The sequence below is a fragment of the Sorghum bicolor genome, chromosome 3 (genome assembly GCF_000003195.3).
Source record: "Sorghum bicolor cultivar BTx623 chromosome 3, Sorghum_bicolor_NCBIv3, whole genome shotgun sequence".
In the NCBI taxonomy this organism is placed as follows: domain Eukaryota; kingdom Viridiplantae; phylum Streptophyta; class Magnoliopsida; order Poales; family Poaceae; genus Sorghum; species Sorghum bicolor.
This window is the reverse complement of record NC_012872.2, coordinates 70053702-70193814: the sequence shown is the minus strand read 5'-3', so window position 1 is coordinate 70193814 and position 140113 is coordinate 70053702. Positions and strand designations below refer to the sequence as shown.

The window sequence follows — 140113 nt, the reverse complement described above, 5'->3', positions numbered from 1 at the left end:
GTCCTCAAATGGCAGGGCACAGGTGCCAGTTCTTCTAGTTAGCGGCTGCTGTCGGATCCAGATGGTTGACGGTGTTCACAACTTTCGGCGACGGCCAACGGGGAGGGAGGGAATCGGAGCTCGCAGGCATGCAGCTCGCGTGTTGACTTGGTGGCTGCAGCTGCCCCTGCTGCGGTTGCGATGTAGGCATCGGTCATCATATCAAGGCGTTGACGTCTTCCTCCCGCTCTCGATACACATCTGTGCCGCTAGCTAGCTGTGCGTACGATCGACAGTGAACGTTTTGATGCAGTGTGTGCATTAACTAGATAAGGGCCATGGCAATACTGCTACAGCCTACAAACAAGACTACGACACTGGCGGCTTGTTTAGTTCCGTAAGTGAAAAGTTTTTTTTTTTTTTTTTGATACTGTAGCACTTTCGTTTGTTTGTGACAAATATTATCCAATTATGGACTAACTAAGATTAAAAGATTTGTCTCGTGATTTACAGCCAAACTGTGTAATTAGTTTTTATTTTCGTTTATATTTAATGTTTCATGCATGTGACACAAGATTCGATGTGACGGAAAATCTTGAAAACTTTTTGCTTTTCAGGTTGAACTAAACAAGCCCTGGGACTGGGACGCCCAAAGAAATGGGAGTGACGTAGTGCTCTGTCTAGGAGGGAGGCCATTTCTGTGGCCCGTGTGCGTTGGCATGGGACTATCACTTATTGAGCAAAGGTCTCATGTGTTGCTCACGTACTGTGATACTGCTGCTGCCTTTAGCTCGCTTGCTTGTCCACTCGGTTCTCTGTGCGTACGTCTTGAGCTTCTTATTGTGGAATCTGCTGACTGCTGGATTATTATGCCTTCACTTGCCGGTCGCTTAAACTCTACCAGACCAGTAATCAAAAGATCTAGAGCCCCATTCTAGCAAGAAACTACCTATCTACTACTATAGCTAGTATGTTTGGATTTATTTTTTCTAAGAAAAAGGGAAGTAAATTGAGACTATACACGCTTGATCATCTTATTATTAGTGTGGTACTAGTACGTCGTTGAATGTATATGCATCGGCATAGTAGCGTAATTTACAAGTTATTACTGCAACGTAACGCACTGAGTATACTATACTATACTATACTAACAGTGATTGTTGACAGCATAAAAAGGGGCAAGATTAAATGACAGTATAGTTAGGTATAGGAGTAAATCCTGCACTATTATAAAGCGCGTGTTCTCACCTGACGTACGGACGCGGCAGGATGCTTGGCTAGCTCTGGGTTGACATGGAGATATGGTCTTGGGCCTTGTTTAGTTCACCCTAAAAACCAAAAAGTTTGCAAGATTTCCCGTCACATCGAATCTTATGGCACATGCATAAAACATTAAATATAGACGAAAACAAAAACTAATTACACAGTTTAGCTGTAAATCACGAGACGAATCTTTTGATCTTAGTTAGTCCATGATTGGATAATATTTATCACAAATAAACGAAAGTGCTACAGTACCGAACTTTTCGGAACTAAACAAGACCCAGACGTGGAGAGAGAGAGAGATGTCGACGCTCGACGGCGGGGCGAGAGAGGACGTCATGGTCAAGCAACAGGAAGGCATTAAGGACCGCTCCGGGTTCCTTTACTGGCGAAGTGAGAGATGGACTCGAGTGAACAAGCTAGGCTGACTTTGCGGAGGAATTGAATTGAGGCGGACGTACACGGCCCTGTCGACATGGCGCGTTCCTGGCCAGCCACGATGCATGTAGCCAGCTCCCGCGCTCTTTAACTCCGGCCGCGTCAACCGAAAGCGACCCCTGGCCGCCGGGGCCCGGGCCGATCCGTAGCTAGCTTTGCTCCATCAATAACACACAGGAATCGATCGAAATATCGCGTCGACCGGCTGGCTGGCATGCGACGGCGACGTTCGTTTTCCGCACAGCTGAGCTAGTTAGGCTGGCGTGCGAGCCGCGCGCCGGCCGCGGCCTGCCTGCCAATTCCAAAACGAAAAAGAAAACGAGGTCGTCGTCGTCGTCCATCTTCGGAGAGGGTTGGCGCAGCGCATCACGCTCGATCGCGCGTGCACCAACGGTGTTCTTGGATCAAGTCCGTTGTACTGACTGACTGATTGACTCGCCGACGACTCGGACAGACGAGAGCGATCGAGCCGAGGTCCGGCGGCCGGTCCTCACCCAGCCGGTGACGGATTCTTCCGTGGCGCTTGGACAGCGCGCTAGCTTTTCTTCGTTCAGCCCTGTTGACGGACCGACCGCCGGCCGATCGAGGGCCGACCGGGTGCAATGTACCGTGGGTCAGAGTCCCGGTCCCGGGTCCCGGTTCCATGCATGCATGCACAGCGTTCACGATTCATCATCTCCATGAATGGCCTCCCCACTGCACCACGCCTCGGCGTAATATATTGTGCGTGTGTGGTACCGCGTGGTAAGCACGATGGCTACATTATAGTACTATATTATATATATATATATATGTATTAGTAGCCATCTCGCGCTAGTATTATATTGTGCGCACTTATCTCGCGGTAGGCCTATATATCGATCGGCTCTTGCTCGTTAATTAACCGCAGCCGGCGACCGGGCGTAGAGCTGTGTCGTCGTCCAGTCCAGAGGCGATCCAGTCCATGCCGGCCGCCGAAATCGGGTGCTGCGGCACCAGCGAGTCAATGTGCTAGTACGTGGCACCACCACAAGTGGCATCTCGATCGACCGGTGCCGGCGGCCGCATGCAATGCAATGCAATGCAATGCAATGCAGTACGTTCGGTGCACGCACGCATCGATCATCACCGATTCACCGGTCATCGTCGTCCCCCTCCCGCGCGCTCCATACATCACGTACACGTACGTGCCGTGCCGCCGCTTCCCGGAAACTTGGAAGGCGTACGTACGTACGCGCGTGCTCGACTTCATTCAGTTACGTTACGTGCGTGCATCGTACGTACACACGTATGGAATGCCTCTATGTGTAATAATGTATACGTACCATGTCTCCATACGGAGTACGTACATACTACGTAAGCCCTACTGGTCTCTAGCATCACCCGCAAAGTCCAGCGAGATCGAGAGGTCGGGACCAAAGATGAACTGTAATCCGGCCTCTATTAGTAGTTCGTTCTAGGTCTTGTTTAGTTCCAAAAAAATTTTTAGATTCCCTGTCACATCGAATCTTTAGACGCATCCATGGAGTATTATATATAGACGAAAATAAAAACTAATTGCATAGTTTGGTCGGAATTGATGAGATGAATCTTTTAAGCCTAGTTAGTCCATAATTGGACAATATTTGTCACAAACAAATGAAAGTGCTACAGTACCTATTTTGCAAAATTTTTTTGGAACTAACAACGGTACGCGCGCGCACGTCGTCGTCCCGTACACGTAAGTCGCTAGCCTGGCCTGCACGGGGTTCTCTCGTCACCGTGAAAAGCCCTTTCTCCGATTTTTCCTCTCTCTTTTTTTTTTCATGCTGCGCGCTGCGGCGCAGGTGCCTACTCTGATGAGATCAAACGATGCACCGCCAGCTGACACGTAACGTAGTAGGAGTAGTATGTCCTAGTACACTACGCTTGCTTGTCATCATCATTTCGGAGGTGGTCCTCCCCTCCCAGCTTCGATTCCGTTGGTTTCCGGTGGACGTCGTAATCTGTGCCTGCGCCATACACGTTACTTACAGTTATAATAACAGATGGTCAGTACTGCTGCATGCTAGCTTCTCTCCGATCTTAAATAAACCAGCTTTTAGATTTAATTTAAGTTAAAAATCTTATAAAATTTATATATATATATATATATCATCGGTATTTACGACACTAAACGAGTACTATCATTGTTATCTAATGACACTAATTTACTGTTCTAAATAAAAATATTTTTACAGTTTTTGTTAATTTATTTATTACAAATTGATTTAATAAGGTAACTATAAAAGTTGATTAATTTACTTATGGATACAGTGAGTAGCTAGGTGCGATGGAACAAGAAGCGAGCGACGAGGGAGCTGGCGACCATTAGCTTAATTGCTTGCATTATTGTCCAAGATCAGAATTAGATCCGGAAGGAACTACTGTGTGGAAAGCGCATTAATAATGACGTACGGTGGTGTCGTTTGTTGGTGTCAAAGCGAGGATTGATCGAATTGATGGCCTCCTTTGACCGCATCCCCCCTGGCCCCTGGCCTGGGTGTGGGTTGGTCGCAAAAGCGAGCACGCGATGGAGGGAGACTAGCTTGTTTCCCGCTGCTGGGTTCTGGTGCGTTCCCGTCCCGCGGCACCCCAGCCGGCAGCAGCTGCAAGTCTCGTCTTCCTCTCTTGGAACTTCATTCAAAGCGATCGAGTGACGGATGGATTAATTATTGGGTGCGTACGTGCATGCAAGTTTTTACTGCTAGCATAGCATCATCATGTGGATGGATTATTGGGTGCACATGCACAGCGCCGCACGCATCGGGATGCGCGCGGTGAAAGACGTACTCGACCGGAGGAGAGACTTTGGAGGCCTCTTGAGTCTTGACACGGGTGACTGAGGCTGAATGGCCACAGACAAGAGCAAAGGGCTACTACTGGCACGGCATTACACCTTGCGACTTCTGTGGATCAATCAATCAATCATCTTGTTGTCTCTCCATGGCTACTAGCTGCATGCAGCACTGCACGACAACAGTACTTGTACAGTAAGGCGGCGCGTCTGATCTCCGGTGATGGTTTAGTAGCATGGTTAGCAAGTAGTAATATAATACCCTATGATCCTCTTCTGATTGCATAACACTTCCCCTCTAGTGTGTCCTTAATTCATGGCACGTCATTATAATTTTCATTTCTCGATTTTAATATAAAGATGCGCGAATCTTAGTTACTACCGGCAACAGTACGTAAGTAGTAATCCTGTCACTTCTGCTTCCCTGTCAGAGCGGGGCGCGGTGCTCGATTGACAATGCATGCGTGTGTGTGTGCGCGCGCGATGAAGGCGACGACGCCGACGACACCTGGCCATTGTGTGACACCTGGCCATTGTTTGCACCTCTACCTATACTCCATACTCCTACCCGGCCGGGTACACCGTACACGGCAGTACAGCTAGTCGGCACTCGGCATATTTTTGGCACCGTTTACGTGCGCGCGGCTTGCCACGTATGAGTATGAGTACGTCGTGAGTCTTCGTTGGCAGCTGGTATAGGTCTCGGGTCGAGTAGTCGTGTCCACGGGCTCGCAACATTACTGCCTTTTGCTTGTTGCTCTTTGCTTGTACAACAGCTGGGACAGCATGCATATGCAGCCCATGCACCACGCACCGTCCGCTCGGCGTGGAATTTCCAGCTTCGTCGGCCGCCCGCGCGCCATCCATATTGTATATCCCCAGCTACTGCTAGCCACGGCACCGTCTCCATCGGCGACAATTAATCCAACGTCTCTCATTTGCTTGACAAGCATTATTATTAGTTGTCCTGCACATTGGCTGCCCGGCCGGCCGGCGGTGGCGGTGCTTGTTGCCGCCTTCTTTCCTCCGGTTCGGCTAGCTGGTCGGTCGCCGAAAACCACAGCACATTGCCGGAAAAAGGCAGAGGAAAACCTTGACGCGCCATCGTATAAAAGTGCCGGTGGCGCGAGGAAGGGAAAACCCTCCGTGGTACGTCGCCGCGCGCCGGAGACCGGACGACAAAAATTGGAAAGGGCCGGGGCGTTGAAACTTGAAAGTTTGCCGGGCCGGGGGGCTACGTTTTGCCCAGATGGGACGACAAAGCGAGGCTCCAGCCGTGCCTCCGTGTCCGTACGTGGTGCACGCTTTCCTGTTGCAGGAATCGATGGAGACTTGAGGCCCGTGGATGCACGTACTCGCATCGCATCGCATGCATGCGCGGCTGGCGGTGTTCCATACGCGGAGTAGCTAACCCCTGTAGTATATGATCTGAAGCTTCTTGGCGCTTGGCCGGTGCCGCAGAATTAAACGAGACGAGACCCCTGGTTGCTGTGGTCGGCTGGTGAGGGTGTGGCGCAGCACACACGATCGATCAAGCTGTGTGACACGAAATGCGAACAGAACGTGCGTTCACACAGTACGCATTGCATTGCATTGCATTGCATGCATGCATGCATGCATGTGTTTCCCTTGGCTACGTCAGATCAGATTGGAACAAATAAAGGTGGATTTGAATTAATTAGTACAAATTCTTCCCGAAATCACAATCCAATCAACTTATCGGTGTCCCGATCGAGCTGCAAGGTTTCTCTTACAAGAATATTTGCTCTTGTTATATATATATGCTATATATAATAGTATTTCCTATAAACATTACGTTGTTTTTTTAACACTCCCTCTCGGTTCATAACTATGTAAGTATTCTCAATTTGAGATTTTTGGAACAATCTCTAATTAATATTAGAGGGTCAGCTTCGGATTGATGCAACAAAAGTTCCCCAGTTCCTGATTGGCGTAATTAAAGGGCGGCTTACTCCCTTTGGTTTCCTAAAGAATATCGTTTTGACGTTGTTTTAAGTTAAGTATTTTCATCTTTAACTATAAATAATTTTTTTAGGTTGAGTTTAAAATATAAAAGTGATGTAAATAGATTCATCTTCAAATGTAGTTTTATAAAAGTATTTTTAACTATGTTTTATAAATATTTTATAACAAAAAATAATTATCAAATAAGTTGTTTTTTTAGACCGTGTCAATATGTAAAACCAGAGGAAGTAGTTATTAGTTTATGATTGCACAAATGAAGGGAGGTCGGGACTAATTTGAAATGCTAGAACGAAGTCCATACCGCTACAAGGCTAACTTTTCTTCCCAATAATTTTTGACAGGCTGTACATGGTTTTCTAATATATTTTTGCAATAAAATTGTGGATAATCACTTAATCAGTTCGCTGCAAATTACATTGCTGGGTTTTATACAACTGTTGGAAGATATGCCAAATATGCTACACAAAAAAGTGTGAGCCGGCCAACTATTGGGCACTCATATATACAATTATTGAGAAAGACCACATTTCTTGCAATAAACTCTATGGATGCCATGCTGATTCGTTACATTTTTTTATCAGTGCGAGTTCTAATTGTTGCAATTAATGGACGGCTAGCTGCTAATCAGCCCAATTAAAAATGGTCAGAACCTGTTTGGTGCAATTAACAGGGTTGGTCGTAGCGAGGGAGAGCAGATTTTATCGCAAAATTTAGAAAAAAAAAGCTCTGATAGACTTTTGGAGAGTATATATGGACAAAAAAAAGATCTATGGACAGATTTATAAAGTACTGGAATTCATTACATTTCTGGATGTAGAGAGTATATATTTGAAAGAACCAATAAGGGAAATGGGTCTACTATGTACTATTCCATTAAAAAGATTCCTGCCCCAAACAATGTAGGATTAATGTTCTTTAGGAATCATACATATGATATAGCGATGAGCGATGAACTTGACTCGAACACGATAACGATCGCATCGAATCTATCCATGGGCCTGATTTTTGGTTTAGTTTTCCGATTTCTGATCACTCGTTAGATCAGAGCAGCTCCAGGCTCCACCCTGCAATCCTGCATCGTGTTCATGTACTATATGTCACCAATGCAAGCAACAGCAAGTTGGGTTCAGAGAACTGCTTATATAGTTTAATTTCCTGGGACGGGAACCACATGAGGCCCTGTTTAGATTGGAGATGAAAATTTTTTGGGTGTCACATCAGATGTGTCGGAAGGATGTCGGGAGAGGTTTTTAAAAACTAATAAAAAAAATTACATAGCTCATCAGGAAACTACAAGACAAATCTATTAAGCATAATTAATCTATCATTAGCACATGTGAGTTACTGTAGCACTTAAGGCTAATCATAGAGTAACTAGGCTCAAAAAATTTGTCTCACGTTTTTCAATCAAACTGTGTAATTAGTTTATTTTTTTATGTACATTTAATGTTCCATACATGTGTCCAAAGATTCGATGGGATGGATGAAAAAATTTTGGGTAGGGAACTAAACAGGGCCTGAATGCATTGCCATTGCGTGCCTGGACTGACCATAGCTGATCGATCTATATCACTACTAGTTGCTTGGCGTCATCACGTACGAATGATTCCTCCGATCCTTGCACTTTTGCACTAGCATTGGTTCTTCCCAATCCAATCTTCTTTCATACGTTCGGTGGATGAGATTGACTATGATGACGCCACAGCTGTCTCCCTTTCTGCAGGATCGATAGAATCATATTTTTATTTTGCCCCCTTTTTCCTAGGATAGGAGATGACGACGAGAATGGGAGGTGAATTGGATCAATGGGCCCCCAGCGCCAAAAGGGTCACCGCTCGCTTTCGGGGTTTCAGCCCGGCCGCCTGTTGACGTCATGCTTTATTTATTGTGCTCGCATGGGATGAATGGATGATGACTGATGAGGTATCGTTCATGGGCCCTAAATATATACGTAATCGTTTTCCATTCCATCCATGTCTTTTCAAGTCGTGAGAATGCATAGGGTACTCTCTTTCAAAAAAAAAAAAAAAATTTACGGTACTGTTGCTGTATGTATACTCTGTTGTTTCCTGACATACTATGGACTATTCAATGCAAGCACTCCATCTCTGCAAACGGGAAATCTCTTGTATTTTTTTTTGTATATATATATATAAAACAAATATGATTTAATAAAAAAATACCCAGCTTATATGAATTTTAAAAGTGAACCCTGACAAATCAATGACAAAGAAAGTCTTGCCTCCAAGTTACCTTTTTTGACTGGATTGGATCACGTAGTATCTTTTGTACTTGCGAGTAAAACTCAACTTCAATCATGTGCACGCAGATTTGCTTCACAAATCACAAGTCATACCTGCGGCAAGCAAGTCAAAATGATCCTCGTCTATGAATTCAAATGCATACTTACTTGCATGACTTTCATTGGAAGAAGGCTGGAATTCTTTCAGACTTCGCACCAGCAAAATGTCAAGGAAACTTCATCCAACAGGCACATGGTAGTACGTATATGCCGTACTACCTGTTCATGCTTGTACTGTTTTACTTTTGGTCACAGTTACATGCGTGCCCGTGCATAGGTACCAAACTTACAACACTGCTTGGAGCAAAACTAAGATTGCCTGGCTCTGTAATCTACCACACTGGTTCCATAAACAACATTGGCAGCTCGGTTGAGATTCAGGTAATCCTCATCAGAATGGGCAGACGCCCTGTTTCGGTTGGCCTAAACTCTCCTAAAGCCCTACTTAGACAGACAATAATGTTATATGTAACCATCAGCCCGTATTCCCCATAACTCCAAAAGTGATACTAATTTCCTAACGTATGTACAACAAAGAAGGCATGCACTATAGACTTATACAGCTTCCTCTGCAGTGGACGGATCACTGGTGAGCTGATCCCGTTTTCGAGTTTCTATGACCTTTTGCATGGCATAGTGGCACCTACAAACCATAAAGGTCAGCTTCTGTTAGTTCATAAAATGCATAACCAATCGGTCTTGAAGTTTCTAATTCAGCAAACAAGAATACATGGATGCACCATTGCCATTCGCTAAATAAGTCCTTCATTTGTTCCTGGATGTACCATTGCCATTTGCTAAATAAGTCCTACACTTGTTCTTGCCAGACTGCATTTCCTATTGCAAGGTTATTGCCGATGTGCTACTCGATCAAGACTTGCAGCATGCTTGCAGTTGGTTTAGATTGATTGAAGGGTTAAGTGAAACTGATGCAATTTCAATCCCGCTAAATGAGAACGGTCTGAATTTCATACATAATAATTTTTCATTTGGAATAGCACATAAATATGAACCGTAAATGTATAGAACTTCCATTTGAGTAGATTTTTTTAGGACATACCTCCAAGGGAGATGATCAAGGAACATGCGAGGTGTCACAACAAGGTCCATAAAATCTTTTCGATAAGCAATAAACGCTTTGTAACTCTTGTTTTTTTGACGTGTAAAAATTGTCTTCTGCAATGGAGAAGCACCTCTCTTTACTGGAACAACATGAACAACAAGACCAGGAAGATAAACCTCTGGTGACTGTCCTTCAGATGAGCTTATTGTAATGACGTGATCATCAGAAGCAGACATCAGTCCAGGACCATCATTTGAATGAGGCGATCTGTATGCCCCACCACATTCATACAAATCATCTTCTCGAAACTGACTGTCTATGTGTGCATTACCTTCTCCACAGTGCGAAACATCCATAAAACCACAGGAAGCAACCATGGATTTCCTTCCATCACTAACAGTAGTCATTCTAGATCTGCCCAACTCGTAGTTAATTGCTGCTGTGGAGCTAACTCGATGTTTTGGAGTATTTATCAAGCAAGATATTGCTTGGCCAAAGAGAAATAAACCACCTCTAATTGTATGCATTGGATTCCTTCCATGCATTTGATCATTACTTCGCTCAGCCTCACTAACCATCTGCAGAGCACCAGCGGAAGTGCAATGATCTAGTGCATTTTTATGGTCTGTTCTGGCACTCATGATTCCACCAGCTAGTTTACCAACTTTAGCAGAATTGGGGGAAGTACCCTTTGAAAGAGCTGTCACAGCTGAGCTACGCAATCTAATTACTGAATTCATGGACAATCGTGCAGAAAATTCATCATTATGGACTATACTGTAAGTGATGGACGCTTCATCAGAAACCTCATGTTGCTGTTAACATTGGCAAATAAATAACTATACAGTGAACTCCACAGTAAAATGTTTTGAATCTCACCTGGTAACAAATTGTGAGCAGGCATCTGCTACTACATAATCCACACATGGCGCGGCTCCATACGCATACACATGCAATTTTGGGAAGCGCCCGTATAGCTGTGTTTTTATGATACAGAAATGGTTCATTTAGATGAAAAATATATTTCAGGAAACAATACAAGAACCAAGCTATGCATTCCAGAAACACCTTCACCATTCCATGCTTCATTTACTGCCTAATCACTGAGCATTTTGCATATTTTACTTAAACATTGTAAATTAGGGGGGGGGGGGGGGGGGGCTATTTTGTTCTGACAAGCAAGGTTTTTTTCTAATCTAATGAGATGCATTTCAGTAGAAGAAATCATACAAGACCCCTCTAGAATTCTCCTGTTCGGGTGTTACCTCATCTAGTTGCCCTGCATTCCATCACCTCATCCAAGAAAGTAAATCCTAAAACATTATTAGCAGTGGGCTCAACCCAGCAGCCATAATTTCCCCAAAGTGAACTCAACAGTCATTATTCCCAGTGGGCATGTGTCCATATTTAAGTGAAACAGCTAAAAGGACTCACTCGATTTTATAACTAAATATGACAAACCTCATCAGGTGGCTTGGGATAATTTCCCTGTACATTGAAAAATAAATAAACTTACCTTAATACCAAGAAGTGCAGCTACAGAACCTCCTAAAGAATGTCCAACAATTTGAATATTGTATCCATGGCATTCACAACCATCCCCAAGAAGAGAAGATAAGAATCCAGCTTTCACTGTGTCTGACTTATCTGCAAGCAGTTACATGATAGCAGTTAATGTTATGGTGCTCCAGTGCAATTTTTTTAAAAATAAGGCGTCAGGGCAAAAATTGTACCATAGTTAAAAAAAAGTATTTATTGTAGCAATTGAGCTATTTTTTGTTTGTAGTTAATCAGTACTAGGTTCTGACCTATAGTAGTTTGAAATTCAGACGAAGAAAAAAGAAAAAGAAACTTAGATAATTTAGCATGCTTTGCATACAAAGATAAAATGATGCAGTTGCTTTTTTTTTTTGCATTCGCGATGAAGTTGCTTTTCTTATTGACCTTGATGTATGGGATGCCCCTCAAGTTCTGCATACAGCTCTCGAGCTGATTCAACAATGCCTGCATGTCCATAGTGTGGAGATGAGAGAACAGCACTCTTCACTTGAGGAGACAGATGATCAGAACTGCAATAGAGCAAATCATCTCATCAGATTTGTTCAAAGATGATCTGAAGACCACAGTTACTCTGATCAATTTCCTAGAGTTTTTTTTCCAGATTCATTCAGCCAACAAGTAGGTATTATATGGTCCAAAAATTGTTAACTGGCACATCTTGAACCACCTACCTTGTGGTCATTGAATGGTGTAACGACCTGATTATGTGACCTAAATGGTGGACTATACAGCAATGTGTATGTCAGGAAGAACGTCTACTCCTTGTTTACAGCCTAATAGACTTGTTTCTAGAACATAAATGCAAAGGAGGTTGTCTGATGACATAAATCACAAATGAAGGCCATATACTTGTTCATTTGTATAACTTTTTGCAAAAACGAATCTGCAATTAACTCTAAATAAGTTTCAGTACAGTAAATAATGCAAAGTATAGTGAGTTACTTGATCAGTCCATCCAGGTCATCTATATTAAGAAAACATTCCTTACACAAGCCATCGGTTATAACATCTTCTGGTGTCTCAGTTCCACGGATAGCAATGACTACTGTACTCAAATAATGTAAGACAACGACAAAATAGGCCGCCTCACGTTTTGTCTGCAAATAGAAAAGAAGATACCTTGATCACAAAAAAGCTGTAACTACAGATTGTATAGGGGCTGTGATGATTTACCTGGTTAACACGACCTTTTCGGAGGACTTCCGGGGTCACATTGGCATATTTTAGGAAAGCAGCTGCATGCCCTCTCCACCAGTTATCACCTTCAAGAACTGGTCGTCTGCGGAAGTAAGGTTTATGTATAATTGTGCGTTTGGAAATTATTGGCTTCGATGCAAATGCAATATTCTTTTTCTTTACTTTAGAATGCAAAGGAGAAAGTGAAAACAACTCCTATGAGCCATCCTATGCCTCACCAATCACACAATGGAAGTTTTCACAAACAACAAGAGTAAAGAGCCACCAAATTGAGAAAGCATGAGTTATCCAATTTTTGGCAGAGATTATCAGGCACCACTGAAGCACTCCAATCTCTGTAGACTACATAATATAAAGTAATTGGTAGCAACAAAATATTTTAAGGACCGCATTTACCTAGCACGAGTCCATGGGGTCAAAACACCTTGCCTATTGAGCCACACACAAGGAAACATAAGAGGATTCCTTCCAAAATCAAGCAGTGGGCCCTGAAAGCATAATATGTTCAATATGTCTGGCAAGAACTGATATGAGATAGAGCAAAGGTTTAGTGAATAACTGTATAGGCAGCTTCAGCAAATGGATGAAAGAGAATAGCCTCTTGGATGAGATGTTGAGGAGCCTCCACTAGTTCTTTTGAAATAATTGTGGATGACTTAGATTTCTGCAGTAGTGAAAGTCCTGAAGGAAAATCATTTAGGATGCAAATAACTATGGCTAGAAGTAGTATCATGAAACCACATTATCAGGCTTTTAAAATAAGTTTGATTTTCTTTTATTGATCAGGGAAAATAATCTAAGTTCCATTATGGTTCTCTAAAATGCCAATAGGCTTTAACATGTTCATGATATAGCAAACAGCAGCTTCTGTATAATTTTAGTTGACTACCCATCTAATGTAACTGTGATCTTAATCACAATTCATGTTGATACTTGTGATTTTATCCTTTAGACTAATATAATCACACATATTCAACAAGACTGAACAGAGGTGGGTTTTGCATTGCAGGTAAATGGAAAACTAACCTGCTACGAGTTCAAGATGGCCAGTTCCAGAGGCGCGATAAGCCATAAGATCACCCAATAACTTTGCCACAACACATATATCATCATCTTCCAACACACTCCTAGCAAGGTTAAGACAGCCATTTAGATTGTTCAAGTATCAATGATTTTAGGACTTAGGACATAAGAATGTGGAGCATACAAGAACATACGAATATTTAACACGCCCTAGGCAGCATAACACCTCACGGATTCCATGATCAAACACCTCCCTATAGTGAGCCCTCCAAGCAATATCATGGGATGCATAAAATGATCTCCACCTTAGTACATCAGAACCAGTAGCACACTGAACTATAGTTGACACCCACATACTGACAAGAAAAGTTATTAACAAGATGCGCCTCCAGTCACCGTTCTGACTTTGACCTGATAGAATTCAGATAATGGTCGTCAGCACTAAAATCTGACCATCCTTATATTTGTCAGACTCACTCTTTGACAATAATAAACATGAAGCACAAGGGCATAAGAAACAGAAGAATGAGTAAAAGAAAAGTGACCTTAATAAAAAAATTCTAGTGCAGTGAAATGCACCATGGCATATAGAATCCTAAAGATATACCAAAATAATTCCAGGATCCCAAGGAAGATCTATCATTGTATAAGTCTCAACAAACATCTTATCCAATCCAATCCCGCAAAAAATAGTTTGCGCCATTGTGCATGTACCTGAAAAGCACTGTTTTGAAGACCCTCCATCCAAGACATCCTTTAAGATGATACACATCAAATAAATTGCCAACACAAATTGTAGCACTGTAATGACCATTCCAAACCTTGTCCACCAAAGCCATCTCTTGTATCGTAGCTGTTCACATAAAGCTTCAGATACTATTACAATAATGAATATGCATTATGTTAACATTTAAAATGCAATAAGGCGATTACTTAAAAAAAACAATACGAGTAATGAAGCACTCTGTATCTGTTGGACAGAGTAATGCAATTGCTCCATGCTGGTGAAGATAAAACTACCAAAAAGAAAACTCAACAGCATAGCTTACAACAAGTTCAGAATACTTCCGTTTTTGAGAGAAAAAAAGAAGCAATTGAGAACAACATTCTCACTTTTTGATGATTAATGATCTCCCATGAATCATTATATACAGACAAAGATGTCAGATTCAGATATGCTAATGTTGCAAGCTGCATACGAGGAATGTATGAACACAACCCAGACAGTGCTGCCATCATGCTACACACAAGAGGCCATGACACTCCTCAGGGCAGAAGCCAAGAGGATTCTGCTGAGAACAACCAGTTCCACACTGCAAGCACCTAGCGCCATAGATATCTCAGGGGCCCAATGTCCAAAACCACCAAGTGCACCACACGATCCCCACCTCAATCATCCCACATCCCCGCGAGGTGTGGTCTGAAAACACAATTTGCAAGGTCGATGTCACGGGCTGACAGGTGGGACCAACACTGCTGAGGCGTTAACCCTGTAGGCGGTTTTGCTGTGGCCGGTTGGGCAACAGCTGGATGGAATGCTGGCTATAGAATTAGTCCTCGCGGTTCTTGCAACCCTGTAAACCTCTGTTTCGATTGCAATTTATCCCCAAATTCATCCAGCTCTAGCTAGATCATTACAGTCGAGGAGAGCTTGCGTCCTATCCGGCCATCGATGCCTCTGCTACCCCTGGTGCTTCAGAGGCATTACTACTGAACAATTAGTTACTTCTCATTTTAGGGATCAGTATTAAACATGCAATTTAAGGCGGGTTAAATAGAAGACTAGAGTGCATTAAGCTCTCTAGCTTGGAGCCTTGGAGCTTACCCGGGAGAGTTGGCGAAGGTCGCGCTCGCTGTCGACGTGGGCCCCGATGGCACCGGCGGCGATAGCGGAGGCGGCGGCGCCCTGCGCGAACCCCGCCACCGCCGAAGCGAGGAGCCTAGCCGCCAACGCCGCGGACGCCGCCGCGGCGGCCGGGCCGAGGGCGCCCCCGTCACAGCGGCCGAGCGCGACGGCCGCGACAGCGGCGCCCGTGGAGGCGGCGGCGGCGTTGAGCAGCGCCGCGCACGCGGTGGACCACCGGATGGTGGACAGCACGCCGGCCGCCATGCGGCTTCCACCTCGGCGCGGCTGCTGCTGGTGCTTCGAGGACGAGGCGGCAGAGGCGACAAGGCGGAGGCGCACGAGGCCGGCACTGGGACTGGGCACGAGATGCCACGGGCACCGCCACCGCGCGGGTTTGTTATGACTGAGGGGTGAGGGGGGAGAGGTGGGGCCCAGCGTCAGTGGCAGTGCGCCTATACTGCCATTTGGTTGGTAGTTGAGCTGCTCGGGTTTTGCTGCGCGCTGTCTCACCGCGTACGAAGACGAAAGAAAATTACTACGGCAACACCAAGCGCCAGGTCACTGGTCAGCGGGCCTCCACTGATCATCTGGCCCAATGGTCAGCAATGAATCTATTACTAGTAGGCCTTGTATAGTTCCCATAAAAAACCAAAAACTTTTCATAATTCCCGTTATATCGAATATTAAGGCACATGTATAGAACATTAAATGTACATAAAAACAAAAACTAATTACACAGTTTGCTTATAAATCATGAGACAAATCTTTTAAACCTAGTTACTCCATAATTGGACAATATTTATCAAATAAAAAAATATTACAGTAGCGAATTCAAAAAAATTTCACAACTAAACTCTAGTAGTAAACTGTTAAGCCTTGGTTTGCACTAGTGTAGGCTTGAAAGGTATGTTGATGCGGACCCCACACGTCATTTTGGTGTGGAGCAGGAAGTTGGATAGTGGTTGGCACGTGCACGTCGCGTAGCTGCCTGACGGTCCTACTAGACGAGGTGCTTTATTTTTTTTATGTTATTTATTTGGGTCGCTGAGGTAGGTGTCGCTGGTCAATACAATGGGTCCGCTCCTACTTGGCGAACACAGTTTTTTTTTAAAAAAAAGGAATTCGAAGCTTCATTAATCTTGATCAGGATTTTTTTCGCGAGACTTAGGATCTCAAATCTTTACGTCCTAGAACGTTTGCCTCTAAATTTTACATTTTAAATAGGTGTTTAGATACTTTCTAAATTTTTTTTGTCTGCAACACACAAGACACGGGTCTCTAAGCAAGTTTACACAGTTTTGGGGCTCCAAGATACCAAATTCCAAATCTTTACAACCCAGCTTTACAAACCCTGTTTAGATCCATTCTTCCAAAAAATGCTTATTTTTTCAAAAGTTTTGGTTGTTTGGTTGCATCTAAACAGCTCCTTAGAATCACGATTTATGATATTCGTAGGGCCATGTTTAGTTATTGAAGAGAAAAATTTCACGACACTAATAAAGCTATTTTTTGAAAATAACTTTATGAATAACTTTCTAAATAAAATTGAACTATTTTGGAAAAAAAATATTTGGTAAAATATCTTCACTAACTACTTCTTGCATAGATGAGAGAGAAATGTGGAAGAGAGCTACCTACTTTTTTCAGCTTCATTCCAACTCATGTTTTTGTGAGAGGAGAAGAAACATAGCTTCACCCATGAAGTTGTGTTAAGAAACAAGTGTTTGGTAAAAAAAACAGCTCACAACAGCTTATGAAGTTGTTGTGAGTTGTACCAAACAGACCCGTAGTCGTCATCAAGCGCAACGAGGTCTGTCCTGCTGGTCGAAAAAATTCTAGGACATTGTAGCACTTTCGTTTGTATTTGACAAATATTGTCTAATTATAAATTAACTAGACTTAAAAGATTCACAAATTACAGGTAAACTGTGTAATTAGTTTTTATTTATATTTATATTTAATACTTTATATATGCGTTTAAAGATTCGATATGACTAGGAATTTTGAAAAAAATTTGGGTTTTGGAAATATGTAAACAAGGCTTAATATTCTTTTAGTGGGCCAACTGGGTACTAACTACCGTGTCGCTTTCTCTTAGACCTTGTTTAGTTGATAAAAAAATTACAAAATGCTACTATAGCGCTTTGGTTTGTATTTGATAATTGTTATTCAATTATAGACTAACTAGATTCAAAAAAAATCGTCTTATTTTTTAATTTATATTTAATGTTTCATCTATGTATAACAAGATTTGATGTAACGAAAAATATTGACCATTTTGTAAAAAGTTTCACAAACTCAATAAGGTCTTGGTGGGTCAACTGTGCAATAACGGACCTAACATCCTTTTGATGGCCTGCGGGCCGCGGATCTGCAAGCCCCAGTCGAACTCCGTCCCCTCATAAAAAGAAAAATCAAACTTCGGCACTAGAAGTTCTACAACTGAATTAATTTAATTTAATTTTTAAAAATTTAACTAAACTTTTTGAAATATTGTTACCATTTATATATCCAAATAAATTAATTATGAAAATACATTTTATATTATCTAATGATATACGTTTGATCAAACTTGAGACACAAGGTCTACTAGATCGGCTACCAATAGTTGACATACCAAATATTTGACGAGAATAAGTTGCCAAAACTAAGGCAAGAATATTTACCATAACTTTGGCTAATTGTGAGGCGTTGTCAAATTTTGGTAGCCAACCAAATGGCTGCTAAAAATTTGGCTTGCTAAGTTTTGGTAACCAAATTCTGGTCATCAAAGGTGCTCATAGGGAGTCCTATTTGGTGACGTGTCCGTCGATAACAAAGTGTTTATGGTGACTTGTCTTAGTTTTTTCGGAGGTGTTCACAATGATGTTATTTTTCAGTGGTAGATGATGTGCTCGTCGATAGTGAGACGCCTGTGATGACTTCACCAATCTCGAGATTTGTTAGTCCAACTCAATATGGTTTAACTCTTCAAAATTCTTATAACAACTTATAATTTGGAAGTGAAGGAGAAGGAGCAACATGATCGGCATGTTGATCGAGAGGTTGACGAATAAACCTGTGAGTCAGCCAGTGACAACGGGCATTGGAGTAATCGATGTATTATTAACCCAAAAATTAGTACTCCGTAAATATGATGCCACCCACTCTCATAATGTTCCCTTTATCCTACACTGAAAAGTTTTAATTCCTAGAGTTGCCTTAAGTCAAAAACTTTAAATTTTGACCGATTTTTTAAAAATGCTAGATTTATAGTATCAAATTAATACCCTTAGAGTTATCATAGATTTTTTTCATAAGATACTCTTTCTATGTTATAGATATTGATCTTTTTTCATGAAGTTTGTCAAACTTAAAAACAATTGTCTGATTCTAGAATTAAAACTTCTAACTAGGGAGTACTCTGTAAATATAACGATTAATGGGGCAGTCGTGGTCGGGGAGTGTTTGGTTCCCTGCCTTGGCCCTTAGCCAGGCTTACATAATGTAACTTGGGCTTGTTTGGTTCCCTGTAAGGCCTGCTAGCCAGGCTTGTAGAAGCTCAGTCCGTACAATTTTGCTGGCTCCATAGAAACGCCCAAATCGCTCGTTCTAGGGGAGCCAGGCTTGGCCTAGCACTCCTGCTGCTCGTCTCACCGCCGCCGCTCGTCTCACCTTCCGCAGTCGGTCGGGGTCCGCCATCCACCGCCGCCCTGGCACAGCACGACGTGCATCTGGATGTGCACCCCCTCGACGGCCAGTGACGATAGCGTCGGGTGGCGAGGCGTCGCGCGTGGGGAGGACGCGGTCGCCGCCGCCGAGGTCCACCTTCTCGGTGTCGCGAAACTTTCAGCGCAGGAGGCGGACATGGAGCTCGGCCCTATCCCTCTCTCGGTCCTTCTCCCGCCCGTGTTGTCCCTCCCCTCCCGCCCCTGTTGTCCCTGGACGTGGAGCTCGACGAGCACACTTCATGGTGGCTGGCTCGGGAGCGGAGCGCGACGGCGACGGAGGAGGCGGAGAGGACTCCGCCGGCAAGTAGGTCCCCCACCCCCTCTTCTTCCTCTACGCCGGCGACACCGCTCCCTCGAGCGAGCGGCACGAACCACCGGCGCTCGCGTTCTCGGCTCCTCGCGTGCGTGCGTGCGCACCCCGGCGCCGCAGACCTGACCCGTCCTGGCTCGCTCTCACCTCATCCCTGCTCTCGACAATCGATGGCCGCGACGGCGGCGGAGGAGGCGGAGAGGATGATGGGGCGGAGTGGGAGGAGGAGGGGAAGCAGAGGACGAGGAGGAAGAAGCACTACGGGCTGGTGGAGTACTGGGCGCTGCCAACCTGCTCGGCAAAATGCTTGAACCATAGAAGAAGGTGGAGGTAAGTTCACCAACACAAAGATGAGGTGAATGCACCCGGATAAGCCTAGCAACCAAACAAGTGGTAACTAAGCCAGGCATACCTATAGCAGAGCAACCAAACAAGTGACACTTGCATTGGTTAAACCTGACTAGAGCTCACCTGGTTTGTTTTTGGGTTTGTTTTTGCTAGCCAGGCTTGCTCGAGAAGAGAACCAAACACACCCTATGGTCTCTTCCATCTTGTGGGCTCCGACAGCCCACCCACCACTCAGTACGTTAACTTAGTCGGGCCCAAAAAAAAGTTTACATAACCCCCTTAATGTTTAGTATAGGCCTTGTTTAGTTCCAAAAAATTTTGCAAAATCGACACTGTAGCACTTTCGTTTGTATTTGACAAAAATTATCAAATCATATACTAACTAGGCTCAAAAGATTCGTCTCGTCAATTTCGACCAAACTGTGCAATTAGTTTTTATTTTCATCTATATTTAATACTCCATGCATGCGTCTAAAGATTCGATGTGACGGGAAATCTGAAAAATTTTGCAAAATTTTTTGGGAACTAAACAAGGCCATAGTCTACTACAAACCCGAACAATGAAATCCGATATTCTACTCATAAACTTTTCAAAAACCGATCAAATAACCTTCTCGAGTAGTTTTGAAGGGTGGTTTTGTCTTTTTCTTTTTTATTTATTTTCGTTGAATCTTTGAAAAAACATAAAAAAACATAAAATGAAAATTCCAATTTTGTTGGACTCACGGTGAGTACATCTACACAATAAATATATAATATGGTATATTTTATTATAAAGTTTTTGTTGTAACTTTAAATCTAAGTTTTTTGTGTAATTAATTAGAATAATTCATATATGCAGTTTCTATGGTCTAACTGTCGTAAATTTTTTATGGTGGGTTTATTATTGGCCTGAACTATTCTGAAAATTTTATACTCATTGGATCACATATAACTTAGTTATAGATAAAGCATATATTTTAAAAAAAGCTAAATAAATCTATAACTAAGTTATACGTGATCCAATGGATATGAAATTTTTACTATACTTCAACTAGACAATAATTAGCTCATCAAAAAAATCACCATAATTGGACCATAGAAAGCTGCATTATACGAATTATTCTAGTTAATTATATAAAATATAGATTTTAAGCTATAGCAAAAACTTCATACTAAAACATACTAAATTATATGTTCATCGTATAGATCTACTCATGCGGAGTCCAACAAGATTAGATTTTCTATTTGTGATTTTTATATGATTTATGATGATTTTTCAAAGATTCAATATAAATAAATAGAAAAAAGACAAAAGACAAAAACCACTCTTTGAAACCGCTCGAGGGTTTATTTGACCTGTTTTAAAAAATTTAGGGGATATAGTATTCGATTTTATAGTTAAGATGAAGATAGTTTGGGTGACTTTCGCTTCTTGGGCCGAGACGTCCGAGTCCTGAAGCCCAACTGTGCAGACCCAGTAGCCCAACTGGTAAAAGAAAACAGAGGGATCGAGAGAAAATGAGAGAGGCGATGGCAACGAGGTGGACGAGGAGGCAGATACCGTGCATGTCTCGAGGTGGCATTGGCAAGCCGAGAGCGCGAGACGCGTCGATGACGGCGACACGCGGTGGCCAAATCCTGACGGCGGTCGGGCGGCAAAGCGGCCATGGCTGATTGCGAGCAACAATGCTGATTGAACCCTCCCCTCTCTCACTTTTCTCTTTCGAACTAAACAAGGCCTTTGTGTGGCCACGACCCGAGCTCCTGTCAAACGATTTCTTCGTGGATCATCGCGGAACAATTTTCAAGTAAACACCTAGTTTTGTTATTGTTGTTGTTGTTTTGACGCACAGAGTTAGCGACTTAGTACCTCATTTCTTCGTGGATCGTCGCTGAACAATGTTGTTACTTTTTAAATTCTACTTGCAATTTGTCCTCTAATCCGGTAACCCAAAAACGGCGTCCTAAGCTTGAAGGCCAGCTTAGGGCACTCTCTATCATGTAGAACTTCTGAATATCATTGTTTTACATAAAACTTGAATGGCAGAAAACTAATAAGGTCTTATTTGGATGAACATGTATCTTCTTCAAATCATAAGCGTTGGATTGGATTCTAGTGAAACTAACTTAAGCCCTATTTGATACGGCTCACAATAGCTTCATAAATTGTTGTGAACTATTTTTTTTTTGTCAAATACTTGTTTCCAAAACAGTTCAATGGGTGAAGCTGTTTTTTTTCTTCTCATCTCACAAAAACAAGAGTAGGATGAAGCTGAAAAAATAGCTTACTACAGCTCTCTCCCTCATTTCTTTCTTCCGTCTATGCAATAAGTAGTTGGTAAAGCTATTTTACCAAATATTTTTTTTAAAAAAATAGCTTAGCTTCGTTTAGACATTAAGTTATTTTCTAAAAAATAACTTTATTAATGAAGTTGAGCTGTACCAAACAAGACCTTAATTTAAATTCATTCTAATCTACTTTAACACATATAAATTGAGATAAATACATACACATTCAAACAAGTCCTAAGTGAAAGCACATAACTGTAATCACGTTTCATGCTATCAAAGCAGCATATATAACGATAAAATATAAACAGTTAAACACTAAGTTCTTTGTCCTGCGAACTGTGCACCCATTCACAGCAGCACTACTGCTTGCTGGCTGCTGCTACTAGCGCACCCTCTTCTTACTCGTACAAACAAATAAAGAGAGAAAAACAAAAATAAGCCAAAAAATAGTAGTAATTACCATTAACCTATACATTTACCCTCTAATAAATAACTGAGGCCGAGGTCCAGGTCAAATGATCAACTAATTCGATTCTTCAATCGTCCCGGCCGTGCGGCAGCATCTTGAGCGCCTGTAGGAAGGTGTTCTTGAGGCGGCCCAGGTGCGGGCGCACGTTCTGCTTGTCCAGGTACGTGGTCTTGAGCGCGTTCCACCCCTGCTTGTGGATGGCCATGGGGTCCCTCAGCACCGGGTGATCGCTCGGGTACTGCTCGCTCAGCGTCGTCTCGTCCAGCTGCACCACGTACTCCAGGTAGTGGACCTCCATCCCCGCCGACGGCTCCGCGAACGTGTTCCGGGCCAGCCACTCCAGCCGCCCGTACGGCACCACCTGCACCACCACGGCGCCGGCCGGCAGGAACACCATGTTGGTGAGCCCGGCGCCGTGGACGCCCACCATCACGTCGCACGAGTTCACCAGCCGCGCGAACTTGGACGTGTCGGTGCTGCTGTCGGGCTCCCCGATCCGCACGTCGAACCCGAGGCTCGCCGCCATGTCCGCCATGGCGCGCTCGTTCATGAAGGCGCGCCCGCGGGACGGGCGGCGCGAGATGATGAGCAGCCGCGGCCGGCGCCGGATGTCCCACCGGTCGCCGCTGGGCGTGGCCGTGGCGCGCTCCAGCCCGAACGCGTCGCGCAGCATCTTGCGGAAGTCGGCCGTGGAGTACCCCGGCGACGGGGACTTGGACGCGTCCACGCCGAGCTCACGGTGGAACGTCGGCCCCACCACCACGTTCCGGTAGCAGCGGACCTCGTCGTCGGCGTCGATGTCCACCACCTCGTGCCGGCTCATCTGCTGGAAGATCTGGATGTAGCGGTTCATCCACCACGACTTGTAGCTGCTGACCAGGAACTGGACCTCGCCGCGGAGCGGGTGCGCCGTGATGAAGGCCGGGATCAGCACGTCCGTGTAGTCGTGGAACGGGTTGCCCGTGAAGCCGCCCGTGGAGAGCACGAACGCGGTGGCCGAGCTGTTCACCGTGCACTGCGGCGCAGCGCCGGAGGGGAGCGGCTTGAGGGACCACTCCTTGACGTGGGCGAGCGCGAAGTTGTCGTGCTTCCGGCAGTACGGCTTGGTCTTCCACTCCCGGTCCAGCGAGTCGACGTACACCGTCTGGGAGCTCCCCAACACGCGCACGTCGCCAGCCGCCTCGCAGGTGTCGGAGCGGCGGCTCGTCTCGTAGCACACCGGCTTGGCTGCGCCGCCGCGGGAACCGTCGGCGGCTGGCTTCGGCTGGACCTCCTCCTTGTCTTTCTCCTCTGCAGGGCCGGCGAAATCCCAATTAAGGTTCAGATCTGATGCGCAATCACGTAGCGGAATGCCGCACTACATTTAATTAACACGACGATTTCTTCTAGAAAAATCAAGCTGAATCTAAAGAAATGGAAGGTGGAGCTAGTAAGCAGGAAGGAGCAGGTGAGCAGATCTGCACGAACACAAAGTGAGTAACCTACCAGCTCCAAATCCTAACTAATCTTATCCAAATCGAGGAGGGAACCCAAAAAAGCAACGGCGGAGGTAACCTACCAGCAGCAGCTTCAGCGGCGGCCTCGTCGGCGCCGTCGCCGGTGTCAACGTTGACAGCAGCCGCCTTGCTGACCGCCACCGCCGCTGCAGCAGCGTCGTCCTCGGATTTGATGGCGTCTCCTGCGGTGGTAACTGCAGTCAGGTACAGGCGGGCAGCGGAAGAAGCAGGACCTCCCAAATCAGCTCACAACAGCGAGGATTCCGACCGCGCAGAGTACAGATGCAGCCGAGATAAGAAAGTGGAGGTGGAAGATGGCAGAAGGTACCTACCAATTGGGGCGAACCTCCCCCGGATGAGGGAGAGCGCGACGACGGAGCAGAGCATGAGCGCCAGGAGAGCCGCATTCCCGAGCCGCCTCGGCTCCCCTCTCGCTGAGCTCCGGGTCTTCATCTCCCTCTCCCTCTCTCTCCTTGGCCGCCGCCGCCGCCTCCGCCTCCTCCTCTCACTGAGACAGACAGAGAGCCTTTATTCTGGGAAAAAAGCTTTCCTTCAGTAGAAGCAGCAGCTGCGTCGCGCGTGGAGTGACAGCGCAGGGCAAAAAATGTGTTGACCAGGCGGCGCTGGCGCATCCGGACACGAGCACTTGGCACTTGTGGGTAGCCCTGGAAGGGGAAGGCGACGGAGAAAGGAGTGAAAGCAGGCGGAGCAGCAGGAGGAAGAACCGGCGACCACTAGTCCACTCGCCGTCCGATGTGGCGCCGAGATTGGTGAGGCTGCCGACAGCAACGTGTGCGAAGAAAGGGGAGGCCGCGCGCTTCTGTCAAGCGGCAGCGGGGCACAGTGACCTACAGTGGCACGCAAACCGACGGACGGACATCTGGTTTTTTCATCCGCGGCGACCAGCTGGCCTCCACTCCGCTCTCCAACGCCACCCCAGTGGTAAAAGCGTTTTGTTTTTTGTACTCCACTCGGCGCGGCGACGTTGCGGAGGCGGAGGATTTGTGGCGAGAAAGGAAAGGTCCAGAGGAACTTGCGTGTCGGTGGCGTTGGGAAGCCGACAAACCATTTATTGGTGGACGTGAGGTCGTGGCGCGCGTGTCCCCCGGGCATGTGCCGCGTGCCAGACCAGACGGTGCGGACGTACCGGAGCACTGATGATGAGCCCCATGGCTCTGCCTCTGCCGCTCTGCTCCAGGTACTAGAGGCCCTGTTTAGGTCTTGTTTAGGACACTCACAATGCAGACTCTATGATAGAGTCTAAAGTTATATATTACCTCGAACAATGTGGACTTGTAGTCTAAATAAGACTTGGAGTCTTATTTTTTCTACCTCTTTCTTCAATAAATATGCTACCACATCAGCAAAATACCATAAATAATATGTAATTAAGTGTCTTTTGATCGGCCCTCCCGGGTGCAGAGCAGCGATGTGCCGACGTGCATGTGGTGTGCTACGGACCTGCAACGCTCAAGGCCGTTTCCATTCTCTCGATCGGCCCTCCCGGGTGGCGTTGGCGTTCGGCGACGGCAGCCGTCGCGCGCGTCGATCCACACCTCTGCGAGCTGCAGACGCAGACGGATGGCGACTCTGTTTTGTGCCGGAGAGGACCTAAATTAAATCATCGGTCAATCGGTGTGATACACAACCATACTGTACAATACAAGGTCTATAGTACAACTGTACAAGTATGAGAGGAATGGAATCGGAGATCCTCGCCTCAGGAAGCACCTACTCTAGAGCCAAAAAAGCACGATCAGAGGTCGGTGTACCCCAAATCCAATTCCACGATCGTTCACCGGTAACGAATCCAACGAACCAACCATCAGCTACTCCCGCAACTTTTCTTATTTAGAAATGATAATTTCCGCAACTTTCCATTTTTAGAAGTTAACTAAGTTATACATATATGTTATAGAATATAACTTATTTCTATAAATTAGAATACTTTGCAAAACTTATCACCATATGACTTATACCATATAACTTACAACTTATGTCAAAACTTTGAAGCACAAAAGTTATAAAACATTTTTTTAATTTTTCTTTTGCATTTTTTTCTCTTTTTATTTTTTATATAAGTCTATCAATTTTTTCTTTTTATATATGTTGTCAACCCTTATTTTATTTGGACGATCGTTCACTTAGATTTGATGTAACAAAGGTTCAAACTACCTCCTCTTCTAGCGTGCTTTTCCATAACCACCGCTGATGTCATAAAAAAGTAAAACATTTATTTTAAAATGCTATATGTAAATTTTAACCATAGAATTTGTAATTATTAACTTTCTGCACGTAACTTTTATATCTAACTTTCTACATGTAACTAGTAGATATTAACTTATAATTATTATCTTTTATGTCTAACTTTTTGCAAAACTATTTGATTTATTATATTTTGTGCTTAACTTGCAGTTATTAACTTATATGTTAAAATTGGTTTAATTAAATTATATGCTTTAGTTTTAATTGTAACTTTTTTGAACGTTCGCTAAATTGTCTCGTCATAAATTATGTTGATAAACTTGTTCCATAAAATATTATAGATAAAAGTTACGTGTATAACTTTATCATGTAGTAAGTTATATGTATAAGTTATGTGTGCAACTTTGTCACAATAAAGGTATATGTTAAAGTCATGTATATGAGTTATACGTAAAAATTTGTTCCATATGTTATACGTAAAAGTTGTGAGTACAATTTTTCAAAAAAGAAAAGTAGTGATTTTTTTGTCTAAAATAGAAAACTTTCTAAAAATAGAAAATTGTGGGATTTTTTTTTGCTAAAAAAGGAAAGTCGTGGGGGCTGTGTTCGCTAGATTTAAATCTGATGAATGTTCGCAATTTAGTGAGTCCGGTCCATGTACACCTTTGGCAGGCCGGTAAAGGGGTTTCCGGTTTCTGTGGCTTGAAGAATCACAGTGTTTTGGTCAATGGCCCACCGCTCACGGCCCATTCGTCTCTGCATGAGAATCAGCGGGTAGTCCGTGGGCCCTGGGCCGCGTGTTTCCTTACAGTTCGGGAACCCCCCATCCGGGCCTTCCGCACGCAGCCCGCGCGGCTTTGTCCCGACCTTGTATCGTGGGCCGCCAATCCGTGCAGAGAAGAATCCAGCCAGCCCACTCTGAAGCCGGAGCAAAAGTCAAGATGAATAAGATTACAAGAAGAGGCAAAGGGCAACGCGTGTGTTGTTGCGCTACACGTACGAGGCACACTGTGTCACAAGATTACATACAATACGTAGTACAGTAGAATGAGTAGGCACGTAGGAGCAGGACCACGGAGAGGAGAGGAGAGGAGGGAGAATCTGATGACGACGAGCCACCCGAGCGAGCGAGAGCCTTATCCCTATCATTTGACCACGAATTCGAAGCGCCCGGTTTTGTCCCCATCGTCTGATGCATGCATGGATCCGTGTCAAGGGAAACGAAACGAGAGGAAGCGTGTTAGGAGCAAGAGGCCAAGGTCACGTGAGATCAGTTCAGCTGCTTCAGCCTCTCTCTCTCTCTCCCCGCGGCCTCCGGCAAAGCTGCGCCACGCGACACGACGTACGCCCATGGTCAAACCTCAAACGCCAGATACGTACAAGACCAGCACCCTAGCTAATCACTCTCTTTTAGTAGGTAGTACAAAAAGATTCGCTTACATAAAGCTCTTCCGTTTGCGTTGTTGTTGTTGTTGTTGTAATGTTGTTAGTAGGAGTACTACAAGTATGTACAAATTAATTACAGAGACTGATATGATGATGTCTTGCAGTGTATAGTAGTGTTAGGAACAGTAGAACAGCAATGCACTACTCCCAGCTAGCTGAAGTGTATTACAGTACTCCTACATAATAACAATTCTTCTAAAGATAAACTTTTGTTGTTTTGTTTTCTGATGAATCCGTTACTAGAAAGCATGCATGCATGGGCATTGGGCAACATGACGCAGGCATTATAGCGTAATTCCCGGCTCCCCGCAGCCTATATCTGTGCCTCTGCCAAATAAAAGCAGTGCTTGGATCTGCAAAGACATGGCATTCTCAGATTCCATGCCTGCATTTTCGCTTGCATTTGCATGCACCAGGCTGTGTCAGAAAGAAGAGACTACGGTCATCACAAAGTGCGGCCATAGCTAGGCTTGGGCCTTGTTTAGTTCCCAGAAAATTTTGCAAAATTTTTCAGATTCCTCGTCACATCGAATCTTTAGACGCATGCATGGAGTATTAAATATAAACGAAAATAAAAACTAGTTACACAGTTTGGTCGAAATTGACGAGACGCATCTTTTGAGTCTAACTAGTCCATGATTGGACAATATTTGTCAAATACAAACGAAAGTGCTACAGCGTCGATTTTGTAAACAAGGCCTTGGACTATGACGACGGAGCTAGCTAGCTATAGCTGCATGCATGCGAAGCTAGCTATTCCTGCAATCCTGCTCCCTGAAGCTACTCCGATCGACTAGGCTGAGGTTTTGTATGTGATCCAGTCCATATACTACACATAGGAGACGATCGAGTATAGCTCGTCTTCAAAATCAAACGGGCCGGTCCGTTTCATAAGTTTTTCTTTTTTTCAAAAGAGCTCGCTGCTTGTCCCAGAAAAGCTGCCCGAATCAATGCAAGTGTTTTCAGCGGGATTGCCTCCCCCTCTGGCCTCTCGATCTCTCTGCACGCCATGCCAATGCCACGCCAAATTGCCGATGCCATGCAATGCAAAGCTAAGCGAGAGACAGGGTAATTATGGACTAGTATTATTATAGGCACGACCGGTCATCTTTACAGTGTTTACGAGGAGGTGCGCACGGGCGCTAAAGATTAGTAACCTCTCTCTCCGTTGATTTCTCCTAGGCCAGTGCGTGCTGCTGCATGCTTACTAGGAGTAGGAGCTCACTAGGGTTTGAACGACGATCCACGCCACGCCAAGCATGCAGTCCGGCCGGCCGGCCTTTTACCATTCTATAGTTACTCCGGAGTATTATGTTAATTAATTAACTACTACCGTACTCCGTGCATGCAGTGGTAAGTACTAGTAACCCTTTGGTTTGTTTGCATCTCAAACTACCTACCAACTTGGAGGGACGACTAATTGTATCGTAGGCATACGGTTAAATATGGAATGAAGATTAGCAGCGTACTCCCTTTGTCATGTAATATAGTACAATTCTGAAAAGGGGTGATTTGCAAAAGAATTAATTAGGGTAGGATGAGTGGGGGGTTAAGTGGAAAATATCCCACCATTGCCTCTAACCATCGGATGATCATCCTACGCTCCTGATGAGAGTTTGCATAGTTTGCATACGAAGCTGGTTTCCATAGCATACGCTCCCTTCTAAAAATTATAAGATAACTTAAGCGAACACTTAAATGATGCATGTACACATAGATTATTCAAGTTATAGAGTTTCTCCTTAAATCATGGTTTCCTTTTTAACAAATCTTGTCAAATCTAAACATAGTCGTTATGTAGAATGCATTTTATTCTAGTTATAGAGTACAAATTTTAGAAGTCACAATACACTCTATTTCAAGACAGATGCAGTAAGTACTATATACTATTACGATTAACTACGTTCTCTTGTTCCCTACTGGAGTCTATATGGACTAAGTACGTACAGGGTTGGAGTACATGTTCCATGACCCAATGTAACACTACATAGTTTTAACAACACAACATAAACAACCCCACCGGCCATTTGGAATGTGGTATAGGACATCGAAGCTATAGTTGAGTTGAGATTCACATCCCTTAGAGAGCTCAAGCCACCATATGCACTTAACGCTTAAGAGAAGATCAAGCGATTAGCTAAAGTACTAGAATTAGATGCCACTTTAGCTTAGATTTAGGCGAAGTGTTTAGTAAAGTTTATAGACCTCCAAATATTGGTGCTTGCATGCACCAATTTGTAATGTTATGAGACCATAGCAACCATATTTGTGATGTGGGTGCTAGTGTTGTATAAGGAACGAGAGCAAGGGTAGAGACCTCCCTTGATTTATGGATATTCAATTACATATGTATTGTTTTTATCAAAAAGAAATTATACATATAGGTTAAACATGCATACGTACAAGAAAAGGAATAAAAACACAGCTAGAATAACAAGGTAGTCCCATCCATCTTGTCGACCCACAACACCCAATAGCCTAACTTCTGCAGCTCCCCATCTGTACTTCGCTCAGCGTCGACATTGGGTGTACCCTCAATGTATGTTTGACGACAGTTTACTACTTTAGCAACATATCCCAATCTCCCCTCTTGGCTCATGTACATGCATTCCAAACCCAAGGTCCACCCCCGACAGCGGATGATCAGTAGTAGCTCTCCACTCGACTTGGCCTGGGGGTAGCGGTCATGCTAAGCACTTGAAGGCAATGGCTGGCGGTTGGGCAGCTCGTTGCGGGGCAGGACTACAGTGCGAGGACTACAAAATATAAATTTTTTGTCATTTATGTGTCATGTCTGCTATATATTACGGAGCACACAATTACAACTATGTGGCATCATAAATACACAAACACACACACAAAAACACACACACACACACAATATTAGGTTTCAGGTTGCCAAGTTTTTTTGGCATTTCTTCATATTTTAAGTATAACCGATCTAAAAATTCTAGGCCCGCCACCGGAAAAGAGGCCCATGCCCGTGGAGAGTCAGCGAGATGCCACATGGAGACTCACTTGCGTATGCGGAAGACCCATGCGGGATTCATGGAGTTACTTGACTGGATGTTTGCGAGGGCAAGCGTGAGTTCTTTGATACCTTAGGAACACTTAGGGATCAGAAAATGATAGTGACCAAATTTACCCCCTACTGATTCTTCACACCCGGAGGCTAGCCCACCCCATTCCACATTTGCACAAACCTGATGAGCTACAACTACATAAAGAGCACTCAGACTTTGATGGCATAAGCACCTAGATGCAAAAAGTACTTGTTCTCAAAGTTCAATTATAACTAACCCTTCATCTGTTTCTCCAAATCACACAAAGGCTTGCAGGCTTCTATCAATAATATGGGCCACAGATATGCTAACCAAAGCCAAAAATGACACCCCAATAGGGGTGGGCCGGTCTACCTACTCAAGAAGCCTAGCCGTACTGAGCAGGGATACCTCACCTACTTAGGGGGGCAAGGCATATGCAAGACAATGAGTCATGGCTGATAAGTACTATTCACTGATTTATTGTAGGAGAAAAAAAAACTGTTGAATAGTTGACATATTCGGTTGATAAGCTCAAGCGAACAAGCTAAAAAAGAAATCAATTCCATATATTGTATCTGACTATGAAACCTACCTGTAAATTGATTATGAGACTTTATCTATAACCCTACCCTTAGGCTATATAAAGAGGGATAACGAGCCCTTGATCAATAATCCGAATAGATTCTCAACCCGTAGACGCACAATTGTGATTCCTTGCTCACAACGATCATAGAACATGGCGCATGAGGAATAAAAGCATCATCATACACTGTACAGTACGTAGGACACCCCATGCCGTCTCCCATGATCTACCCCTGTCGGATGTAAAAAACGACAACACATTTACATTTCCACTTTCACTAATTTCATTTCTTTGTGTGTGTGTTTTACCTTCTTAGTCTAACCCGTTAGGTTAATTAATTGGATTGAATAGGGTGCAAAGTTATTTTATGTTAGATATAGCAGTATTTTTAGAAAAAACTAGTGCACGTCTAAATAGAAATTGTGTAGATTTTTTAAAAGTTTTTTTGGCCTTGGGTTTGAAGCTAAGTGACCTGCTAGGGCCTACTCGGTTCATGCCTAATTACTATGCCTTATTTTATGTAAACTGTGACTGTCACAGAAAGTATGACAAGCAAAATCAAAGTGACACTTTGAGGTAGAGTTTGGCAAGAGAATAACTCTATGATATGTGTGACAACATGGTAAGAAAGTATAAGGTGCCATAGTTACAAAAATCAACCAACAAACACATGTCTAAAATATTATGACAGGACTAACTTGTGGCATGACAATGCAAGTTATATATATGGTCATGAACCAAACAAAAACACCTAATTCAACTCCTTAGACATCATGGTTTCCTTTTGGAATTGCGTTTCACGTACCCATACTCCATCACTCTGAAGAAAATTCTTGTTGGATATATATATGGGCACAACAAGGAAAAACTTTCCAAAACTCATCCACGCGGATTCCATTGTTTGTTCACCTTATTTTGTGTTGTTTATAGTACGTGGAAGTTCATATGCCACACTAGCAAGACGTGAGATCAAACAAAGTGGCGAGCACGTGGGTTATGTCTCCGAAGTCGTGAAGGAGACAGACTTATCATCTAGTACTGTATTGCATTGCACATCCAAGAAGACCCACACGTGTGAGTGTCCATACTAGCCAGCAAGCCAGCGGTCGACTTGCATTGAGTAGAAACAAAGCATGCATGCACATGCCAATGGACGCACACATGCACTTTATCGTTCCAAGAGAAGATTGGACAGCGACGGTGGACTGAGATCAGTATGTGCACGTCAGAAGCCGCATAAATCTCCATCTTTGTAGTGTACTCCATCAGTACCATTATATTACCATATATTTTAAGTTTAATCAAATTTATAAAGAGAACTATATATATATATATATATATATATATATATATGTGTGTGTGTGTGCGCGCGCGCGCGCGTGTAGTGATAAATATACTAATATTTACTTTGTACCATAAAAATTCATTAATACTTTTTAAAAATAAACCTAGATTGTTTTGACTTCGAATCAATCTAAAACTGCAGATATTTTTGGAGGGAGGGGATATCATATGCGTTTGATCGCAAAATGGTCTAACTTGTGTTTGAAAATTAATAAGCTAGCCTTGGATACATCATACATGTCGAGTTGACAATAATCAGAGAAATGGATAATCGATCAGCATCTGTTAAGAAAAAAAGGGTTCCGATCCTCCACACCTCCCACTATGAAAAAGAAGTCCCATCTATATATGTAATGCATGAATTAACTTTAATTAGTTTGAACTAACTATATATGAATAATAAGTTTGACAGTATTATAATGTGTGTCCCTACTAACGGTTTCGTAATATCATATATATTTCATGATGAGGCAAAAACAGTGTTATCTGTGACTCGGCAAGCTTAACACTAGTAATGGCAATTAAATAAGTATGAGCTAAGTTTGAATTCGCAAGAGGGAGAGGCGAGATACGATCCAGCATTCCTTGGCGTGAAAATGGCCTCCGATCCTGGACAAATTGACACATGAAAATTCAGAATGGGGCCTAATTGGTTTTGTACTAGTTTAAAGCTTTTCAGAGGAAACATGGGGGAAAACTTAAAGTACTACTTTATTCTTTGCTACAAAGAAAATAAAGTTTGTTGTGATGCACTCATTTTAAAATGAGGCAACTCATTACTCATACCTTTGACCACTGTTTTATGAAATTTTGGTCTATGATAGTGTATCAAACATATAATAACACACAGTTTTAAAGCGTTGTATATCTCTTGTATATCATGTATTTTTATAATTCAATACCTGCATTATATTGTAAAAAAAAAGGCAAATCTTTTTGTGTTCCTGCTCCCGAAACTAGAAGGTATTTTGAAAGTAATTTTCAAAAATATGCCTGGAACCATATAAATCAGGATGCCATGTTTTTTTGATAGAGGATCAGAGTAACTTTTCATCACTTATTAACAAGCCATATCATCAGCAACCTCAAGTCTCAAGTCTCTCAACCTGGTGAATGTAGGTCGTCGACATTTTCTTCACACACACTACCGAAACTATGAACCTGCAGTGGATCGGAGCACCGGATCTAGAAGGGAGGAGTTAGAAACGGTCGAGTCCTCCCAATGTTGTTTGCATCGTTTATTCTCGTCTTGATCCGCGGGAGGACGCTGGGTCCTCAAAGAGAAATGGTTTCTTCATTTTACAACCTCTCTCCATATATTAATTCTAGTGCTATATCAGCAATTTTGCTTAACTATCATTGTAATTAAGATGAATAGAAACTACAATAGTTCGTCACTCAAAAACTTTTTACTCATCCCATCAAATCTTTCGACACATGTATGAAACATTAAATGTATACGAAAATAAAACTAATTGTACAATTTGGTTGTAAATCACGAGACGAATCTTCTTAATTAGTCCATAATTAGCCATAATTGATACAGTAACCAATATGTGCTAATGCCAGATTAATTAGGCTTAATAAATTCGTCTCATATTTTACAGGTGAACTATATAATTTTTGATTAATCTATGTTTAATATTTCAAATGTGTGCGCGGTATATCTGATGTGACATCTAATTTTTTTTCGTAAACTAAACAAGACCTTCCCACTGGAGTGCCAACCAGCTTTCACCGCGTAAGTATGAATAGGTAACTGTAGTTATCTCCGTGTATTAGTTTGAACCCTCTCTCCTGCAGGTAGACCTCTCTAGCTTTGACGGTCAAAGTTTTAGGCGAGGGGAGCAGGGGGAGGCGCAGCGGTGCAGTTACCGAGATAAAAACACACACGCCCTATCTTAACCTCCACTTCTCCTTCCCCCGTAAAGAGAGATTAAAAAAGGATTAGTTCTTCTGTACTAGCCTGGCGTCTAGAGAGAGAGAGAGAGAGAGAGCGCACTCTTGTTAATAATTCGCCCTGGAGGATCCTATGCGAGGTTTTGAGGTGTTTTTTTTGCTCACTTCTCTATGCGCGGCGTCTGAAGCTAGACGGACTTGCTTGGGAACGCGAAGCTTTTCTATGGCCGGAAGACAAGGGTTCGTGTCCTCTTCTAGGATGCAGGTGGCACGTCCTCTCCGTCCACCATGCATGAACTTGATCCTCTTCTTTTCATCTTTTCTGCCGGGCCTTGTTTAGTTCTTTGCCGAAATTTTTTTGGACACTGTAGCAATTTTGTTTGTTTGTGTTAATTATTGTCCAATCATGGACTAACTAGGCTCAAAAGATTCGTCTCGTAAATTTTGACCAAACTGTGTAATTAGTTTTTAATTTCGTTTATATTTAATATTCTATGTATGTGTCTTAAGATTCGATGTGACGGAGAATCTTAAAAAGTTTTTGGATTTTGATTGGAAGTAAACAATGCCCCCCGGTCGACCTTCATCTTTTTGAAGCAAATTAAAGAGTAGTATTTCTTTTTTGAAGCATGCGTGACAAGTAGGGATTGTCGTGAACCCTCTACAGTAGTACTCCATTGAGAGTATGTCTCACTATTGATTGCATTGAAAGAATCATTCCTAATCTCATAGTATCATATATAATTGGATACTACAAACTAATTCTTTTACGATAGCTAGGGTTGGAATTGTGGTTCTAGCTAGCTAAATCGTGTGATCATGACTGGAATTTTGGAATGGCTGTGTATGTCATAGGGCCTGTTTAGATTTGAAATTTTTTAGGTGAAAGAGAAATTTTTTTGTGGAATTGGAGTTTGAGATTTAAACAGGGCAAAAAAAATTTGAGGCCAAAATTTTAGACTGTAATAGTGCACACACTCATATGAAAGCCCACCAATGACAACTTGGGCTGCATGCAGTTGCAGTTGTCATTGGTGAACTTTCATGGGAGTGCGTGCACAGTTGCAACCCAAAATTTTGGCCCCAAAATTTTTTAGCCCCGTTTAGTTCTCAGGCCCCAATTCCACAAAATTTTTTCTCTTTGGGTAAAAAAATTTCAAATCTAAACAGTCTGTGTACTAGTAGATAATAATTGTAGTACTAGTAGTTGTTAACTGAAATATTTTAGGGTATAATAATTGTAGTACTAGTAGTTGTTATCTTAGAATGATCACTACTTGCCCATGCATGTATGTTAACACGTTTGTGCAATGTGTGTTTGTGTTAGATCAGGAGATGGAGGAAGGGCGAGCATATATAGGGTTTTGTAAAAAAACATGTCATATATTCAGCTTCTGCAGGTGACTACCGAATGGATTTATGGTGACTGTTCAAATGCTTATTTCAGCAGGATTGAACAGTGTTTTGGCTCATATAGGGCCTTGTTTAGTTCACCCCAAAAAGCAAAAAGTTTTCAAGATTCCCCGTCACATCGAATCTTGCGTCATATGCATGAAGTATTAAATATAGACGAAAGCAAAAACTAATTACACAGTTTAGCTGAAAATCGCGAGACGAATCTTTTGATACTGGTTAGTCCATAATTGGATAATATTTGTCACAAACAAACGAAAGTGCTACAGTACCGAAATCCGAAATCTTTTCGGAACTAAACAAGCCCTAGCTTGAAACAGTAGTATAGTATGTAGTAGTTGGAGAAGCGTATCCATGCATATGTCAACTGGATGTGCATAAATGTCCAGGCACCCATGTACTGTACCCGTGTGCGTGCATGTGCATCTATCCTTCATATGTTTGAAAAAAAAAATCATACCAGAACATCTGCTTACTAATGAAGATCCTAGACAAATAGAATAAATCTTAGATCTTGAGTCATTTCTTTTTTTTCCTTCCAAGAAGGATTCAATATCTTAAGAGCAAGTTTCCAGTCAAATGACAGTGACAAGGCATACTATTATCGAGTAAAAGGTCGTCACTTTAGTAGTACATGTACATGCATGCGCAGATACATCATCAGGTACTCATATAGGCACACATATAGACATGTTTTGAGGAAAATGAGACAAAGTATAGTGGAGACTTCCCCAGAAAGCAGAAGAAAAAGTGGCTTCTGTTCAGTTAAATCACGCTACATTTATTTTTTATTATTATTATAATACAGTACTCTATTTTTTTTCTAGAGGGTGTTTAGTTCGCATTTTTTCCTAAAAATTTTAGATTTTGGTCCATCATTTTGCAAAATGAAACTAAACACCGTACCATGCAAAATTTTTGGCAAAAAAAATAGTTATTCTCTATTTTAGATTTTGGCCTCAAGAGGCAAAAAAAAACCCAAAATGAGCCTCAAAACGCTTCATGAGGACAATAAAACTAAACATGACTCTAAAAATTTTGTCATTTTGTATTTTATTACTCAAAAGTAGTTGGCATTTTGCATTTTGGATTCGATGGGGAACTAAACACCCCCTTACTAAAAGAAACTTCCCCTACTTATTGCTTATATCATAATCGATCCAATTTATATATATATTAGTAGAGTATATCTCGCAATCACATAGTAGCGCCACTAATCTTCTGGAGTGTGCTAGTTGTATAAATATCTACCCGTACCAGCACTGTTTGCTTAATGCTTCAAAACACTCTGCTTGACTTCCCCTTCTCTTCCCTAACCTTTGCACTGTCCAAAATGGCTTCCTGATCTCCTCCTCAACTTAGCTTACTCCCTGTCAATCAAAGAAGAAACTCAAGTTGCAGCCATTAGGAGCAAATTAATCGCTGCTCTTTCAGATAATCAACCATGGCTACTGTGAACAACTGGCTCGCTTTCTCCCTCTCCCCGCAGGAGCTGCCGCCCACCCAGACGGACTCCACCCTCATCTCTGCCGCCACCACCGACGATGTCTCCGGCGATGTCTGCTTCAACATCCCCCAAGGTATGCATCTATCGATCGATATATGTACGTACAGTGCGCATATATATATATATCTGCAGTTTGTGGTACGAATACTGATTGAAGCTAGCATGAAATGTCGTTTGTTCTTTCAGATTGGAGCATGAGGGGATCCGAGCTTTCGGCGCTCGTCGCCGAGCCGAAGCTGGAGGACTTCCTCGGCGGAATCTCCTTCTCCGAGCAGCACCACAAGGCCAACTGCAACATGATCCCCAGCACTAGCAGCACAGCTTGCTACGCGAGCTCGGGTGCTACCGCCGGCTACCATCACCAGCTGTACCACCAGCCCACCAGCTCCGCGCTCCACTTCGCTGACTCCGTCATGGTGGCCTCCTCGGCCGGCGGCGTCCACGACGGAGGTGCCATGCTCAGCGCGGCCAGCGCTAATGGTAGCGCTGGCGCTGGCGCTGCCAGTGCCAATGGCAGCGGCAGCATCGGGCTGTCCATGATCAAGAACTGGCTGCGGAGCCAACCAGCTCCCATGCAGCCGAGGGTGGCGGCGGCTGAGAGCGTGCAGGGGCTCTCTTTGTCCATGAACATGGCGGGGGCGACGCAAGGCGCCGCTGGCATGCCACTTCTTGCTGGAGAGCGCGGCCGGGCGCCCGAGAGTGTCTCGACGTCGGCACAGGGTGGAGCCGTCGTCACGGCTCCAAAGGAGGATAGCGGTGGCAGCGGTGTTGCCGCCACCGGCGCCCTAGTAGCCGTGAGCACGGACACGGGTGGCAGCGGCGCGTCGGCTGACAACACGGCAAGGAAGACGGTGGACACGTTCGGGCAGCGCACGTCGATTTACCGTGGCGTGACAAGGTAATAAGGGTCCGGTATTACAATGAATCGTCACTTCGTCAGAGAACTAAACTAGCACAAATCAGCAATGAATCAAGTAATATCATGAAATTTAGAAAAGCCGTTAGCAATGCAAGGAGCTATCATTATAGATTTGATTGCATCTAGACAGTTCTGAATTAAATGAGTAGGGCAATGTGTAGCCTTTGATGATCTCGCTGATTATTAGGAGTGCCATTTGTATTGGCTATGATTGTGGTATATACAGCAGTAGACAATTAACAAAAGGCTACCACTTTCGAATTATTTTAGGCATAGATGGACTGGGAGATATGAAGCACATCTGTGGGACAACAGTTGCAGAAGGGAAGGACAAACTCGCAAGGGTCGTCAAGGTACCAATATAATGCAATACACCGTATTTAAATATATATGCTTTTCTGTAATTAAGTTTATACTTTCACAAAACTGACATTACTTCGCATTATCATTTTTGGATTGTCGTCGTCATGATTGGCGGGATTGAAATGAACTATTGAATCTACAGTCTATTTAGGTAAGCGATTTCACTTGGTTATTAATTTGGGACCAACTACTTAATCCAGTTTGTTTTTCCCCTATAACCATTATTTTTTCATCTGTGTTCTCAACTCTTACTTTTCCATCTTGTTCCACTGATAGGTGGCTATGATAAAGAGGAGAAAGCTGCTAGGGCTTATGATCTGGCTGCTCTTAAGTACTGGGGTCCCACGACAACAACAAATTTTCCAGTATGTATATGTAGAATGCAGTTTTACTTCACTGAAGATCATACCTTTGCTATGTCTCAAATGCCGTTCATTAGTTAGTGGATCTGAAGTGAAGGTTCTGTAATTTTTGTTAACTATGTACATTGCTGGAATTGTACTTAAAGTCATTTGTTTTTGTATATCTAGGTGAATAACTACGAAAAGGAGCTGGAGGATATGAAGCACATGACAAGGCAGGAGTTTGTAGCGTCTCTGAGAAGGTCGGTCGAACAGCATTGATTAATCAATGCCAACTCTATTGAATAAACATCTACTCTGTTAATTGTTAAAGTTTGAGAGAAAGATCTGCATGTTAGATCTTAATAGACCACTGTATATGAATGCAGGAAGAGCAGTGGTTTCTCCAGAGGTGCATCCATTTACAGGGGAGTGACTAGGTATGAATTCATATAATGGCGTCAACAAACACACATACACTTTGATTGAGGAGGCGAATGCACGCATGGATTGAATGTGAATGGTGTTTTACTTGAACTATGTAATTATAGGCATCACCAGCATGGAAGATGGCAAGCACGGATTGGACGAGTTGCAGGGAACAAGGATCTCTACTTGGGCACCTTCAGTAAGTATCAGAGATGTTTTCTCATTGTATATAGAGGAGTACTTCTATATGTATATATACATTCAGTTATTCACCACACAAAAGCAAATTGCAGTCAACTAATAACAATCTCAACGCAATGAGAAGCAAGTGTTACAGCTGATAGTACACATTTGTAGACCTTCTGCATATGGATGTTATATATGATGACTATTAAAAATGTGACCATTGCATCAAGTCATGCAAAGTTGCATTGCAGTAGTACATACATTACTTAGTGCATGCTCCTCAAGTGGCTTTTTCAAACCTGATCCCATGTCTGGCGCTATTGTTGTCTCCCATTCACCCGTGCATCAGGTCAAAATAGTACTATGCCTCAATAAGAAACACATGAGCATGCACTGGCAGCAGCAGACTAATCAAGTTCTATCATTTACTAATAAACTAATTAGGCTACAGCATCCAAAAGATTCTACCCATTAAGCCACAACTGTTCATGCATGCATTCATAAACCAGGATACCACCATGCATGCGTGCACCGTGTTCGTGCTTGGAATATTGAGCTGAGCCGAGTGCACCCTTGCGTGGATGCAGGCACGCAGGAGGAGGCAGCGGAGGCATACGACATTGCGGCGATCAAGTTCCGCGGCCTCAACGCCGTCACAAACTTCGACATGAGCCGCTACGACGTCAAGAGCATCCTGGACAGCAGTGCGCTCCCCATCGGCAGCGCCGCCAAGCGTCTCAAGGAGGCCGAGGCCGCCGCGTCCGCACAGCACCATGCCGGCGTGGTGAGCTACGACGTCGGCCGCATAGCCTCACAGCTCGGCGACGGCGGCGCCCTGGCGGCGGCGTACGGCGCGCACTACCATGGCGCCTGGCCGACCATCGCGTTCCAGCCGAGCGCGGCCACGGGCCTGTACCACCCGTACGCGCAGCCGATGCGCGGGTGGTGCAAGCAGGAGCAGGACCACGCGGTGATCGCGGCCGCGCACAGCCTGCAGGAGCTCCACCACCTGAACCTGGGTGCTGCCGCCGGCGCGCACGACTTCTTCTCGGCGGGGCAGCAGGCGGCGATGCACGGCCTGGGTAGCATGGACAATGCATCACTCGAGCACAGCACCGGCTCCAACTCCGTCGTGTACAACGGTGTTGGTGATAGCAACGGCAGCACCGTCGTCGGCAGTGGTGGCTACATGATGCCTATGAGCGCTGCCACGGCGACGGCTACCACGGCAATGGTGAGCCACGAGCAGGTGCATGCACGGGCACAGGGTGATCACCACGACGAAGCCAAGCAGGCTGCTCAGATGGGGTACGAGAGCTACCTGGTGAACGCAGAGAACTATGGCGGCGGGAGGATGTCTGCGGCCTGGGCGACTGTCTCAGCGCCACCGGCGGCAAGCAGCAACGATAACATGGCGGACGTCGGCCATGGCGGCGCACAGCTCTTCAGTGTCTGGAACGATACTTAAGCTACACATGCCGGCCTGGCAATCCGTCGTAAAACGTACACTGACATAAATAACACTTAGGGTTCCTGATGGAGGTGACCAGTAAGTTGTTATTTGTCATATGCTTAAGTTCTTAATTTGTAGCCGGAAGGAAAGCTAGGGCTTCTTCTGAAGGGTGGGGTGATGGTTTGTGAAGAGTGCCATGGGGGTTTTCTCCATGACGATACCTTCACTTGCTGCCATTTTGGGGTTTCAGGTTCAGAAGATGGATACCAAGTAATTGTATTAACCAAGCCATATTAAATTAGATGGGTAGAAAATGGTAGCTAGGGTGGATGACCTGACATGAGGTGAAAACTGATGGCATCTTAATGGCCTAGCTTTTCCATTCAAATGATCAAATTGAAGCAGGGAAATCAAGCAAAGTTCTTTCACTATTTCATTTACCTTTTCTGTTTCCATTTCTGTTCATCGTCCTTCATACTCACCGGTTGTTTTTGGGCTCAATTCTCTCTCCTTTAGGATAGAATTTTTTATGGGCCCAGTTCAATACATCGTGCAGATTGGGCCCAACATGTTCGCCTGAATTGGCTTGGCTCCCACCGACCAAACCAGGTGCACTTCCTTCCTTTTGGGCACCAAAAAAAAAGCCACCACCATGGTTCAGCTGATTTCTCTGTTCTGTCGCGAAACCAGAGGGCAGATTAAATAAAGAGCATGCAAATGAAACAAACGAGCAAGTAAACAATCATTTGTTAGTCAAACCAACTCTTGATTGGAGATGGAGCAGGACAGATTTGTTAGCCTGAACCATTCGAGCTGACCCGGGGCGGCGCCCTTTTGACTTGAGATTAGCCCCTATCCTGTGGTCAGTGGGCTATGTGTTTCAGCAGAGCAGTTGAAGCTACACACACCATGCTCCATGCAGACCTTTGACAGAAGTATGAAGCAGTTAGGTTCCATCTCTAGTAACTTTTTTGTGTTCCCAGCTACAAATGCTGAGTATCAAACACTTACATGTTGAATCACTGAAACTGCTGGAATTGAGTAGCTAGGCGACCACAAAAAAAAAAAAATTGCTCCGACAAGAAGAGCATTGTAACGGAGCAGGCACACAGTGACACAGTATATGTTCTCCTAGCTCCTGTACTTCTGTTTAATTATGCTAGTGCCAACATTGCATAAAACGGAAAAAAAAAGGTGCCTGAAGAAATGGCACCGCAACACACTTTCAGTGAGTTTTGGGGGTAAAAGAAAATGACTAGGACATCCTGACTAAATTCATTTTCATATGATGGCCTGCCATATCATGTTTCTTCTGAGTGGATACGCCACAAATTCCTATTAGTTTTTTTTTCTTGATGCATAAAATTCTGTGCTCTTTTAGAACATGACATGGTTTGGTAAATAGCAGTGCAAATTTACAAGCAACTAGAACATGATAATGTTGACCCACTTCACTCCATCCCCTACCTGCTCTCGATCCCTCAAACCTTGCAACCATGGCAACTATAAATAGTCGTCCACATCTAAAGCCAAAACCATCCACATCCTCTCCTGCTCTCACTTGGCAAAGCACTACTAGCTATGAGAATGAGCATGACAGGCCAGCTCAAGGGTCACCTATGGCTGGTCTTCACCATGTTGTTCGTCACTTTTGCAATGCATAGCGAGGGAGCGAGCAGCTTCGCACCACCATCTCTCTCCATATCACCAACATACGATCCAGTTATTAAGGTGATAGGGAAGGTGTACTGCTACAGATGCTTCAATGAGGCACACCCAGATGAATCACATGGGAAGAAGCACCTGGAAGGTGAAATTTTGTGCCTATCCCTGTTCTTATTGTGATCTCATCATGCTAATGCAGTCAGCTTGGAAAAATATCAATGTCCCTATTTGTTCGTATTGATCTTCCTTAAGCATCAGTTGCTGACTTTTAGCATATACTGTATTATACTTAAATGTCCTTCTGAGTTTCATATTTATCTGTTTACAATGATCTGGACGCAGGAGCCATGGTCAAGGTCACTTGTCAGGCAAATGACCAAGCACTAGTGGCATTTGGCTACACCAAAAGCAATGGCAAATACAGTGTGATCCTTAAGGGCTTGCCAATTAGCAACAACTATGGGGCTGACTCGTGTAAGGTTGAGCTTCATGGAGCACCAGGAGGATCAGACTGCAATGTGCCAATTGAGTTAAATTTGTCTGGGCTCAGTGTTTACTCCAAATCAAGCGAGGAGGTGGTTTTTAAAGCAAACCAGATAATGGCATTTGCATCAAAGAATACATTTGGTTGTTCCAAACCACAGACGCAACCACCGATCCATCCCTACAGTTCCCCACCACTCCCTTACCAGTATCCCTCGCCTCCGGCAATTCACAAGTCTCCACCACTGCCTTATCAATATTCACCACCACCTTCTAACCAGCTTCCACCCCCAGCATACCAGTACCCATCACCACCACAAAACTACTACATTTCGCCGCCACCTTACCAACAGTCTATGCCTCCGAATAACTATCAAACTCCACCAACTTCACAAGGCACCAAGTCTCCAGTACAACCCCACAAGTATCTACCACCTCCATACTACTACAACTCTCCACCACCACAACACCAACACAACTATGTGCCTCCACCACTAGTTTACCAGTACCCGCCACCTCCATACATCAACAAGTCACCACTTCTACCATCATCACCGGTGACTCCATACCACTATAACTCTCCACCTACATACCAGTATTCACCACCTCCATATAACTACCTGTCTTCACCGCCACCTGCCCAGTATTCCCCACCATTACCTCCAAATGCTCCAAAACATCTACATCCAAATGCCCCCCATGCAAAATCTCCACCAGCATCTCCACAACCTCTTTACCAGTACAACACCCCACCACCTCCAAATGATGTCATGCCATCGACAATGCCACCTCTGCACTCCTACCAATCCCCACCGCCAACGAACCAGCTATCTTGAGCATCGGTACCAGTTCTATGCAAGTGTAAGTTTCTTTTTTTTGTCAAATACACCATCTGAAACTTTACATATATGATATTGTGCATTGTCTTAAAAAATTAAATCACACTTTTGCAAACTCAAAATACACAATTCGATAAAGAAAGCAAAAAATAAAAAATAAAAAAAATCCCAAAGTGTGGTCGCATGCCATGTTAACCATATGACTCTGGTTGCCTTTCAGGACCAGGCACGAGCAAATAAACGAAACAAGCTGAAGCCCATGTTGATTCTCAAGAGGAAGGAGTGTCATAGCTGGAGCCTTCAGCTTCCATCAGTATTCTATATGTAGAGTTTGTCCATTGCATTATCTAGAGTTGTTGCAGCTTTCATTTCTTGCCTATAGCTATTTCAGCAATGTAATCATAAGTTAAATGAGCTTTCTTAATAGCTCTATCAATCCAATATATGGTGTGTACTCCTTGCGGCTAAAAAAATTGAGCTTTCTTGTTTATGCCCTTACTTGCCATTTGTCAAGAAGATGGGACGAATCAGAAATTCAGAATTCACTTGTTCCTCTCTCTTATCTTAAATCCGATAATTGACTTTTGGCTAAAAAAAAGAAGAGAGGACTCGTTCCATTTTGTTTTCGGTTTGTATTGTGGCATCTTAACGGGATTCAGAATTCAGGAGGGCTATCTCCTCTGTACGAGAAGATAAAAAATGACTCAAATTAAACTATTTTACTCGCCAGTACCCCCCCCCCCCCCCTCCCTTTCCAAAAAAAACGTTGGACATCAGCAACCCCTGCGCACACAGGCAACGCGATCTTCACGAATCACGAGAAGCTTCAACACACTAAAATCGCTTCGTCTTCTTCTTATTTTGGCGCGGATCTCGCGGCCCTTACGCTTCTTTCTTCGCCTACACGCGAGGGAAGCCTACGCAGACTACGAAGACGGACTAGCTAGTGATTTAACGAGTGGCTCTGGGGACTCACCGTAGAGGAGCCCGGTGGCCGCGATGCTGCCGTGTCGTGTACGCGCATGGTCCCCGCGCGGCGGGTTTCGGCGACGGCGACGGCGACGCTCGCCTGGGCGGTCGATTCAGGAGGCATAGCAGTCAGAAGAGCACCACCGCGGATCACCTGCCCGGCACTGAAGATCCAGACCAGACGGTTTGGGTGGGCTTGGCCCACGCTGAAGCTTTGGGCCTGGCCGTCACTGGGCCAGTCACGTCGCTAGCGTCCGTCGACGTCACACACGGATAAAAAAGAGAGAGTGCCAAAAGGGGAGGAAAAAAACCAGAGAGAGAGAAAAGCTCTCTGCATCGAACTTCGATGGTCAAAGTGTACACGAAACTTTGAACAAAAAAAGTGTGTAGCACTGTAGCACAATGATGAATGTGGCACCACCTCTCCATATATCCAGTACATGCACAGGACAGCACATGGAGTCATGGTCTCGTCGATCCGTCGCACCCACCATTCTTCATCTCGGCGGTGCACCAGCACCAAAAACATGTTATCTGAACTCTTCTGAAGAATAAAACACACACACACACACACACACACTTCTATGCGTCTGAGGGCTTGCAAATCTCTACGCAGCGCATGGACCTGTAGAGCCAGCCCCACGTAAAAACTGTCGTGCCATCATCCGAATGCTGGGCCATCGTTCTCCAGAAAAGCGACCAAAGTGACGAAAGAAAGAAAAGTGGCAAGCGGAGGAACCAAAACAAACAGAAACATGTCGTCGTCCGTTTTTCGTGAGCCGAAGCGAAGACGATCATGAGGCTGCGGTTGGCGTTGCTCGCAGCGGGAACTTTTCTTTTGATGCCAACGGAATATGGGTGAGATATTCGCTGCCTGTGCACGCAGACGGTAGAGCTGCGGCGCAACCATCCAAATTCGTTCCAATCCAATCCAAACTGCCACTCAGGTCTCAGGTACGAGCGCTGCTCCTCATCTCTCTTGTCTTCTCCCTCGCCCAAATGCTATCCATACGTCTCCAATCCTTTTCATCTGCTGACGAGAGCCAGCGACGTTTTGCAAAGTCCTGTAAATAGCTATGCTGCCCAAATCGTCAGACTGGCAAATGGCAATGCTATTCAGAGGAGGAACAATCAGCAATGAATGCTAGTATCCTGTAAATAGCAACATTTTTAGCCGTATACGTATACGGAGCGAGTGCATTTCAGTTCTCTACCACGTCTATGACCCAGTGGCCCACGTACAGTGATCGCTACACGTGTAATTATTACCTTATTATTATTTGATGAAGCGAACTGCACACATCATCATCATTTTTTTTGGGTGTATATGGGACCAGACCAACGACCAGTATTAAATGCGGAATTTACCTCGAGATCCAACTTCACCAACTCCAAAGAATAATAACCCTACCCCAAAATGGGTGTTGGGCGTAATTAAGCCAAATCATGTTTATCTTCATGTTAATCAACCCTTTCCCCCTATCTTCTCAATATACAGCTTTTAGAAATGAACAAGAAAATTGAGAGAAGAATCTGCAACATAATTTGGGAAACTCACTGTGCGTGCAGGAGGCGCAAATTACTAAAAGGGCCCTGCGCTACTGGTCTGGCGGCTGCTCGCTCTCTCGTCGGTCCCAAAGGGCAAAGGGGAAGAGGGGAAACCGGGCAGAGCGCAGCGCAGGACAGGGAGAGAACTCGCCGGCCTAGTCTGCGCGGTGATCCGTCTCCCCTAGGGTGTTCCGCCGTGCTGGGGCAGAGACACGGGGTTGCCGTTCTTCGCCGCCGCACGCCAAGGTTCTGCTCCGCTTGATCCTGCGGCGGTGCGGCCCTGTTTTTGTTTTTGTTTTTTTTTCTCTCGTTTCAGGTGGCCAGCCTTGGTTTTCTCTCGTTTCAGACTTTCAGGTGGCCAGCCTTGGTTTTGCCGGTGAGTGCCGCTGACCTCGCCCTTCCCCGTATCCAATTCGATTGGGCTTAGAATCACTGCTGCGAGGATTGGCGTCCCGGAGATGTCTTCTGTTTCCTTTTAAATGTCCATACTAGCTTATAATGATGCTTTGCTTGAAGAACATAGGAGACCTGTTCCTTGATCACCGCAGCATCTAAGTCGTGTGCGATTGTTCACTGAATCATCTAGTCTTGATTGATTGGAGAATTTGGTTGAATCGCTTTGGTATTAGTTTGTTACAAGTGGCGTTTGCAGTGTTGTGTTAATTGCAACGGCTTCAGTTGGTAAAGTGCTCCGATCCACTGGGTCCCAACGTTAATACATGGTGCTGAGGAATTAGGCCGGATGGATTAAGGATAACATAGCTTGGGTTCGGTTTCGGTGTGATCTTTGTGAACATGAGTGTCAGTTTGCACATTCACAACTGTCAGGGGATTATCCCGGTTCATCTGACTGGAACTTCATTATGTTTGGCATTGTCCAGGAACCAGGGCATCACTTTTCCTGTTTCACCACTTATGCACAATTGCAGTTGAGGGAATAGTGATAAGCCTAACTTCTTTGAAGGAAGATGTTCATGAACACCCAAATTTTCTTCCATCTGGACCATGTTAAGTGTTCTAATCCGAGGAGGTCTTATTGGTCAGCCAGCTGTATTTGATCGATAATTAACACAATAATGCATTGTGCTCAATGTTGGAGTGGGTACTAGAACTGTTTGTTATGCTCCCTCCCTTTGCTAGATGAATTTTAGCCATTTGTTCTTTTTTTTTCAGAAAAAAAAAAATTAACCCTTTCTTTTCTGATTGGTCACCATTTGTTTGGTACCCTCTTCTGTAGCATTTTCTTTGAAAATACCAGTAACCTCTGTTTTGATCTGGTAAATAGCAGCATACCATCCATGCGGAATCATCCCTATTATGTGCATGTTCCTTGAAATGAGTATTTATTAAGTACATGCGCCATCAGCATTTTTTTGGGCCTAACAATTCTGTTTTCCTTTTTTCAGAACTCATTCTGTGGCCCTCTGCTGTAGTGTCCAATGGCGGCAGGAGCAACCTTAAACTGGGTTAAAATCCCATTTGACACCCGGAGATTCCATGACCTATCTAGTTTAAGGTCCATCCAATTCTCATTGTTAGCTGTTCCTCTCAATGGCTTTCTTGCATTTTGAAACTAACACGTGCAACCATTACTTGCAGTTTCCGATCCCGAAACCCTTTTGGATCAATTCAGCCCTGGTGGCTGCCAACCGATCAAGACTCATCCCTTATCAAGGTTCGCGTGGCTGCTGATTATTCAGACTCAATGCCAGATTCAAAGTACACGAGAGATCGGGGTTATCACCCTCTTGAAGAAGTTAAAGAACGTCCAAAGAAGAAGGACCTGTTGCTGACAGATGTCGAAACAGCTAGAACGGTAGTGGAGGTATGTTAACCTGGCGCAATTAAATAGTACTCGTGTTTCTTCACCTAGCTATTTAATGTTTCATAGGTATGGTTATGGCCAGTATAGGGCTCCTGAAACTAATCCAAATATATGTTGTAAAGCCTTGCACAAATTCCTCCAGGCGTGTAACAAACAAAATGATGGTTTATATCTTTATGAGATATGTTTGTGAGCATCTGAGCTTAGGTAACGTTTACAATCTTCCATCTTGTCTAGGCCAATAGCAAGGGGTTGCTTGTATTTCCTGCTAGGGTACACAATGAACCTCATGGACATGTTGCTTGGTCGGAGTTTCAATATGTTGTTGATGATTATGGAGGTAATGCCTTAATGCATAGGGGGAAAATGTACAATAGAGCCTTCGCAGTGCTCATCTTCTGTAGCTAACCTGTTGGCAACTTATGTACAGACATTTTTTTTGAAGTACCTGATAGCGAGAACATCTTGGAAGATGATACTGCAAACAATCCTGTGGTAAGATGTTGTGCTGCTGTTCTCACCAGTCACCAGGAGAGTACTAGTTAAAAACTAGATAATAATATTTGCTTTCCTTGTTACTGGGTTAGTTTCCTTGTAGGTAGATATGTACTCCATCCGTTCGAAATTGTAGGTTGTTTTGGCTTTTGTAGATACATATTCTTTTACTTTATATCTAGACATAACATATATCTAGGTGCACAGCAAAATCAATGTACCTACAAACAACCTATAATTTGGTATCAAGTGAGTATTATACTACGGACAGGCAGACAAGTTTATATAGCTCACATATTATTCCTTAGGGCTCAAGTTGAGTAGTCCTGATCAGTGACCTTGTATCCATTATGAATAATGCTAAAATTTGAATTGTTCTTCTCTCTACCAAAAGTTACTTAAAGTCGTACACTCATAGGAGTAGACTCTAGAGTCTATTTGCCAAGGATCATCTGGTATTATGTTGTATGGTAGTTATTCCTTTAAGGGCTAATGTTCACAATACAGTACCATTTTTCCCTTTTTTTTTCTCTACGTAAGCTAGCACAGATGCGTTCTATGGTCAGTAATGTGATGTTAATGGGTTGCACTCGTTGAGTTTTTTCAGATTGCAAGTTTAGTGCTGCAGTGATCATGCCATTAACTTGCTACAAAACAGTGTTACTCTGAAGTAAACAAATTTGTGCACCAGTGCTTGGATACATGATTTAATTGTTTAAAATGATGCTTTAATAATTGCACTATTGCAGACAGTTTTGATTGGAATGGACAGACCCATTATTGGAGAAAGTAGCGTGGCGATTAGTGATTTTAGTGATTACATGGATGGTGAAAATTTAATGGACGTTCCTGATGAGCACCACACCAAGGTTTGCTAACAAGTTATTTTTCCTGCTTTCGGCAGGTACTATGGGTCATTTTTGTTATTAGCAAGAAGCACTATCATTATTGATGTTTCCTTTGTGAAATGTCCCAGATTGATACAGAAATAACTGATATTCTCATAGAGTGGGGGATGCCTGCAACAATGCGTGCAATACATCCGATTTACTTTGCCAAATGTTTGAAAAAGGTAAGAGATAAATGGTTATTGAAGAGTGCAGACACCACAAAACAGCAGCCCTTGAAATAATGAAAATGGTGAAGCTGATAAATATGATATTAACAATTCATTGAATTCAGCTTACATCATGCACGATTTGAAAGTGAGCCTTCAGATCATTCACTTTAGATTGCAGACTCCAGCCCACTCGGGTTGCCACATATCGAGTTCTGAAAAAAAAGGCAAAGATAGAAAATCTAGATGGTCTGACGTTAGCTTCAGAGTATGGTATCTTTCAGCAGGGACAACAAATGCCAGTAAAACCAAAGAAAGATCGGCAGCATTTTGATTTCTTGCTCTGAGTATCCCTTTTCCCATCAATTAGTATTGGATAGAATCTCTGCTAAAAATGGAATATATTTAAAGAGCATTGTGACCTCTATATATATGCCAATCTGAACTTGTTTATCTGAACTTTCATGTGTCAGTTTGTTGTAGAATAAAAGCTTCACCAAAGCATGTCTCATAGCATGAGTGGTCACAAGAGGACAGCCCTAAATGTGTCCCTCATCAAATCTCGAGTTGCAGAGAACTAGGCAATCACGTTACCTGCTCTTTTACTGTACAGGCCATTCATAATAATAATGGGAAGAAGATGGATAGTCCATCAAATGGTCTCTCTATTGTAGGATATCTAAGACCTGCTTTCATAGAGGAAGAATCTTACTTGAGGAGCTTGTTTCATGGTGAATGCAGCAGTGATCGTTATTCATCTGACTGGAAAGGTACTCCTGTAGAAAAATTGGATAAGAATAAGCTTCTTTCCTTCTCTCAAATCTTATTTGACAATCCAATGCCATTTTGGATGTAGTAAATGAAACAGATGAATACAGCAGAGAAACTCGGCCAGTTTCTGGAACCAATCGCCTCATTGGTAATTTAGTTGGTTGAAATTTGCACTTCAGCTATCCCCTTTACTCCAATTTTCATTTAACTAGTATTAAGCAAATATTCAGATGGTGATAAATCAAAATTTGACTTCAATGATGCTGAAACTAAAACTGATTCAATGATCTACAAGCTGGAGATAATGACAATTGAACTGTTTTCCATGTATGGCAAGCAGGTAATGTTGCTTCAGAATATCATATGACTACATGCTCTCGGTATTTTTCCCTTACAGTTTCTTATATTCTGTGGATCACTGCAGTTTATGATTGATCCACAAGATTTTCAAGATTCAGAACCAGATATTCTTGCAAATTCTGCTTCAGCGATTATAGAACGGATCAAAGAAAACAGTGACCAATGTGCAATGGCTCTCAGGTCGCTCTGTCGCAGGAAAAAGGGTCTTACTGTCGAGGTGTGTTTGTTGCCACTGATGAGTCATTTTCATGTTCACAATCTCAAATCATCATTCCTATGAATGCTCTTATTTTAACCATATGTCCAAATTCAGTATTTCATTGTGAAAAGGGTATAGTCCATTTTTCAATCGCCAACTTTCGTGGTAGTTCCGTTTTCAAGCTTGAACTACAAAATCGAGCACCAAACACCCTTCGACTCTGAAAACTAGACAAATTTTGTCCTCTTCCTGGTTTCAAAGGTAGTTTCTTCTTTTCCAAAAATAATAAAAATCTGGTTAATCTCTAAAATTTCATATCTAATTTATTTTAAATCAGAAAAATATGAACCTAGTACCATTTTTTTTCTTCTAAAAATGTTATCTTGGAGGTTGAAAATGTACTTTACCCTAATTAAGCATGAAGTTCTCACTGTTGCATTGCTAATAGGACAAGCACTACTTTAGCATAAGCTTTGTTTGCAATCTGATATTTTCTGTAGGAGGCAAGCTTGATTGGTGTCGACAGCCTTGGTATTGATGTAAGGGCCTTTTCTGGCTTGGAAGCTAGGACCGTTCGAATTTCATTCAATGCACAGGTTAGTTATTGGGCTTCATAAACTTTTAAAGTTACCTCGTTTCTTTTAAGGGAAGCTAGAACAATTCCTTGTAATCTTTGGTTTCAGGCGCTCTCTGAACGTTCAGCTGAAAAGAAGATCAGGCGAATGCTTTTCCCCCGTTCCCAGCGTAAAAACGTGAAAACCTCTACTGAAGATGTATCCTAATATATCAGCTGATTTTCCTTATAGAGGATGTAAACACCTTGTTCAAAGACAAGGGTGCCAATGGAATGATTTGGTCTTATGCGAGTTTGCTAGGAGATGGCGCACAACCTGTCGACTATGAGGATAACCAAAAGCAGCAGAGTACCTGATTGAGGTTTTGACCTCGCTGATGAAGGAAGGTTGGCCTTCCAAGAATATAGTTTGGTTTCTGACAGATAATAAAAAAACAAATAAGGTGCCAATTCGTGTAAAAGATGCACTGCCATTTTATGCTGGCGGAAACTGATGAGTTGACCAAAGGTTTGTCAGCTACAAATTCCCAGTAATAACGAGCTGCGAGAGGAAAGGGCAGAGTAATAAGATCTCGTTCAGTTCTTTACTCCAACTTGTAACTAACTTAGTTGTCTCTTTCATGTCTGAATAAATGTAATGTAACGCAACTGTGATTATGTCGTTGTTGAACTATACAAAAAATGAGAATTTAATAAAGTTTCGAGTGCTTGTACTGTACTCGTGTACTGTTACAAAACAACGTACAGCTCTTTTTCCAGGTAAATTTATACGTAACAAAGAAACCGTACACAGCATTGTTCTGATATACGCTAAACCGCGAGCAGTGGATCGTGCTACGTTAGCCCATTAACCGGACTGCAATCCGGCCCAAAGTAAAGCTAGGTTTGGGCTTTTGTGGGTCATGATTTGGAAAGCAAAGCTAACACAACAGAGATTCGGCCCTTCCCCATTTCCCGTGCATACCGTTAAGGCGCCCCTCCTCGCCGGCCGGCGGCCGCAATTAAACCCGCTTCCTCGAAACTAGCCGTTGTACCCGTCTCTCCCGAAAATCCATCCCGCTTGGCCGCTTCCCTCGACGGCCACCACCCCTTCTCCGCTCCGATCTCTCCGGCATGGCCGCCGCCACAGCCCCGCCGTCGCAGAGCGCGGACCTGATGCCGCCGCCCCCTCCGCCCGTCCCGCCGCCGACTGCGCCCCGTCCGCGCCGCCGCGCAAGGGAAGTCAGCTCCCGGTACCTCTCAACGCCCGTCCCCTCGACCCCGCGCCTCTCCACCGCCTCCGCGGCCTCCTCCACGCGGTCGCGCTCCCCGACGCCGTCGCCTCGTGGACGGCAGCGGGCGGCCACGCCCTTCGCCAACGAGAACCACCCGCCCCCTCCGCCGCCGCCCACGGGCACCGTCGCGCGCCGGCGGGCCGTCCAGAAGCTTTTCGAGGAAACCGGCGCCGGCAACCCGCGCGCCTCGGTGGGATCCAACTCCTCCGCGGTGTCCGCAGCTACTCCGCGGCAGCTCCCGCGCTCCACCAGCGGGCCGGCCGCGCCCACCGCGCGGAGGGGGTACCCGCGCCTTCCCACGCCCGCGCGTGCTGGCTCCTGCCCAGCCTCCGCCGCGGTGGAATCCGACACCGCCTCTTGTTGCTCTTCATCTGATACGTCGTCCACGGCCACTGACTTGTCTGAGGCCGATCGGGCGCTCGGGATGGCCCCAGCCTTGTCGTGCGAGAGCCCGCCGCTGCTGGGCCCAGCGTCCTGCCGCGGGGGGCGCCTCTCGTCAGAGCTCCGCTCGTCGGTGCCGGAGTCGGGCGGGTCCTCGCGGGCGTCCAACCCACTGTGCTACCGCTCGCTCAACTCGGCACTGTCGATCTCAACGGCGATGGCTGGGAAGCTGACGGCGGCAGGGAGGCCACCGCAGCCGCAAGGGCCGAAGGCAGCTGATCTGAAGCGGGCGGCCATCGTGGGGGGCAGGAAGGTCGCGGGGAAGCAGGAAGACGTGCACCAGCTGCGGCTGATGGACAATTCGTACCTCCAGTACAGGTTCCTCAACGCTCGGGCTGAGGCAGCAGGCAAGGCCAAGGCGGCGGCTGCAGAGGTGAGGGGTTGTTAATGCATCACGGGGGTGGCTATCTTGTTCTGGTTGATGAAGAGAGCGAATTAAGGTGCTGACGGCAGATTTGTTTTTTTTTTTGTTTTGTTGGGTGCAAAGAAATCCTTGTACGGGCTCGAGGAGAGGATAGCCAGCCTCAGAGTATCTGTTGCTGAGAAGAGGGCAGAGATGGAGATGATGAAAAGGCAGCATACATTGAATTCAGTAGTAAATGCGCAGGTAAGGCTTTCTGAATTTTGAATTGCTGTGTTCAGTGCGCTGTGCATTTCTTCATAATGGGTGCTAACCAAATTGCTTGATTGTTGAATCTAAGCTACCTAAATTCTTCAATCAATAGACTGTAGGGGATGTTGGGTGTCCATTCCATGTGAATAGAGTTAGACACTGATGTGGGGAACCTCGCTCAGAATCGCTATTCAGTTAAACCAAAAAAGTAGAGACTTTGAGAAATGTCACTGAATGGATATGTTTGACTAGTATATCAACTGAATTCAGAAGTAGATTTAAATCCCGAATAGGGTTAAATGTCCAGATTAAATCCAGTTTTCCCATTCTGAAGTTTGTTTTTCAAAAAAAAGGAAAATATATCATACAGTTTGTGTGGTCCTCTCTTTTTTTTTTTTTGCTGTGTGTATAAAATAGACAAAATATATAGGTGGAGCTCTTGAAAGCCATGTATATTTGACAGTATGAGTTTATTTGTATCAAATCGGGTACATGGTTTGATTTATAATTGTTTAGTGGGATATATGGTACAAAGCATGTATATATGGTCAGTGTGAATTTTACATGTAATAGAATAGGGTCAAGTATTCAGAATTAAACCAGTCGCGCCACTTAGTTAGTATTTCTTCTTTTCAAAGGAAAATATAAAATATATTACATGATTTGCGTGTCACTCTCCTTGTTTGATTTTCTTTATAGAATACACAAAATATATAGGTGAAGCTCTTGAAAGCTTATGTGTATTGTGAGTTGTGACACTGAGATTCTTTGTATCAAAGTGTTATCATGCTTTGATTTATATTTGTTTGCTGAGATGTATGGTACAAAAGTTATATATATGGTCAATATGAATTTTACATGTAACACCTTTCTGTTACGTTACTCTAGAACAGAGATGTGAAACTTTCAGGTGTCATATTTGATTCACTCTAAAAGAGAGATGTGGAACTTTCAGGTGCCATATTTGATTCAGTGGGGTGAGATTGAGGGGGATCATGCAAGCTGCCTTAGAGGGGCAACAACAGCACTGTCTAATGCCTCATTACGGCTACCAATCATTGGGAGTGTAAATGTAAGACTTTTATACTTCATTAGACATCAGTTCTGTCATTCTGTGCATACGGCCAAATATCATGTTGTTTGATATGCTTGCAGGCCAACTGCGAGGAACTTACAGAAGTCCTGAAGTCAGCAGCACAACTGCTTGAACCGCTTTCACCTTGCATCGAAAATTTCCTGCCAAAGGTGAGACTACAGGGATTTTTGAAAAACATATATACCAAAACAGTGTGATGCCTTAGCTTTCTTTAGATGCTTTTCTGGGAGATGTTCAATAACTGAAATCATTAAATATATCAATAAATTCACTGTATCAGATATAGTTTTAGATGAAATATAGTGAGAATATCTAAACCTTTCAACCACCATATGATTTGCAATTTCTAAGCTATAACTCAAAATAAGATAGGGTGAAGAAAATAGCAAATTAAATGAAATAGAAACTTAGTTCCTAGTGTAGTAGTGTTCCTTTTTAACTCATATGCCTTCTTGTCAAAAAAAAAAAAAACTCATATGCCTATCATTGCTTCTTGTCTTTAATTGATGTTGTGTTTAGAAATTTGCAAAGTTTTAGATAGTCTCAGTGGTTGTGGTGAATATGGTGTTCTCATTTGCTTAGTTGTAGTACTTATTTATTATGCGACAAAAAAAATATCTTGTCATGTAAAAATTTATATTGCCATGTAGGTTGAACAAATCGACGATGTGGCCTCTAATCTGGCCCAGGTTATCGCTACTGAGAGAACCTTGATAGAGGAGTGCGGTAATCTCCTATACCAAGCACAGAACCTGCAGGTATGGATCTAAATTGATAATCATCTCACTTCAGTCAGCATGTACCACTTTCCCTGGCTGGCAAAATATCTAACTGATGTGATGACAAATCCCAATTGCATAGATGAGGGAGTCCAGCTTGAGGAGTCAAGTGATGCAACTGAAACAAAATGAAGCAAAATAGAAGGAAGATGGGGAAAACACGCCCGCGTTTGTTCAACACTTCAACTGAGTGAGCTAACTGTGCTCCACTGTTGGATGTCCAAGAGGACGGAAGTTGCCTATACATCACCAAAGGCATAAGTGGATTCTACGAATTGCTGATTCTTTTCCAGTACATATGTCATGTAATTTTCTGTGGTAACATTTTTTGTCGTCTAGCTATTGGAAAAACAGACACAGTCATAGTTTTACAAATGGAAATTTGTTGATTCTTTGTAGTTCGCGGGTTGCGCAAATACCATTGTCTATTTGTTAGTGTTTGACGAAAAATATATAAATATCAGCACACTCTTGTTAAGACGTGTAAAAAAATATACATATTATTTCTCGCTAAAAGAGAACATTATTTTGAGAATAAACAGGAACAACTTGGTTAAGGAACACCAACTACTAGTCTACTGAAAACCATAATATTTTAGCGAGACAAGTGTTTCTCACGAAATGTGCAAAGAGTCGCTAATGTATTTGGAGACCTTAAACTTGGGTGAAGAAACCCAACAACTCGAAAGTGGGCCGTGAAGGAACCCAATGCACGCTCAGCTTATCCACTTGTCAAAGGTGTAAAATCCCCTAAAAAAATTGTCAAAGGTAAAAATGGGTATCTCTTTTATCTGTATTGTGTTATCCATGTGTAATCTTCTATCTATGTTAAATTATTATTGTTTGAACCACATCAATTATATGTTAAATTATTGTTGTCTGAACCACATCAAACCAAAAATATCTAAAACCAAATTCAGTATAGAATTTGAAATAGATATATCCATATATATTTATGATCAAGCATGGGTAAAAAAATAACGCAAAAACATCAATAAAATCATGTTGACAATTTTTAAAGATTATTAATTTTGCTAAAGAAAGTAACTATATTTATAAAATTCTAGCACTCCTTTCATCTACAGAAGAACACAATTCTCGTTTATCTTGGAGTCAAACAATTTGAAACTTTGACTAAAGTTATATAAAATGGTACTAATATTCTTGATACAAAATAAGTACTACGTATTAAATTAGTTATAGAATATATTTTCATAATAGTAAGTTTATTTAGAGAAAAAAATGCTAACAATATGAACTATGAATTTAGCTAAACTTGAACTAATTTGACCCTCACGAATTTTATAATTATATTCTTTTGTACCATGCAGTAGTATATATGGAGGGATGGAGCCCACATGTTTTGTTGTGAATACCTTTTTTTTTGGTGGTAAAGTCCCCCTTTTGTGCTGCCGTTGCTCTGATAAGACAGTGACTGAGCTCTGGCGATAACGTTTGCACGCAGGGGTAGTGGCTGTCGCCGTCCGGAGAGGACACGGTGATGCTCCGGCGAACCAGACGACGCGCACGCGCGGCGGCACATCTCTACGCCCGGATTGGTCCCGTCAAAGCTGACGCGGAGTCCCTTGGCGCCATCCTCTCAGGCAGCTCTTCCTCTCCCTTGTCGAGCCAAACGAGAGGCGAGAGGCGAGAAAAGCAGATTCGGAGCCTGGAGAAAGAAAACGCACTCTACAGACTAGACTAGTACAGTTCAGCAGATGTGGAGGCGGCAGGCTAGGCTACGAAAACCCTCCTCTCCGCGTCGTTTCCTTGTGACCGTACGGCGAGAAGGCGACGCGGCGCGGTACATTGCATTGCGCTGTCAAATCGAGAGCGCGCCGTCGCCGTCGCCGCCCCAGCGCGCGCAAAGTCTCCGGCGCGAGAGACGCCGGCCACACACACGGCACGGGCTCGGCGGACCGACTGGCCGCTCTCGTACGTAGCTTGTAAGATACAGGTAGAAAGTGTCCCGACGACGACGAACCGTTGCTGTGTGCCAGCCGCGACGGGTCCTCGCGGTCGTCTGTTGCTTTGCAAAGTTGCAAGCTAGCGACGCTACCATCATGACGAGTCGCCGTCGTTCGTCGAGAACGACGCGCGCGAGAATCGTTGTCGTTGTGGAGAATAGCTAGAGCACGGACAGATGCAGTGTACGACTGTACGTAACGTACGACGGGCAGCCGAGCCGAGATCCTCCACGAATCGCGTGGTGAAAAGATGTGTGTGGGTACATGCATGGGTTCGTGCAGTCCTGGGCGCGGGTGCTCGCAAGTCACGGATGAGTTGTACGTACTTGTAGGAGTACGTACCACGGCCTCCTTTTGGACTCGTGGTGCGTTGCGCGTTAGCTGCAAAATAGGTTGTCGTCCTACGCGTACGACTCGTCGAGATTAACACTAGCGTTGTCGGAGTAATTCGAAACCGTGCAAGTGCAATTGCAAATATATAGTACATTTTATATAGGAGGAGTAGTAATAATAATTGTACTTTTAAGTGCTGACAAATTAAGCAAATTCCTGCCGATCGAGCTTATGTCTGGGGCCTTGATTCACTGACGTTGACCCTGCTTGTGTACGTCTACAGGCCGGCCGCTTCTCAGTTTGGAGTTTGGACTCTAGTAATACGTAGTCTACGGTCTTCTCAAGTACCATACGAGATGCTGTACGACATTGCACGGATGAAAAAAAAAACAAAAACAGTTAGGCCATCGCGATTTCGCATGTGCAGCATCTCTTCTTCTCTGAACAAAAACATCCACACGAGACGAGGCGACGAGCGCACCAGACGAAACACCGTAAAGCGAACGAACACGAGCCACTGCTAGCGCAGGCCGGCCCCACGAAGCCCCGACGGCCGGGCCCACGCGGCAGCAACCGCTCTCCTGTCCTGTCTGGCTGTCTCCTCTGCACTTCCCCCTGCCTCTTCAAATACGAACACGGCGCCCACCACTCTCGCCGCACTCATCACTCGAAGGCAGCGTCGGAGCATCCGATCCTCCACCACTCCACCGTTGCGCCCGGTGCGCGGCGTACTGCGCGATACGCGGACTCGGTGGCAGCGGCGGCCATGCCGCTCTCGGTGCCGTCGACGCCGGCCGTGCTCAAGGCACTGCCGCGGGCGCTCTCCCTCGCGGCCGCGGTCGTCGCGGCGACAACAGCGTCCCTGCTCCTCATCTGCGCTGTTGTCTCCAACTCCCACCACGCGGCGTCGTCCTCGTCGCCGCAGCTTCCCCCGTCCGCCAGCGCCTCCACCGCGGCTCTGGCCCCGGCGCCCGCGCCCGACGGCCCCGACCACCACCACCCCCACCCCCACCCCCCGCCTCCCGTTCCCCCATGCCCGCCCAACGCCACCCACGATGTCCCCTGCCACGAGCCTCCTTCGGGCGAGCGCCACTGCCCTCCGCGCCCGCCGCCTCCGCCACCTCACCCGCCGAAGGATCCACCGCCGCACCCTCCGCCGCCTCCGCCGCACTGCCGCGTCCCGCCGCCGCCCGGGTACCGCCCGCCCCCGCCGTGGCCCGCGCGCCGTGACCGCGCGAGGTACGCGAACGTGGACCTCCCGCCGCCGCCCCCGGTTAAGGTGGCGGCTGGGCTGGAGCAGGACCCCGTTCGCCGTCGCGGGGAGTGGCTGGTGTTCACCGAGGGGGTGCGGGATTATGTCGAGCAGCTGGAGCGCGTCGTGCCGCTCCGTGGCGGCGTGGTGCGCACGGCGCTCGACATCGGGTGCGGGGTGTGTACTTTTGCATGAAAACTTTTCATATTTTCGATTCAGAACCTACTCGTTGGAAGGGTGGATTTTCACTACTTGATTACCATCTCTTGTCGAGATCGATGTGATTGTCACGTCTCTCTCCGCTCACGTGCTCATATGCGTCACTGACAGGTTGCGAGCTTTGGGGACTATCTGCTCAACTATGGCGTACTCACCATGTCCATTGCGCCGAGGAATAATAGACTTGGTCCACAAGTGCAGCTCGCCTTGGAGCGTGGACTGCCTGCGATGATCGGAGCGCTTGTTGCTCACAGGCTACCATATCCATCGAGATCCTTCGACATGGTGCACTGCGCGGACTGCCTTGTTCCATGGACTGCTCATGGTAGGACATGCAAGACATCATGCTATTCCTGAATTCTGACCACACGAACATACTTCCTGATGTATCATCTATTCACTGTATCTAGTTTACTATTATGTCACTGATTATTTATTTATTCAAAGTGAATTTCCTATTGGCAAATGTTGGAGTCAGTGAACACTGAACAGAACACCCTCCTCATATGTCGATGTCAATACTAAAGTACAGTTGTTTGGTCGAGTGCTCTTGTTCTCATTCACCTATAGCTGATTCCAGATGGGCTCTATATTCTGGAAATTGACCGTCTTCTCCAACCTGGTGGCTATTGGGTTTTCTCTAAACCACCTGTCAAGTGGAAATCTACATACAACATTTCTAATCAAGGGACCAGAGACATGCAGAACAATCAATTAGCTATGGATTATATGTTGAATAAGCTTCATTGGACGAGGGTCTCTGAAGAGGGCACAATTTCTGTTTGGAGAAAGCCTTCTTGTCATCTCCACTGTAACCAAGAAGCAAATGCAAAGCTCTTAGGATTGCCACCACTCTGTACAGGAGAAGACCCAGATAGTGCCTGGTAAGTTTTTAATTGTCTCCCCCTCACTTTGCATATCCAGTTAAATGCAATGAAACATTTGCAAATTTTAGCTTCAGCTATCCTTTCCCACTTAGAGGTTGTATAATCGAAACAGAATGTAAAAGGATAATACTCATCTTGAAATGTTGTTGTCTTATCAACCACAGTGCAACCTCATCTTGCCTTCATGTTATCCTTGTGATATGACAATGCACACGATAGTTTAGCTGGATAAATAAACGTATTTAATTTCACTTTGTGGCTGCAAAACCGACACTGACAAAAGTTAGTAAGTCGTATCCGTAGTTTATTCTAAAGCCTTGCAGTATGAACTTACTTTAAAACCATATCATCATCTACCTATGTTCTGTTCTGAATGAGTCAATGTCATGTGCAGTTGTAAAGTTTATTTAGTCAAATACAGTACCAGGAACAGTTTAGAAGAGTTCACAGAATGGATAATTACAAACACAATACTAAAATAAGGTGCACCAGTGTATTCCAAGGAACTCGCTTCCAAACTGGGGGGAAACACTTGTTGAGCTAATCTAATATTTACTCTTGCATCAAAGTTAATTTTATCGAATTCTTCAACATTACAGTCTTCTTAAATATTACTTTTGTTACGGTGCAGGTATGCAAATATTTCAATGTGTATGACATGTATTCCAAGAGCTGAAACTTTTAATGGCTGTGCTGGTGGTGCTATGGAAAAATGGCCTAAAAGACTTCATGCAGTGCCACCAAGGATAACCAGTGGGGAAATGAAGGGGTTGTCCATTCAGAGATATAAATATGACACTTTGATTTGGGAGAAAAGGGTTAACTTCTATCTAACATATCTAAAATATTTGTCTAATGGAACTTACAGAAATGTCATGGACATGAGTGCTGGTTTTGGTGGTTTTGCTGCTGCTATGTCCAAGCATCCTGTTTGGGTCATGAATGTGGTTCCTGCAAATAGAACAGAGAATACTCTTGGTGTCATCTATGAGCGAGGTTTGATTGGAACATACACTGACTGGTAATGTTAATGAAACTTTTTTCTCTTCAAATAAACTGACACTTCCAAAATATACAGTCAGATATATGAAATAACTCTCAATATTGCTTGCTAATATATTTTCAGGTGTGAAGCCTTCTCTACTTATCCACGAACATATGATCTGATACATGGTAATGGAATCTTCAGCTCCCATATTCACAAGTAAGTGACCTACTAACCTTGCCATGTTTAAGCTTCTGAAAGAAAACAAGAAAAGGCAAAGACTGCTTCTCACGAAGCAAATGAACCATTTAAGTAGTACATTTCCAGAGTTGCAGTTAATTTAAATCCTGGCTCAGCTATCCATCTTGACACTGAAACCATTATCAGGTGTGGGATTATCGACATCCTGGTTGAGATGGATCGCGTTCTCCGGCCAGGGGGTGCCGTTATAGTTCGGGACAGAGCTGATGTTGTTCTCAAAGTCAAGAAGGACGCCGACCGTCTAAAATGGAGTAGTCGAGTTGTTGACACTGAAAATGGGCCTCTGGATCCTGAGAAGCTTCTCATTGTGGACAATTCCCTCCCACTTCGAGGGAGCTAAAGTGATTACTGGCAAGAACCAAGATCAGCAGGCTCTTCATGTTCATGACAACAGGTTCTTGGTCTTCTCATGTTTCGAGAAAGAGCCAGTGGTCTGCGACCTTACTACCTGTACAATATGAATGTCTTTTGGCTTAAAAAGATCCCACTACATGTACAGATGAAGCGTATCAGCTAAACCTATACAGATGAAGGGTACAAGGATATTGGCTATCCTACAATGAGAGATTCAGAATTGCATGCAGATCTACATATATGACCCGTCCAATATATTCGAGTCACTGACGACTCCACAGGATGCCATTTCTTAGCTCCAATCTGCAGGCCTCATTTCTCATGCTCTGACGACTAGCTGTGCAGCTGGAACCATGCGATCACGACTCTGCAGATATGTCTACATTGACTGTACTTTTCCTTTTTGGTGGGATCTCGACTCTGTAGATATATGATACAGGGACTGTACTTTCTTTTTATGGTAAATCCATTGCCTATACATTTTTATATAGTGTTGTATATTGCTGTGTTGTACAAGCGAAGTGGATGTGCAGATCTAGTATTGACATGAATTTCTTAAAGGCATTATCGTAATGGTAGTTATTATTACCGCGTGGAGAAGATGCTTACTTTAGCAGTTTGCGTATACTATGTGTGCAGATCCCCAGTCAGAGTTGCTAATTTTGACTGGTGCTCCGCCTGAGCTAGGAAATGCTCAGAAACCCCTCCTGGAAATTGTATTGTATACTTGCTCGATCCAAAAGATCTGGAAATTGTATTATATACTTGCTCGATCCAAAAGATTTGAACAGACCGAGGAAACAAAACAAGGTCCGATCTGCACCACGAACAGACAAATTAAACAAACACAGGCCACCCGACATCATTCATCTCGCATCTCGCAGCAGAACTGTCATACACGGATACGGATACAACAATTAGCTTGAAGCTTATCACCCAGAATCAGCAACTACTTCAGCAATATTTTCTCACACAACACACCAGCACCATCAGCCGCAGAAACCATCCAGCAATCACTTGAATTATAGTTTCAGTTGGATGTAAACATGGTATACTATACGCGTAGTATAGCAACACTATGCACGAGCTACGCAAATTAACAGAGATTCATACAAGCGTTGAACAACGTGCTGGTGATCAGAGGGGCACAAGGGTAGCACATTTTTAGTCAGGCCTTAACACGTTTGGCGTCCGCGCAGGCTTTCTCTAGATCCCCAAGGAATAACATGTTCGACAACAGACACGTTTGAAGTCTACAAAGATACACAATCAAACTCTGAATTGTCAACGGAAATCAAATATATGGGGCCGGCCCGTACTATTGGACATTAAGGATTCCAACCACGGGAAGTTCAGAATTACACATAAACTGAAATTGCTTTCGGGAAAAATTGCAACACTCTTTTGTTCAAAAAAAAAACTGCAACATTCGTGCTTCCAATTCGACATTGGGATACGATAATTTTGAGGAGGCGTCAAACCTTGAGGAGCAGAGGCGAGGGACTGGTGATTCAGGAGGTGGAAGATCTTGAGGCGCAGCTCTCTAGGCAACCCATCCATGTCTGATGCGGGCACGCGGCTTCTCCGTTCCGAATTCTCGCACTCGCCAAGAAGCTCATGCGACTGCTTGTCACTGCTACCGACTGAAGACGTATTCCCTCAATACGTCTTCCAACCAGAGGAAATGGAAGGCAAGAGGAAGGCGCGAGCGAAGAAGGCAAATCCACGCGTCTCCGGCCCATTGTGGATCAATTAGGCCCAGAACGAACGGCACTGCGTGGCCCATGTCGGAGGCGGCTCCTTGCCCCTTCTTGTAACCGTTGAGAGAGGAGGACACGGCACTGTGGCGTGAGATCGGAACCGAGCCTTGTTGGCTGTGGCGGCGGCGGGCATCGGCATCTCGCCGGTGTTCCGAGTTTGTAATCTAAGCACTTAGCCACTCGTTATTAAGTATATCCAGTATCCAGTTACATCATTCGGGTTACATCTGGTATCGGATTCAGTTCCATCCCGATTCGTCGATCTCTGTATCCCATCGATCGATTTGCAAACGCTTTCGGTCGGATTGATATTCTCGATCGGTAGTGAGCTGCTACCGCCGAGGATTTTTCTGCAATTCCCAAGCACGCGAATCGATTTGTGGAGTAGATCGCGATTCTGGCATCTCATCCATACTTCACCCGTCGTCGGATAGCCATGACGACACCGGAAGAACAACTGGGCAAAATCATCGCTCTCCTGGGAGAGAACTCCAAGGGGATCAACGAGCTGAAGACCTCTATGATGGAGATGCGGGATCTCAAGATGGAGATCTCAACCTGGAAGCCGGAGATGGACCAACGAGTTCACGACCTCGAGCACACCGTTCTGGACCTCAGCGAGCGCATCGATCAGGTGCTGGACGTCGTCAACCCCTCTTCGTCACCACTGATGTCGCCACGGCAAGCGTACCCGCGCGTCACTACTACGACTCCGGCGCCGATCACGGCTGCAATCCGGGAGGACCACTTCGCCTCGCCGTCCAAGCCGGTGCTGAACTCCGCTCACCTGGAGTTTTCCCCATCAAGGGCGGCACCAGGGTCGTTAGACCACAGCAAGCAGGGTTACGGGGTGGTGTATACCACTGCCCCAACCCAACCCTCGGGTACAGGTGCGAAATCTCACCATACTAAAGTTTCCTCACTTCATACTGAGTATCCTGAGCAGCCTGATCCATATTATTACCACTATCCCATGTATTCCACCGCCACACCCTTTCCTGAAGTCGAGTTCCATAAGTTTGATGGCACAAATCCTAAACTCTGGATCAAACGTTGTGAAACTTACTTCGATGTGTACCAAACCGATCCTAGTTTATGGGCTCGCTTAGCTTCTATGCGAATGACAGGTTCTGCTGCTCTTTGGTTTCAAACCCTGTCAAACCCAACTACCACCATGACATGGGAAACTTTTGTTCTAGCTATTTGCAATCGTTTTGATAAGGATGAGCACAACCACCTTCTTCGACACTTTTTCCACTCCAAGCAAACAACCACTGTCACAGAGTATGTAGAAGAATTCAGTGACATTGTTCATCATTTACTCGCGCATGATCCATCTTTCTCACCTGCTATCATTACCAACCGTTTTATTGATGGTTTAAAGAAAGATATTAGAGCAGTTGTTGTTATGCATAGGACACAAGACCTCGATACTGCTAGTTCTTTGGCCCTTTTGCAGGAGGACGCCACCCAAGAGGTTCCTGTCAAGAGGTTTGAATCCAATTCATCTTCTCGGAAATCCTCTGGTGATGGGATGAAACATACTTCTGACACTGGTAAACCAAGCTTCAAACACAGTGATGAGAAGAAGCCAACTCCCACACCACAATCTAAATCCACTGATGACAATGTCAATGCTCTGAAGAACTACCGAAGAGCCAAGGGCCTCTGTTTCAAGTGTGGTGAAAAATGGTCTCCTCAGCACAAGTGTCCTGCTACTGTGTCCCTGCATGCTATGGAGCAGTTATGGAAATGTATCACTACTGGTGAGGACTTGGAGTTTCTTACACAGTCTAGTTCTGATTCTGAAGAAGACTTGATGGCTATATCTTTACAAGCACTCAGTGGTACTGAAGGACCTAAAACCATTCGTTTGAGAGGCCATTTGAATGGTAGAGAGGTGTACATGCTAGTGGATTCTGGTAGTACTCACAGTTTCATCAGTGCTCACCTCCTTCAGAATTTAGATTCTGGACAAAAGTTGAATCAATCTGTCACAGTCAAGGTAGCCAATGGAGAACTGCTTCACTGCACTCATCAGTTGCCAAATCAGTTGTGGGCCATTCAAGGGCACTCATTCTATACAACTTTTAAGATCATACCATTGTCCAGTTATGATGTGGTTCTTGGTATGGACTGGTTGGAATTACACAGTCCAATGGAAATACACTGGGGTGAGAAGTGGTTGAAATTCAAACACCACCACCAACAAATTCAGTTGTTGGGTATCTCTACTTCCACTCAAATGGGCACACCAATCTCACAGTATCAGTTACAAGCACTGGAGAGGACAGATTATATTCTGTACATGGTACAGTTACAGGCTAAAGAGGAGTCCAGCTCACCATCTTTACAAATACCTCCTAACTTGCAACAAGTCCTGCAGCAGTTTGAAATAGTTTTTGCTCCTCCCACAACCTTACCACCTGAACGTTCTGGGGACCACCAGATTCCTCTCCTGGAAGGGACTTCTCCTTTCTGTTTGAGACCCTACAGATACAATCCTGCCCAGAAAACAGAGATCGAAAACCAAATTGCTGATATGCTCCAAAAAGGGTGGATACAAGTCAGTTCCAGTCCTTTCTCTTCTCCTGCCTTACTAGTCAAGAAGAAAACAGGTGACTGGAGATTGTGTGTTGATTATCGAAGGTTAAATGCTATCACTACCAAAAACAAGTACCCTCTACCACTTATCGAAGATCTCCTTGATGAGTTACATGGAGCTCAATGGTTCTCTTCCTTGGACTTATGTTCTGGATTTCATCAAATCAGGATGACCAAAGAAGAAGAATACAAAACTGCATTCCAGACACATCGTGGGCATTTTGAATACTGTGTGATGCCTTATGGAGTCACAGGAGGACCAGCTACTTTTCAGGCTGTTATGAACATCATTTTAGCTTCTCTCTTAAGGAAATGTGTTGTGGTCTTCATAGATGACATACTCATATACAGCAAAACATGGGAGGAACATCTCCAACATTTGTCATTGGTTCTGGAAATCTTACAGAAGCATCAGTTTCATGTTAAGCTCACTAAATGTTCCTTTGCCAAACAACAACTCACTTACCTTGGACATGTTGTCCGCTCCCAAGGTGTGGCTACTGATCCTAACAAAATTGACACTATAAGGAAATGGCCACAACCTCAAAATGTTAAAGATCTGAGAAGTTTCCTTGGTATGGTGGGTTACTACAGGAAATTTGTTGCTCAGTGTGGCCTTATTAGTAAACCCTTGACTGAACTTCTTAAGAAAGGTACTATATTCATGTGGACACCTACTGCAGAAGCATCTTTTCAGGCCCTTAAACAGGCTCTTATCACTGCTCCAGTTCTAGCTATGCCGAACTTCTCTTTACCATTTACTATTGAGACAGATGCTTCAGCTCAAGGTATTGGAGCAGTACTTCAGCAGCAAGGTCATCCCATAGCCTTTGTCAGTAAGGCACTAGGACCCAAAGCACAAGGGTTATCTACTTATGAAAAAGAATATCTAGCTATCATTATGGCTGTGGATCATTGGCGCCATTACCTTCAGTCATCTCCATTTGTCATTCTCACTGACCAAAAGAGCTTAACACACCTAGAGGATCAAAGGCTTTCTACACCCTGGCAACACAAGGCTCTGACCAAACTCATGGGTCTCTCCTACAAGATTATCTACAAGAAAGGCACAGAGAACAAGGTGGCTGATGCCCTATCCAGAACCAATCATTCTGACACTTATGACATTCATTCCATGTCAGTGGTTAAACCTGTATGGTTACAAGATATTCAAGATGGCTATCAACAGGATCCTCATGCCTTACAGCTTCTCACCGAATTGTCTGTACAACCCACAGTTGGACATTATACTCTGCAGGATGGTCTCATCAGATACAAAGGCAGGGTATGGATTGGCTCTAACTCTTCTCTGCAAACTAAAATACTACATTCCTTACATACTAGTGCCATAGGTGGTCATTCTGGAGTTGAAGCAACTTACCACCGAGTCAAAACAATTTTTGCCTGGCCCAAACTTCAACTTTCTGTCAAAAACTATGTAGCCCAATGTTCTATTTGTCAGCAGCCAAAACAGAAAGAGTTGCCTACCGTGGCCTTCTGGCACCCCTGCCTATTCCAGAGGGAGCATGGCAAGTAGTAACCATAAATTTCATTGAGGGACTACCTAAATCTGCAGGCTACAATTGCATTCTAGTGGTTGTTGATAAATTTTTCAAATACTCCCACTTTTTAGCCTTGTCCCATCCTTTCACAGCATTTCAAGTTGCTCAACTGTTTATGAACAATATCTTCAAACTTCATGGCCTACTCAATGCTATAGTTTCTGACAGAGATAGAATCTTTACTAGTCAACTATGGCAAGAGCTGTTTAAGCTTCTCCACATTGACCTTCGCATGAGCAGTGCCTACCACCCACAAACAGATGGCCAAACTGAACGTGTTAATCAATGTCTAGAAACCTACCTTCGCTGTTTTGTCAGTACATGCCCTACCAAATGGTTTCATTAGTTAGCACTTGCTGAATATTGGTACAATACCTCATTTCATTCCTCATTGGGCAAAACACCTTTTGCTGTATTATACGGCCATGAACCCAAACATTTTGGAATTGACATTTCCCAATCTTGCCAAGTTGCTGATCTGAACAATTGGCTTCATGAACGCGAGTTGATGCAACATATTGTCAGGCAACATCTAGTCAAAGCTCAATGTTTTTGTCAGTTGATTCTGGATCGTCGCCTACGTCGCCAGAACGACATCACGATCCCACAAGTTCTGGTTCAGTGGTCCTTTTTGCCACCGGAGTTGTCTACCTGGGAAGATGAAGATGACCTGCGCCAGCAGTTTCCCCGTTCACCAGCTTGGGGACAAGCTGGAACTCAAGGAAGGGGGGGGGTGTCACTGGTACCACTCTAGTGACTGAAGCTGAAGACGTATTCCCGCAAGACGTCTTCCAACCAGAGGAAACGGAAGGCAAGAGGAAGGCGCAAGCGAAGAAGGCAAATCCACGCGTCTCCGGCCCACTGTGGATCAATTAGGCCTAGAACGAACGGCACTGCATGGCCCATGTCGGAGGCGGCTCCTTACCCCTTCTTGTAACTGTTGAGAGAGGAGGACACGGCACTGTGGCGTGAGATCGGAACCGAGCCTTGTTGGCTGCGGCGGCGGCGGGCATCAGCATCTCGCCGGTGTTCGAGTTTGTAATCTAAGCACTTAGCCACTCGTTATTAAGTATATCCAGTATCCAGTTACATCATTCGGGTTACACTGCTCCTCGGCCTTCCTGGTCCGGAGCGGAAGGTGAAGAGCTCGAGGGACGAGGGGACGAGTGTACAATCAGGAGTGGAGAGGGGATGAGAATATGCGGGAAGGAGTCTAATTTCAAATTAACGCGCCAAAACCCGACCCATGCCTCCATCACATATTCACATCCCTGCGCGGCTTCCATTCCATGGACACTCGTCGCAGCTGCCTTCGCGTGCATTGACGACGTTACAGCGAGTGCTGGCCCTAACAACAGTAACAGCATCGAGTAGAGACGCCATTTAAAAAGTGAAGCCTAGCTGCACGAGCAGCGCCTACAGACAACGATCGGAATGTGGTGAGATTAATTGATGAGTACTGCAGTTCGCCTAGTCCGCTTCCTGATCCTCTCATACAAAACTATCGACAACTTATACAAGTGGTTCCTCCTCTTTGCCCTTATCGTCGCACCTCCTCACATAACTGTGTTTCCATTCTTGCCAAACCACGTCCACCACACAAAAAGAAACACACATATAGCAATTACCGATTAGAGACAATAGCGACTTGTACCGAATCGGAGGGCATAAGCTTGTTGCAAATCACTAAGCCCTCTCATGTCTTGTATTCAAAACATTTAACCACTTAATACAAAACACACATAAGTTTTTTTTTGCATGATCGAGAAAAAATACTAAACCGGTGACACAACCCGTCGCCGCTAGAGGAGGAACGTGTGCGCTTTGGGCGAGTCGAGCCTAGGTTGGGACTCCACAATAGAGGCACAAACAAATCGAGTGCAGCGGCTCACAAAACACCCAAGTGTGTTATAGCTCCTGTTCGTTTTGCTAAAATTTAGCTTATGTTAAAAATACTGCTAAAGTAGTGCCTCTCCAAATGGTAACAGGCTAATTACATTGATGAAAAACAAACTAAATAAAAGTATAATTTTCTAAAATTATATGGGGCCAAAATTATCATAACTTTTGATCTGGTTTGGAGTAAAAAAAAGGGAAAAATGTAATTTTCTGTTCGTGCACTATGGAATTGTGAGTAGTGTTCCGTCCGTCTGAGACGGTTTTCGGGCACTATTGTTGTTTTCCATGCCCTCAACAGTGAAAGTGATATACAATAAAAATATAAATAAAAAGTACTCCATCTGTCTACGAAAGAGTCAATTTTTATATTTGTCCTAAGTCAAAATTTTTAAACTTTAACCAAATTTCTAGAAAAAAATACTAAGATTTATGATATCAAATTAGTATCATTAGATTCATCATAAAATATATTTTTATATGATACACATTTTATGTCATATCTGTTGTTACGCTTTTCTATAAAATTAGTCAAACTTAAAAAAAAAAAATTTGACTGACACAGATTCTAGAAATTGATTTCTTCGTGGGCGGAGGAAGAAAGAATACTCTTAGATTCAAAAAGTTCACATGAACAAGATTATATTTTGAAAGACTTTGGTGCCAAATCTTGAGAGGACACGAATCGCTCTCTTGTACTTGTACGCTTATCTACAATATTGAATTCCCCGAGTCTCCTCCGCAGCACGGATCTTGGCGCACGGACGGGACGGATCTTGTACGCGCAGGGCGCCGTGCCCGGCCTTGCTGCCGCGCCCGCGCCACGGAGTTCATCGATGACGGGGGCCAGGTTGCGCGGTTACGTTGCACCTCCATCCGGAGCCCGTGCTTCATGAACAGCGTCAGCGACATCTTCTGCTCCACGCGTTGTCCCCGCGCCACGGCCAGGTGTTCTTCATCTGCAGGTACGCCAGGTCCTTGCCGAGGCAGATCCTCGCCCCGGCGTTGAACGCCACGAACCGGTACGAGTCGTGCGGCTCGACGAAGCGGGTGTCCTCGGCGGACAGCCACCGCTCGGGGCGGAACTCGAGGCAGTCCTCCCCCCACACCGTCTTCACCGCAGATGTTGCCAAAGGTGAGGCGGCGGAGCAGGTCCTGGAGGTCGACGTGCGTCCCCTCGCTGGCCGCCTCGTCCAGGGTGGGCAGCAGCCGGCGGAGGTGGATGGAGCGCGACACCCAGCGGGACATGTGGCGCGCGGTCCGGAGCGTGCGCGTGGTGAACTCGAGCGCGGCCGTCTTGCGCTGCGCCACCCACACGTCTCCCCGTCGGAGTTGAAGATGCCGTCGCCCAGCAGGTCCCGCAAGACGGCGTGCCAGAAGGGGCCCTTGGGGTAGTTGTCGAAGCGAGCCTTGAGGACCTGCTCCAGAAAGTGCCAGAAAGTGCAAGAGAGCGGACTAATCAATTTGGTTTCTTTCACAAGAGAAAAAAAGAAAAAGAAAGAAGAGGAAAATTTGAGATGCCATCGGCACACAAGGTCTGACCCATCTAGCTCTCACTCTTTTATTGGGCCCAGTCACATGCAACAAATACAACAAATGCCAGATACATGTAGCACCGTGCGAGATAATTAGTCCCACATCGATAACTCAAGCAGGCACGATGGGGACGAGCTACCTATATAATGTGGCCCGGTGCCTTTTCGTCCCGTAGAGAAGTTAGCCCACCCCTAATGTTTTCAGGACCCAGTGAGTGCACAGGCTGTGGGTTTGTTTTCTATCCTAAACATGTTTCAATCGCTACTTTTTTTTTATTTGAGCTGAGCAACACCATATCGATCCTCCTGGCGTGAGCATGCAGTTAATACTGCCAATGTCCGAGCATGATTGATCATGTCCGAGTAAAAGATTTTCCCATCAGGCATTATTAGTACATTAAAAGCAGCCTCGGGTATATGGGAAACATGGGTGAGGTGGTTGTCGTGTCTGGTAGTATTCTGGTTGAGCGCATTGTAGCTTCTCGCCCGCAGCGAGCGTTTTGTCGCACTAGTGCAAGTGCAACACATGGGGAACGAGCATTGGAGCCTGCAGGTCAGATTGATTGGTGGTCTCTGTAGAGGCCTCTGACAAAAGCTACAGGTTCCTCTCCTGTTTCGCGCGTTGGGAGAAAACAGGAAGTCACCCAGCCTGACTAGTTGCAGATGGACGAGCAAAAGAATAGTACGTACTACTGGCCAAATGGACCTGATACTAGTTGCCCTCGGTCGATTCGCGTATGATTTCTCCGTCTTGCCCTCGGTCGATTCGCGTGTCATTCTTCGTCGTGTTGCTTTGCTACTAAATAGAAACAGTCATGGAAGATGCGCCGCTGCCGTAGCCTGTCCGATCTGAGCGCGTGCAACGGGCGCCTCCGGGCCAGGCTCCACGAAAACGCGAGCGACTTCCGTTTCCCGCGGGCCAGGCTCGCTCGGTGCAATGGGCACGTTCAAAAGTGAAGCAGGAAGGCGTATGGACTTACATAGAAGCAACCAAACAAGAACTCGTAGCATGCAGCCAGGCTAGAAAAATACACGAACCAAATTAACAACGTTTGTCCCGCCGCATGCATAGAGCCTGGTCGGCAGTGGCCTGGCTCGGATGAACTAACCTGGTAATTTGGGCACGTACGAGAACCAATCACGCCCAAATTAATTAAGCTTCTTTCTTTCTTTCTTTCTTTCTTTCTCGATCAGCCAAACGGACTACCAGGACGAGCAGCGCGCACACGCTAGGCAGCTCAGGAGGCCTCGTCGTCGACTTCCTTCTCGTGTCCGGCTGGTTGCGGTGGGAGAGACTAGCGGAGGCTGGCGCGGTGGGGCTAGGTGGCTGAATCTCCATGCCATGGCTCTTGCGTGCGCGCACGCCGCTGAGCCGCCCTGAGCGGCTGCGACGTGGGGCTGCGGTGCTGCTGCAGGCAGCTCCCGCCGTGTGGGGGCCGGACGCCGGGCACTTCCACCTGGGGCGAGCAACCATGAAACACCGCGTTCGCGTTCGTGCGTTCGTTTGATGATTGTGACATACACAGAGAGCAGAGACAGAGAGAAGAGAGAAGAGAGAAGAGAGAGCACCGTGGACCGGAGAGATTGCTCATGTCATGACAGAGAAGCTTCATCGCTGATTCGCTGTCATGACCGCAACATAAAATCCCCTCTGTTCACAACAGCGCCTGCTGTTCTTCGTCACTTCGTCCTGTTCGTCTCGCCTGCTCCTCAGCGCCTGCTGTTCTTCGTCTCGCCTGAGCCTGCTCCTCCTCCTCCTCCTCCTGCCTGTCAGAAGGAAGGTAACGGCATGAAACTGCTTTTCTTTCTTTTCTAATCCATCAAGCTTTCTCCATGTCTTTGCTTTTCTTTCCTTTTCTAATGCATCGAGCTTTCGCCATGACAAGGTCTCGGGGATGGCCACCGTCAGCACCGTCGACGTCGCCGCCGAGCCGGCTCCTCCTCCTGCCAGTGTCACCGTCGTCGAGCCGACGCGGCCCCCCACCGCCGTCGCTCCTCCTGCCAGCGTCACCGTCGACCAGCCGGCGCGGCCCCCCACCGCCGTCGATGCAGCTGCTCTGGTCGGCCTCCTGGGCTACGACGCGGCCGTGATGATCGGTCTCCTCCACGAGCTCGGCCGCGTCGCCACCTCTGGGACGCCGCGGCTCAGCTGGTCTTCGCGCTGCTGCTCTTCACGGTCATCGGCCTTCTGGTTCCGGTGGCACTGATGGCGGCGTCTGCTACTGTCTGCGCCAAGACGTCAGCGGTCATTCTCACCAGCTTGTTCGTGGTGGCCGTCACGACGCGGTTTGGGCACTGGGGCAACCTGGCCGCAGTGCCCTCCGCCATCGTCGTGACGGGCGTCATGACAGGCGTCTGGCTCCGCGCCGCTTCCGCTTCTTCTGAAGGGGAGAAGGGAGAGGAGAAGGGGGAGCCCCTGGTGTGATGACCGGCGTCTGATCCGCGTCGCAGCTTCTGAACTGCACCGGAGTTTATATTATTATTAGGGGTAATTACGAGTAGAAGAAGGGTAGGGGGAGCACCGCCGAAGCAGCAGAACAGTCAGGTGTCGCAGTAGAACAGTCGGGTGTTTATATTATTAGGGGATGAACAGTTGGGGAAGACTCAGATTCAGGCCTTGTTTAGATGCACCCAAAAACCCAAAACTTTACATAATTTCTCATCACATCAAATCTTGCGTCACATGCATGAAACATTAAATATAGATAAAAAAGATAACTAATTGCACAGCTTACTTGTAAATCACGAGACAAATCTTTTAAACCTAGTTACTCCATGATTGGACAATGTTTGTCAAATAAAAACGAAAATGCTACCGTGTCAAAATCCAAAAAGTTTTTGAATCTAAACAAGGCCTTACATTAGGTAGTTGGGGGTTTATGTCTAAAGCAGTGTAACTATGAGTGGATTCACGACAGTAGCATCTCCAAAAATTTTGCATTTGACGTTTGCATTTGAGTAATTTGTCAAAAAGCTTTAAAAGAGATATCCAACGGTTTTGTATTTGGAGTTTGCAATTTGGACAACTTGGCAAATGAGGGAGCAAACTTGGCAAAAATGTCAAGTTGTGGACGGCTTTGCAAACCCGATCGCGCGAGCAAAGTCACGCGCAACGAAAGCGCGCGCGCCTGGAGATCTCCTATTTTTATCCTTTGCCAAATCCAAATGCCAATTCCCTTGAAGATGACCTATTTTTATCCTTTACATTTTATTATAGGAGTTTGCAAACAACAACAAATGCCAAGTCAATTTGCCAAAGTCTTTGGAGAAGGCTTTGCAAATAGACTTTGCATTGACATATTTGTAAAAAAGACTAGAAAATACCCCTCCAATGGTTTTGCAATTGAGGTTTGCAATTTGGTAAACTTGGCAAATAGAGGTTGAGGCTTTGCATATATGTCTACCTCCTCCGAGCTTTGCATCCCGGCATCGCGTCGGTCCATGTCGGACTCTCGGGCGCGCGATCTCCCCTCCCTCATGGCGCGCGTACGATCTCCCCTCCCTCCCGGCGCGCGAAGAGTCCCTCCCTCCGCCGGCTGAAGAGGTTCACCTCGCGCGATCTCCCCTCCTCCAGCAAGGTAAACTCCATGGATCCCAATCTCTCCCAACTCGGTTCCTGTAGCATGGCGGCCATTGTTCCTAGGGTTTAGGGATGGGCCGGTTTAGGGATTTTGTGCCAGCTAGGGGGGTGGACATGTATGGCTGGATGTGGGGGTGGTCATGGCGGGCTCGGAGGATAATACATAGCGTCTATTGTTTTGTAGGGTTTAGATGGACGGCGCTTGCTGTTCAGTATGACGAAGGCATGAATTCTAGAGTTGTCGGATAGATCTTCTGCCAGGCGCGCGTGCGCTCCTTCCCAGTGCGGCCTACCCATCCGCAGGGGCTTTCTCCTCCGTCGTGCAAGTGCCCCCTGCGCCCAGCACCGCCGCCGACGGGACCCTGTCCGCAGAAAACGACGACACAGTCGCCGATGCTGCAAACGTGGACACTGCACCCACTGTCACCAGTGTAGGTACCCTGGCAGCAGCTATCAGACCTGCTGCCATGGTGCAGGAGCCGCTGCAGCTGTGGCCGCGCGGGCTCGGGATGCCACTGGACGTTGCAGCTGCCACCAACAACGTTTTCCCTGCCTCCACCGCCTACCTCCGCCCTCGCTGCTGCCTGGGCCGCTGCGGTGGAGGGCCTGGTCCGCGTGCGTGAGGCCGCTATCGCTTGGGAACGTGAGTGAGATGCGGCCGATGCCCTGGCCCGCTAGATCGCGCAGAATCTTGTGGAAATATAGTGACAACTTAAAACCTCACTAGGAAAAAGAATAATCTTTTGCGTAAAGAAAAAAAAGGCAGAAAAACATTCGCACTAGTTTAAATTGAGAACACTTGGAAAACTTAGCAAACTTTGAAACTGACATTTTGAGAACCAACTATATATACCCAACAGAAAAACAAAACAAAACAAAGGGACTGGCACGACCAAACTGCTGCCGACTGCCGTGCAACTGACGCGGAGGCTCCACCTGCGTGTGTGGGGCCCACGAGAGCCGGCTGTACGTACCAGTTGTTCGGCGTCAGAGAAACCGCGCAACAAAAAACACAACGCGATATGAACCAGGCACGGAGGCACCGTGTAGAATATAATAAAAGGTCCTTTTCAATTTAGGCCTTGTTTAGTTCACCCCGAAATTTAAAAAGTTATCAAGATTTTCTGTCACATCGAATTTTGCGGCACATGCATGAAGCATTAAATATAAACGAAAATAAAAACTAATCACACAGTTTGACTGTAAATCACGAGACGAATTTTTTGACCCTAGTTAGTTTATGATTGGACAATATTTATCACAAACAAACGAAAATGCTACAGTAGCGAAATTCAAAATTTTTTCACATCTAAACAAGGCCTTACAAATAAATATAGGCCTTGTTTAGTTCCGAGAAAATTTTATAAAATTTTTCAGATTCCCTGTCACATCAAATCTTTAGACGCATGCATGAAATATTAAATATAGACGAAAATAAAAACTAATTGCACCGTTTAGTCGGAATTGACGAGACGAATCTTTTGAGTCTAGTTAGTACATGTTTGGATAATATTTGTCAAATACAAACGAAAATTGTACTATTCATATTTTGCAAAATTTTTTGGAACTAAACAAGGCCATAGAGAGAAAACAAAAACAGAAACGCGCTATAAAGTGCGGCCACCGCCCTCGGCCTCCACCTCTGACCTCCCGTCCCGCAATTCGGGACGAAGCCAACGACGAGCTCAGCAGCGCCGACGCCGCAACAAGAGCACCCGCTCTGTCGAGGTACCCAGACTCTCACCCGAGTTGCTCTCCCTGCCCCGAGCTTCTGCGGCCCCTCCGCCGAAATGCGGGTGATCGGGCGGCAAAACCGCACACGATTCAGGGGGGATTGTAGTGGGGATTGCGGGCGGCGCTTCCGTGTGTAGAATTGGGCGAGCGTTTTTTGGGGACCCAGGACCCTGTTTCCGTTTAGTCTTGTTGGTGTCGTGGCTTGGATCTCGGTGTTGCTGCGTGCGCTTGGGAATTTGGTTGCGGTCGAGGTGAGCGATCGTGCGGCGGTGCGGGACTGCGGGCTGTCTGTGACGAGCTGCGTCTGAGATGTGCGGCCAAATGATGTCTCTGTTAGTGATGTGGGTGCGCGGCTGCTGGCTCTAGTCTCTAGAGCAGTAGAGGTTTACCTGAGGTGATTTTCTAAGGTGCCTTTTCTGAGGTGAATTTTGTTTGTGTGTGTGTGTGTCTAGAATGGTTATGGGCATCCTGTTTGTGTTGTGTATTGCTATGGTTGGCCTTTTTATCGTGAATCTAGAATTTGTCTTGAACTTGACCATCTCACGTTTTGATGTTGCTAGAGACTAGCTAGTATGCACTCTAGTGGCATGACATGTTTCTCTTCAGTATTGTCTGCATTAAAATACGTGATGCATGGTAGTTCCCCTGATGACATATTTGTGTTTTGCAAATTAGATTAAAAGGTAGCAATGTGGCGCCGTTGTTGCTGCAATTGCCAAGTGGATGAATCCGATCAGCGTGAAAATGATCTTGTCAAGGCCACAACTAACAACATTGATGGTATGTTCGTTTTAATGTACTTGGATCATCTGTTCCTACATTCTTAACTTGCTGCCAGTTACTGAAAATGTGAACCATTTTCATGCTGCTGTATTTTTTGAAATTCCCTTTCCTAACATCTACAGAGAATTTGATGTCATTGATCCTTTTCTTCAGGGGCAACAAAGGGGTTTAAAGATTCTGCTACTGGAAAAGTCGAGTCGCACAATGCTGCTCCCCCTATCGATATCCCTGTTCTGTCCTTGGATGAACTGATAGAAAAAACTGATGACTTCGGTTCAACAGCTTTGATAGGTGAAGGTTCTTATGGGAGAGTGTACTATGCGGTTCTTGATAATGGAACAAAAATGGCAGTAAAAAAACTTGATTCTACTGAAAATGAACCCACTACCAAATTCTTGACCTAGGTTGATGTTATCATTAATTATTAATCATCGGGATTTCTCTTTGGTTATTTCGTAGTGCTAATGTGGTATGCGTTCCTAGTCAAATAATGATGCTTACCTCTGATGCTAGGTTTCATTGGTTTCAAGGTTGAAACATGAAAACTTTGTAGATATGTTGGGGTACTGTATGGAGCGTAATCTTCGCATAGTAACCTATGAATTTGCCACCATGGGTTCTCTGCATGATGTTCTACATGGTATGTTTTTGCATATCCTCTGCTACTTGTTGCACAACTCTGCACTTACTTGAATACTGTAGCTTCAACTGATAATTTGCAATTTCGTTTTTGAATTCATGTCAATAGGAAGAAAAGGAGTTCAAGGTGCTCAACCGGGCCCAGCACTTGATTGGATTCAACGAGTGCAAATTGCTGTTGGTGCTGCAAAAGGACTTGAATATCTTCATGAGAAAGTTAAGCCTTCCATTGTCCATAGGGATATTAGATCAAGTAATATCCTCTTGTTTGAAGACTTTAAGGCAAAGATAGCAGACTTTAATATCTCAAATCAAGCACCAGATATGGCTGCCCGGTTGCATTTAACTCGTGTCTTGGGAACCTTCGGATATCATGCCCCAGAGTAAAAATCCTTTTTCTTAAAGTAACTATATGTTTATAATATGTTGCTTAACTTTAGTTGTGCTTTCTACTTTTGCATGTGTTGTCTGATTAATTTTCAAGTAGATCAGCAAGCTGGGTGGTGTTTATTTCTATGTTGTCTGATTAATTTAAAAAAAATATGCCTTGTTATTTCTAAAGTTGAAGATTTGTTTCATATATTTGTAGATAGGCTGTTTCTAGGACATAAAGGAACACATTAGAAATCAATCACATCCTTAATATTGTAGCTTTCCAACTTTCTGGCACTTCACATTAATAGTTTAATTTCTTTAGCGCTTAGCCTTTGTCCATTGGATAGCAAGCCACATTTTGCCAAGTATATGAAGACCACCTGTGGACCATGTTAGTTATTTTGTTTTGCTGTAGTTCTATCCCAGAAAGTAATATCAAAACCACTTGCTTGGAGCTAATAGTGTAGCCTGTCCAGGGCCCTGAACCTGTCCAGTTGTCCAAAGTATGGTATGGATCCCTTGCGCCAGGTGACTATCCATGACTGTTCTTGAGACAGACTGGTGGCAGGCTACTGGGTTTTCACATTCTTGCTTAAATTTTTACCTCATTTCCATAGGGAAAAATGAGATTATTTTTACATAGCACTCATAAATTAGAAAAAAATTGACCATCACAGCTCAGTCCATGGCAACCTCGAATCTTTTGTTCTTTTTTTTGCTGCTACGAACCAATTACTTCCTGAACTACGAGCAAACTGCAATCTGATACTCTCCAGTTAGCAGCGACTAATTTGATAATGGGCATTGTTTTTAAGATTCTTGATTGAAGTAACACTGTTGTCTGATCAATCTACAATTTGACTTGAGGTTTGATTCTGCAGGTATGCAATGACTGGTCAACTAACCCAGAAAAGTGACGTATATAGCTTTGGAGTAGTTCTTTTGGAGCTTTTGACAGGTAGAAAGCCAGTAGACCATACAATGCCTAGAGGACAGCAAAGCCTGGTAACTTGGGTATGTTCACTTGCTAACTCTCTTTTTTTTCTTCCTTTTGTGGTTAGATGTGAATTTATATAGTGTCTGCAATAGAGAAGCAACAAATTGTATACGTTTGTATAATAATGGTATTTCTTAACAAGTTAATTTAGTGCCAGAGGGTCCAAGCTAAACCTGTATCGTTTATGGTTTGTGTGTATGGTATCATGTGGGTATTCCTCAACTAGATAATAATGTCTTCTATTAATCCCAAAGCCAGAGGTTTTATCAATGGTTTTTGAGTGGCAATAAATGATGATGATGAACTTGAACATAATGTATCAAATATCTTAGTAGAATAGAGAGGAAATCTGAAGGATCAGACATGTCTTCAGAGTTTGTGGATCCAATCGCTTTCCAACAGAGCAGGCCCCCCTCTTTTCCCTCTCGTACACACAGGAGAGCAGCATGTGATTATATCAAGAATCAAGAAGAAGAATAAGGAGTCTAGGTGACTCATGATTCATGAACAGCCCTTAGCTGTGGGAATATTCTATCTGTGATCTATGGAGAGTGAACCACTGCTGGACCTGAATTTCTTAGGTTTCTCAAAAGTGACTTCAGCATAACACTAGTTAAAAGGAGTTTATCTGCTGCATAAGCTGCAGTTCTTTTCTATCTGAAAGAATCTACCAGATCATCATACTGCACATTGTGTGCCCTCAAAATACGCTGAAGAATAAAACAGCACCTCGTATGATCTTAAAAGTTTGATATGATGATAACATTGTTCTCACTAGTTCTCTCTGATAATGCCTTCTTCCTATTCTGCAGGCCACACCAAGGTTAACTGAAGACAAGGTGAAGCAGTGTGTAGATCCACGGTTGATGGGTGAATATCCAGCAAAAGGACTCGCCAAGGTTCCCCGTACTATCTCTTGTGCTGTATGCATAAGCTTGGGGGCAGCTAGTGACCTATTTTCTCTATCCACATTTTTCTAATCTTTTTTTTTTTGTCTACTCCAGCTCGCTGCTGTAGCGGCTTTGTGCGTGCAATATTAAGCTGAATTCCGCCCAAATATGGGCATTGTGGTCAAGGCTTTGTCTCCACTACTTGTAACAAAGCAGACTCCACCTGCTGTTGACAGTTGATGTACAGAATTAACGTAAGTAAGTTCATCGAGTCCCTTTTCCTATCTCACTCCATCATATTTGTTAACCAGTTTGTATTTGATTTGGACATACAGTTCAGTCTCCTTGCAAATTGCAATGTCTATTAGGTTGCAAATATGAGCGGCAACAGCTTGGATACTACGGACATTTGATCGATTCACCTCAAAGATGTCAATCACTAACTGCATGGAGGACGTCTACTGCAGTAACAACTTTGCATCTGCGGTTCTACAGCATGCCAACAATGTTCATATTCATGTCTCAGGAAATGCCAGTATTAAGGACTAGTGAAATATTCAGTGATCAACATGGACTGTTATTGCAAATATGCAGAATTGAAGAAAACCCTTCTTTTAGTGTCACAAACAGTAATGGAATCACCCAATGATTCGTGCATGCTCGACGCAAAAACCGTAACGGTAATTCATTAGGCTGTGAATAGAGAGAGAGAGAGTATCAATTAGTCGTTTCGCTGTAATTCGGAAGACATGCAAAGCTTAGTAATCAGTAAACACGTCGCAGTATCTCATGCAACACGCAAATACAGGAATGAAAATCTCTGGTCGGCACGCGCCATCTGAAACGAACTGATATTTACATTGGTGCCGCAAAAAAAAAAAAAAAAAAAGACACTCATAGAACCACGGCTGATGTGGCTCTATCAAAAGGGGAAAAAAATGGCGGTGACTTTATTCCTCACTAATCTTATCACATTAGTTTTACCACCCACTGGTTAGAGGTATCGCCTCATCCATCCAAAGACCATTACTCTATTATAATGTACTACTTAATCTACTTCACGAAGCTCGTCACTCTGCCGCCGAATATGCATATCCTTTACTCGCATGGCAGCAATGTGGCTTTAGAGACAATTAGGTCAAATACCCGCTAAAAATACTCTCTTTTCCTCCGTGTCATGGAGAATCCATGTTGTAAGACAGTTAAGGTACATGCTGCTCTGTTGAGGAAACAGTGTGCCTGCTGTCAGAAATGGAAAAGTTTGATTCAAGAGATGTTATGGATATTGCGCACTTGTTAAAAGGATAGCACACATCTTTGTAGCAATCAGCAATTATTTCCTCCATTTCAAATTATAGTTCATTTTGGCTTTGTACTAAGTCAAACTACTTTAACTTTGACTAAGTTTTTTGAAAAAATATATTAATTATAAAAGTCCAAATAAATAGTTAAATACACTATCAAAACATCCTTTTGTTTTCTTAACACAGAGCTCTCATGCATGTTCAAGAAAAAAAAAATCTTTTATAGAGAATTTAACAAAACTAATTTGATGTTTTAGATGTTGGTGCATTTTTCCATATGCATGGTCAAAGTTAGAGAGAAGTTTGATTTAGGAACAGCCAGAGTGAACTTTCATTTGGAAGTTGGAACGGAGTACAATCTACTAGAAAGCAAGGGGAGAAGCACCTCTTCTACAAAATCATACAGGAAGAAGTGGCTGCCTCTCGTCAGATCCATGGCGGTGTTTAGCCTTCATGATGCATAGACTGACCATTAGTTATACAGAAGTATGAAATAAACCACCTGAAATTCTAGGCAGTAGTTATCTACCTCACTTGCCACTGAATCAGGCACATTGACATAACTAGGCTCCTTTCTGCTGAACATCATAAAATATTATGTTGTTAACAAACATGAAAGTCTATTAAATTAAATGCAATAAGATGCACTGCACCAAGTTTTCGGAAAACAAGAAATGCCACCTGATGGTGGAATGGTAGATGGCAGAATGGACCTCAAGAACTGTTCCAAATATCAACTTTTCATGGTATGGAAAGGGTGTGAAACCTTACCCAAAGCACAAACTACGCTAAAAGGGGCACCTGAGCACAAGACTTTTTAAAGCCCTGCCTTGGATGTACCTAAAAGATAAAATATGCTATTTCGAAATAGTCAGACTACCATGGAACCGGTACTACATACCGCGCTGACCAACACACGGCCACCAGAGAGGAGGCAAACCACGTGGTCAGCACCACGACCACGACATCAACTACCTGATCAGACTATGAAAGTAGGAATCGTCGTCTTTATCCCTTCTATATATCTTGTCCGGCCACATGGATATAAACAAAAAAGCATTCGCAAGTCATTGGGTTCAATTTGGCCCTCATGGAATGGACAAAGGACCTATGTGAACGAGGCAAATGAACTCATTTGGAAGACTTAACCAAACTTAATATTTTAGTCAAAGTGACAGACTATAGACCCAACCCGGTGCAGGAGCAGGCACAACTACAGTATAATCGACAATATGATATGACAAACCTGTGATCATGGGCTTCAGCCATTTCAACTTTGCTGCTAGGCACTTCGTCCTTAATTTGATTAGAAAGATACTGAAAAAGAATAAATGAAAAAAATTAGTAGTACAAAAACTTCAACACTATTGAATCGGTGCAAGGGGAAAAGCAAGTCACCTGATGCATAGATATGATTACTATTGAAATTCCAAGAACAAAATTTATCGTCAGTGTGTGGCCAAACAATACAGCAGAGGCTACTCCGGTGAAGATAGTTGCAATTGTTGATGAGTACTTCTTTAAAATTGTATCTGCATTCACCATTGATTTGCTTAAAGACAAATATAGTCCACTTGCAAAAACTAGTATATACGTGTAGCAACTAGCAACCAACACGGTAATGCTACTGATTTAGCTTATTCACATACATGTACAATTTTTTTTCTTCAGATATGCAGAACTGCGTGCCTTTATGCTAAGAAGAATACCATCCATATTACAAACCCAAAAAAAAAGCGGAATCACCACAGAGATAACATGCGTGGCACAAACAGGATATTTGACCAACCACTAATAAATGTGCAATCTTTCAACTCCTATAAATGTCCATATTCAGCCATTAGGCAAGAGTTTGCTAAGATGCATGCCCATGCAAGGTATTCTTTGTGGGTACATGCATGCAAGATAACAAGTTTCAGAGATACATGTATGTCATATATATAGTGACTTTAAAGAACATACTGAATAAGAAATTAAGAACTAATGTTTTTTTCCTCTTTGCTGATAATATACCTGCATACTTGAAGAAAAATGACGACAGTATGCCCTGTGCAGCATTGTTGCAGATAAGAAACATTGTGGCTTTTGAGTGTCCTTCCAGAATGTTAAAGCTACTAGGCCCTGTAAAATGTACAGGATAACTGATTTCTTACAGAACCATCAAAGTACTTAATCATGTGTGAAAATATGTGGGCAACAGTTTCAACAGAATTTTGATATTCTGAGTCAAGGGTCACCAGTTAAAGTTTAGTTTAGATATCTAAGAATTGGATGCCTTATCTTCTAGATATTATATTTACCGAGCCAATACATCAGATCAAGTTGTAAGGGTAATCTCTAAATCATGAAAAACACAAAGTTACAAGGACAAACCAAAATAACCTACAAAAGAAACCATAGTGACATCGAAAAGCTACTAGTATTTTTCATTTATCTAAAAAAACTAGTATTTATATAGCCTTGAGTAATTCACAACTTTGCTCAACTCAATAGAACATTTTAAAACGACTATGCAATAAGCATGTTGCTTTCAAGTAGACATGCATTCTCAATAATTACCTTGGATGATGGCAGTGATCACAAGCCCAAGAAAGTTAAATATTGCACCATAACCATACAGAAACAAGTTCTGAAAACATGACATAAAAATCGCGATCAAATGGTAGCTTCACACAGATCATAACAGCATTAGCAAGATACGGAATAGCTTAGAATAGAATGCCAGGGCAAGAAAACTAACCAAATGGACACATACCTGAAGGTAAATACTGGTATCAAACTGGCTTTTAAGAGCCTTCTCATTGTAAACTGAAGCCAATGCGGGAACTGTCACCTGGTTTTGCATAAAGTTAGTAAGAAATATCAACTAAATGAGAAAAAAACACATATTATCTCTATGTGAAGCCATAGATTAGTCCAATAGTGCTTATTCTAGTTCTGAATCCTTCAGTTGTGAATATTGCTTTTTGCAAAGAGATAAATGAACCTAGATCAGTTATATGACTGAATAGAGAATGGCTGGAAGCCTGAAACCTGGAACTGTCAAACAGAAGGGGCTCAACGATATGTCGAAGAGATGGAATGGTAGCAGAATTTATTAACATTATTACTACAGCTAATGTCCAATGCAGATGCAAACATTGTGCTGCAGTCCACTGACTGCAAGAGCACCATGCCTATTCTGCACGGAAGAAGCATTCCAAATTTCATGGGAGATGTGTTTTATATTGCATCAACATGTGCATTACCATAATTACGAGAAAATCAGAACTTACAAAAAATAGTGTATATAGGTAGGCTCCAGCTGCAACAGGAAGACCTAGTGCACTAGAACCTTCTGGCAACGATTTGAGCTGATTAACAGATATTCCAATTAACAGAAGTGCAAGGGCCTCCCACTGTCAATATAGAAAAGCATGATGTCAACTAAATAATGGGTTCTTGAAGTCGCTAAAATGTAGTACACTCAGAGATTCTTACGTGTTAGAGATACAAATTGTCAAGTACCAATTACTACAATTGGAATTACACAACTTCAATAAAAATCTAGGTTTGCATCATTTTAAGTAGAAATAGACATAGGAAAACAAAGAGTATACTTGCCTGGATTATGGAAAATCGCCTCCTCATTATCATCTTTAGAAGCACAGCAATTACTAGAACCTGCAAATGTTAGAATTCAGTATAGCATGAATACATGATTAGTGCCATGTGCAGCCAAACTCCAAACAGAAGTCAAACATCAAAAGATAAACATGTATCAAGGTGGTCGCTAATAGATAATTTTAAAACAGACGAAACAAAGAGTGCATGCCCAAGCCACCAAGTGCATATGCGTGTACATACAGGCATTTGGCAGGTTGCACGCCCATGTCCTAACATTTGCATATTTGCAAGCATTCAAGTGCACATATACTAATAATCCTAACGTTTTTTTTAAAGAAAAGGCTAACATAATAGTTAACCATAGTAGCATACCTTGAGATTACTCAGCATTTTCACGCTAGCAGGATTAAAATATAACTGCATAAATCATAGGACTGGTAGTTAGAGAAGATGTACGAGATCCAAGTTAGGTTAGTACAACTGTTAGAATCCACTATTACTACAGACAGTTAAAGAACAGTAAAACCAGAGTACACCAAGTTCTGACCACTGGTGTGCTTAAAAAGATGCTTTACCTGCATTATGAACTTCAAATAGTTGTTGATAGCATATAGAAAAGCAGGTACTGCAAGAAGAACATTATTGCGAGCAGCCTGGCCAGTGAAGAAGGATGGTTAGTGTTGCGGACAAGATCACTAAATTCATATAGTAATATTTCAGAGCAAATCAATGGAGACCTATGGACTACAGGAAGTAGTAAAAGATTCACTGTACAGTTTCTGTAGAAGTTCACATGAGCTTTCTAGTCAGATGCGATATTATGCATCAAAATGACAGCATATGGCCAGGTAATCAAGGTCCTATTCTCTTCAGAATTAGCACGCATTTCACAAGGATTAAAAGTTATGAAAAGTTATGGCTTCTAAGGATGAGCACGCATTTCACAGGCTCTACTCTAAGGATGAGTGCTCTGATTGGGTTTCAACACAGGGGGGGGGGGGGGGGTACTCTATGAGTAATTCTGATATATGAGGTAGCACCTCTTGCGCATGTAAGATTGCAACTCTATATCTTGCTTATTAATATAATGCCGGGTAACCGGATCTTTCCCACACACACACACCAAAAAAAACAAAAACAAAAATAAAAAAACTCAAGATACCAATCAGGAAGGAACTGATCATATCCAAACTATAAACATGGCATAGTTTAAGTCTTGCAAGTCATATTACCTGCATAAATATTGATACTGTGAGGAGTGGCTTGTCTCCCACGTTTAGACGTCTAGCCTGCAAAAGAAAAAACCAACTCAGTAAAAAAAGCAAAGATATCAGTGATAGCAGAAGCCTACAACACTCAGTGCTCACGTTAAATGTAAGAAATTTTAACATAACACTACTCCCTCTGTCCCCTATTAAATGTCGTTGTAGCCTCCTGTCAGGTGCATGCTCGTTGCTGTGAACTTGGATGCTGCTTTGCGTCTAGATTCCTGCTATATGGTCTGAACTTGGACAGGTAAAAGTAGTGCTAGAACGACGTTTAAAGTGGGACAGAGGGAGTACACAAGAATAGCATTACCATTGCTATCGTTTTAGCCGCCTCCAACTAATAAACAATATGAAAGAAAAAATGAAATATAGAAAGAAAAGAGCTGAAATGAAATTACCTGGATGAATAGCATGACAATGGCAAAGATAATTTTTGTAATCTCTGTCAAGAAATTCACACTGATTGGGCTAAATTTGAATTTCCCATCCACTTTTGACATGTACACTAATATAGGCTACAAAAAAATGAGGTAGAACAGTGTCAAGCAACTTTGGAAAAAAAGCACAACATAGCAAACAGACAAATGAAAGAACATGCTTATCATTTTGCAAAAAATACAAGGGCAGAACTGCAGAAGTACTCCATCCCAATACTCAGAGTCTCAGACATATGGTACTCAGAAAATGGGGACTAGAAATCTAGAATAAATTCACTGTTAATGATTGATGATATCATGTATTGATCATGATAATCAAATCCTCTCCTAGCAGTAGCAAATAAAATTAAGACCAGTGCTGACAGCATTGCAGGAGGCACATCCAAATTTGGGTGTGTATTCTAACAAAATCCGAAAAGAAAAAAAAAACAGTGGCCATAACCGTCTGCAGCATCCGCACAGCCTAGTAAAAACACAGTCCCAGAACAATCATAGGTCCTGAAGCTCGAGACAATATTGAGAGCGTGCTACAGTACAGCTAGCCAAATTCACCTGGCTACCGACACATTCATGGCATTATACTTTCACCTTGCTACTCAATTCGCCCCCTCATGCAGTAATCGCACCTATCAGCTAAAGTTCAACAGTCCTATGCAACACTCGGCGATTCGACACAGAACGCACTGATCAAAACCAACAAAATGCAGATGGGAAGCAGCCTTCACCTGGAGGCCGGCGAGGACGCAATCGCCGGAGACGAGGAGCACGTTTAGCGCGCGCTGCCGCGACGACACGGTGCTCCGGTGGCTATCGTACGCCTTCGACACCGCCGGCGGCACCTGCACCTTCGCATGACACACGCTACATTCCACCTCCCCGTTCATTCCTGCCGCCGCCACCGCCTCAGGCTCGCCGAAACCCCGCGGTTCCAATCAGCTGCGCCAAAAAAACGGCAGGAAAATCAGAGAATCAGCAAAAATCACGGAAAAAACCAGGAGCGAACAGGGACAAACCAGGAAAATGGTGGGAACTGGGAACCCTAGTCTCTGGTGCCCGCCCCCACCATGTGAGCTCGCGGGGACCGAGGCGATCGGGATTCGAAGCTCCTCGAAGGCGCGGTGGGCGAGGCCGCGAGGGAGAAGGGGCGAGGGAGGGCAATGCGGCAATGGGGAGCGGAGAGGGGAGCTGAAAATGTATACAAACAATTAAATTATTCCTGTGGAATATGCCACGAGAACGAAAGAGTGGAGGGCTTTTCTGCAAGATTTTGCTTTACAAATAAGCCCCTGTATTTGATTGTATTTTAAATATATATTATCACTGATTGTCCTTGATATACGACTAGTTTTTTTTTTCATGTTTTACCCCTACCCAAGCATAATATAAGTGAGGCCTTGTTTAGATACACGGTAGATTCTAGAAGCTAGCTCAAAAGGCCGAATTGGTAGAAGCTAGCTAGAGTGGAGAGTTGTTTGGATCCATAGATTCTAAGGGCAGAGGTAGACTACTATTCATCATGAAATTACATCAATCTTTGTTCTTCATGCTTGTGCATAGTAGTACATTGAAAGGCGGGATAGCCAGAAGATTCAGCTTCTCAGATTGTGGTTTTTGCATTGTGTATAAGTTGGATGTGTTTGGATCCCTAGATAGATTTTGGAGGCTACCTTACACAATATACTAGAATCCAAACAGGCCATGAGTCTTCAAGTGGCACTGGGGATACAAGTCGAAGTGCCGACAAGCGCAAAGATAAGCTATTATAAGTGGGCTGTTCTTATGAAACATGCTTAGAAATGACCTAAGTTCGGGTTCTCTAGCATTTCTATTTGCATCCTAAGTGTCAATATTTATCATAAAACTAGTATACATAAGATGACCAACAACATAGCGAGCTTATACAAAAGAAAAATGTAAAAAAATATATGGTTAAACAAAAAAAACACTTGCTTTGTTGGAGTCAAAATAACAAAAATCACATATCCCATGTGAGTGGAGACTATAATTAAAGTGAGTACCCAACTGTTCTAAACCATTTTCATAGTTCACTTATTTTTCTTTTTCTTGCTTTGAAATCCAAACTAATTCCATTCTAATCTGTTTTGGTCTACCTTTTTCGATAAAGAAAGATTTTATTACTTTTTTTAAGAATATTACATCGAGATGATACAAAGTTTTGAAAAATAACTCCCTACCTCTGCTTGAATAAAGCATACAACAAAAACACAGAACATCACACACACTCTAGACTGAACCATAGACACTCATGATCTGGTTGCATGTATCATCCTTTATACTACTCCATCTATCTCAAATTATAAGTCATTCTAAGAATCTTGGAGAGTCAAAGTATCTCAAATCTTGACCAAATTTATATGATAAAATAATAACTATTATGAGACCAACTAAGTATTATTATATTCTTTCTTAATTATATTTCTATAGTATACTCACTTTATGTTATAAATTTTAGTATTTCTCTCTATAATTTTGTCAAACTTAAAAATGTTTTTGATTCTTCGAGATTCTTAGAGTGACTTATAATTTGGAATAGAGGAAATAGTAAGTTACACACAGCATAAACCTTCAAAATTATTATTACTTATAGCTTTGATCCCTAAAACTTCACGCTAAGAAGTCATCTCTACCCTAGGCACATTCATAGTACTTCCAAACACACGAGCGCTTCCATCCCAATCCCTAGTTCTGTTACGATTCCATCCAGAGAAAACAAGAAACCACAGGGTCCGAACTGAAAAGACCATTTCTGATGGCGCGCCGGCCACCACAGTCACCGTCACCGCGGAAGAGATCGCTGACTTTGCTGAGGATAGAGATGACATGACAAAGTGGAGACCAGCCAGACAACGGACGGAATTCCAGAATTATCCCCGACCCCTTGGCCGTATTTGCACGCAGCCCCTAGAGGTGCTTGAGGATAGGAAGGGTGATGCCGGTATTGGACATGAGCCTGGTGTGGCCGCGCCGAACTGGTTAGGGGAAGATCAGTTAATAGCAGATAGTACAGTTACGAGGCTTCAGCGACCGTGATGGGGTCAAGGGCTCCACATGGAAGCTTCGGAATCGTCGGGAGCCGCACGGCCGGCACGTGTGCTGCGCGTGCGGACCGGCCACAACTGGTGGTACTCCCTACTCACCGACACTGACAGCGATTTTTTTCCCCTCCTCTTTACACTATTGATTCATGATTGACTATCTAGCGGCAAAGCCCAGCAGAGCAAATGCGTCAGGCCTTGTTTAGTCCCCTTGTTTAGTTCTGAAAAATGAAAATTTTTCGAAACTATAGCACTTTTGTTTATTTGTGATAAATATTATCCAATTATAGACTAACTAGGATCAAAAGATTCGTCTCGTGATTTACAGCTAAACTGTGTAATTAGTTTTTGTTTTCGTCTATATTTAATGTTTCATGCATGTGCCACAAGATTCGATGTGACGGGGAATCTTGAAAACTTTTTGGTTTTCAGGGTGAACTAAACAAGGCCTTAGTTCCAAAAATTTTCAAGATTCCCCGTCACATCAAATCTTACGGCACATGCATGGTGTACTAAATATACAAACTAATTACACAGTTCATCTGTAAATCACGAGACGAATCTTTTAAGGCTAGTTACTCCATGATTGACAATGTTTATCAAATAAAAACGAAAGTGCTAAAATGTCGTTTTCCAAAAATTTTTGCGAACTGAACAAGGTCTCAGTATGTGAGATTATTAGTCGCAAAAAAAAAGTATGTGAGATTATTATATGTGATCCGTCACAAGGATACCATGCGATACAGCGATAGGAGTAGGGCAGTGCATCTGCAGCAGGGTTAGAAACGCAAGATCAGTAGATCATTATGTATTATGCGTGTTACAAATCAGTGGAGTTTCTTCTTTACAGAGTTTCAGCTAATTTGCAGCTAGGCTGAATAAATACATCTTTTACACAACTGAAGCTTGACAAGCAACCAGACACTTTCTTTACTTTCACAAATTTAACAGCAATACATATATGTTCAGGCAATATCAGAGTAGCACAAAAAAAATCAATATTGGAACTAATCAGCCCTTGGATTAGTAGCCAAAACTCAAAACTCCATTCAGTACATTATTACAGGAGTACGAAAATTAGAGCACCTAGTGACCATTACAAGGAAACATGAAAAAAGAACCAACAGGTCCTGCATTTGCAAACGCTGCATTATGCAGTCCACCCACCCAGAGGAATGACAAGCTTCTGAATCCTTTCGAAGAAGCTCAGACCATGGATCTCGATTGAACTCTGTCGCTGTTCTGGATCATGATTCCTCCCCCTCCCATGTTTTTGCAGAAGCAGATGAGATCACTCATGTCCAGAGAGCAGAAGCGCCCCCTCCGAGGAGAATTTGCTCCCCGTGTCCCAAAACCATATAACCAGATTCTTCAACCTCCAACTGACCTTCGGTGCAGCCCGTCATAGCATACACTAACAGAAAGCAACTAGCCAGCCTCAAGTTTACCTGCAGAGCTTGACAGTGCATGCTACTGCTTGAGCCCAATACTTCAACCTGGCCTTCACTTCCTCTGGATGGTCACCTGCCAGAACCAATGCTGATCAGCAAAAAAAAAAAAGGACCTTCATGGTAGAAATCAATCACGGGCAGAACAGGACTAAAGGGGTAACGGCCAAACTAGGTAATATATGCGGTCTCATGGAGGACATGGTTGTGTGCTTGTGCTGCTGTTTTTTCTAATATAAGGATTTGTTTTTTCCTAATTACGAAAGTGAACCCCTTTGCCAGTTTCCTTAAAATGGACCTTTGGTAAAGGTAGAATAATCTTTCTTCAAATTTACGCTCCGTTTTTTAGGAAACGTGTGCTGGAAAGGAGATAGCATAATTCAGTGGACCCTAGTCTTGCTTTGCTTTGTCGTGAAGATTGTCTTGGAGAAGACTGCGAGCACTTACTGAGAAAAGTGACATCACTGAGAAAACGCATGTTATGTCTGGTTACTTCTATATGGTGATATAACCAATAATGCAAGTATAGCATTGTTCCTCCACTATGAATCAAAATGATGAAAGTTTTCTTTGTTTTCGTTTGCTACCGAATTCAGATACCCAAAAGGTAGAAAGAATCCCCTGCAGTGTCTGTCTATCATCCATGTTCCTTCTATGAAATAGAGTATAAGAAGAGACTCGTATAAAGTACTCCTAAAACTTAAAATGCAACACAGCCCGTAATTCACAAAAGGAATGAATCAGTATGGCTCCTACTAAAGAGTCTAAGAAAGAAACAAAGAAAAGAAAAAGAAGGTTCTGAACCTGGCAGTCCGAGCACTTTAGTATGTCTGAGTTTTCGAATTAGTGTTTCTAAAAGAGATACAGTAATCTACTCTGCAACATCTTGAGTTCTTTCGTAACTAAATGTTGTCACTAATCCAGTAATCCTCCTTAGAAAACATCTCGCTGCAAATTATTAATCAAGAGGCATCCAGCACCTTACTGAGTAAAATGATACACTAATTGTATCGAGCGAATTGTTATACTAGCAGCTCAAAGAGCACCTACTTCATCAATCATCCAACCATACACCAGTTCAGCAATCTACCAAAACATGCTTAATATATTTTTTTAATAAAATACAATGGCGGTCCTTTAACTTGTCAGCATGTGCCATGCAGCCGGTGTTATTTTCGTATTTGCATGTTCATTGACCAAAGTGGCACAGGTAGACAAGTTCAGGGGGTACTTTTTCGCGTTTGCAAGGTCACCGACAAGTTAAAGGGCCGCTATTTTTTTTTCCTGATTTTCGCTATTCGGAAATGAAAAACAGAGACGCGCCTGCTCCTCCTCCAACCTCAACCGGGATGCATAACGTTTGAAACAAATTGCTCAGAAATGAAACATGATATGGTTTATCGACGCAGTATATTTACACGCATAGTGAAGTATGCTTTGTCAGAAACTTCTGAATTTTGGACCAAAAAGTTGTGATTCCCAGAAAACAGAGAAAGCCGCCACGCCTTCACCGTTAAAGCTATTATTAATTCACATCATTCCAATTGAATGGAAAAAAGAAATTTCACCAAATTCGAGAACTGATGCGTAGAGAAAAGTGTTTTTTACCCGGTCCAGAGATCCTCCAATTGGGGAGCGGTGGCGACGCAGGCTCCTCCTCCTGCTCCTGCCCCGATGCCCTCTGCTCGTCGAGGAACCTCCGGGTCATGGAGTAGCAGAGCTCGAGCGCGGGCAGCGTCACGCAGAGCTCGGGTATCTCGCTGTACGCGAAGCCGAAGCCGAGGTCGAGGCAGCCCTTGAGGTCCTCCAGGTCGTCCTCCGTGAGGCTCTTCGTCCTGGCCACCCCGCCGTCGCTGCCGCTGGCAGAGGACGCCTCCACCATCACGAAGCTGCTGCTCCGCCGTGGCTGCCGCACCAGCCTGCTGCTGGCGGCGTCGGAAGTAGGGTCGGCGGTGGAGGTCGGCAGCTGCGGCTGCGAGGAGAAGTAGGCAGTGGAGGTGGAGGAGACGGCCGCCATTTCTCTGCTCGGTTTTGTTTGTCTGATGCTGCTTCAGGTACTCAGGTTCGAGTTGGGCGTCTAGCCTATTTATAAACGAAGCGAGTGTTTCTTGGTTTAAAAATGGTTTTTGTAGGGTAGTATCTTTTAGAGTACTTTATTAGGCAATTTATATTTATGTGGTAATTTAGTTGTGACATTTTTTTGCCAGCTAGTACTACTATTTTAAAACTAGACATATATAAAAAAGTATATATATATATATATAATCATCTAGATTAGTTAATTTTTTTTATAAGCTATAAGAGCAACTCCAACAACTTTGCTATTTTTGTTATAAAGGCTTTTTACAACTCGTATAGTAGAAAAATAGGCTCCAACAGATGTGCTTTTTGGTTTTGTAAAATAGAAAGTTTGCTATTCCTTGATTTTTGTTGGCCATATATAGCCAACCACTGAGACTAGCTATCTGATAGCAAGGCTGTTGTGGATATCTTCTTTTTTAACAAGTTGTCTATTTTACAAAATGGCTAAACATTAGAATTTGGCTACTAATTTTAGCCAAGCTCTTGGAGATGCTCTAACCTGCAGTAGTTATTAGGAGCCGATTAGTAGATTTTTATAACTGGATGGTTGAATAGTTCAAAATGGACAGTAATGTTAGGCTATTTGAACCAACTATAGCTTTACCGTACTGTAGTGTTGTTTAGTTCTGTTTACTCTACTAAATACTTTATTTCAAAATATAAATCGTTTTGACTTACTATATATCTAGATATAGTGTAAAATTAGGTGCATAGCAAAAGCTTTATACTTCTCTCAATCCAAAATTCCAAATTATAAAATGTTTTGCCTTTTATATACACATAGCTTTTCTATGCACTTAGATATAAACTATGCTTTGGATACATAGATAAACCAATGTATCTAGAAAAGTTATGTACTCCCTTCGTTCCAAACATAGGGCTTATTCGGAAACATAGCAATCCCCTTCAATCCGTACATATTGGGAGGTTGGAAGCGAAAAACTAGTATATTTTTCACTCTATTTCACATGGATTCAGTTTTCATGAAGAAACATTTTTATAGAGTGAAACGGATTTGATTATCCAAAGGAAAGTTTTTTTTTTCTAATCTCTAGCAGAATCCAACTGTCATTTTTCATGAAGGTGTGTTTGATAGGAATCCAAGTTCTACTTAAAATGTTTCAAATCCATACTCTCTATAAACGTTTCTCTGTATCCATACTCTTTTATAAACGTTTCTATGTTGAAATAGAATCAGTAGTGGAACCGTTTGGCTAGCTCGTTAGATTCTTGAAACTAGAACTAGAATCAAGAGGGGATTTGAGATGTTTGCATTGTTTGTACCAGTACAAAAATAACCTGCCTTTCTATAATAGCACAAAAATAAGAATATATTCTAAGTGATTCTTCTTGAAACGTTCCTCTCTTTGTGGAGTTTGACAAGATCCTAATGATTCTGTTGAGAATCTAAAACGTTTGTCACTGCAAAACGCAAATCTGAACCTAGATCATTTGGTACAGATCCTCCTATTGTCCTCTAAGTTTAGTCTCCAAGTTTAATTTGGATTCTCATGTTTATGCATGCAGAGAGACGGTTTAAAGGATTTATAAGAAAAAGGCCCTAATAAGCATATAAACCCACGCCGACAAGCCTGAGCCAAGAACTTAGTTTCCAAAAATACTTTTATCTAATTGCACGATTAGGTTCAGTTGCCTAAACCGCAGAGATGCTAAAACACTGGCTCACATTTCCTTGAGGAAAGTCTCTTTCATCCACAATTCGATCCAGTGGCCTACCTTTTTCTTACTGTATATACCGATATATGGTGTCTGTATGATGAATCTTAATTTCTGTATACGTAGCTGCTATTGGGTTTTGTGGTGTTCTGATTATGATACGTCTCTATGTACAATATACAACCTGAACACTTATTATGATTTATGAAGTCATTAATTGAGTGAACTAAATAAGAGATGCAAGAGTTGTTGGCAATGGAGAACGTTTCAGGTCGATCGAGTTTTTCTATATATATATTAAAAAATATCTCTAGTTTCTCAGTTTCAGTCATTACCACTCACCGTGCTCAGTCAATCACATAACCCGGCCGTGGCTGGCCTTAGTACCAGACTGTTAACAGTAGTCGCAGGTTTTTTTCCTTTCGTTAAATAAATCATCGAACTGACCTCCATTATCCCTCACCGGATTAACATTAATATAACGAGTCTGTTCGCTTGTTATAAACTATATTTTTTCTACTACCTAGCAGTATTTTTTTTATAATAAACTAGCAAATAATATTTTTTAGTCATATATTTCGGTATAGCGGACAGGCTCGTCCATAGATTGTTTTTAGTTTTTGGGGTGAATTAAACAAGCTTAGGTTTTACGTATTCCACTTGTGTTGTGTGCATGTGTCGTGTCGCTGTCTTACCTAGACAGGAAGAGATTCGTGTCGTGCGTGGAACTGTGGAAGTATGTAATTTCGTACGTGGAGGACACGGCGGGCCCACCGTGCACCGGCGGTGGGAGCGGGCTCCGACGTGGCCGGGAGGCCGCGAGCTTGTGGTGGAGGAGCGGCGAGCGCTGGCGCCCCCCTCCATCGTGGCGTCTCGAGGCGCATCGTCCTAGCTACGTAGCAGAGTAGCAGCCGTGCCTCGACCGCTCGCGACCCCTGCTTGCCTTGCCTGCCTGCCTGCTCGTGCTCGCGTCGCGTGCGTACGTGCATGTGGCGCATGGAGCCCGGCGCGGCAGCCGGCAGCCCCACACGGTGACGGCCACACGGCGAGGCAGGGAACCTGCTGCAGCACCTGCACGGGTATATTGTGCAAATGTGATGTGGGCTCCGCCTGGTCCATTGGTTGGAGCTGGACACAGCGGGTCAGCGGCGCCATCCCTGGCTACGATTTTGATCCCCTCGACCTTGTAGCGCTGTCTGTGTGAATATATGCCTAAGGGCATTTACAGCGCGTGGCTATCTTTGCCAAAACAACCCCGCCGAAGCCTGGAGACGGAGGTGTCGTCGTCTCGCGAGGCGACGGGGAAGGCCCGTGCTCCAAGGCCCACACACGATGACTCCAGCAGCGTTGTACTCTCCGAGTCGATGGCGTGAGGATCCCGTGCACCTGCGGCGGGGTTCTGGTTTTGTTGCTTGCGGGGTTCTGGTTGTCTACTGCGCGCGGAAGAGGAAGGAAGACACCACTGCACCGCATCTAGTTAGAGCGAGGGCGCCTCCACGGCAGCCGTCCGGTGGCGGCGGCCGAGACCCTTTGTCGCAGGAGCAGTTTGACGGTGGTGGCTCGCTCGCTTGGTTGCGGTCTCGCGGAAGGGGTTCATCTTTGCGGCAGATGATACGGCAGGCCTCACCCATGGTGGCGCAGTCGGAGGTTCGGTGCAGGGAGCTGTTGTCCCTGAATCGGCCAACGCTGCGATGGTTGGTGCTTACGACATGCTTGCATGGGCTGGCGCCTCGCTGGTTGCTGCTACAACACCTTGTGCTCATCTCCGCTGCAACCTTCACCGCAGCCGTCAAGCACTCGTTTCATTTGTTGCCGCACCTCCTCCTCTGAATTTGCTTTTGTTTATCTGTATTCCTCGTACTTGTCTCACTGCTTCTTACATATACCTTGGAATTGCAAAGTAGTCTCAATTTATATGTTTCAATACAAACGTGCTGTTTGAAACCCAAATGAAGAAAGTATCAATACACTGAACAACCAGAATACAGTACTGTTCAATTGCAAAGAGAGAACTAACTGCGCCTTTTGTTTATGGCAGCAAGGCCTGCCTAGGCAAACCTTCTTGGCCGCTCTAGGAGTTGTCAACATTCTGCTCTTGTAGCTCAGTGACACTTATTTTTCATTTTGGATGGTTATCGATGCACAGTTTCTAAAGAGTAGGCACTGTTCAGCCCGGTGAACTATTGGCTTAGGCCTTGTTTGAAATCCAAAAAGTTTTCAAGATTCCCCGTCACATCGAATCTTGCGGCACATGCATGAAGCATTAAATATAGACGAAAACAAAAACTAATTACACAGTTTGTCTGTAAATTGCGAGACGAATCTTTTGATTCTAGATAGTTCATGATTTGACAATATTTGTCAAATAAAAACGAAAATGCTACATTAGCGAAATCCGAAATTTTTTCGGAACTAAACAAGGCCTTAATGCCAACATTGTGACCATGCGTTTCATATCCCTGTTTTTATTCTGGGATGCTTCAGTTCAAAAAGAAATGAAAAAAAGCAAAAGATGTATTTATTATATTTTGTTTGGATTATGAAAACATTCTATATATAATTTATATTAATGGTTCTAATCAAATATTCTAATTATGTATATGATCGGGTTTGTACCAAGAAGCAACACGATGACATACATGAATCATATACATACTTGATCTTAGCTACATATAAAAGCATTGAATAACATAGAGATGGATCTCTGTCTGTGGGTTGTACGACCTGTCTTTATATCTGTCTACATGCTGGATTCAAGGCACTTAGTGACAGACTTCCATCTATGGGTTGTACATGCCCTAAGGCCCTATTTGGTTGACGTAGTTAAAGTTTAATTTCTGTCACATTAAATGTTTAAATACATACATAAAATACTAAATATAAACTATTTATAAAACTAAAAACACAGTTATAGAGAATAATTTATAAGACAAATCTTTTAAGTCTAATTAATCTATGATTGGATACTAATTTACTAAAAAGACGAAAATATTACACTACATATTAAATTTTAACACCCTAACCAGCCACCCTTGAAATGCCAATTGTGTCTCGTTTTCACCCACGTGGCAACGCGTACCGACCATATATCGACGTGCTGGAGAAGGGCGGATGGATCGTGCACGCAGGGATCGGATGTACGTGTGCAACCTGTGCTGTGTCGTTGCAAATGTGCAGCACACCAGCAGGATGCATTGTAATGTATGCCACGAATTGAATTCGTGAATCGTGATGCATGTGGCAAATTAAAACAAAAAAAAAAACTAGGAGAGGAGCGGTGCGCGTGCGGTCGGTCGGCGACATGCACGTCTTTTCTCACGAATTTGGACGGAAGCACAGTGCTTGTTTTTATTTGATTTCTTTTTTGAGGTTATTATGTTTTTATTTGTTTTCGTTTGTATTATTATGTTAAAAAGGTGCTTTTGTTTTCTCGTACTGTTAACATTATATTGCGCCGTGCATCATGTCAACCACAGCTCACGAACAAAGACTTTGCGCTAATGAAAAGTGATCCGGCCACTTATTTCCACGCGGCCGGTAATTGGCGCCACACTGTGAAGTCGCAATCCATCACTGAGAATCTTATCACGATCGAGGTCTCGAGCTAGTAGCGTGGATTCGGCCCCACAGGGAGCCACATCCACATGGATCCTTTTCCGTGGCGTACCTAAATTCCAGCGATTCTTTTCTCCTCTTTTTTGAAGAAATAGTAAACATATTTATTACCGGGTCGTTGTCCTCCGTCGAATTCGAATATGCTGAATTTGCTGGACCACCGCCGCTTAGTCCGGGCACTACACTACACAGGTCACACAAATTCAGGTCGTTTTCGAATTCTGATATCGGTAATGATACCTATAAGACGTCCGTCCGTCCGGACGCTGCTATCCACTCATTTTGTTGCTCCCCCACGCCTTCTCATCCACTCATTTTTTTCATCTCCACTCTTCTCTCACATCTCGCTGCCACTTCCACCGCTCGCACATGCGGCCGCACTTTCTGCCATGCGCGAGCCGCTCCTCCCCCCTTTTCTCCCTTCCTCCCCGCTGCGACCCACACGCTCTCCATGCCGCCGGAGTAGAGCACGACGGTGGCAGCTTTCAGTGAGCGGCGCAACTCCCTTCCTCTCTGCTCTTTCTCCCTCGCTCTCGTGACCTCCATGCATCTGGAGATGGAGACAACGACGCGGCTCCGACGAGGTAGGTGGGGAGGGATTTGGATCTGAAGCCTTTCTCTCCCTTTTCCCTCTCTCCTCTTTGTGGATCTGGATCTGAGCCCTCCTCTGCTCCTCCTCCACCTCTTGCTCCTCCTGCTCTTCCTCTGGATCTAGATCTACGGGATATTGTGTTGGCCAGGGTTTCGGTGAGCTCTTGGGATTCAGTGCTCGTACGTGTTGTAATGGTGTTCTCTGGTTTTTTGCAGTATGTTTTTCAGGTGATGTTGCAGTAGGATAGGGTTCCGGCGAGCTCTCGGGTTCAGATCTCGTCATTGTTGCAATGGTTCTATCTAGACGTTGCAGTAGGTTTTAGTCGTTGTTGCAGTTTTGTGTTTTGAGATGTTGTTTCAGTTGCTTCAGTCTGCATGTTGTAGTAGTTTGTTTTATGTTGTTACAACATTTGTTCGGTGTTGTTGTAGTACTATGTCCATGGTGTTTTAGTTCCTCTATCCAATGCTTTAATCTGCACTGTTGTATTAGTTGTTGCATGTTGTTGCAACAGTTGGTCGATGTTGTTGTAATACTATGTCTATGGTGTTTCAGTTGCTCCATCTAATGGTTCAACCTATGCTGTTGTGTTAGTTGTTACATGTTGTTGTAACAGCCGTTCTTTGTTGTTGTAATACTATATTTATGGTGTTTCGGTTGCTCCATCTAATGCTTCAACCTATGTTGTTGTATTAGTTGTTACATGTTGTTGCAACAACCGTTCTTTGTTGTTGTAATACTATATTTATGGTGTTTCAGTTGTTCATCCAATACTTCAATCTGTATGTTGTAGCAGTTGTTTGCATGCTATTGCAACAATTATTCTTGTTTGTTGTAATACGGTGTTTATGCTGTTTCGGCTACTTCAACTTGTTTGTTGTAGCAGTATGCAGGTGTTGTTGCACTATTATACATATTGTGTTGCAACGTCAAATATGGGGATAGGTTGTAGGGACGAGTTAGCGGCAGGCAGATCTGCTAGGGGCTGACAAAGCGAGGGGCAGGGCGGATCCCATGCTCGTGGGGGCGGAGGATGGGCTCCTTGCACGGAGAACGGACGAAGTGCGGTCCTTTGTGTGGGGCGAGCGTGGCAGGGGTAAGTGAAAGCCCTAGTTTGGTTTTGGATAATTGATGAAACCCTAAGTACTAACCTCTATACTAAGTGTGTGTAGACTTAATAAGGTTGGTACATGCCAAGTGATGGAGCAAGTGATGATCATGGTGATGATGGTGATGACCACAAGATGATCAAGTGCTCAACTTGGAAAAGAAGAGAAAAACAAACCCTATGGAGATCAAGGCAAAGGTATTGCTTAGGGTTTTGGCTTTAGTGATCAAGACACCATAGAGGGTGTGATCACATTTAGGATAGATAGCCGTACTATAAAGAGGGGAATTCTTTGGCTAAGCGGTTATCAAGTGCCACTAGGTGTCATTGTTCATGTGCATGCATTTAGAACCTAGTGAGCTAACTTAACTCCTTCGAAGAAAATGATTGTGAAAATGCTAACACACGTGCACATGTTGGTTTACACATTGTGGTGTTGGCACACTTTGAGAAGGGAGTTGAAGTTTGAAGGGTTGAGAGAGGATGGGTTCCTCTCAAGCTCGGCGGGATTCGGCGCTTTTCGAGAAAATGAAGTGCATATTTTCTATTGCGCCGGAGGGAAATTTTGGTGAAGTCGCGGGAGTGTTTCTCGCTGAGAAAACATTCACCGGACGCTGGCTTAGAGGCACTGGACGCTGTGTCTGAGCGTCCGGTGTGCAGACAGTGCCTGGCCCAGCTAGGGTAAGGCACCGGACGATAGGCACCGGACGCTGGCTTGAGCGTCCGGTGGTGCGCGTCCGGTGTGCGGGCGTTTTGCGACCCTCTCTGCGCATGGGTCCGGTGAGCACCGGACGCTGAGGGTGCGTCCGGTGAACCTGCGAGTTTGCGAAACTCTCTGCGCATGAATCCGGTGTGCACTGGACGCGTCCGGTGCCAACCTGCTCAGCGTCCGGTGCTCTGCAGGTTACCGTTAGACTCTGACACGCGGCTGACGTTGGAGCACCGGACGCTGGTGTTGAGCGTCCGGTGCCCCTTTAAGAGCGTCTGGTGATCCCGAGTTTTGCCCAGTGTAAGAGCCAACGGCTCTTTTTGTTTGAGGGGCTATAAATACGTGTTTGGCCGGCTTAGGGCTTAGACTCTTGGCATTCTAACATACTTGACATCCTTATGAGCCTAAGCAAACTCCTCCCACTCATCTCCTTCATAGATTAAACATCTTTGTGAGATTGGGAGTGATTCCAAGTGCATTTGCTTGAGTGATTGCATCTAGTGGCACTTGGGGATCGATTTGGCTGCGGTTTTCTTGTTACTCTTGGTGGTTGCCGCCACCTAGACGGCTTGGAGCAGCGGAGGAGGATTGGCACGAGTTGGTGATTGTTCGTGGCCATCTCCCGGTGATTGTGAGAGGTTTGTGCCTACCTCGGCGGAGAGCCAAAGGCAACATTAGTGGATTGCTCGTGTCATTGAGCTACCTCACTTGTGGGTAGGTTCTTGTGGTGTCCTAGTGAGGACGAGGTTCGTGCTACACCTCTTAGCCACCGAACCACCAAGTGTTGGTCGACACAACGGGGACGTAGCGTGCCGGCAAGCACGTGAACCTCGGGAGAAAAATCGGTGTCTCAATTGTGTTTGATTGGCATTCTCTCGGTGCTTGGTTGTTTATATTGGTGATTGGTTCATCCCCTACTCGGTGGTATAATTATCTCATCCACTCTTTTACATTCCTGCAAACTAGAGTAGCTTACTTACTTGTATAGAAACTTTAGGTAGCTTTCTAGTGTAAGTAGTGACATAGCTCTTGTGTGCCTAGTGATTATATCAACTAGAATTGTTGGATAGGTGGCTTGCAAACACCCCATTAGAGCTAGAGCAAAAAGCTTCGCTTTGTTATTTACTAACCTCTTGCTCTAGTGAGTTTGTAGAATTTGTAAATAGGCTATTCACCCCCCCTCTAGCCATATTAGGACCTTTCAGTAAGTTGGTTGGGATGGAGCGGATAAGAAACGGTCTTCCGGGTGGGACGAGTGGGGCAGAGGTGAGTTGGTTAGAGGCAGATGGTTTTTTTTCTTTTCTGTGGCGCGGGTGGGGGGGGGGCGCTCGGCGTCCGGACGCGTTGTTGGCGCCAGACGTCCGGGCGCTAGCAGTTCCGTTCTGATATACGCGTGTCGTGATCGAGTCGGATGTGCTTGCTCCTGGACGTCAACCTTGTGCATGATGCCTGCCTGGTGTTCAATTAAAATAAATAAATAAAGTAATAAACCTACGAGGGCAGTGAATAAAAGTTGCACCCTGTGCACGTAGTAGATGAGTACAGTATCTATCTCAAATAAATTAAGGTAAAAATCTATCAATCTCTTACTCGTGTGATTTGTGAGCCTTTCTCTCACTCGTTTTTTTCTACCCAATTTAAGGACGTTATGTGATCGTTTTCTCCAAGTCCGGTGGTTTCAGAGGGCAGGCTCTGCGGAGGTAGGCTGGCTAGGTGGTGGTACGGTGGCCGGACGGTTAGGAGCTCAAGCGGCGGTGGAGGCGGTGGGGCCAGGTCGTTGTGTAGGTGCCATGGGCGGAGCTCACCGTGGAAGTCGAAGATCGGGGAGGGGAAGGAGGAGGCGGTGACGACTGTGCTAAGATTTCGCTGGAGCACCGATGAAACCTTAATGTAGCTACGGTAGGATGGTGGGCCATGGCGGGGCAAGGAGAGGAAGTGAAGATAAATAGTGATTCGTTCGAAGGAGGAAGACGAACAATAATTAATTCGTGTGATGCTTCACTCAAGTGAGATATAGACCCTGGAAGATATGTCAGGGAAATAGAGTGAATAAAAAAGGGGGAAAGGCATGCAGCTACATTTTCTTGCAATTACTACCTGCTCACCCGGTCGTTTTTATTTGGCGAGTTAGCACGAAGTACGGAGCATGCATCACTTGTCTGGTTGCAGGACCTCTTGCACGTACGTACCGTGCGCTTCCACGATCGATATCACAGTGACACGGCCTGGATGGAACGTGATGAAATTATTGATAAGAAACGACAAACAGCGAAGAACCTGCAGTGTATGTCCAATTCAATCCAATCCAATCCAAACAACGCATGTATTTTTTTCACTCTACTCCTATATATTTTGATCGATGCACATTAGCTCCATAATAAAAGTTAAATAAAGTTTTGACCTATAAATCAAATTTCTCTAATTTTAATAGAGTTTTTTTAAAAAAAAACATGTTAATATATAAATGATGTGGATTTATCCAAACAATTTAAAGATATTGACATGTTGTGTAAATTTATATGAACTTGTTGATCGAAGTTGACGTAATGAGTAGCTTCGAATGGTACACTAAATTACTAATTAAAATAAACTTGGTGATACTGTTAAACTAATCTTGAATTGAGGCTGAAATTGGTATGACAATCGATGCATCATATGAACGACGGTACACGTACACCTAGGTTTTGTTCAGTTCCCTTACGAAAACTTTTCAGGTTATATAGTAATTTTGTTTGTATGTAATAATTATTGTCCAATTATAAACTAACTATGTTTAAAATTTATTCTCATAAGGCAAACTGTGTAATTGGTTATTTTTTTATCTATACTTAATGCTCTATGCATGTGCCACAAGATTCGATGTGACAAAAATCTTAATTTTTTTTTTGACTTTTGGGAGAAACTAAGGCCTTGTTTAGTTCGCAAAAAATTTCAAGATTCTCCGTCACATCGAATCTTTGGTCGCATGCATGGAACATTAAATATAGACAAAAATAAAAACTAGTTGCACAGTTTACCTGTAATTTGTGAGATAAATCTTTTGAGGCTAGTTACTCTTTGATTGAACAATGTTTGTTAAATAAAAACAAAAGTGCTACGGTAACCAAAAACCAAAATTTTTTGAACTAAACAAGGCCTAAATAAGACCCTAGCTATAAATGGGCAATTCGATGGAATGTCCCATATACTCCCATCATCCGCTGTCAACAGTCAAAGCTAGCTGCCTCAAGGCGGCGGCCTGTAGGCAGGAGACAGCGCAGGCTGCAGCGACCTCACATTATTATTGTCGTGATGAAAATTAGTGCTGCTGCTGATGACCCCAGTTATTTGAACTCTAGAAAATGGGTTGTATACTTCTCGCAAACAAAAAAAAATGCGCATATATATATATATATATAGGAAGAGTATACTCTGTAGCTGGCTACAAAATATCTTATTCTGTAGCCGGGTCATCCCACGCACCCGAGGCGCGACCAGCCAGCGGACGAGCGCGAGATTCCTGGTCCACCCGGGCTCCTGGCTCCTGGCTCCCAGCTGCCAATCCGCACGGCTCGGCCAGTTACGGGAGCCGCGCATTACACTGATGATTCCGTTAAATCAGGCCCAGTAATAGATCAGCTACATGCATGCATCCTTGATTAGCGACGGATTTTTAACCCCACTTATCAAGTCAACGAAACGACCATGTGCATGCATCATTGTGCTCACGTAGACCTATATATGCATACGTGGCCACACCTTCTGAAATTACGAGAATGTTTAATGTTTACGAGAATACATAAGTATTCATAGAATCTTCTATGAGTTCTCGTATTTGTTTCAAAGATTACGAGAATACAACTTCTGAAATTTACGAGAATTTTGTATTTGTATCCCAAGCAGCAGTTTATATTACCAGAACAATATAGGCTATAGTTAGGATGTAAAATTACCACACTTTGGCGTCTTGATGTTCCAACTCACTTGGTAGTAAAATGACGGGAATAATTTACAATGAAGTAATTACCATAATTTTAGTGCCTAGAAACAGGGAGTTACCACAATTAGGTGTCGAAAAATTTCTATGGATCTAGTTACTATAACGGGGAGGTCAAATTACCATAAACCAGAAATACAATATTTATGATATTTTTTGGGAGAATTACCACAACTTCCTATCAAGTCGCTATAAGAAAGCACTTACATTTCTCAAAAAAGAGAAAGAAACCACTTACAACATTTCAGAATATTGCAAATGATGATTAGGCTGTGGTGTTACATAAGATTGGCATGAAAGTGATTACATATTTCTCAAAAAACTAGTAAAAAATAGAAAGAGTACATCGATCCATTTTTCCATCAGAATGATACTAGGTCTCCACTCATTTTGAAGGACTCTTGAACGATCAAGATCATGCCATGTGAGCCTCAGGTCCGGCTAGAAGTTTCTTAGTTGTTCAGTGGATGGCAAAAGCATGTAGAAGTGCAGCTTTAACCAAAACTGGGGCCCCTTCTCGTGCATCTGTGGTTAATGAGCATTAGAACAAATAACATATCAGTGATTTACATTATAAGCTAATCATGATACATAATAAGTCATTAACAAAGAACTAATGAATTACTGTAACCTTGGCCTAAGTAACCACCGGAATTAATTCTGTTAGTTCAGTTCTGGTTTTCTAGATCAAATTGATTTCAATCTGCAATGGTGAGAAGTAGAAAACATCACTGAGAATGGAGGTCTCACCGGCAAAATAAGAAAGCAAAGCTTGTTTGAAACTGTAGGAGCAAGAAAAATTGATAGTTGAGCCCACATGCAGGATCCTCAATTGGACACAGTTACCATAACAAAGAATTGGTTACTGAAAGATCAATATGTTATTGATGATAATTTTGTACCATAACAGTATCTAAGTTACAATATATTAGTAAAAAATACAGTAATGCCACAATGCTTTACTGCAAATTTTGAATATGATATGATGCTTCTAACATCAAAGAACTAGCGAACTACTAGTTACCATAACACAGAATAATAATAATAATAATAAATACAAATGAAGTAAGCAATACTGCCAAACTAGTGGCACTTGGATTAATATGAGCACAAGGGGAAAAGTATAGCATGAAGTAAATAGGTGAACAATGACTCAGTGTTTTCACAGGCATCCATAAGAATTGAGACTAAACTAATGGAGCACACTATCAATTAGACACAATCACACATCAGTTCTTACTGAAAGATTGATCCTTATGATTTATAGGATACAATAAATTAGAGAGTCATGTACAACAAATATATTGAATTACTATAACAGCAACCTAACTCACAATTTTATTTTAAAATTTGGACCACATAACTAATTAGACGGAGTTACTATAAAACAATAATAACGCTCTCCCGAAGATCAATCTTAAGTGAAACAATATTGTGATCGCTGTATGATGTGAATATTTTAAATTCATATAGCTACAATCTAAGTTACAATGTAAGTCAAAAGTTTGGTCACCAGATATTTAAAATGGACACCACAAAATCTGCAAGTGCCTAAAATAGATGGCATGAAACCAGATTCATGCTGTTGATCTGACATACAAGAAGCTAATGCAAGAAATCATATCCAAAAGCGAAGTTACAACCCGAGGGGGAAAAGCAACAAATCAGAGACTAACCTGGAGGTGCTCCTTTGTGCGCAGATCAGGTGTCCGGCTGATTTACTTTTGGCCAAACAATGAGTCCGCCGGCGGCCAGAGGATGTGACTTTGTGGAAACTGGAAAATCCCGTTACTGGAGCACTAGTCGTTAATCTGGCCTAAAAATGCCCAACTTTCGCATCTACTGCAAATTTAGCCACAGTGACCCGTGATAACTACTAGATCAAAACCAAATAAATTTAAAACAAATAGGAATATTGTTATCATTTTGAGATCTGACCTGAATATACATCGATCCTTTGCCTCCACACAAAGCCGCCTATCGCTGGACAGATTCACATGGCTGGGACGGGATTATCTCGGGCAAATAGCAGATGCGACCGGGAAGGATCGTCTCCTGCAGAGAGAAGGTGTGCAGACTGGTTCGTCTCTGGCACCACCGATGCGTCTCCGGTGGCGCGGGTGTGGCCGGAAGAGGCGGTCGCCGCCGATCTAGATCTGAGAAGAGTTGGGGCCGGGGACGTAGGGGTCGTTGCCGCCGGTGTGGTCGGGGATGCGCCCGCCCGAGCCCGGCGTCGCCTTCACGGGGGAGCGGCGGTAGATTTCAGGTTTCTGCGGTTCTTCTCGGAAGGGACAAGCGACCGAGGATTTGGGGGTAGGTCCACTGCTCGGCTGGCTCGATAGTGTCCATACGAAGTCGAGCCGGAAGAGTGAGGCGCGCTTATGGCTTGACGAGCCGAGCCGGAATGGTAGGGAGTGCGGGCGCGGGGGTGGAGCACGCTTTAGGCTGGGCCGAACTGCAGGCTGGTTCGGTCTGTAGGCCTAATTGGACTCGGCTACAGAATCAGTATTCTATAGCCAGCTACAGAGAAACATATATATATATATATATATATATATATATATATATATATATATATATATATATATATATATATATATATATATATATATATACACACAACTATTTAAAATCCTCTTAGTTTGATAAAACTATTCTCTATCAGTGTTCAGTACTACTACTAGTAGTATTATAAGACCATCCTCAATGGAAGTTTTATCACACAGTTTCCAATACATCAATATTTTGGAAACAGTGCATAGGAGTTTCACGGAGATAAAACTCTCTCTACTCTCATGAAACTCTTACCATCTCTCTTCATTAATATAGCGTCACATCAGCATATTTAATGTGCATGAAACTCTAATGAAACCTCTATTGACACTGGCCTAAGAACAGAAGGCCCGGCAGCTAGCCACACTAATCATGAGCGACCTGCAGGAACCCTTAATTTGAGTATTACCAAATCTAACGACTAATTATGACCGACCCGACCCGACCCTCGATCATTGCGTTCTTCCGCGGCGCACAGCGCCGGTCTCAGAATGCGCAGGCGCTGCTGATGATTGCACGATGCTCTAGGCTATCTTCACACACATCTTGGCGTTGGCGATAAAACAAGTCGATCGCGTCGTGTTCTATCTGTTGTCCCCCTTTTTCCCTCGTCGATCGATCGACGAAGCGGGACTCGAGGCCAGCAACTCCCTAAAGCCTTCTGCATCTTTTAAGCAAACTGCCACCGTAGTGCAGCCTGCCGGAGTGCCGGCCGTTATAATTAGCTAGGTCCATGTCCTGATGTCCATCCATCTAGCTCTCTCCAAAACCAACTACGTCGTTTCTATAGATTAGAAATGGGCTTCTCACGCCCATCAAAAAGCTTGGTCGAATTCTTGTATTGTATACGGCCGCTCTTGTGCAGATGACACCGTTGCTGGGGTTGCCAATCCAAATGGTACGAGTACGACGACGACTGTGCAGCTGCAGCGAGATCCGAGAATTTGGTCTCTTTGGGTTTTTTTTTCCTTTCTCGAATTATACAGCGTAGATGTAGGCATCCACAAACGCGCACCAATTATAACACATCAAGAGGTATCACCAATATATCATGATATCAATAATAAATTTTGGTACTTGAGGTACTATTTTTTATGCCTGAATACCAGAGCCTAAGTGATAATTTTAGTTCCTATTGATGGACTTGAAAATGCTCTATAGGGTGTATTTGGATCAACCCACATAATAATTAATTAGTCATAAACATTAGCTAGAGTAGATCTAAATATGTGGTGTGATCTGAATAACACCGAGCTAATAATTAGCTAGCCAGTTAATATAACTCTAATATTAGTCACATGCCAAGTCTACACAGACAAAGAAGGCATCAGGCAGCAGCAAATGATGGCAGCAAACGTAAAACACCACAAGCACTATATCCTACCACGTAAGTGAATTTAGGAGTTTCTTATTTAATTTTGCTGCATTTTCATATGTCACAGGAGTGTGTTTCCTGAAAGCTGCAGATTGTGTTTCTGTTTTCAGGTCAGAACGAGCTAGAGATAGTGTGGTGCAGCAATAGGATCGTAGTGCTCACTGGCTCTTTTTGAAAGATTTTATTAGCAAATCATGAGTTAGTGCTGTACAAGCCAATAATAATTCGTGTGAACATTTGTACAAAAACAAATGTTGATGTATCAATAAAAATGATGAGCAGTGTCTTGTAGCAATGTTGTGATGATGTGCCACAAATTTGTGATATAAAAACAAATTGTAACAATGCTGTGAAAATTTGGTAATAATTTGTGATGTTCTTTTTCGTCACTATGGTTTGGATCTGGGCTTGGATACGGGCTGGTTATAGAAGATACACAACTAATGCATGACGATCACAAATTGCAATCTATGACGGCTTAATTAGGTCCAGCAAATGTATGACGTGAGATACATGACAAATTTTTTGATCGTCATGGTAAGTTAACTATGACGTAGTTTTGACGGTTTGTGACCAAAGTGATCGTCATGTAAAGCATCATTCCTTGTAGTGTAATTAGTCATAAACATTAGCTAGAGTAGATCTAAATATGTGGTGTGATCTGAATAACACCGAGCTAATAATTAGCTAGCCAGTTAATATAACTCTAATATTAGTCATAAACTATTAACCCGCTAACTATATTAACAGTAGCGAACCAAACAGTTGGACAGCTGGTAGACTTTTTTTTTTGGGAGAAAGCTGGTAGATGGTGCATGCTAGTAACCAATGAATACACTTCCTATATGTATGTGCTAAACCACTTGGCTTCGTTCCAGTAAGTGTCGATCTCCAGCCAGCTGTTGTTAGGTGTACGATTTTTCGAAAGAACTTGTTAGGTGTAACGATTGGAAGATATAGATAGGTGATGGTGGTGCACTTGCACGATGATATGATATATACACACAGAAATCAGTTGTGATGAGTCGACGTGCAAGCCAAGATATTTCCCTGACAAACGTGCATAACTATAACGATGTACCAGCAGAATTATATGTGCAGCAAGTACAGTGGCAGTTTGCTTATTTTTTAAAAGGTTCTTAGGATATATGTTTAGGACTAAGAGTACTGCATCATTGAGGACAGGGTGTTCCTGAAAAGGTGTGGCTGGATGGATATGAGTATGTGACTAGGAGAGCCAGCTGGTAGATGTAGAAGCTTGGCATATATGGCCAAAATAAAGCCTCCTAACAGGAAAGGAGACGCATGCACAATCATAGTTTTAGCTGAAAACATAGTATGTTGAGAGATAAAACCAGTTTGGTTAGTACTCCGTACTAGAATAAGTGTGTTTATGATATATGGTTAGGACTAGGAGTACACTGCATCATTGAGAAGTACAGGGTGTTCTGAAAAGGAGTAGGTGGATGGATGTGGGTATGTGACTAGGATAGTAGAGCCATCTGATAGATGTATGTACGTACAAGCTCGGCATATGGCCAAAATAAAAGACCTCCTAACAGGAAAGGAGACGCATGGGCAATCATAGTTTTTAGCTGCAGACTTACATTGAAAGGAAGATTATCAATTTGTATATTGAAAGTGCAATTAAAATATATATACTATGTATAAGGGAAAAGATAGTTTGCAGATATTCAAAACGTTAGACCCAAAGGAGAGGGAAATATTTCTAAGGGAAAAAAAGAACCTAAATACCTAATGGCCGTTGCTTTGATAGTTTGGATACCAGGGTTCTAATCCAATAATTCGTACCGTGTACTTTGGCTTTAATAAAAGGAAAAGTGTTACAACATAAAACTGCAGGACACGCTATCCTATTCCTCTGCAAACTACCTAGATTTTTTTTATAAAAAAAGATAATAATAAAAGTCTAGCATTCAAAGAAATAGATTACAGAGCTTCCTGGACTGCTGAATAGTCACATAATAAACTTTATTTTCAATACACAAGCAATACATTATTTACTGCCTAAGATGCAGATACACCAACTCACCATACCATACATAGTACTCACATTACACACAGCTAGACAACCAGACACCAGGGCATTAGATTTTGTCCATTTACAGGGCTCCAAGCAATGCAACCATCAGAACTTATTCACAAAGTTATTTTGTCCATATCACTTTGCCAATTACCATTTACGCACTCACAACTTGCCATACACACATGACACAACAGCTGATAGTAATATACACCAACTCCTAAGATGGAGGGAGTATGCCTTCAGAAGACCTCAAGATTCAGGATTTGCTACCGTCATCCAGTTCCATGTTCTGAAGCCTAAGCTTCCTCTCATCAGAAAGGAGCTTTGCAAACTGTGTGAGCATACCAGCATAGGTTAGAGCACGGCTATCTTTCGGCACTGTCTCGATGTAGTTGATCTTATAATCATCCTTGCTTAGTGGCTTATGCAGAAGGTTTTCTCCAATCTTAACCAGCCCTTGAAGATTCTTCTCCGTTGAGAGGTCGGCTGGCACAGCCCCTATTGGTATGTTGCGGTCCTGCAAGAAATAAATGAACATAGACATCAGTATACTCTCTTTCCTTAGCTGAAAATACTATTCGTTAATTAGTTATGAGAGAAAATCATTGTTTAATGGCTAACAAATTCGACAGATAAACAACAAAACCGATGTCTAACAACTTGGACGGCACCGTGAAATTGCTCTGTAAGACTGTAACATACTGATGTCTAACGACAAAACGACCTGAGCCAATTAATATTTTTGGTCGCCTTTGTTGTTTGGTGATTGGGCCGGCCCAGTAACAAAAACGGAAACGTCTTCCGTCTACCACATTGGCCTCCAGCGGAGAGTCGCAGACCACAGCGTCGCCCGCCGCCCCGCCGCACCCACACGGCGCCGGCGAATAGCGATGCTCCGCCTCGGAGGCCACCTCCTTCCCGCTGTCCGCGCCGCCTCGCCTCTCCCCGCCGCCGCATCTTCCCTCCCTCTCCACCGCCTCTTTCTCTACAGCACCACTCCCGCCTCTCAGTTCGTCGTCGAGGACTACCTCACCACCAGCTGCGGCTTGACGCCAGAGCAGGCCCGCAGGGCCTCTAGGTACCTGCCCAGTCTCAAGTCGCCCGACAATCCTGACGCCGTCCGAGCCTTCCTCGCAGGAATCGGCGTCTCCAAAGCCGAGGCCGCCGCCGCAATCTCTAGGGACCCGAGGGTCCTCCGCTCCGAGGTGGACAGAACCCTAACCCCCTGCATCGCGCAGCTCCGCGACGTCGGCCTTTCCCCACCGCAGATCTCCCGCCTCATTTCCATCGCCCCCACCATCTTAGTCAAGCCTAGATTGATCCCCCGGCTCGCATTCTACCTCTCCTTCTTGGGCTCCTACGACAATTTGCACACCATCCTCAGCAGGGGCATGTACCTGCTCACTCAAAATCTCGACCGTGTTGTCAAACCCAATATGGCATTCCTGCGAAAGTCTGGCCTAACTGATTCTGATATTGTCAAGCTCCTTTTGCGCGCCCCACACTTATTGGCATTGGAGACGGGGCGTTTCAAGGAAATTGTGGCGTGTGCCGACATGCTTGGTGTGCCACGCAGTTCAGCAATGTTCAAGCATGCCATTGTGGCCGTCTACAACATAAGTCCTGGGAAGATAAATGCTAGGTCAGAGTTCTTGAAGAAGGCTCTTGGATGCTCTGAGGCTGAGCTGGGCATTGCCATACGCAAGTTGCCAGAAGTTCTGAATTTTTCAGAGGGCAGGGTGAGTCGCGTGGTGGATTTCCTGAAGACAGAGGTTGGCCTGGATTCCAAGTACATAGTGCATAGGCCAGCAGTCCTCTGCTATAGCTTGCCAAGGCGTCTTATGCCCCGGCATTATGTGCTAAAAACTCTTAAGGTGAAGGGCTTGGTGGAGAAAGATGCTGACTTCTTTGCAGCTGTTATTCCAAAGGAGAAAGTATTCAGCAAGAGGTTTCTTGATCCTTACAAGGACAGTTTTCCCGGGCTTGCAGATGCTTATGCTGCTGCTTGTGCAGGCCAGGTTCCTGTAATCCAACCATGACTGCCTGAAATGGAGACATCTTTTGACATGTTCAATCATTCTTATTTGAGTTTGGTTTTCTTGTCGATTGATTCATCATGCTATGATTAAGATTGTACCTTGGTAGCATCACATGCATTTGGAAGGCCCAAAGTTTGGTTATTTGTTGCTCCTCTTTCCCCTCTCTACAGCTGGGTGCACGCTATAAAATTCTTTTTCATGTTGCTGCTTGCCTAACTTTTTTAATGTGCAGTTGTATGAACTATGAAATACTTAAAACCTCACTTATTGACACGTTTAGTTTCGGTTCTCCAATGGCATAATTACTTGGCACTATCTGTATATTGTCTTTGAGAAGCTTATCGGTAGTTCGATCACTAAGGACAGAACATTAATGATAGTTTCTATATCTATTAAATAACCTGACAGCTAAAAAAATGCTGATGTGGCAGCCTAATTAATGAGGAAAGAGAAGGGAATCAGAGGAAATCGTTTCTTCACAACTACCCTTCACCCGAGGCTCCAAGAAACGATAGATTCACCGTTGGGAAGAAACTACCAGTTTCGATCTATACAGAGAGCCTGCATGCGCTCGCCCGTGCAGCGCCCTCGCTTCCCAGCCGTGCTCGGCCATGCCGCCATGCTCATGTGCCGCAACGCTCACCCATCATCCGCGCTTGCCTGCGCCGCCGTGGTCGCGTGCTATTGTGCTCGCTCGTCGACTGCGCTCGCTTGCCAGACGGAGCTGCCGTGCTCGCTCATCCCCACTGCTCGCGCCGCCACATGCGCTTGCTGGAGCCTAGCGCTCGTCCACGCTGCCACTTACGCTCGCCGGAGCTGATGCATGCGCTTTGCGTACAGGTGCTGCAGCTGCTTGTCTCTGGTGCTTTCTTTGGTAGAGGACTAGAGGTGATGGGAGGAAGCCGAGCTTGGATGGATGGAAGAGATAAGGGAGTGAGAGAGAAAGGCTGACATTTTTTAGAGTATAAAATTGCTGTCATTTATTGCTTAAAGAAATCACCATTGTAGACTATAGTTTCTATAGATAAATTTTTTTGACATATTTGTTATGGAAACCGTGTATAGTTTTGACCACTGGGACTGCCCTAAGTATCTACTCCGCCATCCAAAAAAATGTAAATTTGATTTTTTTTTTTAGAAGTCAAATAATCTCAAGTTTGACTAGTTTTTTTAATGAAAAAATGCATCATACTTTGCGTAGGACGCGGGTCTACGGCATACCTGAATACGCAGCAGTTGGTCTGAGCACCCAATTGCTTTGAAAAGGTCCGCAACATAACTATCAGTCATGTCTGAGCTAGCATGTAAGAACATTTGCAGCAAAGGCATGGTATTCTCCCGGCCAAACCATCCAAAAATGCCCCACTTGGCAACACGACACGCATCAAATTTGATGTCTTGCTCTGGAAGACCTGTGCCTAACGATACTACCAGATATCTATGATAGTCCAAGGGCTTGGTCTCAGGGAATTCCTTGCTCTTCTGTCTGATCTGTTCTGTTATCTCACCCATTGCCACCAAAGTCTGTCAAATTGGAGGACAAGGTAGTCTGTTAGCATTTGCATTCTTTTATATCCATTTTTGGCAAACAAAGTTTGATGCTTAAATAAAGGCTACAAAAAATTATAACAAAATGTACACATAACTTAATACTAATCAAAACATACAATTAAATTAAAGAAATAGAGCACACAGGATTTCGGCAGGAAAACCAACCACAAACTATAACCAAAGAAGTATAAATCACCGGATTGTTTGCAGCGAGACCCCCATCAATAATGTTGAAGCTACGTGATGAACCAGTGTGATAATCCACAGTTTCAAAATAGTGTGCGGGGAGAACTGTTGGTGCTGCAGATGTGCCAATACACACATCACCAAGACGAGCATTCATCAAGGTATCAGATCTCGCCTGCACCGCATCAAAAAGGTTTAGTTCACCCTAAAGCAATCAATGGAAGCTATCCCATGCACTGAGTTTAGAAATAGAACCTTGAATGTGCTGAATATTGTTGGCTTTACGCACTTAACATCAAAAGTAGGAACAACAACATTTGTCAATGTTTCTTTCAATCTCGTATCGCCCAGCAAATCATTGGTCATTTTGTGCAGGTACTTTCCATCATATTTTGGCCCAATTATCATCTTAATTATTTGCAGGATCTTGAAGAACCAGCCCAAAATTCCAGTTCTGGTTGCAACATCAGAACGAATAAGGTGAAGTAATTTCATACTCCGTATAATTTGATAGATATAATAATACTGAAACAAAAGATAAATTTGATTCACCTGTACATAAACATTTTTTTTAAAAAAAAATTGAACAGTCTCAGATGGAAAATCACACAAATATTAAAGTGCCATGATTAACAGTAGCCTCTTAACCATACAAACCTGCATGGAAAGATGCGAGGACTATGTTTGAGGTAGAATGGCACAATATCCTTGGCCTCATAGCATGGTTGCTTAGCATTGTTCAGTGATGGTGCTGCTAGCATAGCAGTAATAAGACCACCTGTGCTTGTGCCAGCGATGACATCAAAGTAGTTAGCTATGCGTGCGTTGCTCCCATCAAGCTCCTAAAAAGGTAAGAGAGCACCAACGAATAAATGTCCTCAAACTTGCATGTGTGCATAGAGAAGATGTCAGTTACCTAATAAACAGATAAAATTTCAACTTCCGGTGTCCAGTGATCAAAACTATGTTATGTCGATAATAGTGACGATGTGAGAAAAAGTTTTTAAAAGTAAAGGCAGGAGCTCTGCCGCTCAATTAAGAGGAAAAGTGGTTTATGTACAAAAGCACCCAAAGTGCCAATCAGGCAAAAACGCCGGTCATAGGACCAAACACAAACAGGACGATGTGAGAAAAAGTGCTAAGCTATATATATACAATAAACATGTAGAATTTACCTGAAGTTTAGACTCAAGGAATGCAAGGAAGGTACCAGGGATGATACCCTTAACCCCACCACCATCGATACTCAATATTGTGATCAGGTTTCCCTTGCTCGGTGGTGGACATGCATGATTATTTTCCATTGCAGAGGCAAAGAAGTATGATGGATGACTGTCTTCTCAGCTTTTGTTAACAGCTACTTATGAATTCTGACCTTTGAAATGCTATTTATAGGCGTGGAGGCAAAAGACAACTCATGCTGAAAAAGCAAAAAGTTTTGTTTTTGTAGTGCAAGGAATGTTGCATATATTTTACACTCAGGCATGCTGAACTGCTGGCAAGCTTATCCGAGATGGTTTCAGCACTGCTTCTCTGGAAGTGTCTTTATGCACTTGTCCAATAAGATATGTAATTTACACTTTAGGAATTGCTCATATGTTTGACACCTTCAAGACCATGTTCTTTTTGTTATGATTTTTCTTTACTTCTAATATATGAGTACAAGCTTGGTTATCCTGCAATAGTCATGTTGAGACACAACTGGTCAAGTAATGTTCACACCTTGTAAAGCTAGTGTGTCAGGTACTAGTGTACTACTTTATTTTAGCTTTTAGTTTATTTGAGTCTTATCTTAGTCCAAATTGAGGATTGAGTAAGACAAACAAATAGAGGTTGAGTAAATGGAACCTTGGAGCCTTCGAAAAATCATCAACTCGACATTATTGTTGATAAACTCAGAACCCTGCTCCTTGGACGTGAACTAGCGTCCTCTGCTGTAATCTGTTCTGGATGTACAAAGGAAACATAGGAAGATTACTTGCACGACATAACATTAAGGAAGTTCTTCTCATCTTAATGAAACACGTGCCGAGGCCCACGTGCGCACGCGCGCGCACACACAGTATAGGAAGTTCTGAACTTCAGATTATGATTATCTTCCACCACCATGACAAGGATTGTAATAACAAGAGAATTTTTTTTACTTTTAGCATTTATGTAAGCTACTATAAATTTAATTCTAAACACGACATGGTAATTTCCTAAAAAATGATAGGGCCAAAACTTCTGTAGGGAAAGATCAAAATAGCATTCAGTCCATAGTTGCTAAAAACTGAAGTAATGCACCATGACATAGTAGTTTTTTTTCTTTGACGCTGACCAAGACTGAAGTGGTGAAAATCTATAAAAGAGCATTCAAAATTGAGCAAACCGTGATGTGAAACATGAATACCGTGTAAATTGCCCAAGGAGCATTACGAAGTTCTGAATCAAATAACACATTGGCTGCTCATCATTCTGCCCCCCAAAATAGGTAAGGCGATTCTGGGAGCGGAGTGCCGCGTTACGCATAGAAGTTGTTCATCACTAGCTCAATCCGCAGTCAGCAGCAGAAGCAGTTCGCGGCCACGGAAGAAGCTGTTGCGCTGTAGAGCGATCGGATGCCGCGGCGACCGCCGCGCCTCATCTATTCTCCTTTTATCCTTGTCGTTTTGATTGCGGAGACTTTGGGAATGGGGAAACGCGCGAGTGCTCTGGTCGGTGGGCATGGAGGCGGTCTGGCCTCAGACGAAGCGGGTTGGCGGAGGCCGGAGACGCTATTGTCGAGGTGAGATCGCCGGTCGCCGCGGCGGCGGGGTCGGCTGGCGGAGATGGAGCTCCTTGACTGATCCATATTCCTCAATCGGACCGCACAGTTCGGATCTGACGGCTGCAGGTTGCCCCCTTTTTCAAAAGAAAATATCACTGCCTGCCTTGATACAAGTATACAACCTTTTGTGTTTTCCAAAAAAAAAGTATACAACCTTTTTCATTAACCCCTACTCTCTCCATCCTAAAATAGAGTGTATTGTGACTTCTAAAATTTATATTAAAATACAATGCATTCTATATAATGATAATGTTTTGATTTGGCAAGGTTTGTTAAAAAGGAGAAATTTTGAAACTTGACCCACAATTCGTGTGCCCCTTGAAACTTAACCCAAAATTCGTAATCCTTTAGAAATATGACCCAGGTCATGCGAATTCTTTGGAAATTTAGTCTTTTTGGGATTTTAGTGATTTCAATAATTCCAGCCATGTTTTCACACTGTTTGGGCCCCGGGAAAATACCAGATTGCCCCTCCCTTATCTCTCTGTTTTGTTCCGTCGCTGGAGCCTGAGTCGCGACTTCGCGACTTCTTCCTCGCGAGACCGCGACGGAACAAAACAGAGAGATAAGGGAGGGGCAATCTGGTCTTTTCCCAGGCTCCAAACAGTGTGAAAACATGGCTGGAATTATTGGAATCACTAAAATCCCGAAAAGACTAAATTTCCAAAGAATTCGCGTGGCTTGGGTCATATTTCTAAAGGCTTACGAATTGTGGGTCAAGTTTCAAGGGACACTCAAATTGTGGGTCAAGTTTCAAAATTTAAGGAGGTGGAACTCTATAATTGGAATAATCTATGGATACATGTGCCATTTGAGTGTTCTCTTGAGTTATCTTGAAATTTTTACAAGTCACTGAATAGAATGGAGACCAACTCTCCGACAAGAGATTTTGATAATTGACATCACGATTCATATTTTGATAATTGACATCACGATTTGCCAGCTTATTAATATTTGACATTCATATCACAATAATATATAGGATCGACCTGAGTCATTGAAAAGCTCACGAATTGGATGAAGTTTAATCAAGCTAAACAGATACGGGGATAACATGGATTATCCACAGACCACAGTGGATAATGCCATTACACGTTCCATCGGCCTGCGGCTTCCAGCGGATCATGTATGGCGGCTAGCCTTACTTTGCAAGGGTTAGTCCAGCGCGGGACGTCTTGTGGCAGCGCAAACGAAACCGATGGCGTAGCAATGACTGACAAGATGCGGAACATCATACTAGGCAACAACGGCACAAGCGATGACGATGACTCATCGACTGGTGGCTTTGTCAACGAGATGGTGATGCGTGGTGTAGTGTGGCAACCATCTAATAAGGATGTGGAGCGCTAATGTGGCGGAGCGGTGTAGTTGTGTACAGCTACAACGAGCTAAGATCATATATCTTAGCTGTTGAGGTGAAGTGTGGTTTGCACGTCAGGTGTTGAGGTCCCAATCCAACGTCTGCTGCCTTTAGTTGCTTTAGCTGTTTTCTTTTTGTTGCTAGTTTGTTGTTTTCTATATTGTGGTGATCCTTTTGGGATTCCTGTTGCTGTGTTGTTTTTCTTGTAGATAATCTCTTAGGGCTATTTGCTTGTAATTTCTACTATGTCAATAGAAACAGACAGTGTCACCGTTAGTTCGTTCAATAAAAAAAAATGTCATTACCAATTCATTCTTTAACAGAGAAACGGCAAGATTTGAGTAAAAAATATTCCTTTCACGACCAACAAATGAACAAATACTTGTGTGAATATGAGCAGGCGCGATTACCTATACATTTCGGTTTATTCTAAAGCATCCAACAGTAACAAAACTTTATACACCTTGTCGACGAATGTAAATATACACTTGAAAGAATTAGATTCCGAGAACCAGAGGGTGCCGAGGAATGACTTGCAATGAACTCTCATGTGTACTGTGTACAGAATTCGCCAAGCTGACGCAATTGCACCAAGCTACCGTCCAGCCGCTTTCAGGAACTTGTCGTATGGGCTAGCAGGTGGCAGCCTGAACGAACAGTCAGATTCGCTGGATGCTGAATCGCAACGGCGCATGCGCCCCTTCCTCAACTCTGGCTCAGATCGCAAAGAAGACTGCAACGCGTGACAAGTGAGGAGATTTAGCTAAGATCTGAATAATATTTTCCACAAGGAAAAGATATTGAATCTGAATGAAACATCGTCGGTAGATTTCTCAGACAAGACATACATACATACCTCATTCGTTTCGAGCCCATCCACACCGGCTGAACCATGCGAGTCAGTCCTCGAATGCTTGAAGCTCAAGAGAACAGACATCTTCTGTTGCTTTTCCATGACCAGGGCTTCACACTGACTCTTCATTTGGTCGTATGGTACAGGGTTGGCGGAAACTGGAACATTAGCAACTTGCCTTGCAGTCTCATGAACCTGCATGGGATCACAGCACCACATAAAAAACAAGATGGCACATGGTCTAAAGCTAACATAGGTGTGGAGGTGAGTAGATAAGGTACATACAGATTCCATTAGTTGATTGACAGTTAGAACATCTGACGAAGCCATGGAACCTGATGTTTTCCTGTCAGATTGAGATCCACTATGTTCAAAGATGATGTCGTCGTCGTCCTCTAGATCATAAGGAACAGTATCCTGTGGACAGGAGATGAGCAGACAAAAAAGAACAGGTTACAACAGCAATACTGCAATTGTCAATACTAATATTGTAACACATTATCAACCATTTCTGAAGGATCAGTAGATACCTCATCAAAACATTGTTCATCCTTTTCTGCATACACTAAACAAGAGTGTGGCGTCTCCATGAATAGTGGGGCACCAAGAGGAAATGAATCATCCAGGGAAAACTCTTGAAGAAGCTGTTCTTCTATCCAATTAAACTTCTGAAGATCACAGGTAAAGACAATCAGTTATCTATTACGTTATTGGTTCTATACGAATAAATAAAAATACTAGGGAAAGCTAAATCCACACCTCTGGTAAATTTTCAAACTTCTCCTTAAAGTGGCACATCACTGTTTCTATTAGCTCTGTGTCATGCTTGTTTACGGCTGAAAGAAAGGCCAGTGCATCACTTTCGTCTTCCTCAGAACCATAAACCATCTCACTGTTAGATGACTCTGCAGAGGTATTAATGAGCTGGCAGTCATCCGTCAAGCAAAGATGAGGATCAACCTGCAAAATCAACAAAAGAGTAAGTGCAACTCGAACATTAGTAGAGAAACTGTGTTCACAATGCTACAACAGCTAGAAAATAAACATGGGAATCAACAAACCATTTTCTCTGGTGCTGCAGCTTTCACAAGAGGAATTATCTGGTGAAGATCAGCAAATTTTGCTGAAAAGATGAGCATTGCTGATGCCATCGTATACAGACATCTTCTACGAGATGGCTGCAAATCACCTTTATTTACAGTGAAAAGGGTAAGATGAAATCAGCAGTAAACTTAGCTGCAATAGATATGACATTTGATATGGTAAAGTAAAATAAGAGAACAGCAGGCTATAAGTTCTTGAATTATCATTTACTTATGTTTTTTTCTCAAATACACAGGAGAGCTGCGTATCATTGTATTAAGACATCATTTACTTGTGTAAAAGTGGAAAAGGGAACAACGCAGCAACAGTGAAGTAACATACTTTCATGGCTAAGAGACTTTCTCCTGAGAGAGAACGCCAACTGGAAACAGTGAACTAGTGCCACATGACTGGAGCTCTGCAACAAAAATTCATCTGTTACACAGGTCTAAAGAACATGATTATATCACAGGACCCAATTAGCCTGGAAATCTACAAGGGTGCTTCATGCTCTCCGCATAATAACATATGCAAAAGTGTCTATGCAATAAATAAATTCCTAATGGAACAAAGGACGGCTTATCACAAACAGCGAGAATCTCTCTTTCTATACGCTGTAATTATTTAAGGGCCTTCCTTCAGAACAAAACAGTAGCATCCGAGCTCACAAATCTTAGTTTCGTATGCTTGACATCATTACAAGAAACTAAGAACGAAGTGAAACAAAACTTAGAACAATGTAGCATCTAAGCTAAAAAATCCCAGACATGTAGGTTTGTGGTTTGCCTTGGCTATGGGATAGCAATAATAACGTATCTTGAACCTTGACTTACTTTTGATTTTGAACATAATAAAGCAATGCTGTATGCAAGGGCCATTGCTTCAAAATTTGCAGGTGAGTTATCATCCAGAGATGCTTGACTCCAAATAGATGAAAGAAGGAGAACAATCTGGTGGTTATTCAACTTCATGAACTTTAAGTTCTGCATGGATGGAAGAAATTAAGATGAAAAATCAGTTGGGCACTTAAAAACCCACAAAGCAAGAGAAGAAGGTAGTATACTGTATACATATGGCAACTGGATTTCATACTTCATCGTTAAATGTTGTACGATCATGCTCATTCAGATATGGGCTCCCTGGGTACTTCCTTTTATCTGGTTCTGTCTGTGCGTATCCATTCTCAGCATCAACTATAGCTTCTGATTTGTTGTTTTCCTGCAAGGATGCTTGGATCTTGTTTTTGGTCCGTGCTTCATTGATTATGGCTTCGGAAGAGAAAGCTGAGAGAACCAACAAATGCAAGTTCTGCGAATCATCACCCTTCATTGGGATAGGAAAGCTCATGGCCGACCATGGACACAGCAATGAAGGTGCTACAATGGTGGATAGAACACGATGTGAACCAATCCTTGTCTTATTGTCTGGGTGCAACATTGCTAAGAGAAGCTGGTGAAATAAAGCTTCAGGAAATGCCTGAGATATGCACAAGGAATATCCAGTTAATACTTTTAAAGCAGAAATTACTTCTCATGCAGTAGTTGGTATACCAGGCACTTGCCTTCTGATGGTATGATGACTTGTAGACAGACGCTGCTATTTGCGATGTGCGATAAACAGATGAAATTGTTGTTCTTGCGATGGTAGTATGAGAGAGATTCTCAAGCATTACCCCAACCATGTCAAGAATAGGACCAACATCCCCAACCTATGAAGTGATTTGAACAACTTAAAGATCTCAATGGTGAGAGAAAGGTTTAGTTAGTAATAATGAATCAAAAGAATATGGTACCTTTTCTGTCAACTGCACTAGGCACTCCTCCAAGGCCACATAAAGATCACTGTACCACTTGTCATCATCAGCATGTGCATTAGATGCTTCAATAGCAAAATGCATACATTTGCGCAAGTGCTTTATTAAGTCACTAATTGCACTTGCTATTGTCACTGATGCCTTCAACTTTGCATGCCTTGCAAGATGTGAAGCAACTTTTACAATATTGATTTGCTTTACAGAATTCTTGGCAATACTTTTATGGTCTATATGCTTTATAGTGAAAGATAACAACAAATGACCATGCTGCCCTGGAAATATGAGGGGGGACAGGATGTTAATAGAGAATTCAATTTGTTTGCTGTTGAACCCAAGAAATTGAAAGGCATAATGAAATGGGGGGGAGGAAAAGAAATTACATGGGTGAAAATTGCTGCACCTGATTTGTCCATCAGCTTCTGCATTTCTTGCAGAACAGAGAGGGCAATCCCACTTTCAGAAGACCAATAGTCGTGGCTGTCAAAAAGGCGGAAAAGAGGATCAAGAATACGCCGCACAGTTGTGGCCTCCTTTGCAATATTAGCCATATTTCGCAAGCAAACCCTTGCCCAGTGTGCTGGATTTTCAGATGCAGACCTGCTGACACATTAAGCCATTATAGGAGTGAAGAAAGATGCACAAGGCTCTAGAAATGGGGCCATTGCATTGGCAGGAGGGCTCACATTGTATCAGATGCCACTTTGGCACTATTTTGTCCAGACACTGGTAACACAGCCAAGTTCCCATTAATGACCAAATCATCATCATCTTGAAATCTGACTACCTCTTTTATTGAGAGTGTTTGATTAGCCTCATAACAGCTTATGATCACTGAGACAACCTGTGTTCAACAATGATTCAGAATTTAGGCAAAGTGCTCCTAGTTTTAGCAATGCTGCTTGAATTGTAGTCGATAAAGTATTGTTTCTCAGCACTCATCAATTAAAATTAGTTCTGTACTACTTTCTATATTAACTAGTCTATATCTACAATTTTCAGAATTCTAGTACAGAGTAAATCTGCTCATTTATATTTCAGATGATTGAACCAATCATATACAAAATGCAGATAAGAAAATTCAAGAACATCTGCTAGAAGTTATCCAGCTATCTTGTAGCAATATATAAAAGGCAAAAAAACTTACTTTGTCAAGTTCGTTTAAGTACAGAAGAGATAAGCATGAAATAGATTAATATGCACCTAGTAACAATACAAAAGTAACAAAGACTTACTTCATCAAGTTCCATTGAAATGTGTGAGTGGTCACCCATGTATTGGACCTGATTACAAGAGATGGCACGGTTAGATGGTGCCCACAAGGCAAGAGGAATATTAGGCACAACGCATACTGGGTAATTTAGACATGAAGAAGAATATTGACACAAGTAAATACAAGACAATGGGCTGTCAACGGAACAAAGCTAAAGCAATGTTTTCCTTTATCCTATTTGATTATGCAATATTACTTTGATGATATGTTTTGCTAGAAAAAATGAGCCTGCAATGCAAAGCAACAAGGAAAACTAAATCTTAGAGACTAAATGTAATATACATATTTGGACCTAAAAATCTTCAAAATATAACAATGTAGTCGATGCAATATATCTGCAATGAAGACCTTATACCATTCATAGGAACAATTTCGGAAAAAAAAAAATGTACCATAGAAGCAAGAGCCTGAAGAGCTGCAGACCGAAGACGGAGCCCTTCATCATCTTCCCTTAATTGTTGACCAATGTTGCAAAGTTTGGGTATGAGACCTTCCAAATGAAACATATGTGTGCTGTCAACCTATAAAACATATCAAATTAAATTAAATACATGGGAACATCTACCAGTAAAAGTAAATTGTTGCAAGTTATGTAAACAACCTGGCCATTGAGGAAGTCAACAAGCATAAGACAACCCAGAATCTGTAGATCATCATGCGCTTTCATATCAAGAAGAGTGCGAATGGTGCTTAATGAGCTTGTGGCTAGCAATGGCCTGAAATAATATGATAAGCACAGGAGCAAGGAATGGTTATGAATGCATCATTGGAAGAACAGAACTTTAATGCTTACGTGAGCTCCTTGCATGAACAGAGAAGTTTCCTATAGATGCATGGCACAACTTTGGCCAACGTAAAATTCTCGTGCCTCAGATCTTTATAGAATCTCTGCTCAAGATACTCTGTGATCTGCACAAACAAGACGCAAGTATGAGTGTCTGACCATAGATCCTGGTTTCACCAAGCTCATCCTTACATTTCTTGACATGTTAGCAATCTAGAATTAAGTACAGAACAAATGCGTCAGCTTTTCCATTGTGGTGATTATTCAGTTCAACTCAAGATCATTTCAGGGGGGGGGGGGGGGGGGGTTCTGTTGTGCTTGCACTGTTGCATTCGATTTTTCACTGTGTTGAACTACTGGAAACATTTGCAATGATAGTGTTTCCAATCTATGAAAAAAGAAGAGAATGTTGAGTCTGTTACCTTTGGTATGCGTGTTGGATTTCTCGAGACATAATCACAGAGTTTCCCAATCCTTCTATCATTTGGCTCTCCATCCTAAAACATGAAAACTTCAATTGTCATCCAATTCCCTCACAGTTTGACCACGCCCTCAATTGCAGAAATACAACTAGGATTGAGAAAATGATTGAAATGCTAAAAGCACTGCGTAATTTGACATACCGATGGCAGCTGGTAGATATCTGCTATGATCTTCTTGTACCGCTTGACAGGCTGCCGTGAGCGTGCCCGCAGAGAAGGGCAGAAGTAGCAAAGGCTGCTGCAGGCAGGCAGAACCCGCCGTGACATTACCCCCATTTTCCTAGTCTTTGATTCGATCAACAACGGAAGAACGAGCTGAGCAGGTCGTCTTCTTCCTCAAGCACTCGCCGAACAGGTGGACAACAAAAAGAACGAGCTGACCGAGCGTCCTTGCTATTACTCTCTTGTAGCCTCCAAAATCGAACTTTTTGATATAATTGGGATGAAACAGCACAAGCCAATTCACGGCAGAACCGACCTGTTTTAGGATGGGCACACTATACTAAAACTCTCCGATCCAACTGAGCTCAGGGAGCAGAAACTTTAGCAGCGGCGATTTAATGACCAACCCAACCGCTTTCCACCAGTTGTCGTAGCCAATGCAAAAGCCTTTCGGATCCAAACCAAACCAGAAAAATTCCCCTTACCTCGGCCTGACTTTTGACCGAATCTGCTTGGGCCTTCAGTCAAATCCGACGTGAGGGACCGGGAAATTATATTAAAAAAAAAGGTGGAGATACACCGTCGCGCAGAAGGCCGGCCGATCAGATCAAGCTCCTGCGGAAGATGACAGCTTTGTTAACGCCGAGACGCAGATCACGCCTCCGGCCGAACGAGGATAAGACGCGGCAACGAGCAGCAACTCGGGCGAGAAAGCCGAAGCGAGGACGGGGACGGATCCACCCACCTGGAGGCCGGAGGCGACGCGATCGCCCCCGCGCGCGCGGCCGGCTCAGCTCAGCTCAACCCAGCCCACCGGACGCCGTGCGGGTGCGATTGCTGCCGGCGTTCACTGCGCCGCGGCGTGGAGCGGGGGCGAGGGGGGGACAGGGTAGTTTAATGCACGACACCGCAACGGTCGCCTCACCGCAGTCGCTGTAACTCACCGGCCCCGGCTGCTGGGTGGGGGAGGGGAAGGCTGGAGCGCTGCTGCCTGCTGGATACTCCAAGCCGGTGTGTGTGCGGCGCGATGCGATGCGATGCGACGCAAGGCAAGGCAAGCCCGTGGGCGATTTTTTCGCACTGCGCGTGTGGGAGGGAAGAATATTTTCCCCCGGGGGGAGCTTTTTGGGGAAAGAAGAAGAAGAAAAAAAGGCACGTTCTGTTTTTGCTTCTTTTATGAGGTGCTGACAGATGGACCTCGTCGGACGCACAAGGCTCAAGGCCGAGCTCGGCGCAAGTTGAGTTGGTGAAAAGACGTCTATGCCCTCGGGTGTTCCGGCTACTACAAGCGGAGCGGCGGAGGGCAGAGTGGGCATTCCACCTCTCTGGTCCCATGACCCATCCTTCCGGATCGCGGGGCTCCAAAGCTGCGTCGCGCCGCGCGATCCGAGCCCGAAGCACGGAAGGAGGAGAATGAGCAGGAGCAGGCAGCAGCAGCACCCGAAAGGCAGAGGAAGGGAAACCATACGGGCCTTGTTTAGTTCTGAAAAATTTTGCAAAATTTTTTAGATTTTCCATCACATCGAATCTTTAGACGCATGCATGAATTATTAAATATAGATAAAAATAAAAACTAATTTCACAGTTTGGTCGAAATAGACGAGACGAATCTTTTAAACCTAGTTAGTCTATGATTGGATAATATTTGTCAAATACAAACGAAAATGCTACAGTGTCGATTTTCCAAATAATTTTGGAACTAAGGCCTTGTTTAGTTCCGAAAAAATTTCGGATTTCGCTACTGTAGCACTTTCGTTTTTATTTGATAAATATTGTCCAATTATGAACTAACTAAGATCAAAAGATTCGTCACGCGATTTACAGACAAACTGTGTAATTAGTTTTAGTTTTTATTTATATTTAATGCTTCATGCATGTGCCGCAAGATTCGATGTGACGGAGAATCTTAAAAATTTTTTGGATTTCGGGGTGAACTAAACAAGGCCTAAACAAGGCAACGGTTTGGTTGTGAGGTGGGGCAGAGCACCTGTGCCTGTCCTGCCCTTTCCGGTCGTGCACTCCTGCCGGTGCCCGGTGGCGAGTGGCGACCGAGTCATCAGTCCTCGTCGTGGCGTGATTGCCCTCTCTCTCTCTCTCTCTCTCTCTCTCTCTCTCTCTGTTGGGTGTTGGTGGTTGGTGATTAGCCAGCGAGGTACTTGTTGGTCAGCCGATGATTAGTACTCATCATGCTGTAATTAGCTGGGATCTCTTCAGTTTTGTCAAACTGAGATTAGTTGAGTAGTAGGACACCATGTATTGGTGGTAGCTAGCTGGCTAGCTTCTCAATGGTCTTGATTCTTGACGACAACAGCTGAAGAGTTGAGCATGCAGGCCCTTATTACTCTGGCTGCAGTAGAAACTAGAAAGCTGTTGCTCGGCGTGGACACTCGGCTGAGGCACTTTGCCAAAGCTTTTGTGTCTTTTGATGATGCGCGGAGAGGAGACAGCCGGGAGCAGTAGAAAGAGATGTTTCACACAGCAGATTACATGCACCAGACAGGACTTGTTGCATGGGGCCATATATTAGGCAGCCATACCCACACACACCACATGGGTGTACGTGTACCGCATGCAGCGAGGCGGTTTAATTACCTACTCCTACTGTAGTAGCACAACCCTTTGCTTGGACCATGGTCCATGGAGGACATGACAGTAGTAGTAGTAGATGCGATGCCGGAGTAATCTCTGTCCTGACCTGACTTTGAAAACATGGCTCGCAGATTCGCAGTAGATAGTTTATCTTTTGCAGTAGAACGTGGACACGGCAAATGTGTGCTGTTGTCTCGTGGCTTCTTGCTTGACCTGTACTGAAAACGTGGCTCGCACCAGTCTTCCTTCATTTCGCAAATTATAAATAATTATTTTTTAATCAATATTTAATGTTTTATATATATACCGTAAGATTCTATGTAACGAAAAATTTGAAATTTTTTTTAAAAAACTAAACAAGGCCCTAGCAGAAGAAGAGGCACGTTAGGGTGTATGTGTGTGTGGGTGGGGGGAGGGGGGTGGGGTTGGGCATCGGCCGCACAACGTGCCGGCGTGTGTTAATTAACTAGATATAAATAAATCAGCAGGCAGGTTCTGATTTGTTTATTATAATGGAGGCGACCTTGTTTGATGATCTTTTTTAAAAAAAGGGATTGGTTGATGATCGGCTGGTTTCAGATGCCACGGATGTTTCACTGATTGTTTTGTCCCAAGTGTTTTGGTCTTTTTTCAAAAGGCGGTGGATGGGATCGTTCTTGTCTAATTTTTAGTGAATAATATTTCTCCGAATGAGGGTGATCAACCTTCTACTGCACTTCGGAAGAGGCCAGCATTCCTGGGGGCCAAATTCCTAGACCAAATTTAATAGAGGTTTATGTTTATGTTGTAGTTTATCTAAGATTCTCGCGTGTTAGAAAACAATGTAGACTAGTTTTATCTCTATGAAACTTATTTCTTTCTAAAAAAATTGATTATCTCTTTCTTTATTAAAATTATCATATCACTATGTTTGTTAAGTTAATAGTTTATTTAATACTCCTAGTAAAACTCTCATAAAATTTTCACTGATTTTGCAAAGGCGAAGAAGTCGCTTGTTGGTTTATTACATTGAATGTTCGCTTATCTAAAAATCTATAGCTAAAAGTATTATTTAATAATTTGTTATGAGAAAAAAATATTATTAAATGCAGTAGATTCAACACGTAAGTTCAAGCCAACAGGGTCCCTCTAGATTTCATGATCGATGGCCTCGGTCTGTAGCCCATTTTGTGAAGCCCATGCCAACACACAAGCTTTGGGAGCTTATTCTTATGTCGTGATGCAGGGTCCAGCCCAACCGAAGTTTTTCAGAGTCCATCTACTGGGTTTTGTACTTTGGAGAATCTCTGAACTCGGATCGACTTCTGAAGGGGGTCAATTGATTTCTTTCGAAGTGGATACCAGCCCAACTGTTGTGAATGCCTTGCTGCGTGAGCTTATATGCAGAATCATAAAAGGTAGTAAAATACTATTTAGAAATTACTTACCAAAAAAATACATAAGAGGACGGAAAAAGTAAAATCAGGTCACTAATAGAATATAGAATCCAACACAATATATGGATGAACAGATGTGAGTCATGGAGCTATCCCAACTCGAGCTTAGATGGGTTTTATAGATAAACCTGAATTACAAGAATATAGATGGTCTATGACGAGAAGATAAAGCCTAAGATTAGAGCAACTTTCCTACGTGAAAATTTGAACAGAACAGGCATTATAGATACAAAAATTATTGGGAAAAAAGAACAAAACATGTGTATATGCCACAAATGATTTTGTCTTGGGTCAAAGAAGTAAGTGTTTGAAGGAGACTACGGCTAATCAATTATCGTTTTTTATCTTTCGCCTCTTATGTCCTGCTAGTCTCTGCCGACAAAGGATGACAGAATGACAGCAATTATAGTATCATCATTGGTTAAACGTTACATATATGCCATACATGTGGATTGTTGGGAATTTAACTTCATCATAAAAAGCAGTCCTAAACTTTGGAGTCAGAACTTCAGAATTAATTTTCTAACTTTTGTAACAAAGTTTGATTGCACGTAAGTTAATATGACAAAGATGAAAGTTTGACTTCGCTTGAAGATTTCATCTTCGCTTCCAGTATATCAGCAAACAAAACAAGACAAGGTGAACACAAGAAATTGGCTTCGCTCGCTGATTGAGAGCAAAAGTCGACTAAGTCAATATTACAATAGTTATTCGAAAACTTGATGAGCAAAGTTGAAGAATTGAAGACTTCGATATAGAAAAAGACCACTTTCACCCTTGCATGTAGAAAGAGTTGTAATCATTTATGTTAAGGGCAAAATAGTCATTTAGTGTAAAATGCAAAGGTCAGGGCCCTATAAATATCCCCACTAACATGTAGAGTAAACTCAGAGAATGAATACAACTTTCGCTCGAGTAAACTTTTGATGTTTGTGTGATTGTTTGTTTTACTTAAAACTTTCACCCAACATGGATAGATATTATTTCTAGATCCCCATGTCTATGTTTTGCCAAAAGGAGTAATTCTTCTCTTATTTTCGATATGGATGCTCAATTTGTGCTCATCCTAATGTAAGTAGAATTGTGCTAGATATATTGTATCTAAATGACCGTCATAAGCATAGAACCACAAAATAATAAAGGATGGTTAAGGCTTCAGCAGGGGATTGTGTCCGATCAAATTAGAACACATATAGCTTTCTTTGCTCATCAGTGACATGTAACTCATAATTTTAGACACCCAAGTCAGAAGATCATCTTTTGCATTTGATCTAACCATTTGGCTTATGTGATATTGTTCGCTAATTTGTTATAAGAGAAAAATACTGTAAAATGAACAATAAGTTATATTAATAAGTTCAAGTAAATGTGATATATCATTTACATTTTTTTAGATAAGGGATAAAACAATATCCAGCCTCTACATCCGTGGATGTACACAGCCAATTATTACAAATCACCGATCAAGAAAGTAGAGAACCAAGTCTTATAAATAGACTAGGACACTAGAGCAAACGAAATAAATGCTTCCACCCTCTACTTGAAATCTGTAACGCAATAATCTCTAATTTCTTGCTCATAAGCGAGAGTGCGTCCTTGGCTTGCTCGTCACACTGCAGCTGAGCCCAAAAGCGTAACCAATATACTCATCTGAAGATAACCTGCAAAGAGTTAACTTTGATTTTGTTAAAAATAACATCATTCCGAGAGCGCCAGATAGCCCAGCATGTGGCAGCTACCCCAACCCAGATCAGACTTTTGATCCTTTTGTGCTGATTTATAAGCCAAGTACCAAACATATGATTGATAGTACTCGGTTGGTTCAAATTAGTAGCAAAGAAGATAATCCTCCAGATCATTTTTGCAAACGGGCAATCTAGAAATAAGTGTTGGATGGTCTCATTCCTATTACAATAAATACATTTCTGGCTGCCTTTCCAGTTTTTTCTGGCGAGGTTGTCTTTGGTTAGGATAACCCCTCTTTGAAGGAACCAAAGAAAAACCTTAATTTTTAGAGGAATTTTTATCTTCCAAATATTCCTATGGACAAAAGGTGGTTGTGTATCCATGAGATGAAGATACATTGAGCGAATAGAAAATAACCCAGATTTGGTTATATTCCATTTAAAATAGTCTGAACCTTCCACCAATTGAACATTTGAAATACTTGCTACTAGATGGAGCCACTCTCTAAGTTTATTATCCACCAGAGCCCTCCTAAAAGAGATGTTAAGAGGGCTTGTGGCCATCACCTTAGACACAGTCGCATGGGGTCATGTGCTATATTATACAAGGACGGGTAGCTAACTTTTAGAGGCTTGTCACCTACCCATGTATCATCCCAGAACCTCGTCTCGGTCCCATCTTTGATATCGAAGGAACCCTTAGTTAGGACTTCCTTTTTAATATGCATGAGGCCTCTCCAAAAATGGGAATCGTTTGGTTTAGCCGTCACTTGAGTAAGAGTCTTTGATCTCAGGTATTTGTTCCTTAACATAGACTGCCATAAGCCATCTGTGTTGAGTAGGTTAACCAACCATTTGGCTAATAAGCATTTATTTTGTAACTTTAAGTCTAGGATGCCTAGACCCCCTTGGTCCTTTGGACGACACAAGATGTTCCATCTGGCAAGTCTATATTTATGATTGTCCGAAGATCCCTGCCAAAAAAACCTTGACCTGTAATGATCAAGGGTTTTAAGGACACCTTTAGGAATTTCAAAGAAGAACATCATAAACATAGGCAAGCTGCTTAAAACATAATTAAGCAGCACTAGTCTTCCCCCATAGGATAAGTATTTTGCTTTTCAAGAAGAGAGTTTTTGTTGAAAGCGTTCCTCAACCTTTCTCCATTCAAAATTCAAAAGTTGTCTATGGTGCATTGGGATCCCTAAATATCGAAAGGGATATTCTCCTACATTACAACCAAAGAGAGTAGTATAAAAAGGTTCCATCTCTTTAGCTGCGTCATAGCAAAAGATTTCACTTTTGTGGAAATTGATGTTAAGCCCAGACAATTGTTCGAAAGCATAGAGCAAAAGTTTTAGATTGTTTGCTTGCTTTGGATCATTATCGATAAAGATAATGGTGTCATCAGCATATTGTAAAATTGATAGACCATCATCAATAAAGTGGGGGAGTACCCCACTTATTTGACCATCGTGCTTCGCTCTGTTAATCAGAAGAGCTAGCATATCCGCAACGATGTTAAATAAGATAGGTGACATCAGGTCTCCCTGTCGTAAACCACGTTTGGTTTGGAAATAGGGGCCGACCTCGTCATTGACTTTAATCCCTACAGTCCCCCCTGTGACCATGCTTTCCACCCACCGACACCATTTGGGAGAGAAGCCTTTCATACGTAAGGTTTGCTGCATGAAAGACCACTTGACTTTATCATAGGCCTTCTCAAAATCAATTTTGAAAATAATACCATCTCTTTTTTTAGTATGTAACTCATGGATGGTTTCATGTAGAATAACGACTTCTTCCATGATATTCCTCCCTGGCATATATAAAGGCGGTCTGCATTGGACTGACCACCATTTTAGCTACCTTATTGAGCCTATTTGTGCCCACTTTTGTGAATATTTTAAAACTAACATTTAGGACACAAATTGGTCGATATTGCTGAATTTTGGTGGCATTTTGGATTTTTGGAATTAAAGTAATAATTCCAAAATTTAGACTGTATAAATCTAAAGCCTCTCTGTGTAGATCATGAAAGAGAGGTAGAAGATCATCCTTGATTACTCCCCAAAACACTTGATAGAATTCCGCAGGGAATCCATCAGGACCTGGGGCTTTATTGTGCTCCATTTGGAAAACAGCTTCCTTCGCCTCAGATTCAGTGAAGGGACTAATTAGGATATCATTTTCCTCGGGGGAAACTTGTGGAATATCTAGATTTTGATCTTCCAAAAGGGTAATATCTGAATTTTCAGGTGGCCCAAAAAGGTTTTTATAATAACTAGTAATATAGTTTTTGAGGCAGTTATTGCCAAACACCACTCCCTGATCATCCTCAAGTTTATAAATGTGGTAGCAAAAGGTCTAAGAGTCTAGAGCATAGCAGCCAGAGAGAAGGGAGAAGCAACATTTGTGTCACCGTTGCCAAGGAAGTAGATGGCAGGGAGCACGTTACCATGGTGATGGACCAAACCTGTCAATAGTGTGTGGTCTTTGCCTCATACTTAATCGAGAACTAGAATTAAAAAGAGTCAAATCAAGATTTGCTCCTCCTCTTCTGGTTCATGCAATTTTTGGCAAATCAAAATTTGCTCCTCTCCCCGCCTCCCACGATCGTCGAATCCTCCCCGCTTCATACGGTTGCCGAAATGGATGATGGCGGCATACGCAGCAGTTCTAGTGCTCGCATTCCGTAGTGAGTCTTCCCTCTGCATGGCCTCTAAGGAGCTTGTGAGGTTGGCCGGCGAGCTGGAGCAAGTTGTGGCCGCCGCCAATGCTCTCTACAGGCTACAGGGGACTCACAGCGGTCACTAGAATGGTCTCTGACGCCGACGACACGAGCAAGGTGGAGGCCGTAGAGATTCTATAGAAGAGAGCGTTGGTGCTGGAGCAGGCAGCGACGAACACCTCGGAGCAGGCCAGCCAGGATAACGCGCAAGCCATCTCGCGACTCAACCAAGGGACCGCACTGGATACTCTTGGGTGCACCGCACACCGGTTGGCACAGGCGTGCCAAGATTACCGTCGTGTGGCGGACGCCATCCTATTTGTGTGACGCGCCGCCACGGAGGCCAATCGAGCTTGGCACGACGTCGCGGAGACCGAGTGGATGCGGGAACAATAGCGCCCAAGGACACCGCACCGCTCCCGCAAGAAAGTATGTGCCACCAATAGTAGAGGCGGAGTTAGAGAAACAATTTAGGGGGTGAGATTAAAAAAAGCCATGAAAATAATACCTTGAGAATTTATTTTCTTTAAGGGGGGCCTTGGCCCTTGCTAGCCCCCTAGCTACGCCACTGACTGGTGGTACTGTCTCAGGCATAGGAGACCTGTGAAGCCCCCTAAAGACATCGAAGACCCTCTCATCCAGAGGCCCACAACCGCCAGCATGGAGCTCGACGACCATGGTCAAGTACGAACTAGGTCTCTATCTTAGCGTCAGGAAGATGCTCCACGGGTGGGGCGCAGCAATGTTGATGGCGGTGGGGTCGATGGCCTCAAGGTGGTGCTCAGCGGCGGGGTCGCGCTCGGCGGGGAGAGAGGCCACAACAAGGAGGTGTACGACAGTGGGGTCACGCTCGACGTGGAGAGGCGTCGTGGCTGGGAGGTGCTTGTATAGGGCGATGACAAGAGATCCGGTATGATGGGGTTACGGTTTGTTCGGTTCGATAGGTCTCATCCCATATCTCGGACCGGACAAAGTCTCGAAGAAAGTGGAGCTTCTCTCGGATAATGGCAAACTAACACTTCAGATCTGTGTGTATATGGTGGACTTTGGTGGCACTAGGTGCACCATGCAGTGCGTATGCACAATCGAACGGGCGTTCGCGTTGTTCAGCTCGACTAGAAATACTCAGTATGGTTCTAGTCTTTATCTAGTCCTTCTTTTATTGGTCATACCATCATACTAGTGTTGGGTCATACAATATTTCTTTTTGATGAAACAGGAGGGGTTTAACCCCCTACTGGAATTTTATTGAAAAGAACAAAACAAATTACAAAATACAGAGACTTGAAGTCAAGAAACAAAGAAAGTAAGGAAAAAAATTAAGTAAATTAAACATAATTCTGTAGCCATAAATCTATATTCGGGTGAAGACTTGCTTTCGCTCGTAGAATAACCAGAGCGAACTCCTTCTTGAACACTGCTTTACATCTGGACAGGGAATGAGGGACGCCATTGAAAATCAAATCGTTTCTCATCATCCAAATAGACCAACACATTGTGACAATTATTTCCATGAAGAAGGGAGTCTGCAGCTGACGCTTGAGGCTCTCAGATATTAGAGTGAGGTCAGAAGAATTAGGTATAGCCAAATTGAGGGTATCCCAACATTGCAAGGAGAAATTGCAATGAAAGAGAAGATGATCAATCTCCTCATCTATGCCACAAGCACAAAGAGCACAACTGTAGTCTGGCAACTGCATGTTTTTCCGTCTGAGGTGAGCCCTTGTATTCTATCTCTGCTGAAGAATAAGCCAGAAGAAAATTTTCCTTTTATTCTGGCAACAGGATTTCCAGAGCCACTGGAAAGCTGGATGGACTGACCTATGTCCAATAAGATGCCTGTAAGCATGTTTAGTAGAAAAGCTGTCGGTACCCCAAATATATGACCAAGTATCATGAGCAGTCTGAAGTTGCAAATGTTGCAAAAAAACCTGGAGATCCAGGAACTGAGAAAAGGCTTCTGGGGATAAAGGCAGATGAAAATGCTCATGAAAGAAAGCTGAAGAAGTGACCAGATAAACCGTTGAGTGCTGATTCTTTACAAAGGAGAACAGTTCAGGAAAAGCTTGACTTAAAACTCTCACATTCCAAAGGTCCAACCAAAAGAAACAAGATTTGCCATCTTTAACTGTTACCATGGCCATACCTTTAAATTTCTCTATCAGCTTTAATAAATCTCTCCACCAATAAGAACCTTTGAAGTTTGTTGTCACTATTGGAGCTCTGTTTCTTGTGTAATATTTATCCCAAACCAACTGAACCCATGGAATCATGGCTCTGTTAAAAAAATTTATGCAGATGTTTGAGTAGTAGACCCTCATTCTGAACATATAAGTTAAGCACACCTAGGCCTCCTTCTGTTTTTGGGAGGCAGACCAAAGGCCAAGCAGCCTTAGGGGGCTTCTTGCTGGACATGTCTGAACCTCTCCATAAGCAGTGCTTTCGATATTTATCAATTTGCTTGATTACAGTCTTAGGGAGCAGGAAAGTACACATTGCAAATGTTGGGAGGGCTGTTAAAACTGCATTGGTGAGTTCTAATCTTCCGGCTTCTGAAAGAAAGAAAGAAAAGGCCACAAGTCTTCTTTCACATTTGGAAACCAAAGGCCAGAAGTCTGCAACTGTGGGCTTAGTGAGACTTAGAGACTCTGATCTAGCTCAATCTCTGTATTCCCATGCAGGCATGAACTTCGTGGTGATTTTATTCATGTATTGTGTTATGGATATGGACAATGTGGTGGCTCTTTACTGTTTGTTAGGCCTTGCCTTTTTCTCTCATGATACTTTCTTCATATTGGTACGTATATGATGTCTTAGTTTACTACTGCCTGCTATCATGCATTTGCTTTCTACTAGTAGTTGTTAATGGCAAGCATAATCAGTGGCATATTTTCTACAATGCAGGCACGGCGCCGCCGCCACTTTTGAGGCAACATAAATTGGAATGTGACACGAGGTGTGTCATTTGTACATTCATACCCGGTACTTGAGAATCCTAGCTTAGCTGGTGCTTGTTTCTTATATTCAGAGTGCAGTCTTGTTTGCACATTATGCAGCCTTTTCACATTGTGCATCAGTAGTTTTGGAATCGTCTGCCATGGAGAATGTGTGGCCTGTTTGCTTGTTGGTAAAATTTTGGTTCTCCTGGGATTCTGGAGGTGGGGTAAATCTCTTCTTGGAAAATGACAGTGTGATTTGTTTTTCTTTGTGAGGACTTCAGGAGCAGGATCCTCCTGCACTCTCTTCGTGTGGTGGTCTGTGGTCATGCATTAAAAGCCTTTTGGGCTGTTGTCTTGAAATAAAAAGATGGAAGACGCAACCCTGGTGTGGTGGCGGTGCGGGCCGGTGTTGCGTGGCGCTGGCCGTGACTTTCTACCTAGCGTCGCGGCAAGCAGCCGAGCGGCGAGCGCTCAGGGTCATGTGCGCAGCAAGGTTGGCCGCGCACCCACGGCTGTCGCTCTGCCTGGGCTGGGATTTGATTCCGCCTCGTTTTTTTTGTCAGGATGCAATTGTTTTTTTTTTTTGAAAAAAAGCACCCAGGATAATCAACAAGCTATGACGTTCTCGGTCCTTTCAGAATATATAAGGTGCGCCAATCTGTTATGGCAAGGGAAGCACAGCAAGGAAAACCGGGGAGTGCAGAAAACAAAAGGAAAAGATGACTTTTGGAAGAAAATCTGGAGCATAGACTGTCCTCCGAAAATCAAGCACTTCTTGTGGAGATTAAGCCACAATACACTTGCTGTTACAAGAGTTTTGAAAAAGAGAGGGATGAAGCTTGATACAAGATGTTGCTTGTGTGGTACATTAGATGAAAACGGGGGACATCATCTTTTACTGAAATGAAAGGAGGTGAAACCTGTTTGGCGTGAACTGAATATGGAAGATATCAGGTGCAGTCTTGCTGAAGCAGAGTCGGCAAAGGCAATGGTAAAAAAGGTTCTCAAACTGGAACACTCAAAGCAACTAACCGTGGTGTTTCTACTGTGGATATGGTGGGATGAAAGGAATAGAAAGAGAGAAGGTAGGCGAAGAACAGAGCAGGAGGTGGCGTACATTACTGCTGCCATGGCTGATAGACTGAAGCAACAACCAGTAAGAAGTCTATTGTTGGATTCCCGTCAGGCGAAGCAGTGGGAGAAACCATGCAGTAGAGTGCTGAAAATAAACTCTGATGGCTCTTTTTTTTTATTCCAGTGGTGAAGGTGGGTGGGGATTTGTCATTAGGGATGATCAAGAAGAAGTGATACAAGCCGGAGCAGGAAAACAAGATCATCTGCTGTCAGCTTTCCATGCTGAATTGCTGGGTCGTGCTGCAGGTCTGAAGAGGGCAGCTGATTACTGAAATTAAGCTCCTTGTTTCGCAAGAATTTACTAGTTTCATAATTGGTGTGTCCCCAAGTTTATGTAATCGCGTAGCGCACAAACTTGATGTCTTTGGTTGAAATTTGCCCAGCGGGGCACAAAACATTTGGGATGATGTATCTCTTGAGCTTGAGGCTCTAGTGTCCAGCGATTCGGCTGTGACAGATGAGTAATGCAAAGTGATTTGTTTCAAAAAATATATATCTCACGTAATCAGCGCTTGTTTTTGATACCATGCTGTTTTTAGATTTTGTGTCAATTGATTAGGGATTTGATGCAAAATTAACGATTGTGATTTATTAAAAGACAATATATTAAAGAGAACACTGCTCCCCGTGATGCATCTGACTTGTCGAGTCTATGTTTTCATATATATAACTGCTTCGACTTGATGTTGTTTTTAAGTCCCGTCGACACGACAATGAGGTGGTTAAGGCTTTTGATTGAACACAGATGGATAAACTAGAGAAACAACAGATTTGGAACCATTCTGATACTGAATTGGGGGCATGACGCGTATGCCGCACGCACAGACCGACGCACCCAGTAAAATCGATGGAGAAGTCTGAAACTATGCATGTATTGACCTTTTGTGCTTTTGTAAACGGAATGATTAGCTAGGGAGGCCAATAAAGCATGGCATTACTGAAGAAATATCATACCTGCAGATCAAACCAACCTACATAATTAATTAACGTGAACAGTCACGCTAAGCATTTTGCTCTGGAAAAAAAATCCTCTGAAATAATACACTTTTAGCCTTATTTCGGTCTCCCCTGAAACACGATATAGCTTCCTTAACGCTGCATGCAATCGTCAGATGCGAATACAAAAGCAGCAGCTATCATCATAGGTCCAATACTAGCAAGCAATATCATCGGCAGGGTGTTTTGCTGCATGCTAGGATCGTGGTACGCAAATCGCCATACAAAAGGAGCAACCGTGAATATGATGCCATGAGCTCACTACAACTGCCTCCCTCAGCCATCGAGCTAATGGACAAGAAAAGAAGGGCGTTCCTATGGTCGGGTGACGAAACTGGTCACTCTTCACCCTCGTCATGCCTTATTGCATGGTTCAAGGTCTGCTTCCCCAAGGAACTCGGTGGCCTCGGCATAAGGGACTTAGGAATCCAAAACATCTGTCTACTGCTAAAGCTTCTTCATCGGCTTCACTGTCTCCAGTCATCGGCTTGGGCTCACTGGGTTCAGGGACGAGCAAACATTACTACGCTGCAGGGTGATCTTCATGGTGATCATTGGCAAACCCTGAGA

General features: G+C 43.6%; 11 protein-coding genes and 4 long non-coding RNA genes across 26 annotated transcripts; 7 read left to right on the top strand and 8 right to left on the bottom strand.

Moving 5' to 3' along the window:
- Nucleotides 8860–15854, bottom strand: LOC8056118. Its single transcript, XM_021457341.1, has 13 exons — nt 15431–15854; nt 14320–14458; nt 13800–14016; nt 13609–13709; nt 13142–13263; nt 12979–13070; nt 12559–12664; nt 12328–12482; nt 11770–11894; nt 11342–11472; nt 10705–10802; nt 9823–10602; nt 8860–9405 (listed from the first exon to the last, which is right to left on the bottom strand). The coding sequence occupies exons 1-13, from the start codon at nt 15713–15715 to the stop codon at nt 9318–9320; spliced, it is 2439 nt and encodes an 812-aa protein (XP_021313016.1). The 5' UTR covers nt 15716–15854; the 3' UTR covers nt 8860–9317.
- Nucleotides 22333–25065, bottom strand: LOC110434037. Of its 4 annotated transcripts, none has more exons than XM_021457572.1 (3): nt 24391–25065; nt 24121–24252; nt 22333–23888 (listed from the first exon to the last, which is right to left on the bottom strand). In XM_021457572.1, the coding sequence occupies exons 1-3, from the start codon at nt 24509–24511 to the stop codon at nt 22630–22632; spliced, it is 1512 nt and encodes a 503-aa protein (XP_021313247.1). In that variant the 5' UTR covers nt 24512–25065; the 3' UTR covers nt 22333–22629. The 4 variants fall into 4 exon arrangements, with proteins under 4 accessions (XP_021313247.1, XP_021313249.1, XP_021313248.1 ...); XM_021457574.1 differs by having other exon boundaries at nt 22333–23852; nt 24391–25046; XM_021457573.1 differs by having other exon boundaries at nt 24121–24240; nt 24391–25046.
- Nucleotides 37164–41592, top strand: LOC8056117 (AP2-like ethylene-responsive transcription factor BBM1). The gene is made up of 9 exons (XM_021457893.1): nt 37164–37572; nt 37686–38397; nt 38689–38771; nt 38924–38932; nt 39058–39146; nt 39312–39385; nt 39512–39562; nt 39674–39750; nt 40325–41592. Exons 1-9 carry the CDS (start codon nt 37437–37439, stop codon nt 41203–41205), a joined length of 2112 nt encoding a protein of 703 aa, XP_021313568.1. The 5' UTR covers nt 37164–37436; the 3' UTR covers nt 41206–41592.
- LOC110434138 lies at nt 41601–45282 on the bottom strand. 2 transcript variants are annotated; one of them, XR_002451615.1, is made up of 3 exons: nt 45154–45282; nt 41954–42114; nt 41601–41865 (listed from the first exon to the last, which is right to left on the bottom strand). It is a non-coding gene; the product is annotated as an uncharacterized LOC110434138 (long non-coding RNA). The 2 variants fall into 2 exon arrangements; XR_002451614.1 differs by having other exon boundaries at nt 41601–42114.
- Nucleotides 42632–44718, top strand: LOC8056116 (extensin-2). Its single transcript, XM_002458881.2, has 3 exons — nt 42632–43000; nt 43198–44199; nt 44398–44718. The coding sequence occupies exons 1-2, from the start codon at nt 42772–42774 to the stop codon at nt 44172–44174; spliced, it is 1206 nt and encodes a 401-aa protein (XP_002458926.1). The 5' UTR covers nt 42632–42771; the 3' UTR covers nt 44175–44199; nt 44398–44718.
- Nucleotides 46743–52693, top strand: LOC8056115 (uncharacterized protein At3g49140). Its single transcript, XM_002458880.2, has 13 exons — nt 46743–47070; nt 48101–48210; nt 48294–48519; nt 48757–48859; nt 48950–49014; nt 49764–49883; nt 49991–50086; nt 50685–50841; nt 50928–50990; nt 51073–51182; nt 51267–51419; nt 51902–51997; nt 52085–52693. Exons 2-13 carry the CDS (start codon nt 48134–48136, stop codon nt 52181–52183), a joined length of 1365 nt encoding a protein of 454 aa, XP_002458925.1. The 5' UTR covers nt 46743–47070; nt 48101–48133; the 3' UTR covers nt 52184–52693.
- On the top strand, nt 53008–56592 carry LOC8056114 (protein ENDOSPERM DEFECTIVE 1). Its single transcript, XM_002458879.2, has 6 exons — nt 53008–54063; nt 54178–54297; nt 55259–55375; nt 55459–55548; nt 56050–56157; nt 56261–56592. The coding sequence occupies exons 1-6, from the start codon at nt 53089–53091 to the stop codon at nt 56318–56320; spliced, it is 1470 nt and encodes a 489-aa protein (XP_002458924.1). The 5' UTR covers nt 53008–53088; the 3' UTR covers nt 56321–56592.
- On the top strand, nt 59144–63024 carry LOC8078682 (probable methyltransferase PMT19). 2 transcript variants are annotated; one of them, XM_021455204.1, is made up of 7 exons: nt 59144–59907; nt 60061–60274; nt 60530–60833; nt 61468–61605; nt 61705–61857; nt 61963–62040; nt 62209–63024. In XM_021455204.1, the coding sequence occupies exons 1-7, from the start codon at nt 59245–59247 to the stop codon at nt 62420–62422; spliced, it is 1764 nt and encodes a 587-aa protein (XP_021310879.1). In that variant the 5' UTR covers nt 59144–59244; the 3' UTR covers nt 62423–63024. The 2 variants fall into 2 exon arrangements, with proteins under 2 accessions (XP_021310879.1, XP_021310878.1); XM_021455203.1 differs by having other exon boundaries at nt 61468–61857.
- LOC110434041 lies at nt 80448–81223 on the top strand. Its single transcript, XR_002451493.1, has 3 exons — nt 80448–80800; nt 80906–81045; nt 81127–81223. It is a non-coding gene; the product is annotated as an uncharacterized LOC110434041 (long non-coding RNA).
- On the bottom strand, nt 81367–88609 carry LOC110434040 (CMP-sialic acid transporter 3). 5 transcript variants are annotated; one of them, XM_021457611.1, is made up of 16 exons: nt 88420–88609; nt 88132–88342; nt 87368–87484; nt 86934–86990; nt 86277–86354; nt 86074–86118; nt 85699–85758; nt 85371–85493; nt 84851–84928; nt 84655–84724; nt 84109–84216; nt 83494–83627; nt 83342–83412; nt 82625–82673; nt 82481–82544; nt 81367–81484 (listed from the first exon to the last, which is right to left on the bottom strand). In XM_021457611.1, the coding sequence occupies exons 2-15, from the start codon at nt 88288–88290 to the stop codon at nt 82494–82496; spliced, it is 1200 nt and encodes a 399-aa protein (XP_021313286.1). In that variant the 5' UTR covers nt 88291–88342; nt 88420–88609; the 3' UTR covers nt 81367–81484; nt 82481–82493. The 5 variants fall into 5 exon arrangements, with proteins under 5 accessions (XP_021313286.1, XP_021313287.1, XP_021313288.1 ...); XM_021457612.1 differs by lacking the exon at nt 81367–81484 and adding an exon at nt 81500–82033 and having other exon boundaries at nt 82625–82670; XM_021457613.1 differs by lacking the exon at nt 81367–81484 and adding an exon at nt 81500–82030 and having other exon boundaries at nt 82625–82670.
- Nucleotides 91260–93986, bottom strand: LOC8078680. The gene is made up of 2 exons (XM_002456743.2): nt 93519–93986; nt 91260–91986 (listed from the first exon to the last, which is right to left on the bottom strand). Exons 1-2 carry the CDS (start codon nt 93925–93927, stop codon nt 91907–91909), a joined length of 489 nt encoding a protein of 162 aa, XP_002456788.1. The 5' UTR covers nt 93928–93986; the 3' UTR covers nt 91260–91906.
- On the top strand, nt 99641–100451 carry LOC110434169. Its single transcript, XR_002451644.1, has 2 exons — nt 99641–99868; nt 100092–100451. It is a non-coding gene; the product is annotated as an uncharacterized LOC110434169 (long non-coding RNA).
- On the bottom strand, nt 105786–108008 carry LOC110433351. The gene is made up of 4 exons (XR_002450747.1): nt 107605–108008; nt 107343–107508; nt 106298–106369; nt 105786–106191 (listed from the first exon to the last, which is right to left on the bottom strand). It is a non-coding gene; the product is annotated as an uncharacterized LOC110433351 (long non-coding RNA).
- LOC8078679 (patatin-like protein 2) lies at nt 111558–117150 on the bottom strand. Of its 2 annotated transcripts, XM_021455293.1 has the most exons (7): nt 116593–117150; nt 116075–116259; nt 115673–115871; nt 115428–115592; nt 114902–115204; nt 113606–113684; nt 112024–112158 (listed from the first exon to the last, which is right to left on the bottom strand). In XM_021455293.1, coding segments are annotated over exons 1-7 (1062 nt in total). In that variant the 5' UTR covers nt 116722–117150; the 3' UTR covers nt 112024–112156. The 2 variants fall into 2 exon arrangements, with proteins under 2 accessions (XP_002456787.1, XP_021310968.1); XM_002456742.2 differs by lacking the exon at nt 113606–113684 and having other exon boundaries at nt 111558–112158; nt 116593–117128.
- LOC8056112 lies at nt 119888–127154 on the bottom strand. 2 transcript variants are annotated; one of them, XM_021456708.1, is made up of 20 exons: nt 126779–127154; nt 126013–126648; nt 125812–125886; nt 125399–125514; nt 125207–125321; nt 124998–125126; nt 124568–124615; nt 124019–124176; nt 123736–123935; nt 123315–123607; nt 123084–123230; nt 122615–122998; nt 122356–122505; nt 121865–121940; nt 121501–121628; nt 121199–121399; nt 120970–121107; nt 120725–120856; nt 120443–120634; nt 119888–120319 (listed from the first exon to the last, which is right to left on the bottom strand). In XM_021456708.1, the coding sequence occupies exons 2-20, from the start codon at nt 126145–126147 to the stop codon at nt 120182–120184; spliced, it is 2955 nt and encodes a 984-aa protein (XP_021312383.1). In that variant the 5' UTR covers nt 126148–126648; nt 126779–127154; the 3' UTR covers nt 119888–120181. The 2 variants fall into 2 exon arrangements, with proteins under 2 accessions (XP_021312383.1, XP_021312384.1); XM_021456709.1 differs by having other exon boundaries at nt 119929–120319; nt 123736–123932; nt 126779–127153.

Coding starts and splice junctions, on each gene's coding strand:
- LOC8056118 (XM_021457341.1), bottom strand. CDS start 15,715: ATGGCGGCCGGCGTGCTGTCCACCATCCGGTGGTCCACCGCGTGCGCG. Junction 14,459..15,430: donor ACCTTCGCCAACTCTCCCGG/GTAAGCTCCAAG, acceptor TTATGTGAACAG/CTACGATACAAGAGATGGCT. Junction 13,071..13,141: donor TTGCTGAAGCTGCCTATACA/GTTATTCACTAA, acceptor TTATGCTTTCAG/GGCCCACTGCTTGATTTTGG.
- LOC110434037 (XM_021457572.1), bottom strand. CDS start 24,511: ATGAAGACCCGGAGCTCAGCGAGAGGGGAGCCGAGGCGGCTCGGGAAT. Junction 24,253..24,390: donor GGGGAGGTTCGCCCCAATTG/GTAGGTACCTTC, acceptor ACCTGACTGCAG/TTACCACCGCAGGAGACGCC. Junction 23,889..24,120: donor CGCCGCTGAAGCTGCTGCTG/GTAGGTTACCTC, acceptor ATTGCGCATCAG/ATCTGAACCTTAATTGGGAT.
- LOC8056117 (XM_021457893.1), top strand. CDS start 37,437: ATGGCTACTGTGAACAACTGGCTCGCTTTCTCCCTCTCCCCGCAGGAG. Junction 37,573..37,685: donor CTGCTTCAACATCCCCCAAG/GTATGCATCTAT, acceptor TTGTTCTTTCAG/ATTGGAGCATGAGGGGATCC. Junction 39,147..39,311: donor CGACAACAACAAATTTTCCA/GTATGTATATGT, acceptor TTGTATATCTAG/GTGAATAACTACGAAAAGGA.
- LOC8056116 (XM_002458881.2), top strand. CDS start 42,772: ATGAGAATGAGCATGACAGGCCAGCTCAAGGGTCACCTATGGCTGGTC. Junction 43,001..43,197: donor TGGGAAGAAGCACCTGGAAG/GTGAAATTTTGT, acceptor ATCTGGACGCAG/GAGCCATGGTCAAGGTCACT.
- LOC8056115 (XM_002458880.2), top strand. CDS start 48,134: ATGGCGGCAGGAGCAACCTTAAACTGGGTTAAAATCCCATTTGACACC. Junction 48,520..48,756: donor CAGCTAGAACGGTAGTGGAG/GTATGTTAACCT, acceptor CATCTTGTCTAG/GCCAATAGCAAGGGGTTGCT. Junction 49,884..49,990: donor CTGATGAGCACCACACCAAG/GTTTGCTAACAA, acceptor GAAATGTCCCAG/ATTGATACAGAAATAACTGA.
- LOC8056114 (XM_002458879.2), top strand. CDS start 53,089: ATGGCCGCCGCCACAGCCCCGCCGTCGCAGAGCGCGGACCTGATGCCG. Junction 54,298..55,258: donor ATTCAGTAGTAAATGCGCAG/GTAAGGCTTTCT, acceptor TGGAACTTTCAG/GTGCCATATTTGATTCAGTG. Junction 56,158..56,260: donor ACCAAGCACAGAACCTGCAG/GTATGGATCTAA, acceptor CCAATTGCATAG/ATGAGGGAGTCCAGCTTGAG.
- LOC8078682 (XM_021455203.1), top strand. CDS start 59,245: ATGCCGCTCTCGGTGCCGTCGACGCCGGCCGTGCTCAAGGCACTGCCG. Junction 60,275..60,529: donor TGTTCCATGGACTGCTCATG/GTAGGACATGCA, acceptor AGCTGATTCCAG/ATGGGCTCTATATTCTGGAA. Junction 60,834..61,467: donor GAAGACCCAGATAGTGCCTG/GTAAGTTTTTAA, acceptor GTTACGGTGCAG/GTATGCAAATATTTCAATGT.
- LOC110434040 (XM_021457611.1), bottom strand. CDS start 88,290: ATGAACGGGGAGGTGGAATGTAGCGTGTGTCATGCGAAGGTGCAGGTG. Junction 86,119..86,276: donor ATTTGAAGTTCATAATGCAG/GTAAAGCATCTT, acceptor TGATTTATGCAG/TTATATTTTAATCCTGCTAG. Junction 85,494..85,698: donor GGCGATTTTCCATAATCCAG/GCAAGTATACTC, acceptor CTATATTGACAG/TGGGAGGCCCTTGCACTTCT.
- LOC8078680 (XM_002456743.2), bottom strand. CDS start 93,927: ATGGCGGCCGTCTCCTCCACCTCCACTGCCTACTTCTCCTCGCAGCCG. Junction 91,987..93,518: donor TTGGAGGATCTCTGGACCGG/GTAAAAAACACT, acceptor TGGTTCTGGCAG/GTGACCATCCAGAGGAAGTG.
- LOC8078679 (XM_002456742.2), bottom strand. CDS start 116,721: ATGGAAAATAATCATGCATGTCCACCACCGAGCAAGGGAAACCTGATC. Junction 115,205..115,427: donor GTCTCGCTGCAAACAATCCG/GTGATTTATACT, acceptor CCAATTTGACAG/ACTTTGGTGGCAATGGGTGA. Junction 112,159..114,901: donor ACCAACTGCTGCGTATTCAG/GTATGCCGTAGA, acceptor TATTTCTTGCAG/GACCGCAACATACCAATAGG.
- LOC8056112 (XM_021456708.1), bottom strand. CDS start 126,147: ATGGGGGTAATGTCACGGCGGGTTCTGCCTGCCTGCAGCAGCCTTTGC. Junction 125,127..125,206: donor TTGACTTCCTCAATGGCCAG/GTTGTTTACATA, acceptor TATGTTTTATAG/GTTGACAGCACACATATGTT. Junction 120,320..120,442: donor ATGGGCTCGAAACGAATGAG/GTATGTATGTAT, acceptor CACGCGTTGCAG/TCTTCTTTGCGATCTGAGCC.